The following is a 144,179-nucleotide window of genomic DNA, read 5'->3' on the forward strand; positions in this document are numbered from 1 at the left end:
ACTTAAGAGAAACATTACAAAATACCATTTTTGTTTAGAATGAGCCAAAAGTTCTAAAATAATCTGGATCTGGACGGGCCGAAAAAACTTAAAATTCATTAAAAAAGTCATTTTTTAATTATTAATTAACTATAGTCAGAATAAAATTAGATAAGGCAGCTCTTGTTTTTTTTAAATGTTAACATACTTAATTACATGTCCAACAATTTTCCAATCCAATAAACAGATCGGTCCCGATCGACCGAAAATATGTTATTTTTAAATAAAATTGTGGTTTATTCGCACTTAATATAGTAGTTAATATAATAATATATGTTAGGAATATAGTTAATAAGTAGGTAATATATGTATGTATATAATATTAGGAATAAATTTTTAAATTGATAGTGTTTTTTGTTTATCCAGATTACTTCCGTGATGATTTCAGACTGAAAAAAGCTGACCATATTCAATTCAGTGTCTTCTCATTTGATGGTTGCTATGGATTATTTTTCCAAATGGCCTGAAGTAGATGCACTACCCAACCAAGAAGCAGTCACAGTTGGTGAAGCCCTGCTTGAGAATGTCGTCTCCAGACATGGTGTTCCACTTCTGCTTCATTCTGACCAGGGGCGCAACTTCGAATCGGCAGTTTGGAAGACCATGATGGCTTTGTTAGGAATTAAGAAGACCAGAACAACACCGCTCCATCCTCAATCCGACGGCATGGTAGAAAGACATAACCGGACCATCAACAACTACCTGTCCCTGTTTGTAGACGAAAACCAGAGAGACTGGGACAAACTGGTACCTCTGTTTCTGCTAGAATACCGAAGTTCCCAACATGATGCAACTGGTTACACTCCAGCAATGCTGTTAACTGGTCGAGAGATGAGGCTTCCCGTCGATCTCCTACATAGTAATCTACCAGACGGAGAGGCGGTTCAAGAGACACTCCCCGAGTATGTCAGCGGCCTAAAGGATCGACTGGTTAAGGTCCACGATTTCGCCAGGAACAAGCTGCAACTCACCAGTGACCGGATGAAGGTTAGGTTCGATCAGAAATCCACACCTGTTAGTTTCAAGGAAGGTGATGCAGTTTGGCTCTACCAACCAACGAGAAGGAAAGGTCCAAGTCCCAAGTTGCAGCGGCCCTGGGAGGGACCGTACCTGATTATTAAGAAGATAAACGACCTTGTGTATAGGGTGCAACTGACGTCACGAAGTAAGCCGAAGGTCGTTCACCTAGAGAGACTGTGTCCTTATGCAGGGCAGAATCCACCGACCTGGTCCATTTAGGTACTGTTCGGGGCGAACAGCCTGAAAGAAGGGGGTGGTGTTATGAATCACCTCAGCATATTTAAGTAAGTTAGTAAGTAAGACTGCTAAAGGATCTGACAGTTAAGTATATTTGTCAATTAAAAGTTTTGTCATTATTTTTGTCACGTTGGTTTTTGGAGATTCAATTTTGTACCTTAGATTATTAAGAGTTTTAAATAAACTTGTTAAAAGACCCTAATAATTCACTTAATCCCTGAACCCAGCTAGAATTACAACAATATATTTTCAATGCCGTCCTCAAACTAGGGTACTACCCAAAGATCTGCAAAGTAGCACAAATAATAATGATCCCCAAACCAGGCAAAAAATTAGAAAAGTTACTTCTTATCGACCTATTAGCTTGCCACCAGCTATCTCCAAAATTTTCGAGAAAATATACGTCAAAAAGCTGAAGTCGATAACAGAAATGATGCACTTAATTCCAGACTACCGATTTGGATTCCGAAACAAACATGGCACCATCGAACAAGTACATAGAATAGTTAACAAGATTAACGATGACTTCCAACAAAAACGTTATTGTTCTGCTGCATTTATTGATATGTCACAAGCATTTGATAAAGTTTGGCATATTGGACTCTTCTACAAAATTAAGAAGCTACTTCCATATCCCCACTTCCTGTTACTAAAATCATACCTAACCAATAGACACTTCCTTGTCAGACAAAACCAAGAATACTCTTCTCTGAACGCCATAAAATCAGGGGTACCACAGGGCAGTGTACTCGGACCTATCCTGTATTTGTTGTACACAAGTGATCTTCCTACTACACCGATGGTTACAATAGCCACATTTGCGGACGATACAGCTACTCACAGCGATACATCTCTCTTCACACGAAGACCCAAAGATGGCATCAAGACAACTTCAAATCTGCCTTAACAATATACAAAAATTGCTGTCAAAATATCGCATGAAAGCAAATGAACTAAAATCTACACATGTAACATTTACATTCCGTAAAGAAACTTGCCCACCAGTACAACTTAACAACAACAATTTACCTCAAGCCGAATATGTAAAATACTTGGGAATCCACCTAGACAGAAGACTAACATGGCGAAAACATATTTTCACTAAACGCAAACAGTTAGGACTAAAGCTAAGCCGTCTATACTGGATTATCGGCAGAAACTCTAAGTTGTCTCTAGAAAACAAACTACTGGTCTACAAAGCCATTATAAAGCCCATTTGGACCTACGGTATCCAGCTCTGGGGAGCAGCTTCTAATAGCAACATAAATATAATACAGAGGTTCCAAAACAAGACGATAAGGCTGATTCTTGATGCTCCGTACTATGTACCCAACTACGTGATCCAACGAGACTTAGCAATTCCAACTGTACAAGAAGTGATAAGTGAATATAGTGCAACATATCGCGAAAGAGTATCTGTACATCTTAACGAGTTAGCCAAGCGGTTGTTTGAAGACTTACATGAACATGAAGAAAGAAGATTAAAAAAATTCAAACCAAGAGACTTAATTAATAGGTTTAAGTAATTTGTAATAGACATATTTTTGTAAATAGTCAAATATTGTAAATAGTAGAGGTAATGCCACAAAGTTAGCAATAGCTACATTATAAAACAGGATGCTTAATGGAGCATCCTGTACATGTCAATCATTTATCAACAAAGACGCTTATTGTCATTACTGATAAGATTGCAGAATAAAGGAGTTAAAAAAAAGGTTCAGGTTATATCAACCAAAAATTACCTGAAATATATCGTCCAAGACCCTCAGGTCCAAAACTACAAATTCCGATATGGATGTCAAGCACAAGAAACCATCCAACATCTTACAGGGGGTTGCCAGGCATTTGCTGCAACTGAATACAAGGAACGGCATGACTCAGTAGGGAAGATCCTCTATCAAGCTGGGACTTCTCCAAACGGACCATCTCCCATATTATCAATACGTTCCTGAGAGTATGCTTGAGAATGATAATTACAAGCTATACTGGGACTGCACTGTGCTCACAGATCAAACAGTGGCGCATAATAGACCAGATCTCGTATTAGTCAATAAATTAACGAGAAAAACAACACTCATCGATGTGGCGATTCCTAACAACAATAATATACGTACTAAATTTACTGAGAAGATCGCCTAGTACAGTGATCTGGAAATTCAAATACGAAGACAATAGAGAATGCAAAGTACCCAGACAATAGTGATGTTGAAAAAGTAACTATTCGTTACAAAGTACTCGTTACTTACGAATACCGAAAGTAACGATTACTATACAGATAGGCAAATCGTTACTTTGATTACTGTGATTACTTCGTCACTTCGTACCAATCGTATCAGAGCTAGTAACGACTATTGTATCTACTTTGATTACTCTGATTACTTCGTTACTTCATACCAATCGTATTAGAGCGACTAACGACTATTACATATATCTACTTTGATTACTCTGATTACCCTGATTACTTCGTGAAGGTCGTTATTATATCGGAGTACCTATACAAAATACCTACCTACTGAGAAATACGATTCTCGATATGATTACCGGTATTCAAATACAGAAGTAATAAAAGTAATAATAGTAATCAAAGTAACGAATACTGTAAATGATTACTTTATACAAAATACCTACCTACTGAGAAATACGATTCTTGATATGATTACTGGTACTCAAATACAAAAGTAATCAAAGTAACGAATACTGTAAATGATTATACAAAAGTAACGATTTGTAACGAATACTCGAAAGTAACTATAATCAACATCACTACCAGACAATACCTATTATAATATGGAGGTGTAACCAGAGAAGGTTCCCATTGTTTTTAATCTGGTAGGATGTAGAGTAACATTATGTTGTTTTATATATGCTATTAGATTGAAAACTTAGTCTTTTTCTAGGGCATCCTAGTCTTGCCGCTAGGGCATCCCTGCCATTTCGTTCGTTGCAATCCGTAACTGCACGCCGGGGTTTGTCCTGGTTGGGTCAGAAAGAGCAGCATATGTGCCTCCTGATGAGAGACTAATAAGTTTCGAAACCGGTAGAGGTGCATATGATGCGGCTGTAGTTTCGTGTTGCAACGAAATTGAAAATGGTTGTTCATTTTTGAATACCTCTTATAATCTCTACTACTGGAGTCATACCGAAGAACCTTCTTCTTTAGCCCATTTCTATCCAACTTTGGACATAGGCCTTCCCCAAATCTTTCCATATCTGTCTGTCCTTGGCTGCGCTTTTCCAGTGAGTTCCTCCAGCCTTTACAATATCGTCTTTCCATCGCATCTGAGATCTTCCTCTGTCTTTTCTTCCTGTCCACTGCCTCCAGTTTTGTATTTCAGCATTCCATCTTTTGTCTTCCTGTCTCGCATTGTGGCCCGCAAATCTCCACTTTAACCCTGTTATATGTTCAGTTACATTTTTTACTTTTGCGAAGAACCTAGAAAACAAAAAAAGCTGGGTCTGAATGAACATCTTTATAAGATCATGCAGAAAGTTGTACTACTCTCGACGGCCAGATGTGTACGAAAATTTTTGGGATATACGCCTGCATACCAAGTCACCTAGGGGTCGATAACATGGAAAGAGCCCCACCAGAGCTCAATCCTTTTGAAACCGTAGGTATCTGGGATAAGTCAATTTTCCCCTTAGAGGGAGTGTGAGCCGTATGGCTAAATCTGGATAGCCATTATAATTGAAACTCACTTAAATGTAGTTAAAAATGACGTTTGTTTATTTGTATGATTAAAAAAAATGTTTCGGTAAAAAAGCTTACATATGTAGTAAATGAGATATTGTACTAAAGAAAAGTCAAAATCCAGTTTCTTCTTAACTAATACGGTATAACATCCTCCTCTGCATACAATGCTGCAACTGACCGCGTCTGATCAAAGCATAAATAACTTTATCTACTGCTCTTTCTGGATATTGTTGTTGTACAAAATCTTGAATAATATTCTGTTGAGATACTCGCGTTCCAATAGCAAACCGGCGCTTCAGCTGTTTCTCAATACGAACCAACATGTCGTGTTCCTCCTCAGTTGTAAAACCCTCGACACCTAGAAATAATAAAATAATTTTAAAATATACATCTTCTTCTAGATAATGTATAAAAATTGCTACGTGGAATATCAGAAGCTTATTTTCAGCAGGCAAAATACAAAATCGAATTCAGGAAATCAACAGAATTAACATCGATATTCTCGGCATAGGCTAATAGGGAACTTGCATATATTTTTAAATATAAAAAATATAAGGTAACATGATCATAAAACGCATGCATGCAAAAAAAACAAATATTGTTAACCCATAGGCGCGTAAACGGGTCTGACGTCACGACCCACGTCTACCTGCTAGATTTCCATGAGTCGACAACAAAGCCGCTAGGATATTTCGAAATTATTTACAAATTCATTCACATTTACTTAAAACTCTCATGTAGAAGTTGATTGTAAATAAAAGTTCAAAAAAAGGTTGTTTTGGAGATTGTATTAATTCCATTTTAATCATATTATTTAATTGGAAATTCCAAGGTATTTGTGTTCTTGTATAGTTCCATAATGAGTATAGATATTTAGTTTCAAACTGAAATTGATCATTTTGAGTGCTACTTTATAAAGTAGTGTTTTTAAATGTATAATATGACTGACTAGGGTTTTTCAAAAAGTTAATCTGACAATCTACAGTAGTTGATGTCTTCATGGTGGCAAATTTCATAAAAAGCAGTGAAAGATATTCTACTGGAGAAATGCGAGGAGGCAAATAAGTAGGTACCTATTATAAGTATTATTAATAAACACGTTTAAATTGGTTATAACAATAGTTTTTAGTTACTCTGACTTTTATTACTAAAAGTTTTGTTTATTTTTAAGTTATTTTTATTTTCTTTCTTCTTTGTTATGAATTTAAAATATTTATAAATTATAGGTTTTAGTTTTGTTTATTACAAAATATTACGACCAGAAGTACATATATTTGGAACATTTAATAACCAATAGACAACCAAATAACCAATGTTACAATGTACAATGCAAAAGTACAGTTGAAAATAATGTTTCTATTTGAAAAAAAGTGTTGATTTTGCGTACCAGATACACACTTTTAAAATAATTCAAAATTTACTTATATTTGGATAGAATAGGATGCAGATCTTATCGACAGTTTGATTAGTATAGCACAAGACTTTTGGAGTGTAAATATTTTCCCGCATCTATTTGGATCTGATAAGTATTAAAAATAAATGGAATAAAAATTTGATAAAATAAAGTCTCGTCCATAAAATATTTTTTATTTCTTTATGTGAGAATGAAATTCATTTTTTAAACTAAATATATATTTATATATTATAATAAAACATTCTTTCTTTTTCTTTTTATAAGTAATTTTTTAGTAGTATCTATGTACTTACATTTTTTAAGAAATATGATTAATATAGGTATTATATTATTATATATTATATTTATATATTATATTAATGTAGGTATTTAATTTTGTTCAAACTTTATAATATAATTTGGCATTTGAGATACCTATGTTGTAAAATAAAAATGTATTTCCCTAAACTAAAAATAATATTATGGGGTCTAGGACGTTTCATCGCCGCCGTTTCGATGCCGCCAGTTCATCGCCGGCCGTTTCGATGCCGCCGGTTCATCGCCAGTCAGTTAATCGCTAACTGGCATATTTCCTAATTTTCGACCAACTTTCGACGGTTACATTATTTATTTTTAGTATTAATTAGGAATTCTAGGAAATGCGAGATATGACCATTCCCTTTGCCATACTTAATCTTTTAATAGACTTTTAAACTTTTATAATATAAAATATAATTTAACGCTACAAATTTAATACTGTTTAGTATCAAATGTAGGGGAAGAAGAAATAGAACAGTAAATTAATATATTAATATTTTTTATCTATTTATTTGTCATAAGTTTTGAACTGAATTTAATGTCGTGTCGTGTCATCTCACATAATACAAGATCAACTGACTAACTGGCGATGAAACGGCCGGCGATGAACCGGCGGCATCGAAACGGCGGCGATGAAACGTCCCATTCCGAATATTATGAATGCATGAAAATCTTTACAAGAAATCTGCAGAGTGCACGTCTGGCACTAGGCAGTAGCCAAACGAGAACAGTGGTAAATATCATGGTTGGTGACGTCAGACCCAAGCGCGCGCTTTTAAAGTTGTTTGAAACGGTAATTTCGAGCGCGGAATTATAATCAGTTGTTGTACGTACACTATTAATTGTTAAGACGTAATATTTTGAATTTATCATTTTTAAACAAATTAACAATTTTATGCAAAAATATTTTTATGTGCAAGTTCCCTATTGTGATGGGAAGGCAGAGGAACAATTCAGTACTAGTGGCAAAACCCTTAAAAGATCTAGTCATAAAGAATACTTATACGTGACAGTTAATAGAATGTACAGGAATGCTATTACTAAAGTTTCTGCATTACCTGGAGCAGATAAGGATTCAAACACAATACCTTAGTTGCAAGTATTAAAATGATATTCGTTACAGACAAAAAGAAAAAACCAGAAGGCATCATTATTAAACATTAGAAATCACTTGATGTGAACAACACTTTTCTTCTCCAAAATAAAACAACTACCTAGAACGAGTGGATGACAGAAGAAATATTAGAGATGATGGAAGAACACCGCAGTATAAGATTGGGCATGGCCAAGTAGGGTATCGAAATATACGAGGCTTGTCCCATTGAAACGCATCTTTGATATAGAAAAAAAAATATCGGCAAACTTATCTATAAATAATTGCCACTGTATTAAAGGCACATATTCCATTGTTTCACCAACCAATGCATACCCTGTTTAAAGGATTCTTGTGGATATAGCTGGAAGAATTATTTTACGCCTTATTTTATTTCTTCGTCCATCTGAAAACGATTACCTTTAACGCTCTTTACAGTTTCCCAAAGGTGTGAAAATGACAGAGCGATAAATCGGAGCTATAGGGTGGATGCTCTAATATCCTCCATTTCTTTTGTAGTACATTTCCTTCCACTACTTTGGCGACATAAGGCCGAACATTGCCGTACAGAAGAATGAGACCACGTTAAAGTTTTTCTGGACGTTTTCATCATATTGCTTGATGAACCTTGTTCAAAGTTCTACACAAATTTTCGTTGATATGCACTTTAGCTTCCATGAGCAAGAGTCCTTCATGGCTGAAGAAAAAAATTTAACAATATTATTGCCCGCAGAAAGTTTAACTTTTAATTATCGAATGATGGTTATATTTGGACAGATTGTTAACTAAAAACGCCATTTTTAAGTCGCAATACATAAAATCGCTGTCAAATACAAATGATAGGAACTAATCAGTCTGATGTTTACAAACATACCTAACGTTTCAGAACGTCAGTTGAGTGATTACAATTATTTCCAAGGCTAACATGACCAAAGATGTGTTTCAATTGAACAAGCGTATACATAGCCAAAATCGTAAAGAAATTATAGCGACTAAGGAGATGGATGACTACACTTTGCACCGAAGCTGAAAACCTATATAAACTCGGAGACAGCTTCAATCTTCACAAGAAAACTAGACAAATTGCTGGGGACAGCTTGGATATTAATGCACCCTAATATGTCTGTGTTGATTTTGGCATTGGATCCGAGCATGATATGTAACACCGTTGCCGTATCCTCATTTTTTCATACTATCACATTACAATTTTTTGTGATATTATATTTGTGTGTGAAATGTATCGTTTGTAAATTTTAGGTATGTTCTAATATGTTATGTATACATAGGTTTTTACTTGATTATTTTAAATCATTGTGAAGTTTAACTTGCTAGAAACCTTGTAATATGGTGTAATGTGCAAAAATAAGTAGTTTTGAAACCCAAATTAAGTAAAGTTTATTATGTTGTTGTTTTCACCAATTTTGAAAAAATGTGAAAACGTTGAATTATCCACATCCGTCCGTCCGTCTTGTTTGTAAACTCAACTCCTCCGTCATTATACCAGGTAGAATGACAAATGAGGTGTCAAATGAAAGCTTATAATCCAAGGATGGTACTAAAGGTGAGAAGTTTGACATAGGCTGTCTGTCTGCCTGTCCGTCCGACCGCGAATATAACTCCTCTGTCACTATAGCAGGTAGAATGACAAATGAGGTGTCAAATGAAAGCTTATAATCCAAGGATGGTACTAAAGGTGAGAAATTTGACCTCAGCTGTCCGTCTTACCGCGAATATAATTCCTTCGTCATTATACCAGGTAGAATGACAAATGAGGTGTCAAATGAAAGCTTATAATCCAAGGATGGTACTAAAGGTGAGAAATTTGACCACAGCTGTCCGTCTGACCGCGAATATAATTCCTTCGTCATTATACCAGGTAGAATAACAAATGAGATGTCAAATGAAAGCTTATAAACCAAGGTTGGTACTAAAGGTGAGAAATTTGACCTAGGCTGTCTGTCCGTCTGTTCGTCCGACCGCGAATATAACTCCTCCGTCACTATACAAGGTAGAATGCCAAAAGATGAGAAATTTGACATCGGATTTCCGGTTTTAGATTTGCAACCGTAAGTACTGTTTTAAAGTCACCGAAATAGTATAAGCTATATATCATTCGACGTGCCTTACCAAGATGAGAACAACTGTAGAATTTTGGTTTTTATATCATTTCCGGTTAAAAGGTTCTAACCGGAAGTGCCATATTGTAGTCGCAGAAATACATGTAACACATAAATTGAAGCGTATTGAAAAGTCGAGTTTGAATCTTTAATTAGTGATTCCAATGAACTGTCAGTGGTGGCCGGTGGATGGCTAAACTGACATGGCCATAGACATAGTTAAGGGGGGTGGTCATGACGTATCTAATGTTTACATTGAATATTGACAAATTTGTAAAGAATATCCTGTTTGGTTTTGTTTTTTTGTTAATTGTGTAGCGAAATTGTGATAGCAAATTAAATATGAAGTGGTTTAAACATTGGATACGCCTATGGATGACAGTTTCGCCATCCAGCAGCCATATTATATCACGTGATTTGGAATGCCTAATTTAGATTTTGAAGTCACTTCTGTTTAAACAATTATGACACACAGTTTAGTAAAGATGACTCAAAATTAGTAAAATCGTATATCAATCGACGCAAAGCTACAGGAAGGGTTCAAATATCGACTTCCAGTTCTACTTTCGATTACTTTGGGTGAAAACCTTGGACTTAGTTATCCAATTACGACTTCGTCTAATAGGACGAAGTCCAATTACTTATTTTTTACAAACAGCTCAAAAGAGGGATGTTAATTATAAAAAAGTAGATAAATAGTTATAATAAATTAAAACATTGTTTTGAAACACCAACAAAGTAAAGTTTTTTTAATACAAAAAGCTCAGAAGAGGCATTTTAAATCAAAGTTATCTTAAAATTGTTATAAAAAAGAAGATCAACTGATAAATAAAAGAGGTCAATGAAGATAAACTGTAAAAATGTTTTTAAATCGAAGTTAATTTAAATCGTTATAAAAAAGTAGATAAATACCTAGATAAATCAAACAGATGAATGATTATAATAATAATAATATACGTTTATTCAAATCAATAGTAATTACAATAATTTACAATTTCGGTTTACTTACACTAAAATAAACGTAAAAAAAAAGTCTTAAAAACATAAACATGCTTGTTGACTTAATCTGTCTAATATTGACAAGTTTATGTTTATTGTTTTTTTTTTTTTTACAAATCATTATTTTATTTTACAGTTTCTAATCTAATTTCTATGTTTTTTTTATCTAGTATAATTTAAATTTATTAAATTGTTACACAACTCCCTGTTTTCTTTTACCCAAGCAGTAACTAATTTTTTATACAAACAAAAATTTTTTATATTTTTAAAATTTATGGGCAATTGATTGTAAATTCTTGGAGCAAAATATTTAATTGACCGTTGCGTGATTGTTTTTAAAGTGTGAAGACATTCGACATTCAATTTTCTTCTTGTTTCATAATTTGACACTTTTACTTTAAGAGGAATTTTATCTTTATGAATATTTTTAAGTAACTCTAAGCAGTACAATTGCCGAACATCAAGAACCTGAGTTTCATGAAAAAGTTGGTCTGAGGGATATGTTTTTCGTTTTCCATATATTAGTTTAAGAAACCATTTCTGAGTATTTTGAAGGGTCACCAGATGGCAATCAGCTACTCCACCCCATCCTAAAATCCCATATACAAGATGAGATTGTACCAGAGACAGGTAAAGCATTTTAAGCTGTTCAACATCCAAAAACTCTTTTAAATAACGGAATTTTGGTAGCAGTCCTCGAATTTTTCTTATAATATTTTTTATTTGTAAGTCCCATTTAAGGTGCCTGTCAATTAAAACTCCTAAATATTTTATGTGCTCTGCTTTAGATATTTGTTGTTTTTTATTTATTTTTAATGAATTAAAAGTTGGCAGATAATTTTTATATATTGCAAAAGGTATATATTTAGTTTTTTCATAGTTTAATGTGAGTTTGTTTATTTGCAACCATGTTTTTATAATTTTAAAGTCTTGTTCTGCTATAATTTTAAGATCTTCCCAATTATCTGCCTTATAAAAAATTGCAGTGTCATCAGCAAAACTAATTATGTTTCCAACAGTTTTTAGTTTGAGCATGTCATTAACATATAGTGTAAAAAGTAGAGGGCCTAAAACGGTCCCTTGCGGTACGCCATAATTAATTACTTCAGGATCACTTTTGACACCATAAATTTCTACAAATTGTTTTCTGTCAGTTAAGTAACTTTTTAGTAATGTCAAAACCCTTCCTCTCAGACCATACTTCTCAAGTTTTTTCAACAAGATCCCGTGAGATATCGTGTCAAACGCCTTAGAGAGATCGACGAATATGCATAAACTACGTTTATTAGACTCAAAGGCTTCTGATATTTGTGATGTTAGTTTACAAATCGCATCTTGTGTCGATTTTCTTTCTCTAAAACCGTATTGGCAATCCGATATTATACTAAACCTATCAAAAAAACTTACTAATCTATTTTTTAAAATTTTTTCAAATATTTTGGAAAAAACAGACAACAAAGAGACTGGTCTGTAGTTAATCACGTCTTCTTTATTTCCTTTTTTAAACAGAGGTTTGATTGTGCCTATTTTAAGACATTCTGGAAAGCAACCATCCTGAAAACATGCATTAATGAGAAAAGTTAAAGGAGTAATAATTTCTTCCTTAATTTGTTTGATGGTTTCTGTCTTGATCTCATCCCAGCCAGGAGATTTTTTGTTTTTTAAAGATTGTATTGCATTTACCACTTCTTTTTGGTCAACGAGATACAAGTACATGCTGCTTTCTATCCTATCTATCTCCTCAGTCTGGTCATTACAAACGGGTATTTTTTGTGCATATTTTTGTCCTAATGTGCTGTAATGTGTGTTAAATTCATTTGCAATTTCTTTTCTGTCTGTTATTATTTCTCCTGTTTTGGTTTTAACCGATTCAATTTTTGTATTTCCTTTTATTTTTCCGCACAATGAATTTATTACATTCCAAAGTGATGAAGAAGAGGTCTTATTTTTTTCAATTCGTTGTTTTGTATAATTTCTTTTTGCAGTTTTAACTAAAAGTCTTAATTTATTTTTGTAGTCTGTATATCGTTGTTTTTTTAAGTTATCTGAGGGATCTTGGATCAGCTGATCATACAATCTATGTTTTTCATGTACAGACTTTAAAGTCCCTCTGTCATCCAATCTTTTTTAAAAGTGGTTTTTAGATCGTTTCTTTTTAAAATAATTGTATTTTTGTTTATTAAATTTAAAATTTTGTCGATGAAAAGTTTAACCGCTTCATTTTTATTTGTTTTATTGTAAATATCCAACCACCTTTCCTGCTTCAAATTGTTTTTTAGATTTTTGTAGTTGATGTACTTCTTTATTATTATTTTGTTTTCTTTGGTTTTGGTTAGACTAGGGATGGAAACTGCGATTGGATAATGATCTGAAGTGGTATTATTTTCAAATACAAATGAAGTTATGTTAGTGTAATCAGCAGGTCTTTTTATAAAGAAATGGTCTATACAAGTTTGACTTCTAGGTCTAGTTGTTTTATTTATATAAGACAAGAAATTTTGTGAAGCTAGAATATTTTGGTATTCTTCAGTGTGATCTAGATCCTCAAACAAATTAATATTAATATCACCAACTAATATATGAAAGCACATTCGTTTTTTACTTATGAGGTATTGATGCAAATCCTGATTAAAACTATTTATGTTTACTGTCGGTGATTTATAGATAGCGCTCAAACAGATTTTTGTTTTATTATAATTTAAAATGACTTCAAGTAACTTGATGTTCCCCAATGGTACAACAGAATATTCATATTTTATAGAGGATTTAATGTAAATAATAACTCCATCATTTTTGTTTAAATCACCATAATTGTATAATAAATCGTAATTTTTTAACAAAAATGGGGTTTTATCAATATCATCTTGAATGTATGTCTCCGTAAGAACTAGTATATCAAAGCTAACATTTAAAGTTGACAAAAACAAACAAAAATTATCAAAATTCTTACCTATACTGCTAACATTACAATGAATTATTTTTAAGTCATTTTTTATCGTCACTGCGTAATCCTTATTAAAACTATCACTACTTACACATTTGGTGTCCACTTTTTCTTCTTCGTAGTCTCTAACATAATTATCCATTTTTCTTTTTTTAACTAGCACACACTAATTATTTCCGCACATTTAATGGTGCTCGTTTGACCTGGTGTTCATTTTTTTCTTTTCTTCAAACGAAGGATTTGATGTAGTGGATGACTTTTGAGGCTTGGTTGATTTTCCAGTAACAGTAGACACCGATGGATGTTTTTTTGGCGTTGGCTCTTTTTCATTAGCCTTGGGTATTATTCGGTTTATCATGTTTTCTATTTTTTCTTCGGTCTTCTGTCCAATTGAGGCGACAGATATATCCTCTTCCTCCGGCAAAGTTGGGTTTTCTTCAAGTTCTTTGGGCGTATAACTTTGATGGTCTATAAACAGTTTGTTGCCCCGTATATAGCTGTTTTTTCCTGGTTGTTCTTCTCTTACAATTTTTAAGTGTTTTTTTAAGATCTTCAGATCTTCCTGCTGACTTTTTGTTAAATCAGGTGATATAAATATACCTGTGCCCTTTAAATTTTTTCCATTTTTTAGAATTTCTGTTTTTTTTATATGTCGAGTTAACTCAATTTTAATTGGGCATTTATCCGTACTACCCATGCAGTATACGTCACTTATATCTTTCTCTGAAATGTCTACTTTTAGCGCGTTGTTTAAATCACTACAGAGCTTTGGGATTTCCGGAATTGCAGATTTTTCTAATCCAAATACTACTAGATTATTTTTCTTGCAAGTTATTTGCAAACTTTCCAGAGCTTTTCGCAGAGATAAATTTTCATTCTCCAGCCGTTTAATTTTATCGTTTAGGCTTTCTAAGATTTTATTCTGACTTTCTTCTATGGTGCTTTTTAATTCTTTTTTGATAATATCTAATTCTTTTAGTATTTTGTTTGTATCGGTTTCAGATATTCTCGTGTATGGCACCCTTTATATATTTCGTAAATACAGTTTTCGAGCGCAGTGACACCATCTGTTTGTGTTTTGACCTTAGGCGGGCTGATATGCTTCTAGGAAAAACCAAATGTTTTTATCACTGTCACTGAGAGTTTATGTTTTTATTTCACTATTTTACAAGACCCTCGGACCGACACGTGCGCTCTGTTCGGAAGCCAAACTAAGACTTTAAGTAATAAATAATAATAAATTGAAACATCAATAAAGTAAAGTTTTTTTTCATTTGACACCTCATTTGTCATTCTACCTGGTATAATGGCGGAGAAGTAAATGTTCTTATGAAATTATTCTATTGTTCTTGTAGGTACATTTAACATTGATTGAAATTATGAAACAAATAAAGAAAACAGTATGGCAACACTGTGTCGAACAAGCATAAGATTCAGCTGTGGGTTACTTAGCGTGCACTAATATCCAAGCTGTCCAATTGCTGGTATCCTAAAAAAAACAAGTCACTGGTAAACATAATGACCAAGATGAAATAATAATGGACCTCTCACTTAATACTTGCCAAAATGTACACAGCTAATTTATTTAACGATCACAGGACACAAAAGCCACCACAACTGGGAGACCATTTGAATAGCCCAAGTATTTTGAAAGTTGAGGTTGTATCAAACTATTCCACTATATCAGTGGTTCCCAACCTTTTATGTCTGGCGACCCACCTTCTAATGTTTTTTCATATTCGCGACCCACCCCTCACCCACGAACTGGCGTCATTGTCAGATTGTGCACGGTTGTACGCTATTTAGCACTGTAAGAACCACGCCGCGACCCACTGGTTGGGAAACGCTGCACTATATGCTTGTATCAAATTCTACAACAAGCTTCTATCAGCGTTAAAACAAGAAAATCAATGAAGAATGTTTAAAACAGAGCTATTTAAACAACTTGTTAATGTAGAACCATATACCTTGGTGGAATACCTAGAGTACTAGTCGTTTTGTTACAGATAGTGTCTAATTTTACACTACAAACTACAAAAAAATCAATGTATCATTAGTTTGGATTAAAGTACATTGTGGAATAAAAGAAAATGAAGAAGTGGACGACGATGCTAATAAAGGAAGTAGAACAGGAGAGCTTTTAGGCTATAAGTGTCCCCACAGTGACATTGCCTGCCACGTAAAACCCATAATACTAGCAGAATGGAGAGAAATGTACAGTCCAAAAGGAAAATTTTATAAAAACACAGTTACCAAGCCTCCTGGGCAGTCTTGGGTCCCAAGACTGTCGGGAAGCAAGCGGGTTTTCTCTGTTTTGTGCAGGTTAAGGTTCAACCATGTTTTAACTCCTCAGTACAAATATAAAATAAAATTGAGTGATTCTCCTAATTGTTCATGCGGAGAAGATGGTACAGCGAAGCACATGATCTTAGGCTGTTCTAAAATAATAAACGAGGTGAAAGTATTAAATGAAGAAATGGCCAAAATACCCAAAATCGCCAGACCATATAACCTGACTCAACTATTAAGAGCAGAAGATTACAATATTTATCAAATTTTGTACAAACATATTTTATGTATTAGATTAAGTTTATAACCTATGTTTTTCCCTTCGTGTTAAGCCCTATGTCTATCCGAGGTCCACCCCGTCTAAATGGTCTGATCGACCCCTGAGCGTCAAATTGTGTCCTAGTCTAATATCCCAATTTATATTGGAAAAAAAAAACAAAATAAAGAAACAAAACTAAAAAAAATTAAGAATAAAAAAAATTCCAAATAGAAATAAAAATCGTTGATAAATTAGATATAGGTATATAAAACAGTTCTTTGTAAAATTGGAGCAGGATTGTGATTTGATACCTACCTAAACAAACCAGTAGAAAGCAGGAAGCACTCCTTTAGAGCTTCCGCATAAATAATACAAAATAATTCGAAAAAGGTGTAAGATGGAGAATGGACATTGACTCCGAAGCCAATAATACTCAAACACACACAGTGTCTAATTTTAATTGTTCGATGTTACTTCAGTTTTATACAAATTCTTTTTTAATGTATGTTACTGTTTCTAGAGTTTTACAAACATGACGTTATTTGCTCGATTATATATAAAAAATTTATGCACATAAAAATTATTCTATTCTATTCTAACACATTTTGTAGAGTTACTAATTTTACCAAAGGCCATATAACATCTAGAGTAAACTATTCTTACCAGCTAAACTTCCACTCATTGCAGCATCCAACGTAGAGACTTGAAACAGTCTAAGAGCTTCATCTACATGCGTCTCGGTAACAAACGGTTGCAATTGCATTTTGGCCAAACTTTCAGATATTCGAATTACAGCCTCCAATTGTCTCACTGTAATCGGAATTGAACTTTTTTTATCCGCTTCCTTCTCGTGTTGACTGGCTCCAGATCTCATCATGACGTAGCGCCTTTTAAGCTTTTCGGCTGCATCTGGATTCAGTCTCGGACCGCAACGCCTGAAATACACAAAAATAATTACAATTTCAACAAACTTAAATCATCATTCTCTTTGCCTTATCCCTATGCGGGGTCGGCTTCCCTAATTTCATTTCTCCACACAATTCTATCTTGGGTCATATCAATGTTAATCCCCTTTACCAACATGTCCTGCCTTATCGTCTCCCCCCAGGACCTCGATTTTTGACATTCTTCGTTATATAACGAATTCGCATTTTAGCTATTACTTGATAACGAGTACTATACAAAATTTATATTTTTGACGGAATTCGTTACGCCTTTATCGAATTCGCTAAAAATAGCGATTGTATGATTTGGCAACATTGATAAACTCAAAAAAATGTGTTGTATGTCAATATAACGTCTGTCTAACCGTATTTTTATTTAAGATTTATAAAAATACACTATAAATCTTGATTTTTGTAAATCAGTTCAAATAAGTTTACCTTCTGTACGATCCAGAAAATGGACCAGAAAAAAAGGCTGCCAAAAGCTACCGAAAAGCAAAAGAAAGTTTTAGTGGAATACATTAAAACAAAACCTCAGTTGAGTAGTGGAAGGTTTACTCAAGATTTTTCTCAGAAAGATTCTGAACAATTATGGGAAGACCTTACCAATACCCTAAATAGTATGGGTGGGGCAATTAAACCCTGGCAGAGCTGGAGAAAGGTAACCATAATCATGTAATTTTTATTGACAAACTTTTAATCTACCTTTTTTAGTGTTGGCAAGACATTCGTTCAAGAACGAAAGTCAAAATGGGGAAGATTAAAAAACACCAGAATAAAACAGGTGGAGGCCCTCCAATACCCCCCGAGGATAATTTAACATCGACAGAAGAAGATGTATATAGCATTATTAAAGAAGTTTCGGTGGAAGGACATACAGTTGAGGAATCAATGGTTTCCTTCGATTTTAATTCATATACAACAAATATGTTGTCGGAGACTCTGAATTCCCAGATTGACGTACAAGATGGTAGTAATGAAAACAACCAAAGCCTGGACACTGAGCCAAATCTGGAGATTACAAACGAAGATCATCAAGACATAAAATTAGAAACACCACAAAAAAATGAAAATAGAAATCATCGATCAACAATGAGGTCCAAAAAGAAAAGAATTCCCAAAAAAAGAGAAAATTTTATGAATGCATCTGCTGCTGCAACGACGTATAAGGATTATTTAAATAAAAAGAATAATATAAAAAAGCTTACTACCGAGAAAAAATTAATATAATGAAAACGAACCTTAGTATAAAAAGAAGGAAAAATATAATCCTTCAAAATATACTGGAGAAATTGTCAACATTAGCTGAAGAGTTGATCTGATTTGTATTATGGCAATATGTTTATGATGTTAATTTGGAATATTTACTTATGTATTTCTGTATTTTTTTAATTTTAGTTTATTCAGTAAAAGCTTTGTAGTATTAATTGTTTATATCTTTTAGTCATCATTCTCTTTGCCTTACACCTATGCGGGGTTGGCTTTCCTAATTGCATTTCTCCACACAATTCTATCTTGGGTTATCTCAATATTAATCCCCTTTACCAACATGTCCTGCCTAATCGTCTCCGTCCGGGTTTTCTTTGGTTTTCCTCTCCCACTCCTTCCAGGAATCTGCACTTCAGCAATTCTTCGTATTGGGTGATTAACGTCTCGACGTTGAACATGGCCAAACCATCTTAACCTCTGCTCTCATTTTGGCATCAATTGGTGCCACACCTAGACTTCCCCTAATATACTCAATTTTAATTTTATCATTTGTCATTACACTCATCCATCTAAGCATTCTCATTTCGGCCACATGCATTTGTTGTTCCCCTTTCTTTTTCGCTGCTCAAAATACAGTTCCGTATATCATAGTCGCTCTTATGGCAGTTTTATAAAATTTTCCCCTTAGCTTCATTGGAATTTTTCTGTCACACAACACACAACTCGTTTCCTTCCACTTCATCCATCCAACCCTAATTCTACTGCATGCATCTTCATCTATTTATCCATTACTCTGTAATACCGATCCTAGATACTCAAAACTATTGCTTTTCGCAATCATTTCACTATCCAAAGATACCATTTTATTTGTAGTAACTCCATCTTTAAATGAACATTCCAAATACTCTCTTTTTGTCCTACTAAGTTTTAAACCTTTTTCCTCCAGAGCTTGTCTCCACTGTTCCAGGTTTTCTTCTAAGTATCTTTCACTATTTCCTACTAACACTACATGATCATACATTAAGCACCGATCCTTGGTGCAATCCTACTTTCACATGAGATTTATCAGTCTCTCCCACACCTGTCCTCAACATATTCGTTACTCCCTCATACATATCTCTCACAATCTTAACATATACACCAGGGACTCCTTTCTTATTGAGTGCCCACCACATAATCTCTCTAGGAACTCGTATCATATGCTTTCTTAAGATCAATTGTTTATATCTTTTAGTATTCCAACAATTAGTTATCATGTTCATAATCAAAAATGTTATTTCGTAGTACTCAGGATACTTCTATAAGGAGTCTAGCCACTGGTACACTAATAAAAATCCATAAAAAATTATAATTATATACATTATATATTTCCAATAAAACTCGTTCTTACTTAAATAAAGTTTATTATATTACTGGTATGAACCAAACCGAAATCCGAACAAATAGGTATAAAAATGAATTTTACCAAAACAAAAACAATGACAAACACACAAGAAAATAGAAACATAATACTAAACGAAACCATAATAGAAGCGGTTAATTATTATATATATTTGGGACAGATAATAAAAATAAAGAAGGAAAACCAAACAGCGGAGGTAAAAAGAAGGATAAGATTAGCCTGGGCAGGATTTGGGAAACTAAAATGGGTCTAAAGAATACAAGATACAATACTTAAAAACAAGAGTGTTTGACCAGTGCATACTCCCAATTCTCACATACGTATGCCAAACATGGACCTTGACCAAAGCAAATATGGATAAAATAATGAAAACACAAAGAGCCATGGAGAGCGCAATGTTAGGAGTAAAATTAAAAAATAAAAAGCAAAACAACTGGACAAGAAATAAAACAAAAGTCAAAGACGCCGGCCAAGGTTTGTGCGGGGTCCTTTAGCATCCGATAATAAAAACGGGTCTTGAGGTTGTCGTTGAGCATTTATGTGCTGCTGATTTTCCACTGCCTCCAAATTTTCAATAAAAAATATATTAATTATTTCATCCACTACCGCTAATAAATATCAAACACAATGCTTTTAACGTCACTTTATCGATAACGTCAACTGATTGTGTGCTCGCTATAATTCGAATCGTATACGTCGTTATTTAGCGCATTCGCATTTAAGCGAATAGTCAAAAATTGGGATTTCAATACTTTCGATACGTAGCGAATGATCTATAACGAAGCGAAGGGTCAAAAATCGAGGTCCAGGTCTTCTTTGTTCTTCCTCTACTACTCCTTCCAGGAATCTGCACTTCAGCTATTCTTCGTATTGGGTGATTAACGTCTCGACGTTGAACATGACCAAACAATCTTAACCTATGCTCTCTCATTTTGGCATCAATTGGTGCCATACCTAGACTTCCCCTAATATACTCACTTCTAATTTTATCCTTCTTTATCACTTCACTCATCCATCTAAGCATTCTCATTTCCGCCACATGCATTCGTTGTTCCTCTTTCAAAATTGGAAAGAAATCCTTTGTAAAAGGTATAAAATTTTTTTATTAAAAATCCCTTAAAAGGGCTACATCACAACAAAACGTTTTCGATTTTTATAAAAAATCATCATCAGTGTTCGATAAACTGGATGCTAGCTGAGCCACAAAAGAACAATATCTGGGTAAAAACCCTTTACATAAAATATAGATGCCTTAAAAGTGCATACTTCAATAAAAAGGCCTGTGATGGTCACATGGCAAACAGGATAATGGTATACAGCCAACTACAGGAAAACTTTTTCTTTTCCTTGTGGATTTTGTTCCTCTTTCCTTTTCACTGCCCAACATTCAGTTCCGTATATCATAGCCGGTCTTATGACTTTTATAGAATTTTCCCTTCAGCTTCATAGGAATTTTTCTGTCACACAACACACCACTCGCTTCTTTCCACTTCATCCATCCAGCCCTAATTCTACTGCATGCATCTCCATCTCTTTCTCCATTACTCTGTAATACCGATCCTAGGTACTTAAAACTATTGATTTTCACAATAATTTCACCATCCAAAGATACCATTTTATTTGTAGTAACTATATCTTTAAATGAACATTCCAAATACTCTGTTTTTGTCCTAAGTTTTAAACCTTTTTCCTCCAGAGCTTGTCTCCACTGTTCCAGTTTTTGTTCTAAGTCTCTTTCAATATTTCCTATTGACACTACATCATCAGCATACATTAGGCACCATGGAATGCTACCCTATAGTTTCATGTACTATTATATTATTCATGTACTTGGGTGGTCCGATAAGTACTTAGCCTCTCCGCCCGATGGCGCCACTGTTCCAAGAGAAATCTACTATCGTGTAAGAATGCTTATGTCAAAATCGCAATCCGTTGTTTTGACCGCTTGTGGAAATGGGCGTGTCTGGGGATTTTAGACAAATAAAAAAAGAGCAATAATAATAGTCGGTGATTCGTTTCTTGTTTTTAACAGAGAAATCCCGCAGCAAAGTCAAAGAGCGCTTGAATGTTGTGTACGCTGACTCTTCTCCTTCGAAGACGACTGTCAAAGAAGCTAGGACAAATGATCCCGGACAATAAATCCCCACAAATTATCCCTGGACAAAAAATCCCCGGACAAAAAATCCCCGGACAAAAACTCCCCGAACAAATAATCCCCGGACAAATAATCCCCACAATTTTTTTTTAAACAAAATATCCCCACAAAAAATCCCGGACAAAAAATCTCCAAGAAATATTTGCTGTCGAATAGTCCTCTAAAAGCTTTCCTGAAATTTTAACAAATTTCGAATTCCAATTCCATGCTGAAAACTTTAAACTATACATGACAAAAAGTGTGAGTTTTTTTCAAAAATCGTGGAAAATATGGGGAATGAGCTAAGGCCCCGTTTTCATGACAGGTGCTTAACGCGCGATTACAACTACATACATTTTACTTGAAACCGTTCACATGCCAACGCGCGTCTTAATGACCTAAAACGCGCGTCTTAATGACCTAAAACGCGCGTTAGCATGTGAACGGTCTTCAGTAAAATGTATGTAGTTGTATAATCAAAACTCGCGTTAAGCGCCTGTCATGAAAATGGGGCCTTAGCTCATTCCCCATATCTTCCACGATTTTTGAAATAACTCACACTCATTTGTCATGTAAAATTTGAAGTTTTCAGCATGGAATTGGAATTCGAAATTTGTTAAAATTTCGGGAAAAATTTTTAGAGAACAGAACAGAACTGCATGAAATGTTGGGCCTGAGAAAGATGCGCAATGGGCGCCGCGTTTGCTTACTCAGGACAACAAGCACAACCACTAGACTTGACTAGGCCACTTCAAAGCAGTGTCTTAGGTTATTTAAGCGTAGCCCTAAGGAGTTTCTACGTTGTTTCATAGCCGTCGACAAAACATGGATGCAGTGGTATACAGCAGGGAGCAAAACACAGTCGATACAGTGGACATCACCCTGCGAACGTCTCCCGAAGAAGACGAAGACTGTCCTATCAACCGGCAAGGTGATGGCCCGTTTTGAAATTCACAAGATGTGATCTATATTAACTTCCTGGAAAAGGGCATAACTGTTACAGGGCTTTACTATGCCGCATTATTGGGCTAATTCAACGCCGAATTCCATAAAAAAGAGCACCGATTGGGGAAACGCGGCTCTTTCACCATGACAACGCACCGGCTCACACATCCGCCTTCTGATTCAGTTCATTTGTACTCTACGAGCCCCCTAGTGGGAAAGTTTTGGGGTAGTTCTGATTTCTTTCATTATATATGGATTTTGGGCTGCTGAATCCGAATCTGAAGTTTGCGGACAAAATTTCGTGACGAAACATTGAAAAAATCACGAAAAAAGCGAAAAATTCCTGCTTTTTCCCGCTTTTTTGCTTAAATCTCGAAAACTATTAACTTTTAGTAAATAATGTGTTAACAAAAATTAAAGTAAATAAAATTCTCTACAAATATCAGTTTTTACTTTTTTTTTCAGATGAACCGTCCGGTCTAAAGTGCAAGTTGAAAATTGCTAATTTTCAACGGTCTCTGTAAAACCTACATTTTACATTCCAAAACTTTATTTTTTATTAGAATGCTGTCATTTGATACATTTCTGCTAGTTTTCTGCAAAAGTAATTAAAAAGAAAAAAAGTCGAAATTGTACAAATTCAGTATCACAACAGGCCAGACAGGGGGCCACGCTCTGCCAACAGTTGAAGCTTGGATTTAAATTCTTCTGGCACATATTTTAAAATATTTTTTACATCATTAGAAAGAATCACTATTCTGTCTAAGTTGAACAAAATCTACTCTAATTGATCCACCATTGTTGATGATAGGGCCATTGACTTAATCACTATTTTGGCCAGAGTTCTGTGAGCCAACATATAAGCTCGTACTGCCCTTGTGTAAGCGTGACCAGGCATAATTTTTTCGGTTGATTTTGCCGCATATATGGTATTGAAAAGTTCAGCCAATCCACCACCTTGCATAATGTAACCAATTGCCCCCATGAAGGATATCAATAGTGAAATCCACCGAGCCTTATAACAACATTTGACAGATCAGGATCATCGGGACGACTAGCAAGGATGTATCTTGCCTTCAGTTAGAGGGGTTGGTCAAATGTCACCAGACATGTAACTTGCTTCAAGGATTTAGTTTTCTCTACTCCTTTCAACAACTCTGTAAATATTGTATCATAATCACTTGGAGGAGCGTTGATATGTGGCTGGTAAACAATAAATGTTAGTTCACATGGCATGTTTCTTGTGACAGCTTTCATGAATCCATTCCATACTAAGAGGCCGGGAATATCTCTACTTTTCCCATAGAGCCACAGAAGATCAGGCACAGATGGAGTCACAGTTTCAGTTGGTGTGAACATTCCCTTCGGATCTATTATCTTGATTTCTGATAAACCTTGAGGTTTTTTCCTTTAAAAATGAGTTAGTTGAACAGCTCCCTGACTTGCATAAATCTCAGGCGTGGGTTTCGTTTTTAACCGAGGAATGGATTGGTTAGGTGCTACTGCATGTTTTGGTGCAATACAAGAAATGCCACCCATGACGTGAAAAGTGACCTGCTGTGTAAAGCACGGCTGGTCCATTTTCTGCGGATCGCCTGCGATTGCTGATTTTTTCAGACAAATAGCTTCTTTATAGGATGAACAAAACCCCAAAGAGGAAACTACATCAACCAATTTTCTTGAACCGTACTTTTTTTAGAGCAACACGGCCAACCCTACAAGGACTGGTGAGACGAATGATCTGGGCCTTACCGCCGCTACAAGACTATGAGCAAGCGCGTTGCTTTTCTTCTTCCAGTTATCATCCTCCCCACGTTTTTTATGAAGTACAACTTTTTCCATAAATGCACGTAGTGTGAGTGTTTCAGGAATTAGTTCTTCATTTCCTTCTAAAAACTTATCCGGTGGGTGGTATTCCTGTGTCTCGTAAACCTGGCTCCGGACATCCTCAACAATAATGGCAGCAGCCGTTTGAACAATCCGTAGTCTTTCATTTTTTATCGCTTGGTACCAAGCGTCGTTCAAGATTTTGTAACCTGTGTCTTTGAAACAAACGACCGACTTCTTGTTTCGGGACATGGTAATAATTATATCGCTTCTGTATTTTTTGAGTAGATGAGCTTTGACTGCCTTTTTGTCAGGACGATATTTACCCTTGATTTGGTCGATCAACTCATCGAGCCAAAATTGGCACCCTCCATCCCTATTCTCTAAATAATTGTAAACATCTTGCATTGCTCTTTCAACATCATCGGCAAATGGACCCGATTTTTTAATCTTTTTTTGAGTGATTGGGCGATTGTACAGTTTTCTCATGTATAAACTATGATACCGGCAATCAGAGGCTACTAAGTCTGAGACAGGCAAAAGGCGTTTGATTATGGCTTTGCCATACTGATCATCACGTTCTTTTGCTCGTTTTATAACAGTTTCTTTAAATTTTAAAACTCGAACCTGATACACCATATTGCGGTTGGTTGTCATTTTACTTTGCTGTGCTATAAACTCAAGTGTTATGACGAGACCACACATAAAACATTTAGTTTTGAAATTAAAAGGTGGTGCAGTAGAACGTCTTTGAACTTGCTCCCTATCCTCCTCAACTTTCTTCAAGTAAGCGTTAATCATTTTTACATCATTGTAATTTTTACGACCTCACGCTCTTAACAGCTTAATTAATCTTACTGTCATTAAAAAAAAGAAGAATTATTGGAAATAATTCTTATTTATTTATAAGTAGGAGAAATGTATTATGTATTTATAAGAAACTAGGAGATTTTATCAAATGACAGCATTCTAATAAAAAATAAAGTGGGTTTTGCAGAGACCATCAAAATTCGAAATTTTCAACTTGCACTTTAGACCGAACGGTTCGTCTGAAAAAAAAGTAAATAGTGATATTTGTAGAGAATTTTAAGTACTTTAATTTTTGTTAACCCATTATTTACTAAAAGTTAATAGTTTTAGAGATTTAAGCAAAAAAGCGGAAAAAAGCAGGAATTTCTCGCTTTTTTCGTGATTTTTTCAATGTTACGTCACGAAATTTTGTCCGCAAACCTCAGATTCGGATTCAGCAGCCCAAAATCCATATATAATGAAAGAAATCAGAACTACCCCAAAACTTTCCTAGACAAAACACAATTTTATTGAATCATTCGCCACGGCCAAATTGGTCGAATTGGGCTACGAACTGCCGTCCCATCCACCGTATTCTCCAGATTTGACCCTGTACGACTTCTATTTGTTTTCAAACTTGAAAAAGTCACTCGCTGGTCAGACATTTAAGTAAAATGATGAGCTCATCGTCGCCCCGAAAGCCGACATTACTGACCTCGAGAAAACGTATTTTTCAGACGGGTTACATAAGTTGGAGCATCGTTGGATCAAGTGTATCGAGCTAAAATGAGACCATGTTCAGAAATAACAACTCCTAAATTTTGGTTTTTCTTTTGTAGGATAAGTAGTTATCGAACCACCCTAGTAATTCTACTCATAATTTGATTTTTATCATTTCTCTCTTTGGAGGTCTGTTTTATACCGGCCTTATTGCAGCCACTTGGCTTATTGCAGATCTTCCATTAACTATTATACAGTGCATTCGTAAAGTGTGGAAACGGTCTATTATCTCATGACTTAATTATTTTCAGAGTTAAAGCTCTGATAAGTTGATTTTTATTTTTAAATTTTGATTTTTTGACGTATATCCCATAATAATAGTGACGTCATCGATTTGGGCGTGATGACGTCATCGATGATTTTTTTAAATGAGAATAGGAATCGTGCCCAAATCGATGACGTCACTATTATGGGATATACGTCAAAAAATCATAATTTAAAAATAAAAATCGACCTGTCGGAGCTTTAACTCTGAAAATAATTAAGTCATGAGATAATAGACCGTTTCCATACTTTACAAAAAATGTACTGTATAAGTCCTCTCGATTTCCGACAGACCTGCTTTTGGTAGGGGAGCAAAGTATGCTAAATGTGAAGTCACTCGAGAGCTTTGGGGACCTATTAAGTTGTGAAGAGTAGGTCCTAAAACCAAAAAAAAATTAAGTTAAGTTTTCCATTTTAGTGGGAACTTGTCCATTTTTAATTTAATTTTCCATTTCCAACAATCGTTTTTTTTAGATTATAGCGCCATCTATCCACAATTCGAAAAAATGTCTCGAATTAAAGTTACTTATTTTTACGTAAGGAATCCAAATCTGTAATAAAAATGGGGGCTCCCATTTAAGATTTTAAAGTAACCCCCCACCCACCTCCGTGGAGGGTCGTGTTTGGTGGCATTCGATAGATTTTTTAAAAATATCGAATAAGTGTATTTTTCAGTTTTTCGATCTGATGTTCATTTCGCGAAATATTGCGGGATTAGTATTTAAAATATTAAATTTACCCCCCACCCCTCTCCGTGAGAAGTCGAGTTTGGTATCCTTCGATAGATTTTAAAAAAATATTGAGTACGTATTTTTGAGTTTTTCGATCTGTCATTCATTTCGCGAAATATTCGCTTTTTTCTTGTGAAACTTTGGGACTCACCCATTTCCTTACGCCCTGCTCAAATCGTCAGATTTTTTAAATATACACTGTTTTACTTAACTTACCTTATCTTAGGTCGTTTTTCAGTGACTGGTTAAAATTTTGGTTAGCTAACCTAGTTTCAATTTTAACCAATATTTTAACCCTCCTAGCGTTTTTCAGTGCTTTAAACTAGATTAAAAAATCTCGGTTAGCTAACCAATTTTTTTCTTATGTTGACTGCAGTAATTGTCCTTGCGCATGTGCAATTCGAGAAATTATGATAAATTTGACAGAATAGTAAAAACAATTTCATAACCAAATTAAAAAATTATTTAAATCTTCATTTGATTCATAATATCTACCTCGGATTTATAACAGAAGAGACTATTTACAATTACTGGGACGATTTAGACTTTTTTTTGTCGATTTCGCTTGTCAAAGACCACGGTGGTATCGCTATTAGGAACATATTGACCAGGAAATATGAAGTTCAACTGTTTGGTAAATGATTATTTTGATGTAGATACAATTGTATAATTATCTTTTTAAAATATTACTAAATATGAATCATTCATTAAATCCTGTTACAGTAGGTATGTGTAAACATACCTGTTACAGTTATGATATCTTTAAATAATATATTTCCTTATAATTCCTTTCTATATAATAACGATACAATAACAATATGTAATAATTTCCTTATAATAACGGGGTAAAAAATAGAATATCTCCCGCGATAAAACCAAAATAACATAACCTAACTAATCTCTTCTGTCAGGCAATTCTCAAAATAAACAAATTCGACTCTGATGCATTCACTGCACCTATGCGCAAGCGTAACCAAAAAATTCGGAGTTAAACCATCTAACGGCTATCGGTTAAAATCTTGGTCAACGTAAACGGGTTTAAACGCTAACCTAGTACTGAAAAACTGATTACCCATAAATATTTCGATGACCGGAAAATTAATAAGTTAACCCATCACTGAAAAACCGGCCCTTAATCTGACGATTTCGAGTTTTTCTAAGGATAGATTTTTTTTCAGCCCCCCCTTAATGAACTCCACTGCATTAAGATCCAATATATGGTAGAGGTACATTTTCAGGGTACAAGGTTTCTCCCCATGTAATAATCTGACGCGCTCGAGTAACTGCAAAAATCCCCGCTTGGGCTTCCCTACCATCTAGTTCTTCATCAATATCCGAGATATCTATTACTTGGCCTTGGTATATCCAGAGAAAGCAATCACAGAAAACAAAATCCTATACAACGGCATAACATCTGACCCAATAGTTGTGCTAAGCGGAGTAAAACAAAGCTTTGTTTTATCCCCCTATTGTACATTGTACTGGACCCCATACTACCAAAGGTAAACTCTAATAGAGAAATAGACTGGGAATTAACAACCACACTGGAAGATCTAGATTATGCCCTCTTAAGTATTTTCACTTTTAAAATGAAATACAAAATAAAAATAGCATCAATCCTATGCGAATATACACTAAGCATCAAAATTAACGCACCACCTTAAAATGGGACATTTTTGATGTCTCGTATTTCCTAAACCTGTTGTCCGATTTGAGTGATTTTTTTAGTATATTATAGCTTTATTCTTCAAGAATATCGATGTAATAATATTATTGCTAAACAGATAAGTGTCATCGTATACCGGGTGTAACAATGATAGTGTGTTTTTTCCTCAAAGTTTTGAACACCCTGTGGAATATTCTAGCTTATATAAAACATTGAAATTAAAACTCAACTGTAGCCTTAGGCTTTCTTAACATTATGCTTTTTGATTCATTCGCTTATGTTGGATAATAAAAAAGTTAGGTACTTTAACAACTAGGACACGTTCTTCATCAATGCACGGTGTTTCTAAATAAGTGCGACAAACTTTAAGGGGTAATTCTGCATGAAAAAATAATGACAGTTAGCTTTATAAACGTATGTCCGCAAATGTTTCGTTTCCGAGATACGGGATGTTGAATTTTTTCTTACACACTGACGATTTATTTTATTGCTTTAAAACCGGTTGAGATATGCCACTGAAATTTGATGGGTTTTAAGACTTAGTTTTTGCACAGTTCTTGACATACAATTAAGAATTTAATATTCACCATTAGCGCGCATACGTGTAATATGACCGATCATATTACCTGCATGCACGCTAAGGTGAATATAAAATTCTTAGTTTTGTGTCAAAAAATCCGCTACAAAAATAAACATATGTCCGCAAATGCTTCGTTTCCGAGATACGGGATGTTGAATTTTTTCTTACAAACTGACGATTTATTTATTGCTCTAAATCCGGTTGAGATATGCAAATGCAATTTATCTACTCTATCTCATATTATGTATACGTTTTTAGTTTGTGACAACTGTCATTATAGGTAGCAGTGAGTGAAGTATTTAAAGTGTGCGTGAAGTAACAATGTATTTTAAATGGGGTTTACTTTTTCGCACACTTTCATACCGAGCGATCCACAATTATTGGGATCAAAGCTAGCCGTGCAAAAAATTACTTACCTATGTCTTGTTTTAATCTGAATTTATATCATTGGTCTATCAATTAATTTTGATTAACATTATAAAACATAAAAATTCAGTCAAAACCTTTACAGAACTTTAATCAAAAATAAAAAGAATTAACAAAACAACAATAATAAATAAAATAAAACAATACGCTATATATTTATGTCCACCACCAACATCTCTACATAACCTAACTTTTCTTGTTAAGTTGACGTACACTGCAAATGTGAGGTAAACTGGAAAGTATATCTGAATTAAGAATAGACATGCACTGTATAGCTTTCTCTGTCGTTATAATCAAATATCCTTAACTCGCGATGTCATGGTGATGACATTTGAGCAATAAATTACAACAAAGGTTTTGACAGCTTTGTGGTTTAAAAGAGGTTAGAATTTTTAAATGTCAAAGTTCTATAAATTGTAGAATAGAAATGAATTCCAATGACGAAGAGTTGTAGTTTTTTTATTTGTTTATCGTAGATAAAATATTGTATGAAACTGTGCGTGAAGTACTTTTTGCGAACTTACGCGATGTATAGCACTCGCGCCGCTGTCGCTCGTGCTCTAAATATCGCGTGCGTTCGCAAAAAGCATACTTCACGAACTGTTCCATAAATAACTATTATTAGGTTTTAAGAGGTAGTTATTGCGCATTTTTTTTGGCATACAACTAAGAATTTTACATTCACCATTGGCGTGCATACGGGTAATATGACCTGTATGCACGCCAATGGTGAATATAAAATTCTTAATTGTATGTCAAAAAATGCGCAATAACTACCTCTTAAAACCTACTAAATTTTATTGGCGTATCTCAACCGGTTTTAGAGCAATAAATAAATCGTCAGTTTGTAAGAAAAAATTCAACATCCCGTATCTCGGAAACGAAGCATTTGCGGACATGTTTATAAAGCAAATGGTCATTATTTTTTCATGCAGAATTACCCCTTAAAGTTTGTCGCACTTATTTAGAAACACCCTGTAATGATGAATAACATGGGTAGTTGTTAAAGTACCTAACTTTTTTATTATCCCACATGAGCGAATGAATCGAAAAGCAAAATGTTAAGAAAGCCTATGTGTTTCAAACTTTGAGGAAAAAACACACTATCATTGTTACACCCGGTATACAATGACACTTATCTGTTTAGCAATAATATTATTACATCGATATTCTTGAAGAATAAAGCTACAATATACTAAAAAAATCTCTCAAATCGGACAACAGGTTTAGGAAACACGAGACATCAAAAATGTCCCATTTTTAAGGTGGTGCGTTAATTTTGATGCTTAGTGTATAATCTGGACGAGTCTGATATACAGATGGTCCCTAGCAAATTTCTTAACAAACGCTGAAAGGGGACAAAGATATAGAAATAATGATATTTTTTTTACACAGAAATATATTCTGCTACGCCCCTCTTATTGTTTGATTAAACTGTAATAATTAATTATTTCGTGTTTTGTATTTTGAGCCTAAAAAATAAGAGGGGCTATTTTGCTCCACTCTTATCGCAGTATATACAGGGTGTCCAGAAACTCTACCGACAAACGAAGACAGAAGATTCCTCAGATAATTTTAAGACAATTTAACCCAATTCACCTAGTCCGAAAATGCTTATTAAGGGAGCTAGAGCTCTTTGAAGATGGCGTCATGAAATTAGTTTTTCTTAAATACCTCCAGAACGCTTCTATTTAGAAAAACGAAAATTGGTATGCATATTTACTTTTCAGAGATGAATCGATTCCATCCATTGCAAATTTCTAGTACCGGTCATAGGCGTCGGTTTTGGGTAGAGCAACGGGTGTTTTATCGCATAACTTTTTTGTCCTTAACTTTTATGCATTTTGACACCGGATTATTAAATTGTGAGGTATTCTAGTACTAAAAGGCACTCTTGCTTTAAGTCGGTAGGACACCCCGTTTTCTACAAAAATCAATTTGAAAGTTTTTCGTTTTTGGAATTAAAAAAATTGAAAGAACTTTTCAACAAAAAACTAAGTATTTTACCAACATAAAGTAAGAGTAACTTTTAGTACTCGAATACCTCATAATTTAATAATCTAGTGTCAAAAACGCTCAAAAATTCAAGACAAAAAAGTTATGCTATAAAATAACTGTTGATATACCCAAAACGGACGCCTATGACCAGTACTAAATTCGCAATTAATGAAATCGATTTATCTCTGGAGTATAAATAAATGTACCAGTTTTCGTCTTTCTAAACAGTTTTTTTTTTTGAATTTTTTTTTTAATTCAAAAAGCGAAAAATTTTCAAATCGATTTTTCTAGAAAACGGTGTGTCCTACCGATTTAAAACAAGAGTACCTTTTAGCACTAGAATACTTTACAATTTAATAATCCAGTGTCAGAAATGCATAAAAGTTAAAGAGAAAAAAGTTATGCGATAAAATAACCGTTGCCCTACCCAAAACGGACGCCTATGATCGGTACTAGAAATTTGTAATGGATGGATTAGATTTATATCTTGAAAATAAATATGCGTACCAATTTTTGTTTTTCTAAATAGAAGCGTTCTGGAGGTATTTAAGAAAAACTAATTACAAGACGCCATCTTCAAAGAGCTCTAGCTCTCTTAGGAGGCATTTTCGGACTAAGTGAATTGGGTTAAATTATCTTAAAATTATCTGAAGAATCTCCTGTCTTCGTTTGTCGGTAGAGTTTCTGGACACCCTGTATAAGTTGTATTTAGTTGATTTAAAGTGGCTAACAAGTTCTATACTTTGTTTCACGTTCACATTTGAGATCAGTGTTGCCAAACCTCTCGCGCACGGGTGAATACTCAACTGCCGATATACGATTTATTCTAGTCAGTACAGCGTGGCATCGGCGCGCTTCTACCGTTCATAAGAAATACATGGGGCTATCTCCGCATTGTTCTATTCTTGACGTGATACGTTCTATAGACTTAGAGCATATAGTAATAGTAATACAGTAACTTACGTTCTACAGTAGTTTATATATTTCCTGATGAACTCCAATGACATTTCTCCATCTTTTGAAGATTTTGTAATTTCTCCTGCACTCATATGTACGCCCATGATATGCTTTGCAAGAGTCTGTAAAAAGAAATAGATAAATGTAATATTAAATCAGTAAACTTACAATGGCAGTTATGTACGCCGTTGCTCCCGCTTGGCGGCGCTAGGGCAGTTGGGGGGTCAACGTTTTGACAATTCGTGAAGTTTGTTTATGGTGTTTTCGTTTACGATTTAATGAACAATAAATTGAGGCCATGAGAGCCAGAGTTACCTAACTGATTTTAACATTACTTTACATAATCAAAGAAAATGATCAGAAGCTATCAATGTCCGATTATTTTAATAATTGTATGTTGACCAGTAATGATTCTTGGTCAACATAAAACAACTAAAACAATCGGACATTGTTAGCTTCTGATCATTTTTTTTTTGATTATGTAAAGTAATGTTAAAATCAGTTAGGCCACTCTGGCTCTCATGGCCTTAATTATGACAGAAAAATACAAATCTTGGAATCTTTGTGCGTTGAAAAACGAATTTAGAACGGCAGCAACCCCAAAAATGACGTTATACCGACCACGAAAATCAGCTTTCAGATGAACGACCAATTTTGTGGTCATTCTTTATGTTTTCGTGGTCGCTGAATACGAATATGAAGTTTATTTTCATCTAGAATTGGTGGAGCATGTTCAAAAATCAAATGTTATGCAAATATGCGAAAAATCAATTTAGATGGGTTTTCAAATTTAACTCGCTGTATCTTTGGTAGCTGTAAATATTTCCTTTTGAAAAATTTACCGTATCATCTTTGAGTTAAATTAAAAGAGAAGTTGTTAATTTGTAAACGTTTTGTCATCAGATTTCGTTAGTTTCATGTTTACTTAAAAAAGTTGAATGCCAAATTTTTTAGTTTATAATTTTATCCAACATAGCATTAAAATTCAAGTCATGGGTAAAACACTGGTACGTTTATTTATATTCCAGAGATGAATCGATTTCATTAATTGCGAACATTTTTGTCTTGAATTATTAAGGATTTTTGGTTCTAGATTATTAAGTTATGAAGTATTTTAGTACTAAAAGTTACTCCTGCTTTAAGTTATTAAAATACACGGTATTTTTTTAAACGTTTTCCATTTTTTTTTAAATTCAGTAATCGAAAATTTTTCAAATCAATTTTTCTAGAAAACGGTGTGTCCTACCGACTTAAATCAAGATTACCTTTTGGTACTAGAATACCTCACAATTTAATAATCCAGTGTTAAAAATGCTTCAAATTAAAGACATAAAAGTTATGCGATAAAATAACCGTTGCCATATCCAAAACGGACGCCTATGACCGGTACTATAAATTCACATTAGATGGAATCGATTTATCTCTGGAAGGTAAATATGCGTACCAATTTTCGTTTTTCTAAATGGAAGCGTTCTCGAGGTATTTAAGAAAAACTAATTACACGAAGCATTTTCGGACTAGATGAATTGGGTCTTCACCGATATGTCTTAAAATTATCTGAGGAATCTCCTGTCTTTGTTTGTCGGTAGAATTTTTGGACACCCTGTATAGAGCATTGAATTTCGATTTGCCGCGTCTCCGAGTGCCTTGCACACTATGCGTGCATCGAGCGCTCGGCCGATGCCGATCTCTAAAGTGACATAACTTTTTTCCAATTACATATTTTGACTTGAAATTTTCCAGAAAACTTCTTCATGACTTATATTTTAATGTTGTACTGGTTAAAATTACGAACTAAAAAGTTTCTCACTCAACTTTTTTAATTAAACATGAAATTATCGAAATCTGGCGACAAAATGTTTAAAAATTAACACTTGTTGAGTGTTGAGTTTAAGTTTCTCACTCAACTTTTTTAAGTAAACACGAAATCAACGAAATCTGGCGACAAAATGTTTAAAAATTAACAACTCCTCTTTTAATTTGTCTAAACAGTTATATAAGTACTTCAAAGATGATGCAGCAGAATTTTCAAAAGGAAATATTTACAGCGACCTAAGAGACAGCGGGTTAATAAAGTTGAAAAAATAACAAGTCGATTCTTCGCATTTTTGCATAAAATTTGATTTTTGAATATGTTCGGAAAATAAACTTCATATTCGGATTCAGCGACCTCGAAAACATAAAGAATGACAAAAATTTGCCATTCACCTATCATGGTCACATTTCAATTTCTCAAGTCTCAAATTAATGGTGTGCCGCTCGCCTACCATGTTAGTTATTTAGTTTTGGTCGTGATTAGTATTACTTAATTACTAAACATGGAGATGCATGGGCTGTTAATGCCTAGATAAAATGAATTTCGAGCAGAGGAGTGCAGTTTCAATTTAAGTCAGTTCAGATTAGTAATGCTATACTTACCATGTCACGTTGTTTATCGTGTTCATCCTTAACAATGAAAATCATATCAAAACGTGAAAGAATGGTTGGCAAAAAGTCGATATTTTCTTCACCCTAGAATAAAATTGAATCATTACCAAATTATGACTAAAGGTAGACTGAAGAGACATACAGAGCGATTCTTTGGTAGTTCCAATTAAGGGGATAAGTACGTATTTTCGGCTGCAATGCTATTCAAATGGGGATTCATTTTTTTCGAATCCTGAAAAAACTAATAAGTACTTTTGACAAATTTAAACGCAGAATGAAAGATTACGTTATTAGCGAGGGCCAGAAGTCCCTGAGAACTTCTATAATGTTTATTTTAATAAGTTACAGGGGTGAAAAACTAAAAGAAAATTTAGTGTGATTTTTAATTTCAAATATCTCATTCAAAATAAACTTTCTATTTATTCTAAGGGACTTTCGGCCCTCGGTAATAATTTAGTCTTTCATTCTGCGTTTAAATTTTTCAAAAATATTTATTGGTTTTTTCAGGATTCGAAAAAAATGAACACAATGTCCGTGGTAATATTTTCCAAATCTATCTTTGTCTTACAACGCACTCAGTCGAATAGAATATTGTCAGCATATTATCAGTCAGACAGTGACAATCAGTGACAATTTTAAATAATTGACATGGCATCGGGAATATTTTGAGTTGTTGATTAAATAATATTGATAAACATATAGTGTATTTGATAAATAATTGATTTAAGACGTGAACTTAATAAAAAGTTATTTATTGTGTATTATTTGTGGAAGATCCAAGCAGAGAATACATCAGGATAATAATATATTCTGTGATCCAAGTATTTTGTTGTTAAAGATGTTCAAAATTGTAAGCGTTCCATAGTAACAATATATTATTAAAAAATCACTTTAAAAATTTTCCTCTTTTCCCGATTGGGTATTAGTTTTTGTTATACATATAAATTATTACAATCACTGAATACATAGTTAGTGAAAAAATTATCAGTAGTAATTGCACAAGAGCTCTAAAATTATCGAATTTTTCCCGAGTGACACTTTCACAGTTTTAATTTCACGACCCGAAGGGGAGTGAAATTATGTCAAAGTGTCACGAGGGCAAAAATTCGATAATAATTTTAGAGATCGAGTGCAATTTGTTGCGATTATTTCATGAATAAAACTGTTCAAAACCAAAATTTTATTGTAATTTATTTCTGTAAGTACAAATTAGTACAATTAAACACAAAGTTGTTATAAATATTTGACAGTTGAAAGTCATCACTTTTATAATTTTTAAAACATTAATTGTCATTAATGTCACTGAATGTATTTTTTCGTAGCAACGAAGGGCATCTGACGTAATATACTTGACGACGGGATATTATCAAAAATTATCAGTTTAATTTTTATTTCTGTAGCTTTCTATTGGCCAGAATCTCCTATGAATGAAATAATCACATTTATTAACTGAATTAATAATTTGCAATGATACAAATAACAGTTATCCAAGAACATTCAAAAGCCATCTCCTTAAAGTGAATTGTCAAATAGAATGACATTCTAGTAATGTTTACATATCCATACCAGTGTGAATTTTACTACACGTAATTTGTCGTGTAAAGACAGAAAAAGTAGGGATAGCCGTAAAATATTTGCGAATTATGTACCGATGGCCGTAAGACTTTTTAGAGAAACTTGACATAATTAATATCTGAAAATTTAGAATGAGGGGTTTTTAGATATGCCCAGTTAATCTAAAATATAAAAAGGCTACTACAACTTCCGGTTATACAGGAAGTTGACTAAAACTTTCCTAGTTTAAATACATAACGAATTATTACATACATTCCCCCAAAATCCAAATCACATCTAATACATCATTAGTAGTAAATTGCAATATTGCTAATTTAGGGTGTACCATAATATTACAGCCATAAACAAAAATAGAAAACTGTCAATAATCATGGCCACCTCAAAATTTGTTAAAAGTTGAATACCTTCTTATTTATACTTCATGTTATGCTAATGGTCATTAGTTGTCAAGGCAATAAACTAAATAAAAAAATACTTCATGCATATAAACATGATTTACTATTTTATTTGGGAACAAAGCCAAAATTTAAGTTTGAAATCAAATTTATTTAACGTTTCTACTTCCACTTCGGAAATCGTTATCAAAATATAAAACATTAACAACTATAATTTACTATTTTATTTGACATGATAATTATTATGGATGACATTTTTAATCAAGGATATATTTTGTTTTTCTGAACTGTACCATAAAATGCATTGGTTATTGAGATAAAAATAAACTGATTTTTAACAAATACAAAAACACATAATATACAGGGTGTTTCATTAAGAATGTCTAATCTCTCAGTTGTAGATTCTAGACCTCAAAATATTAAGATTTAACCCAAATCACTTCAATAAAATGTGACTCTTTCCTTACTTACACCCTGAGTTTTATTTAAAAATTTAAAAACTATTTTTACTTAGTATTTTAAAACTATCCGACTTATCCTTTTTATACTTGGCAGAAAGTGTAGGTACTATACACCCCATGAAATTATGTTAAATAAACGTTTCTGGTGGTGCCTTTTCATTTTTAACTTCAAATATCTTAAAAACCAATGACGTTATCGTTACGAATGAAGAATATATTATTTGCATTGAAAGTACTGGATAATCTAAAAATTATGCTAAAATAGCAGTTACGATAGTGGTGTAGAATTTGGAGAGGGTCAACTATTCAGTTTCCCCTGTCGTACGTCTCTGGTATTAACCAGAAACGATTATTTAACATAATTTAGTAGGGTGTACACTACCTACACTTTCTGCCAAGTATCATAAGAATACGTCAAATAGTTTTAAAATACCGGGCACAAATAATTCTTTTAAGTTTTAAAATAAAGAATAAATTATTAAAAAAAAAAAAGAATAAATTATAAACAATTTTACATATCCGTGTCATACTTTGCAGAAATTGTAGGTACTGTACACCCTACTAAATTATGTTAAATAATCGTTTCTGGCTACTACCAGAGGCGTACGACAGGGAAAATTGAATGGTTGACCCTTCCCAAATTCTACGCCAAGGGCGGAACTACCATTTTATCGCAATTTTTAGATTCTCCAATACTCCAATTTTTACTCTCTATGTAAATAATATACTCTTCACTCATAACGATAAAGTCGTTATGTTTTCGAGATATTTGAAGTTAAACATGCAACGGCACAGTTATTTTGATTATTGAAATGTGCGGCTTAAGTTTTAATTTCAAATATCTCGAAAAATAATTATTTTATTGTTAAGAATAAATAATATACTCTTCATTCTTAACGTTAAAATCATTAGTTTTTAAAGTTTAAGATTAAGCAGCACAATACATTATTTAAAATATCTGTGCCGTTACATGTGCAACTTCAAATATCTCGAAAACTAATGACTTTATCGTTACGAGTGAAGAGTATATTATTTACAAAGAGTATTGGAGAATCGAAATTGCGGTAAAATTCCGCCAGTGGAATAGAATTTGGGAAGGGCAAACCATTCACTTTTCGCTGTACGCCCCTGGTAGTAGCCAGAAACATTTATTTAACATAATTTAATAGGGTGTAAAGTACCTACACTTTCTGCGAAGTATGAAAAGGATATGTCGAATAATTTTAAAATATTGAACAAAAATAGTTTTTAAATTTATAAATAAAACACCCTGTAATTCAGTAAGGAGCCATATTTTATTTAAGTGATTTGGGTTAAGTCTAATATTTTGAGGTCTAGAATCTACAACGAGATTGGACAATTTTAATGAAACGCCATATGTACATAAATATATCATATTTATTAATAATGCTCTTAAAAATGTATTACCTTCGTATCATCCCACCGACCAAAAATACTGTTTGCAGCAGCAAGTACAGAGCATCTTGAATTTAAAGTAGTCGTGATGCCTGCTTTGGCAATAGAAATTGTTTGTTGTTCCATAGCTTCATGAATAGCTACTCTATCATCTTCTCTCATTTTGTCAAACTCATCAATACAGACGACACCACCATCAGCAAGAACCATTGCTCCTCCTTCCATAACAAAGTTACGCTGAAAACAAAGAAAGCTGATTATTGACTACTTATGTAATAAATGAGATGTTTCAATGAAGCATTTCTTAATCGTAGTTATAATACTGTACTTCTCAAATGGAAATAGATACAGTTTATAACTAGAGACCAGACAAAAACAAATTTTTTTGCATACCTGTCATATTTTGCATAAATTTCATATTTTTACAAGAATTTGCTTATATCTGCATATGCAGTATGTCCCTGTAAGTTGGAACCATATAAAAAACTTCTTTATTATAAATTTTACGAAAAAAATTATCCTTCATAAAAAGCTCTGCATGGTTTAAAACCTATGATTCAATCATCAGATATCAAATTTTATGAATATTTTATGAATAAAAGTATGAATTTCGCTCAAGAGTAAAGTAGCTTTATTTTTCACAATTTCTATTATGAAGAGTTGTTTGGAATTAAGAACTATATTCTAATATGCAATTACACCGTTCTAATTGAATTTTTTTTTTGAAAAATTATGGATAACCAACAATATTTTCAGTTATTTCAATTCTGATAACTCTTATTATTAATTTTACGAAAAAAGTGATTCTTAATAAAAAGTTCTGCATGGTCTCAAACCTAAAATACAACCATCTTATATCAGATTTTATCAATTTTATACGAGGTATGTCAAAAAAGATGAATTTCGATTAAAAGTAAAGTACCTTTATGGTTCAGAATATTTCAATTAGAAGGATGTAATTACATATTGCAACATGGTTTTTAATTTCAAACAACTTTTCATATGGTGTATTCCACGAATATACGACTGTTTTGGATTATCGTGACGACGAATATTTTAGCGTGCAACATAAGAAGTACGAAAGTATTTTGCTCTAATAATTACACCAATATAATTTGCAATTTACTTTCGTCCTTCATATTTTGCACAGTAAAATATTCGTTGTCGCGATAATCCAAGAGAGTCGTATATTCGTGGAATGGGGTATAATAAGAATTTTCGATATTGTGAAAAATAAAGGTATTTTACTCTTGAGCGAAAGTCATATTTTTTGACATACCTAGTATACAACTCATAAAATTTGATATAAGATGGTTATATTTTAGGTTTTAGACAATGCAGAACACTTTACAAAAAATAACTTTTTTCGTAAAATTAGTAATAAAAGAATAATTATTTTAATTGAAATAAGTGAATATTGGATATCCATAATAATTTAAGAACAATTTTCAATTTTTTTTTTAATTAGAAGAATGTAATTGCATATTATAATGTAGTTCTTAATTCCAAACAATTTTCATAACAATTTTCAATATTGTGAAAAATAAAGCTTGATCGAAATTCATATTTTTTGACATACCTGGTCTTGTATGATATTCATAAAATTTGATATCTGATGGTTGAATCTTAGGTTTTGGACCATGCAGAGCTTTTTTATAAAGAATAACTTTTTTTCGTAAAATTATTAATAAAAAAGTTTTCCATATGATTCCAACTTACAGGGGCATACTGTATATATTTTTTTACACAGTGACCGGCACGAAAAACGGGCACACACAAAATGGGTCATTTTTGCTGTCTCGAATTTCCTAATCCTGTTGTCCCATTTAAGTGATTTTTGTAATATGTTATTGCCTTATTGTTTAGCAATATCGCCATAATAATATTGTTGCTAGACAGGTAAATTGTCATTGTATACCGGGGGTACTAATCAAACTGTGTTTGTTTCTCAAAGTTCACCACACCCTGTGGAATATTCTAGCATTTATAAAATACTGAATTTAAAACCCAACGATAGCCTAGGTTTTCTTAACATTCTGTCTTTTGATTCATTCGCTTATGTTCGATAATAAAAAAAGTTAGGTACTTGACAACTAGCCATGTTCTTCATCAATACAGGGTATTTCTAAATAAGTGCGACAATCTTTAAGGGGTTTGCACGAAAAAATAATGACTGTTTGCTTTATAAACATATGCCCGCAAATGCTTCGTTTCCGAGATACGGGATGTTGAATTTTTTCTTACAAAACTCTTAAATGACCCAATTCAAAAGGGCAGTGGACAATTGCGCAGTGCTTATTATTATTATTTTATCAAGAAATATATTATAAAAGAATATTAAAATATCAATCAAAATTGTGTTTCAATCTTACTGCAGTTTTAATCTATCACATTGTGACGTCACGGAGGACAATCTTATGTGTATGCTTTGTGTGATTTACAAAAACAAGAGATTATTTAAAATTATACTGTTAATTTTGTGTTAATGTACCAATACAGTATTAGAAATTTGCTATAAATATTTTACATGGTAGAAAATATCTGATATAATACATACATATAGTTTAAAAAAGAAGCTAGGACCTTGAATGCCGTATCAATAAAAAAACTAGAATCATTCGAGCTGTGGGTGTACAGAAGAATTCTGAAAATATCGTGGTCAAAACACGTCACCAACAAAGAGAGAAAATTAGAATATCCCGGACATATTACACGTGGAGAGAGATACAACTTGCTCCAATTGATTATGCAGGGAAAGATTCAAGGAAAAGAAGCATAGGGAGACGCAGAATATCGTGGCTGCGCAACCTGAGAGAATGGTGCGGATGTACATCAAATGAACTTTTCAGAGCAGAGGTCTCTAAAATCCGAATAGCTTTGATGATTGCCGACCTCCGTCGCGGAGATGGCACTTAAAGAAGAAGATAATAAAAATGGTAATGTGCTTTGCCACAGATTGTAAACACTATAGTGAAAGAGAGATATGTAGATCTGGTTGAAAAGACGAGTTGGATTTCATTACTAAAGCCGGCCTCAAACGACTCGTGTACTTCGCAAGTACAGAATTATTCGCCTACTTGGAAAGTATGCGAGTTTGCGATTGCAATGACAAACAGAGCACTCACACGACGCGTACAATGTACAAGTACGCGAGCGTAAACATTTGGCTTAACGACCTTGACAAATGAATCAGTGGTGTGATTACTAATAAATAGACCAGGACATTTAGGAAAAAATAAATCGATATTTAATTACAGCACGTAGAAAGTTACAACTTTTTTCATTGTGTTCAGGATGACACCAGTAAAAAAATCAACAATAGAAAAATGGCTGGAAATGCATAATAGTTGCATTTTAAAGTGCATGATATGCATCCAAAAGTGCATAAACATGTCAAAGTTTAGGGCCAGATTTTGTTACTCAGGGGTTTTTGGGTTGCTGAGGATGAATACGCCAACAGAACTGACCATCGGTGCACCTGGTGTCCAGGTTCACTGCTAAGACACGTCATCTAGAGTTTAGAGGGTTTTCGGCACTAAATTTATGCAAACAGATTACTCGGGAGTTTTTGGGGTAGCTGAGTAAAAATACGACATCAAAACCGACCCCCCGTTGATGCCCAAAAACCCTCCAAACTCCTGAAAATAACGTGCCTTAGCATTGTGTACCAGGTGGTCGGGGGGTCGGTTCTGATGGCGTATTCGTATTCAGCGACCCCAAAATCCGCCTACTTAATCTATTTGGATGCATTCAGTGCCAAAAACTTTCAAAACCCCAGAAGATGACGTGCCTTAGAAGTGACCACGGGCACAAGGTGCTCCGGGGGTCGGTTCTGATCGAGTATTCGTGTTCAGCAACACCCAAAGCCCGTATAATCCGTTTGCATTAATTTAGTACCAAAATCCCTCGAAACTCCAGAAAGCACTCTGATGTCATATTCGTATTCAGCGACTCCACAAACCTCCAAGTAAACTGATTGCATCAATTTAGGGCCGTTAGCCCTCGAACCTCCAGATGACATGCCCTATCAGTGATCCTGGGCACCAGGTGCTCCGGGGGTAGGTTCTGATAGCGTAATCATGTTCAGCGACCTCAAAAATCTCGCGAGTAACAAAACTTGGCCTTTAATATGCTTATTTTGACATGTTTATGCACTTTTTAATGCATGTTAAGAACTTTAAAAAGCAATTATTAATCAGGCATTTCCACCCATTTTTCTATTGTAGACTTTTTTCCTGACATCATCCTGAACACAATGCAAAACTAGCAAGTCTCTAGGTGGTGTATTTAACAATCGATTTATTCCGGTGTTTTAGTGCTAAGTGCACTGGTCTAAATACCATCTAATCCTAAATAATTAGAGGACCTAAATACCATCTGCTTCGCCTTATAATACAAGGAAAAGTGGAGGGAAAGAGATGGATTGGTCGAAAGAAACTTTCATGGCTGCGTAATATTAGACAATGGTGTGGCTGCACAGTAGAATTATTTCGAGCAGCAGCCGATAGAGAGGTTTCAGGAAATTGTAAACATGATGACGGCCAACGTCTGAATACAGACACGGCACCTAAAGAAGAAGAAGAAGCACTGGTCTAAATGAATAGTCGCAGTAAATGCCGATTATTTATACATTTCGTTTGACAGCCTCTGCAGCAAGTATAGAAAAGTATGTACTTCGCAAGTGTGCGAATAATCGTGATCCCTTTGACTCGGGTCATTTTTACCGACAGAAGACGAACGAGTGGCAACGAGTAACAAATAATTGTACGAGTAACCCACTCAGACGACATGGCAAGTATACGCAAGTGACGATTATTCGCCAAGTACACGAGCCGTTTGAGTCCGGCTTAAGGTATGAAAATATAGTGAAGAAAAAAACTGAATATATCGCTCGTGGCGTATGGCTTACAAATTATGCCACCATGAGAGCACTGTCGACATAATATATCCCCTCCAGGTCAACCCTCCCAGCGGATATACAAATAAGACTTTTTAAATACTAACAGGGCGGTGTTAGGTGATTATTATATGAATTGGGTTTTAAAAGCGGTTATGAATAAGACCATATTTAAAGTCTGCATATTTGCATATATTATTCGTATTCTTTATAAAACAAATGCACATTTGCGCCAATTTTGTGCATATATGCGCATATTTGCTGTTTTCTGTTGCACATAATCCAGCCTACTTATAAGATAGGAACTAATAACAATTACATAGTAGGGCAGTCAATGAGGGTATTTGGCTCCGAATTCCATCCTACATCGATTTACTTGATATTTTCACAGTAAGTAGGGAATAGCTTAAGAAACAAAGTTTGCCCTATGCCGATGTACGCTTTTATCTTGGGGGAGGTTCCCACTCCTCGGGGGTGAAAAATGTTTTGGTTAAAATAGCCACGGAAGAGGCTAGAGAACCTAATTTTAAGCAAAAACTGTTCTATAACTATTTTTCGAAAACTCGATACTTCTTGAGTTATTCGTGGTTGAAAATTGGCCATTTTCATTGAAAAATTACAGCTTTTCGGACAGATTTTTGCGAATACCTTAAAAACTATCCATCTAACAAAAATAAACTATAAAAAATATTTCTGTAGGTTATAAAAAAACAAAGAGATTCGTTACTTCATAAATCTTCTAGTTAAAATACAAAGAGGGATACGGTAGGTAAGAAGAGTTTGTTTTTTTGCTGCATGCTCAAATCGATGTATGTATTTAAGTTGAAATAACAGAGAAACTGTCGATTTTAGGGGTATAATGAATAATTATACTAATAACTTGTGTAGTGCTTGAAAAGACCTTTAAAATGAGCAATACTAAATGTCGATTACATTCAAACTAAGCGAGATATTCTACAAAAAAGTTGATGACTAATGTATTTTAAGAAGAAATGAGAAGTATATTTAACCCCTCATCCATCAGAATTTAAATACATCATTTTCCTTTTACAATACTTTCTGTTATAGTGTTATTCCTATGTTCAAAAAGTTGGACTGGATTAAATTAAATGGTTTTTGAAAAAAATAAGATCAAATTTTCTTAAAAATCTTTCTTTTCCTCCAAGTAACTCGAAAAAGACAAGAGATACGAAAAAAAGATACCAAACAAAAATGTAGGGCTTTTTCAGATAAAAATTTCCTTTTTATTTTTCATTACTGTATCTCTTATCAATTTCAAGTTACATGGAGAAAAAAAGAAGATTTTTAAGAAATTTTAAAAATGCGCTCTATAATTTGATTCATTTTAAACCCGTCCAACTTTTTGAAAATAGAAATAACACTATAATAAAAGGTATTGTAGAAGAAAAACGATGCATTTACATTTTGGTGGATGGGGGTTAAAATTACTTCTCATTTTTTCTTAAAATACATTAGTTATCAATTTTGTTTGCAGCATATCCCGCTTAGTTTTAATGTAATGGACCTTTAATGCAGCTCATTTTAAAGGTCTCTTTAACCACTACAAAAAGTATTAATACCTAAAATCGACCTTTTCTCTGTTATTTTAAGTTGAATACACCAATTTGAGAATGTACCAAAAAACAAACTATTTTCACCTACCATATCTCTTTTTCTGTTATAACTAGAAGATTTATGAGGGCAAGTGTCTCTTTTAGGTAGATGCATAGTTTTTAAGGTATTCGCAAAAAACCGTTCGAAAAGGTATTATGTTTCAATGAAAATGGTTAATTTTCAACCACGAAATTTAAAAAATATATATATAGAACAATGTTTGCTTAGAATTAGATTCTCTAGCGAATTCCGTGGTCATTTTAACCATAAAATTTTTCACCCCTAATAAGGGGTGGGAACCACCCCCAAGATAAAAGCACACATCGGCATAGGGTAAACTTTGAATTAGGAGATAAATAGAGGCTAGGCCCAAAATTTCATTAAAATCCATGCAGTAGGATAGAATTCGGAGGTAATATTCTATTCTTGCTCCCATTGACTGGCGTATAGGAAATACTTACTGTAGCAGGATCTCTCATAACTGATGCAGTTAAACCAGCTGCCGAACTGCCCTTTCCTGAAGTGTATACAGCAATAGGAGCAACTTTTTCAACAAACTTTAGTAGCTGAGATTTTGCAGTACCTGGATCACCCAACAACAATATATTTATATCTCCTCTTCTTGTCAAACCATCCGGCAGTCTCTTCCTAGAACCACCAAAAAGAAGGCAAGCGATTGCTTTTTTGATATCAGCGGATCCATAAATAGAGGGAGCAATACTTGTCGCTAGTCTCTCGTAGATGTTTGGAAGGGCGGCTAAACGACGGAAAGTGCTTTCTTCTTCTGAGGATATTACGGAGCAACCTAATGATCCCAATCCTTCACTATCCAGTTGAATACCTACAACTCGCATGTACGATGTTCTTACTCCAGTAGTGGCTTTCTCCCTACCTTCCCGCTAAAAATAATGTTGAATTAATATATTATACAATTACAATTAATATATTATACAATTAATATATTACATATAGAGTACCCTTAAAAATATTGTTTTCAATTTTGAACAAGGCATGCCTAAGTGTCGTTAAAATGGAACAAAATTTCAGACGCATTTCCTATCACAAAAGGCAAAAGGATGTTCTTTGTCCCCAACTGTATTCAAAATCTATATATTCAGGAATCATTAAACAGGACGAGAAAATGCACGGAATTGGAATAGAACTTGAGAACACGTACATATATAATAAATCTCTTCTACGTAGTCAAGTGATTATGCTAAATGATGGGGAAGACATGGATTATATGATTGAAAAGTTAACCAATGAATACGAAAAATGGGGACTCATAGTCAACATAAACAAAACGGAATATCTTACAATAAAAGAAGCTCATAAGACTAGAGATATAAATAATGCGAAGAATTTAGGACAGTGATAGTGAAGGAAGGAATGTGACATAAAAGATATCGAATTTTTACTATCAAGTCGATACAAATTTTATTTAAAAAAATAGAGGCATGGCACTTTCGGCGTGCCGACAGAAGTGAATACTTCTTATATATTGTCGATTATATTCGGTTCAATTCAATTCGATTCCATCCGATTAGATTTAATTTTATTTAGTATAATATATTATGCCTATAATTTAATATGTTTATAATATACACTAGGGATTTTACCCATTAATTTAACGATTAACAAACTTTCAAAAGAATTTTCATTTAAAATTTTTAAAATAATAAATGTCTTACATATACAGTGATGAGCGCGCTAATAACCGGCAAAATAGCTCAAAAGATGGAAAATGTATTAAGTTGTGAGATAAAAAGAAATGCAACTACTGGAGGTGGGATTTTATCGGTATTAACTTATAACTTACATTACCATTATGGATAGTTTCCACCTTTATACCTTTAAACGTCAGCTATTGTTTGTTTTTTAACCAAGAGGAGTGATTCAAATTTACCCCGCCGTAATGCTTGTTTCTAATTGGCCCAACCGCAGGCAAGTTTACTCCACTGTTATTAAATTTGGACACTAATGACATTTATGAAATTTTGGCACTTCTGTCATTTTAAAGGTTAATTAAGTAATCGGCGATTTTAAGTGTTTTCTGCCTTATTCCTTAAATTTTTAGATTTTTAGTCTAATTTTATATAAAAAGAGTTGTTTTTAGAACTCTTTAGCGATGTGTTAGTATAATATAATATGTATGGATTATCAACGGAAAAAGAAGATGAATTTGGTGACTTTTCTAGTAACTTTCTTGGGTGTGAATCTGTCTTTTTAGTTTACTCCTCTTGGTTAAAAAATCAACTATAGTTAACTTCGGTCATAATTCTACGTATGACATTCTTTCAAACCTAGTTTTAATAAGTTATGTATGTCTTCTTCTTCTTTTGTTTATTGGCCTCTACGTGCATGACTATTTGGCTAGTCCATCGTCTTGGAATAAAGGAAAAATCTCTTATTCACCTAAAATTTAGAGTTGATATCGGACAAATACAACAAATAAGGTAAAAACTTAAGGTACAGTGATAACTGCCGACCATTACACAATCTGCTTCTACTTCTTCTTCTCGTTCTTTAGTTAATTGGCAATTTTGAATTGTCATGGGACAAATACAACAAAGGCAAAAACATTTCTAGCTCAGGGACAACTGAGGATCATTACAAGAATGCGTAATGTGGCCTCGGTTAGTTGAAGTGAAGAACCCAGATGATTACAGAATGTTTATACAAAAGATTGTATTGTTATTTTACCTAGATTTGAATTATCTAGTCGTATGTTATTTTTGACATATTGTTCAATTATTATTTTATCCATTCATTTCCAATATTTTGCTTTCCTCATAACTATGTATGACGTTAACATGCCATTAACATTTTGATTTCGCATAAAGTAAAAGTCAATTGAAGACAATAAAGCAAATGTAAATAAAAACAGTTTAATTAGTAGACATTTTTTATTCTAAAATTAACTTAATTTCTACCATAATTTTAGACGTCTCGCATTCACTCCTGTCACTACAGAATTATTGTCGAAGGTTGTTTTAAATCCCACATTTGTGACTTTTTTGCAATAACTAAATATTAAAATTTTAAATTATTGAGTTATAAACTCTAAATTTTAGATGATGGGATTTTTCCTTTATTCTGATAGCTGGCCAAAATACCCATGCAGGTAGAGGCCAATAAACCAAAGAAGAAGAAGACATACATAACCTGAAAAACTGAAAAATTGATAAAACTGAGTTTGAAAGAACGTCATGCGTAGAATTAGAAATATGACCGAAGTTAACTAGCTGACGTTTAAAGGTATAAAGGTGGAAACTATCCATAATGGTAATGTAAATTATACGTTAATACCGATAAAATTCCACCTCCAGTAGTTTCATTTCTTTTTATCTCACAATTTAATACATTTTCCATCTTTTGAGCTATTTTGCCGGTTATTAGCGCGCTCATCACTGTATATAAACCAATATAATAGTATAAATAAAGTTACCTAAAGCTTTGAACTATTTTCTTAAGGCTATGGGTACATAATTCGCAAATATTTTACGTGTATCCCTACTTTTTCTGTCTTTACACGGCAAATTACGTGTAGTAAAATTCACACTGGTGTGGATATGTAAACATTACTAGAATGTCATTCTACTTGAAAATGTCATAATTAATTTAAAGAGATGGCTTTTGAATGTTCTTGGATAACTGTTATTTTTATAATTGCAAATTATTAATTCAGTTAATAAATGTGATAATTTTTTCACTAACTATGTTTTCAGTGATTGTAATAATTTATTTGTACAACAAAAACTAATAATCAATCGAGAAAAGAGGAAAAGTGTTAAAGTGATTTTTTAATAATATGTTGTTATTTTGGAACGCTTACAATTTTGAACATCTCTAACAATAAAATACTTGGATCACAGGATATATCTGATGTATTCTCTGCTTGGATCTTCCACAAATAATACACAATAAATAACTTTTTATTAAGTTCACGTCTTAAATCAATTATTTATCAAATACACTATATATCAATAATATTTAATCAATTTCTCAAAATATTCCCGATGCAATGTCAAATATTTAAAATTGTCACTGATTGTCAGTGTCTGACTGACAATATATGCTGACAATATTATATTCGGTTGAGTGCGTTGTAAGACAAAGACAGATTTGGAAAATATTACCACGGCATTGTGTTCATTTTTTTCAAATCCTGAAAAAACCAATACATATTTTTGAAAAATTTAAACGCAGAATGAAAGACTAAATTATTACCGAGGGCCGAAAGTCCCTTAGAATAAATAAAAAGTTTATTTTGAATGAGATATTTGAAATTAAAAATCACACTAAATTTTCTCTTAGTTTTTTCACCCCTGTAACTTATTAAAATAAACATTATAGAAGTTCTCATGGACTTTCGGCCCTCGCTAGTAACGTAATCTTTCATTCTGCGTTTAAATTTTTCAAAAATACTTATTAGTTTTCTCAGGATTTGAAAAAAATGAATCCCCATTTGAATAGCATTGCAGCCGAAAATACGTACCGATCCTCTTAATAAAGTAACCAATATTTTTTTTATTTGAAAAAGTCCATTTATTATTAGGTACTCCCATTAAAGGGGAGGCCGTTAAAACAAAAGTGAACAAACTTTTTTAAAGTTGTTAATAAATTATTCCTTCCAGAATATGTCATTTATATTTTATTAATAGCTTATTTAAAGTTTATTTTGACATTGACTTATGCTTTGCTGATATAAATAAAAATATATTAGTAAATATAAAGTAGGAAAGTCTCAGATACAGAATATATTATTAAAAATAATATACACGAATTTAAATCTAAAACCTTCCTTATCTGAACAATTCTTTGTTAGCATCCTGAATCTCTGCCTTCTACCATTTACAAGGCATAGAAACGACGAAAAATATATAAAATGAAAAGGGATTCCACAATATGCAATCACATTACGTTTTCCTCCATCTAGGAAAAGGTACAAGAAATGGTTCCCAGTACTCACTGCTCCCATCTGAGTAAAGATAGAAGTGAATTAAATACAATTGATGTTTTATTTCGATTCAGAAGCAAGGCATAATCTGCAGATAGCTGCTGTTTCTGGTATAACCTTTATCAGTACAGATGCTCTCCGCATCTGAATCAACACAAAACCAAATTGCCTATTTAAGAGAAATTCCAAAGATGAAATCCCCACTGAGGGCGCAAACAGCGACACCTATTAAAGAAAATAGAAAGTAGCAAGGTCTCAGATACAGAATACATTATTAAAAATAATATACATTAATTTAAATCTAAAACCTTCCTTATCGGAACAATTCCTTGTTAGCATCCTGAATCTATGCCTTCTACCATTTACACTGGGAACCATTTCTTGTACCTTTTAATAGATGGAAGAAAACGTAGTGTGATTGCATACTGTGGAATCTTTTCACTTTTCTGTATTTTTCGTCGTTTCTATGCCTTGTAAATGGTAGAAGGCAGAGATTCAGGATGCTAACAAAGACTGGTTCCGTTAAGGAAGGTTTTAGATTTAAATTAGTGTATATTATTTTTAATATTGTATTCTGTATCTGAGACCTTCATACTTTCTATTTTCTTTAATAGATGTCACTGTTTGCATCCTCAGTGGGGATTTCAATTTATCTTTGAAATTTCCCTTAAATAGGCAATTTGGTTTTGTGTTGATTCAGAGGCGGGGAGCATCTGTACTGATGAAGGTTATACCAGAAACAGCGGCTGTCTGCAGATTATGCCTTGCCTCTGAATCGAAATAAAACATAAATTGTCTTTAATCCACTAAAATATAATAATTATTATTTGAATATAACATAATCTGTGTAAACAATATAATTCATTTACTCAATTTTAAACATATTATTGTTATAACGTACCTATATAATTTGTTTAAGTACCTATACAGGGTGTTTGGTAAAGAATGGGCCATAGGTTAACCGTAAATTCCTGAAGTTAAAATAGGTGGATTTAAGCTAATTTACCTTAGTATCAAAGTTTATAATAACCGAAATACAGGGTGTCAAAGTTAAATTTTTATTTTGTTTATTTTTGTATATTTCCTGACAGGCATGGTATAAAAAACGAAATTTTTTAAGTTGTGCTGGTACTGTACACCCTACTAAATTATGTTAAACAGACGTTTCTGGCTACTACCAGAGGCGTGCGACGAGGAAACGTGAATGGTTGACCCTTCCCAAATTCTACGCCGCTGGCGGAATTGCTATTTTAGTGCAATTTTTGTATTCTCCAATACAATTCTATGAAAATAATGTATTCTTCATTCGTAACGATAAACCATCAGTTTTCGAGATATTTAAAGCTAAAAACAAAGGAGCATAATAAATTAACTAAAATAACAGTTATTTTGATTAATTTATTATGCTTATTACTGTGCTTTTTCATTTTTAACTTCAAATATCTAGAAAATTAATGACTTTATCGTTACGAAATAAGAGTATATTCTAAAATAGCAGTTCCGTCAGTGGTGTAGAATTTGGGAAGGGTCACCCATTCGCTTTCCCCTGTCGTACGCCTCTGGTAGTAGCCAGAAACGATTATTTAACATAATTTAGTAGGGTGTACAGTACCTACAATTTCTGCAAAGTATGTCACGGATATGTAAAATTGTTATAAAGTATTCTTTTTTTTTAAATAATTTATTCTTTATTTTAAAACTTAAAAGAATTATTTGTGCCCGGTATTTTAAAACTATTTGACGTATTCTTATGATACTTGGCAGAAAGTGTAGGTACTGTAAACGCTATTTAATTATGTTAAGTAATCGTTTCTGGTTAATACCAGTGGCGTACGACAGGGGAAACTGTTGACCCTCTACAAATTCTACACCACTATCGTAACTGCTATTTTAACATAATTTTTAGATTCGTAACGATAAAGTCATCGGTTTTTAAGATATTTGAAGTTAAGAATGAAAAGGAACAATTATTTTGATTAATGTATTATGCTCCTTTCGTTTTTAGCTTCAAATATCTCAAAAACTAATGGTTTTATCGTTATGAATGAAGAGTATGTTATTTACATAAAGAGTATTAGAGAATCCAAAAATTGCACTAAAATAGAAATTCCGCCAGTGGCGTAGAATTTGGGAAGGGTCAACCATTCACGTTCCCCCGTCGTACGCCTCTGGTAGTAGCCAGAAACGTTTGTCTAACATAATTTAGTAGGGTGTACAGTACCAGCACCACTTACCAAATTTCGTGTTGTTATCCATGTCTGTCAGGAAATATTAAAAAATAAATAAAATAAAAGTTTAACTTTGACATCCTGTATTTCAGTTATTATTAACTTTCGTATTAACCCCTTAATGTACGCGCTCGACTCTGACACGTGCGAGCCTTACTGGCAATTTTGTACACGCTCGACTCTGACACGAGCACCCATTAAATTTTAATCTTTCAATTTTTCAAGCAGTTGCGAAGCTGGTATTTGTATAAGAGCGTATAAATATCTAAATAGCGATAAAATCTTTTCTACATTTCTTCTTCTTCTTTTACATCTAGACCTTTTTTTATTGCCAAGCCAGTGTCACAAGCACTGAATTTTGTTGAATATGCAGTATTTTGTTTTTATACAAAGTGTTAGTGCATTTGAAGCACCGAAAATATTCTTTTTCAATTTAATTACATATAAACACCACATTTTCACTTTAAAAAATTCGATAATTTTTTGACCGAAACTTCAAAATTAATGTGTACATTAAGGGTTAAGGTAAGTTAGTTTAAATCGACCTATTTTAACCTCAGGCATCTAAGGTTAAGCTATGGCCCATTCTTTACCAAACACCCTGTATAAGTTTAAGTAACGTACCTATACCGCGAAGGGTAACCTCAAGCTAACCTCTGGCGTCACGATTTTTGAATGACACCCAATACGATTTTACACCCGCCAAAATTCCATAGTGAACGATAAGAAGTATTCATTTCAAAAACTGATTTCACGCGCGTTACTGATATTTAAAATCGCTGGTCGCTTCAAGAATTGTTTCTATGAGGATGGTTCATTCTACACAAAAGGTTCTATCAACATTTTTGTTCAAAATTATCTTAGCTGCATTTCTTGTTCAAAATATTTTTCCTACAGCGTACAGATTCTTGGTAAATCAATGTCTTCCATTTCCCCCAATCGTCACAACGAGGGCGGAGGGTTTGGAGGAAGATAGAAGTGACAAATTTTTCTCATTAAAATTCAGCGAATGTCCTAAGAAACTGAAGTATATTAGCTTACCCTCGAAACTTTGCTGATTTTTTTAATACAAAATATTCCTAAAATCTGCACTCTATTTCCAGGAACGACTCTCTCACACAAGTACCTATCAGCATACAAAGTAATATGTCTAGGAATTTCTCCTTGTGGAATGCCATGTGGTAGTTCTTGTAATTTTAAAACTTGGAAATCCACACACTGGCATTTATCTGGCATAATGAAAAATGGATCCAACGGACATTTTGGTCTTCCAGCTTGTTCTCTAAAAAATTAATTAGTTCAAATTATTAAAGGACCAACATACTTAACATATAAAATGTCTAAATTTATACATTTATTAAATATTTCTTTGTTTGTGTATATGTTATAGTTTAAGTTGATTATCCAGTTGGAGTTGACGTTTCCTAGTTCGAGTCGACTCAAATGGCTGGTTTTAGTAAAAGTTGATTATAAATATAAAATGAAGATTTTTATTCAACATTTTTACTAGTAAAAGTAGACTCCAACTAGTTAAAGTATACTCTTCCCAATGCCATTTAGTAAAAGTTGATTCACACAAACAACCGATTCTAGAAATTAAATGTTACTGTATATTATGTTCAAATCGTGATATTTATAGTCCAGGCTGTATCGTCGCCACAGTTAGGTACATTATTCCAGTTCGATTCTTTTGCACAAACTTACTCAAAAAGAAGTCCTTATAACGAATCCACAGGGTGTCAGGTGGTACCGTAATCGAAAAATTGTTTAAACAATTTTTTTAAACAAATTCACAAAAAAAAAATCACTTCGGACATTTTTTACATCATTTGGGTCATTCGGAGCAAAAGAGGTTTTTTGTGATTTTTCTGTAAAATTTATTGTTCTCGAGTTATACGCGATTTAAAATTTGAAAAATGCGAAAATGACCAGTTTCAAGGCTTAATAACTTAGTTAAAAATTATTATTATGAAAGTCAGAAAGTCACCAAATCAAATTTTAACGACCCCCCCCCCTACAAGGTACTGAAGAAATATTAGTCATTATTGTATTACTAAGCTGTTATTTTTAATTATTAACAATGAGCGCTAGGAGCATATTGAGGCGGCTGTCAATGTGAGTGCGACTGAGATGCACCATTGGACGGTCAGAATGGAGGATCTTACTCGCACTCACATTGACGGCCGCCTCAATACGCTTTTAGCGCTCATTGTTGATAATTAAAAATAACAGCTTAGTAATAAAATAATGACAACAATTTCTTCAGGATCTTGTAGGGGGGAGGGCTTTAATTTGATTAGGCGACTTTCTGACTTTCATAATAATAGTTTTTAATCGAGTTATTAAGCCTTAAAAATGGTCATTTCGCATTTTTCAAATTTTAAATCGCGTAAACTCGAAAACGATCAATTTTAGAGAAAAATCACAAGAGATCTTTTTTGCTCCGAATGACCAAAATAATTTAAAAAAATTTATCCGGAGTGAAATACTTATATTTATAAAACAGTTCGTGAAGTATGCTTTTTGCGCACGCACGCGATGTTTAGAGCACGAGCGGGCAGAGTGCTATACATCGCCTATGTGCGCAAAAAGTACTTCACGCACAGTTTCATACAATATTTTATCTACCAAAAAACAAATAAAAAAACTGCAACTCCTCGTCACTGGATTACATTCCTATTTTACAATTTTTTAGAACTTTGACATTTAAAAATTCAAACTTCTGTCAAACCACAAAACTGTCAAAACTTTTTTTGTAATTTATTGCTCACATGTCATTACCATGACAAGGCGAAAGTTAAGGATATTTGATTATATGAAAGTGTGCTAAAAAACAGTGCGAAAAAGTAAATCCCATTTAAAATACATTATTACTTCAGGCACACTTTAAACCCTTCATGTACTGCTATCTATATTTACAATTTTCACATAATAAAAACTTATACATAATATGAGGTAGAGTAGATAAGAATTATTTTTGTGAATTTGGTTAACAAAAATTGGTTAAACAATTTTTCGACCGCGGTACCGCCTGACACTGTGTATTTGTTATAAAGATGTATTTGTTTGAGTAAGTTTGTGCAAAAAAATCGAATCAGAATAATTTACCTAACGGGGGCGACGTTACAGCCTGGACTAATAAGTAGTTGAAACAGTCAAAACAAAGAGACACACACTCATCAAAAATGTACGTGAGATTATACTCCTATAAATTGTATAATCTACTTTTACTAACAAGGGTTAGGAAGAGTCAACTTCAACTAGTAAAAGTTGATTTAAATTTTTCAAATAATGTACTTACGTTTTGACTCACCCTGTATTTGATATAAAGAAAATAAGATTTTAATTGTTCGCGATAGAAATGCTTGTTTTAAAGCGGTTTTTCATAAATATTACTTGCCATCAAACTCTTTCCTATATTTGACAAGTAATAGCTCAAATACGGTATGCAGCAAAATAAACAGTACTGAAATTCGTATGCCTCAAATTTGTATGTGTCATGTGCCGAAACGTATTGAGTGGTTTCTGAATGTTGTTATAACGTTTGTCAATATCATGTTAATGTTAGATACTTCAGGAAGGTTTTCAGTTTTGCAGAAAAAATTTTTAAATATTTTTTTTTGTGCCAGAGGCAGTGGCGGATCTAAAAATTTGTCTTGGGAGGGGAAATTTGCTTTAGGGGGGAACTTCGAATGAAAAACCAACCAAAAGACATAAAAAAGATAAACTCAGATTACATAAAAGACATAAATAATAACTTGTAGGTATTAAGTTCCCTTAATTTTCCTAACTAGGCCTTTCCTAACTTTGCAAGGCTATATCATGTATTATATATAAAAATAATCATAAACATTTCAATATTCATTTCAGTACTATTTATTTTGCCGCATACTGTACTATGTTTTTACAACAAAGTTATTATTGCTAAAATTGAAGCTAATAGAAAATTAAATAAACTTCTTACTAAAAAATTAAATATTGTATTAATCAAAGTAAGTTACATATATATTTTTTTGTGAGTACTAAATCTATCTAAGCTTAAATAATGGGTAAACAATGTATTTTATAAAATATACTTACTAAACTTTATCGGTTCTGAATTAACCTCAACCCCCTCTTGAAATGTAGAGAAAAAATTTAAATGAGAGTAACTTTTCCACACACATACAAACATAACGTGTGATCCAAAATTATTGTCACCATAGGTGGCTCTGAACGACAGAGATAGCTATACAGTGCATGTCCATTCTTAATTCAGATATATTTACCAGTTTACGTCAACTTTGCAGTGTACGTCAACTTCAAGAAAAGTTAGGTTATGTAGAGATGTTGGTTGTTTGATTTTATTTATTATTGTTACTTATAATTTTGTTAATTCTTTTTATTTTTGATTAAAGTTCTGTGTTAAAGGTTTTGACTGATTTTTTATGTTTTATAATGTTAATCAAAATTGATTGATAAACCAATGATATAAATTCAGATTCAAAGAGGACATACGTAATTTTTTGCACGGCTAGCTTTGATCCCAATAATTTTGGATCGCTCGTTAGGTACATATTATACATACCCACAAAAATGTTCCCCTTTTCCATTAGAAATTGAGTCAAATTTCTGAGCTCTGTAACTTTTGAATGGTATAACCGTTCAAAATTAGACATGCGTTGGAAAGATAATGATCTAATACTATCACAAGCCGCCAATGTGGACTTAAATTTTCGAAATTTTTGGGAGTTTTGGGCATGAATACGAAAAACAGACCCCAAATAGTGAGGGGAGGGCCGTAAAACTAACGCCCTTGGACCAAATGAGAACTACCGTTCTGTGGGATAAATCTTTAGTTATCTGAGCAGTGTTGTAGATGAAACGCCAGGAAGAAATAACTCTAGACTACAACTTAGAAACATCGAAAACAGTATACCATTACAAAATGACAACTGATTTTAACAGAGGATCAACTGCTAAATGTTTAAGTTTTGATTACTCTATTTTGATATTTTTATGAATTATTCTTATAAACTAATCGTTATCTTGCGTTTAATTATATATATAATCACCTTAGATTTTAGTAATATTGTAACAAACAACATATTATTTTTTAAGTGGCATTTAGACGGGCTAGTTTTTAAAGCAATATGTTGCCGGCAATATATATTCGGTATGTTGCTGGCAACATTGCAGCATCTAATGAAAATATCGCCGTAGGGCCGAGCCATGTGGCCGAAATATTGCTGGTATTTGAACACTATTGCAGTTAGTGGCTGATGCGTTGCCGATAAGTTCCGACTGCTGTGGAAAATCTTGCATGTTGCTCGGCTATTCTGTAGAAATTTTATTTGGATTTGTCAAAACATACAAAGAAAAAATGAATACGTGGCCAAATGAAGACACAAAAAGTTTTATTAATGCAGTACATTTACGTCCAGAGTTGTGGGATGTAGAAAATACATCATACAAAGACAGAAATGCAAAGATAGTTGGACGGCCATTGCACAAGAATTCAATATAACACCGGACAAAGCTTATAAAAAATTCAGAAGTTTAAGGACATATGCGAAAAATGAACACAAAAAAGTAATTCAAAAGAAAAGTGGAAGGTCAACGTGGAAAAATTGTACATTGGTTTGCATATGAAGTAATTCAATTTATTTTATCTCGGGATATACCAGAAACGGGTATTGATAGTGTAAACATTCGTCTCGTCAATACTTCAAGGGTATTTTTCGTCTAAAACGGATATATAATGCAACAAGAATGGCTGGAACTATTGCAGTAAATATTTTTTATTATTGTTGACAGGCCATACGTAAATATTTCTGTTTTTACAAATATCGCTGAGCAATATTTCCACTAAATATTGCCGAAAATATGCAATGTTAGTGGCCCGTCTAAATGACCCTTTATTACATTTCCCATTCCAGTTTATTATCACATTAGGTTGATTATTATTAATGTGTTCTCAAATTAATTTTTGGATAAATACGAGAAAACAAAAAATTACTTACGTATTGCATTTTCTTGGCAAAATATATCCTTCAAGTCCTGGCTTAACAGATAAATTAGGAATAACATCACTACATGTACGACATTGGATTGATATTTTTGTAGCTTTTGCTTTTATGCCGGATGCACTAATGACAATTCCGGGAATTTTTACCAATTTGGAAACTACGTCAGACTGAAATAAAACAGAAAAAAATATATTAATTATGAATTTTTCTTTCAATAGAAAAATAGATTTAGGGCCGGTTTCACCAACAACAAATAAATCACTAAATAGTTATTCGGCGAATAAAATTTATTAGTCAATCATATTTTTATTGTTGACCTGTTTAATGGATAAAAATTATTTGAAATGTAATTTAGTATGTTAAAAATTATAAAAAACACGGGGTGTCCGATATAATTTTGTCCTGGCTATAATTAATTAATAATTAAAAAATTACTTTTTTTCTTAATTAAAAAAAAAACATATTTTAGATTTTTTGGATCATTCGACACAAAAAAGGCCATGTGTAATTTTTCTCTAAGGTGATCGTTTTTGAGTCGACAATAAAAAAAACGAAAAAAGACGATTTTCAAGGCTCAAAAACACAAGTAAAAATATTATGTTCGTTCATTTTTAATGACGAAGGTACTTGAGGAAGTCCAAAATACTTATCAATAACTGATAGAATAAGGTTTGAAATTGAATTTAGGTACTTCGTAATTTCAAAAATAATATATATTTATACTGCCTTTAAAATCGCCATCTTTCATTCTTTTTTTTTTAAATATAAATTGTTTATAACTCGAAAACGATCAACTTAAGTGAAAAATTACAGAAGACCTTTTTTGTTTCGAATGATTCAAAAAATCTAAAATAACATCTGCCGGGGCCGAATTTCTTTTTAATTTATTAAAAAAGTTATTTTTTAATTATTAAAATTATTTATAGTCAAACATCAAATATTTTTTATCCATTAAACAGATCGGTGCAGGTCGACCTTATCCTAGACTGTAAACACTTTTGGAAATAGGAAATATTTCTGAAATAAACGATTCAATTACATATAAAACCATCAATACTTTTGAACAGCCGCCATAAATAGTGCTTAGTGTTAGGTTTGTTTCAACACGACGAAAAATCGTCATGTAAAGATCACCGTACTGCGCAGTAAACAAAATAACCCATGGAACGTATTATTTCATTGCCATGGAACGTTAATTATATAGTAACGTGATCGTTACATGACGATTTTTCGTTGTGTTGGAATAAACCTGTTATAAGGCGATTAGTCTGATTATAAATCATAAGAATTATCATAACAGTAAAATATCATAACAGTAAAATAGTCTAAAACTTTTCAGTAAACATATTACAGTAGTTTGCTTATTTCTAGTAGAGTATAGTAAACTAAAAACTAATAGAATATGTTTTTAAAAAGTTAAAAACGAGCTGTAGTTAAAAAAGTATATTTTGTGATAATTACCTTTAAAGATCTAAGATCTGAAGGGTGTGCATCAGAGGACAACATAATTTGAATATCCTCTACTTCTTCTTCACCTTCTGGCCTGGGAGCTGTAAGTTCGTCTGCTACTTCTTTGGCTGCTTCCTCAAAAAGTGCCAAATGTTCAGAAGGCTGCTTGTATAACTTGTCAGCAAGATATTCATCAAAACTTCCAACATCTTCAACATTCACTTCCAAGTAGTACTGGCGGAGATTATAATTTCTTTTTAATGTATCCCTGTAATAAAAACACAACTTTTCAGATATGTTCTAAGGTGAAATAAGTAATTAAAGAACATTTGAGACTTTGAGCGCAATAGTGGACTAACTCCAATTTGTACTAATGACAGAAAATATGCTACAAATTGTCACATTTATTTTCAATTTTTGTTGGGACTAAGTCACAATGGGTACGTTCGGATGACCTCAACGGCTGGATAGCTGAGCAAGCGGTAGCGATTAGACGACACCGCTTTACTAAGGCCGATGTCACATTATGCGTTTTGACCGGATGCGGTGGAACCGCATCCGTATCCAACGCAACCGGACTGACCTGTCACACTATGCGTTTAGTCTCTTGCAGTTTGTAAGCGCTTAACGATGTCTCGAAACATTTTGAAAAATAAATTGTTAGCAATTTCTATATTGGAAGCGAAGGAAATCTTACGGAGGGAATTAGGGAGTTGGTGGAAATCTTACCTCACATATCGAAAGAAAATAAATATGTACTAAATTTAGAAACTCCATAAGTACAGAGGAAAGATTGACAGTAACACTCAGGTACGTAGAAATCAGTCAATATACATCGTGTTTACTTAAGTGACAGCAGTAGAATATATTTTGAAATAAATAAATTACATACATTCTTCTTTTTGTGTCAATTAATTTAATTAAAATATATTTTTTGACACATTGTATAAATAATTATGTTAATGTTTATATTACTGAATAGAGAATTAAATAACCTTTCAAATGAGCTAGCACACTACCACTATTCCCTATTTAAAAATAAGGGGTGGCGGAAGTGGAGGGGAGGGAATTGACAAATGACAGATGTATGTATCGTAAAGATGTGTCCCCCTTAGATCAAAAATCGACCTGTTTCGTCATTTCCTTAAAATTTAATAAATACTGTCAAATATCGAGGTGGACTGTTTTCTTTGGACCACACTGTGTAATAAAGAGGGCCTTTCACACTTTTCCAGATTTTTAGTCCAACTAGTGGACCAACCTCCGCAGTTGGATCTGAAATTGGACCGTAAGTGGGCTCGCGGGATTGGTTGAACATCCAGTGGTACCAGTCGGAACATTTAGAGAGACAACTCGAAGGTCCATCTTCTGACTGGTGACCAAGCTGGAGTATGAATGGTGGAGTGGAAGTTGGATCAAAAATTTGCATACGTAATGTTACCAATCCTGTGGAGTTTTGCAAGTTTTAGATATACAGTGGAACCTCGATAACTCGGATTAATAGGGACCGACCGATTCGGGTTATCGAAAATCTGGGTTAGCCGGAGAATATGGTAAAAATTAATAAAACACGGTATACTTACAGATAAACTCCGTTATAATTGAAATAACATGAAATATATATATGCACAGTACCTACACATCTTAATTACTAAGAACACGCAAACACAAACCTAAGCAACCACGAACCTTAACAATACAAGACTGTACTACACACAATACAGTCAAAATTGGAACGATGCTATGTTATTTAAGAACAGTGAAAACTAAGGCCATTGTTTAAAAAAGAATTTTTTAAATAGTCTTTTAGTCTTTTTTAAATAATGCTAAGACAGTTTGAAATAAATAAAGGAATACTACAACAGGTGCCTATTGTTTCCGATAAACCGAGTCAATGAACGTCGCTCTGCTCTGCCGTCGTGTGCCATAAGTCATTTTTACTATCGTATAATTCAAATTACACAAATACACATTATCTCTCAAATATTATATTACATACATTTCTATTGTTGAAACGTTTGTCTGATGAAAATCAAACGAAAGAAATGCAAACATGTTTTTATATCAAATATTTTAATATAATGTGATGACATATTATATGAACTACTTTATTTAGTGGCGATAAAACAGAATTTTAATTAAAAGTACTATATGTTTGACAACACAGTTCTTAAAATACAAATTAAACAAATGATTTAGTTTTGTTACGTAACTAACAATGTTCAGATTGAAGAACTTGATAAATAACCCTCCGCAGGTTTCTGGTAACTTTTCCCAGTAGTTGTTGAGATATTTTACAGCTAAACTTCAGATCATCAAACGATCTTCCAGTGGCCAGAAACTGTAAAGTTGCTACAAGGCATTATTCAGTACTAACACATTCACACATGATGGTATCTTTTGTGGAAATGAGTGGACCAACTTTTTCGAGCAACAGCAAAAAAGTGGATTTGTCCATTCTGAGGTTTTGGATCCTAAACGGTTACCGCGAAAATCACATCGATAGGAGCATCCATAAACTTCAATCTCCCGCTCAATCACAACCCAAAGAGCCAGATCCTGATCATACGAAAGCTTTTCTTCCCTATATCAAAGGTGTTACTGACAAAATCGACAGAATTCTTAAACCACGAGGAATAAAAACAGTATTTACCCCCCAACAAAAACTTTCATCTCTTGTCCGATCCGTCAAAGACAACATTCCAAATGAACAACACGGAGTTTATGAAATTCCTTGTGCAGACTGCCCCCGATCTTACATAGGACAAACCAATCGTAGAATCCAAAATAGGATTTATGAACATTCCATATCTGTTCGGAATTCCGATTCAGTTTCAGCCCTAGGCCAACACCATCTTCATACAGGTCACAAAATTGACTTTGAAAACTCCAGAACCATAGCCCCCATCCGCTTCTATAAACAAAGGATTATCCGAGAAGCCATAGAAATCGAAAAACGGCCAAGTTGTCTCAATAAAAGAGATGACGGCATCCGTTTACCTTCGACTTGGAGACCCCTCCTAAAGAAAACATCGTCCGCTCCATCTACAAATACAATTCCAGCCGTCAAAAATCTTCGCGCCACTTCAAATAGTCTTCGCGCTAATTCCCACTCCGCCACGTCATCGACAGCCACGTCAGTCACATCAGTCCACGGTATAAATGACCGCCCCAGCGTCAGCAACAACAGTAATACAGTGAGTAGTGAAGTAGTGAGTAGTGAGTGTAGTGTCTGGAGCCTCAGGAGACTGAGACCCCGGAAGCCCTGAAGATGACGTCAGAGAGGACGTCGAAAGCTCGGCCTAGAAACCAACGACGCGGTTCAACCCGGAAGCCTGGTGAGTTTAATTTTAATATTAATTCTTTTGTTGATATTGATTTTAGCTTTAAGTTTCATTGTATTAACCGCGGAAACCTTTCCGAAGAATCTATATATATATATATATATATATATATATATATATATATATATATATATATATATATATATATATATATATATATAGATAGTTGAGAAAGTGAATATATTGAGTGATTTGAATCGGCCTCTACAGGATTCTCCCGCATTTAATCCTAAGATCACCCGGACTGCTTTTTTTTGGACTATGGAGACAGTTGAGCTATCCACTGAAGCATCCCAGAAGATTATTCCATATCGCATAATAGAATGAAAGTTTGCATAATATACCGATAGTAAGATTCCCTGGTCTAGATAGCTTTTCAAAACTCTTAATGAGTAGAAGGCTCTAGTTTTCTTGTCGCATTTTCTATTTGTTCCCCCAATTCAAGTTCTGGTCAATATGAAGACCAAGAAACTTAACCGATCTAGAAGGTTCTGTGTTTTGCAACAGAAGATTGACTGTATCTGGGAACTTTTCTCGTGATTGGCTGGTTCTAAAGTAAACAAATACTGTCTGATCAGTATTAAGCACCCGCCTATTTCCACTGAACCGCAGTTCAGCCTTGTCCAGAGTTTGCTCTGCCACTGTGAGGAGTGTTTCTAATGTTTCTTCCCAAAACAGCACATTTGAGTAATCAGCAAAATTTACGAGGTTCGAGGAATCACTAACCACCGCATTTGGTAGGTCATTTATGTAGACCAAAAAGAGAAAAGGCCACAAAACGCTCCCTTGTGGTATACCTAATTTTAAGTTGACCGATTCAGAGTAAACCTTACATCCCTGTTTCTCCAAGTATACTTTTTGTGATCCATCTGTAAGAAATGATTTTATCCATTTCAATGCTGGTCCCTGTATTCCATAACGATATAATTTCTAATCAAGTATATTCAAATGGGAAATAAGCCACAATTTTACCTAAAAATGATTTTATTAACGTTTCGACGCCCAAGTCGGGTGTCGTTGTCAAAATACAAAATAATTATTATTATTAATATTATTTTGTATTTTGACAACGACACCCGACTTGGGCGTCGAAGCGTTAATAAAATCATTTTTAGGTAAAATTGTGGCTTATTTCCCATTTGAATATACTTGATTATAAAAATTCCACAAGAAAATAGCTTCAGAACGATATAATTTCTGCAATAGGAGAGCATGATCTAGGCTATCAAAAGCCTTAGATAGGTCTAAAAAGGCACCTAGTGTTTTCATTTTTGACTCTAGTTTTTCTAAAATTTTTGATATAAAATCATAGGTAGCTATCTCAACTGACCTCCCTGCAAGGAAACCGTGCTGCGAATTACTAAATAAGTTGTTTATAATAGTAAAAAAAGTTTTGTAATCTGGAATATATTGCTTTTTCGAATATTTTTGAGAATGATGGAAGAATGCTTATTGGTCTATAGTTCTCCATCTTAGTAACATTACCTTTTTTATGTAGTGGCTTGACAATTGCCAGTTTTAAACTTTGAGGAAATTTACCTTGCCTGAAAAAAGTCTTAACTATAAAAGATAGAGGAAGACAAATCTCTGATGAAACAAATTTAATTAAGCTGGTTGATATTTCGTCATAACCAGAGCTATGCTTGTTTTTTAAGTTATTTATTATATGGCTTATTTCTTTTTCTGAAACAAGAGTTAAAAACATGCAATGATTATTTTTATCGATATTAATTTGAAAATTTTTACAGGCTTTATTTTCTTTACAGCTTCAGACGCAGCATTTGCCATAAATTGATTTATTTTGATTAGAAACAGAAATTACCTTGATTTTTGGAATTTCCCTTAATCTCTTTTACCAACTGCCAAGCCATTTTAGTTTTATTTTCACTATTTTCAATTCAGTCTTTATAACAATTTTTTCGAAATTGAGTGAGTAAATAATTATACTTACGTTTTTCTGCCCTGTAAATATTTATATTCAACTTTATTACTAGATAGTGTAAAAAAACATCAAGCCTAGGTTTACAATTTTTTATATCATTTTGAAAGCACTGTTGAGATTTTTTTTATTTTCTGTATTTATCTCTTTAAGTGGAACACATTTTATAAAAATTTTCTGAACTACATTCATGAAAGCATCCCACTGATCATCTACTTCTGTCTCAAAAACAGATACCCAGTCAACATTACTCAAATAAGTTTAATAAAAATCTTTATTCTCCTTGCTAAATATTGGTTCTTTTGTTATATTTGAGCCAAAGGGCCTAGCTGGGTAAGATGATGAAAACAGCCCCCAACTCACTGCCCCAACTAGTGAAACTCACTTTCTGAAATTTTTAGCCCCCTAGGTGGTCATGTGACCCACCTAGAGCCTAATTAGGGTTTTTATGTTTTTATTTTTTATCTCAGCCGCAACGAGAACTAGCGAAAAACTTTAAATAAAAAAGTTGTAAGCTTTAAAAAGTTCTGTTTCCGAAAATTTTTTTTTTTAAATTTTTGGAGGAAAATTTAAATTTTAGACCGATTTTCAAATTTTAAATGAATATAAAAATATAACTAAGACATTCGTTTTCACGAAAAAAATATATAACGTGGATTTTTGCATAAGGTTTCACCCTGAATTTTTTCAAATTTTTAAAATTGGTGAACCCACCTTTAAAAATAAAAAACCGCATTTTTTTGGTTTTTTTTTTCGTTTTTTGATACAATTTTATACATATTTTTCAAAAAAGGTAACACCGTCACTAGAATAGGTACAAAACTGAAAAATAATTGGGGTTTGCTTAATACAAACATTGTATAAACAGTGTAACATTGTAATAAAATTTGGCAAGTTATAAGAGGTAGTTGTGCATTTTTTGACATACAATTAAGAATTTTATATTGATCATTGGCGCGCATAAGGGTTATTGGTCTGAACTTTTTAATTAAAGAAAAAAGATAGTACGCCACTGACATACTTCAAATTAACTATCGTTTTTGAATTCCTCGTTCAATTTGTGACAAAAAATCTATCTTCATATTTTTCATACGACGCGCCATTTTTATTCAAAACATCTCCTTACAAAGTATTCGAACTTCTAGTAGTTTTTACATCTTCATACATAAACTCGTATATCCATTATAAAAACTAATTCGAATACTTTGGAAGCGTTAAGATATTTTATTTTTTGCAGCAAAACGGCGCGTCGTATGAATAAAATGAGAAGATAGTTTTTTTATCGCAAATTTAACGAGGAATTCAAAAATGATTGTCAATTTGAAATATGTCAGTGGTGTACATCTTTTTTTCTTTGAAAAGTTCAGTCCATTACCCCTATGCGCGCCAATGATGAATATCAAATCCTTAATTGTATGTCAAAACAAGCACAATAACTACCTCTTAAAACCCGCCAAGTTTTATTACAATGTTGCCAGTAGTTTCGGCAAAATCGTAAAAAATGTGTAAAATTTTGTTTTCTTCAACGCTTGTTGTATCACGCTTGTTGCATCTTGAAAATGGATGGCGTTACAAAAAATTTTTATTAAGCAAATCAAAATTATTGTTCAGTTTTTTACCTGTTCTAGTGACGGTGTTACCTTTTTTGAAAAACATGCATAAAATTGTATCAAAAAACGAAAAAAAAAAACCGAAAAAATGCGGTTTTTATTTTTAAAGGTGCGTTTCACCAATTTTAAAAATTTGAAAAAATTCAGGGTGAAACATTATGCAAGAATACACGTTATATATGTTTTTCGTGAAAACGAATGTCTTAGTTATTTTTAAATACTCATTTTAAATTTTAAAATCGTTCTAAAATTTAAATTTCCCGCCAAAAATTAAAAAAAAATTTCGGACAGAACTTTTTAAAGCTTATAACTTTTTTATTTTAAGTTTTTCGCTAGTTCTCGTTTCGGCTGAGATAAAAAAAAATGAAAACATAAAAACCCTAATTAGGCTCTAGGTGGGTCACATGATCACCTAGTGCGCTAAAAATTTCAGAAAGTGAGTTTCACTATACAGGTCCAGCGATCTTTAAATGGATCATAGCCAATACATGTATTTCGGCTCTAGGCGGTTGGCCAACAAAATATTTTCAAATAATTATTATATTATTTCCCACTAAATAGTTAATTATATTATACAAGTCCAATACTTCAGTCGACTGCTGGATTCTGAACTAAGCTACGCAAATGCAAAAGCCCGCGTACATTTACCATTTCAGTCTGTTTTAAATCAGCCGAACGAGTCTAGAGGTGGGCTAAATTACGATACAGTGATATTTTATTCATTGTGATTTTTATCTGTAACTGAATCAGTCATTGTGAAAACAATACATGTTACAATGTGTAAACTTTTCAGGAAACGTAAAAATATTTTCATTAATAGTTGGATATTCCGAGATAATACTATATTTTATATAAGTATTATGGGTTATAAATGAATATTTCTGAAAGGCAAAAAAAGTTTAAATGTTTATATATTTAAATGTAAATTTAATGGCGTTGAAAAGCGTCGTCATTTTACCCAAAATATGGTCTTAGATTGTTTTCTCAACGACCGATTCAATTGTGATTTAACAGAGCAACGAAATATTCGTATGTTAAACTCCTAATAAAAAGTGTTACCACTATGGACCAACGTAAAATTTTGTGTTATTATTTTGTTTAGGTCACTATTATAAAATTGGGTTTGCTATTAGAACGCATACCATGCCATTAGTGCCAAACAAAAATAGAAAAATTTAGTAGTTTATGGAACGTTTTTATAGAAGTGGATGATAATTATGCATCATGCAATATTTGTAAGATAAAGCTGTCTTATAAAACTTAAAGAACGTAGAAAACAAAATTTTAATACATTATTGTTTCCTATAATGCACAAAATGTTAAAGGTGGTACACACAGAGCTCCATTTTCCCTGCCCCTTTTGATTTCCCGGGAATCGGGAGTAGGTAATTTGGATTTCCCGGGTATTCCCGGGAATCGGGAAATTTAAAAATAGAAAGAAGAAAACGTTTTTGTTTTAATTTTTTTAATGAAATGATTATGAAAACATATAAATTTGATTACAAATTAAAAATGTTACAAATGTTACAAGTTAAAAATTACAAATGAAAAATTCAAAATAGGAAAATTTTAAAAATGGAAAATTATAAATTTGTGTTAAATCTGAATTTTCGTTGTTTTTATTATTGAAATATATTTTAAAAAACATAAACTGTTAAGTGTTTGATCTTTCAGGCTGGCTCTTCTTATTTTGTATAGAAATTTTCTGAGATTCAAAAAACACTTTCTGTTGATGTAGATCTGATGCTTTTTAGTGCATTGAGTAATTTTTTTAAAGGTCCGGTTAGCTGATTTGCACCAATATAATAACGTATTAGATTTTCTATGTACTAACTCTGCACAAACACAATTCTAATTCAAAATAAATATTTATGTTATAATTCTGGATCCTGCATGCTTCCAAATGAATCAGATCGTTGCATAAAGAAAATAATGTTTATGCTGACATTCTGATTTAACACCAAAATTGGTGTTAATTTAACCAAAATAAAAAATACCATTAGCCACTTTAAAAAGAGTTCTACAAGCAACTGCTAAACTTTTAGATTTTCAAAAATCCAAGAAATGGGAATCCTCTCAAATTACTGCAAGATGTTTCCACACGTTGTAATTCGACATTTTATATGTTGGAAAGATTTATTCAGCTAGAAGAAATTGTTAAGGCTATTATAAGCATAACAAATATGTACGTAAACACTAGTTCAACAATGTACGAGTGGAATTTTATTAAACTGTCGATTTCAACTTTTCTTGGCAAAATAAGGTTTCGACTAATTCCTTTTAAGGATCCAACAAATGCGGAAATAGCACAGAAAATAGAATCGCTCTTATTGCAGAAAAACTTGGAATGGAACAAAAAGATAAAGGATTTACGACTCATCCTATCGTAAATCCTATCCTAAATATCAATTTTATTAGAACATGAGAAAACATCTGCAGATCCTGATGATATTATGGGATCGCAGGATAAGCCACGAGGCACTACGACAAGCAGGGCAATAATAGAAATGCAAAGATTTAGGGAATGCGATCGGTTGCCGCGAAATGAAGATTCGTTAAAATGGTGGAGAGAAAATAAATATATTTTTCCGTATCATGCACAAGTAGCTCAAGAACGCCTTAGTGTCATTGGAACATCAGTTCCTTGCGAACAGTTATTTCCAAATCTAGTCTAATTATTTCTGATTGAAGAATTCGAGTTAATTATAAAAAGGTTAAGAGGTTGATATTCTGAAATTTTAATTTAAAAGTAACAAATAGTAACTAATAAGTATTTGTAGCAAATACTGATATTTAAAGTTTACTTTGTATTTGTTTTTAAGATGGTAGGCGCAAAATTTCGGGCCAATGCTTTTTAAATGCATTTATTTCTTTCGAATCCTAAGAAAACTAGTAGATAAGTATTTTTGAAAAATTTAAACGCAGAATAAAGGATTACATAATTACCGAGTGCTGAAAGTCCCTGAAAACTTCTATAATGCGTATTTTAATAAGTTACAGCGGTGAAAAGAAGAGAAAATTGAGTGTGATTTTTAATTTCAAATATCTCATTTAAATGAGACTTTTTTATTCTAATGGACTTTCGGCCCTCGATAATAATGTAATCTTTCATTCCGCGTTTATATTTTTCAAAAATACATTTTATTATTTTCTTAAAATTCGAAAAAAAAATGAATGCATTGAGAAAGCATTGGCCCGAAATTTGGCGCCTATGCTCTTGTTAGATTTTCTAATAACAATTAAGACAATGAAAAAACATCAAATTATTTATTAATGAAATATTATTTTCATTACAAAAACTACTTTTTGCATAAAATTGTTTTTATGCATTCTAACAGACCTAATTTTATAATCATGACCTAGATAAAATAATAACACCTGTTGAATTTTGAACATTTTTAATTAGGAGTTTAAAATACGACTATTATGTTGCCCTGTTAAATCACAATCACAGATAAAAATTACGATCGGTTACATGATTGCAAATACTTCTAGCCCACCTCTAGGTCAGAATCAGGTATAAGGATTATTATAGGACCGGTTCCTATTTATTTTAAGGGTCCGCATCGCGATCGCGCCAAGGAATAGAACCGAACCGACCTGACTACATGCAGAAGGCGATTGCAGAATTTGCAGATCTTTCTAGCTTTTTATGTATAGGCGGTACGAATAGATTATTATTTTTATAAGTTTATGGATATGTACCTATTTAAAACATATTTTTTCACCTAAAATATTGTCTGAAGCTAGTTCTTTGTGGCGTTTATGTAATTTATTATTCTAAATGCGAAATAAGCCACAATTTAACTTAAAAAATTATTTTATTAACTTTTATTTCGAACGTCGTTGTCAAAATACAAAATATTAATAAATTAAACAAAAATGTTGTTGATTAGTAAAAAAAATCCTCTAATAATTGCCGATATGAACGAGTTAGAATAAATTATATTATTAGAAAAAATTTTTTTACTAAGCAACATTTTTTTAAAATTTATTAATACTTTGTATTTTGACAATGACGTCCGAAGTGGAGATCGAAACATTAACAAAATCATTTTTTAAGAAAAAGTGTGGCTTATTTCCCATTTAGAATAATAAATTAAACAAACGCCACAAAGAAATAGCTTTAGAACAATATACACGGAATGGGACGTTTCGATGCCGCCGGTTCATCGCCGGCCGTTTCGATGCCGCCGGTTCATCGCCAGTCCATTTCATCGCCGTCATATCTCGCATTTCCTAGAATTCCTAATTAATACTAAAAATAAATAATAATTGTAACTGTCGAAAATTCGGAAATATATCAGATAGCGATTAACTGACTGGCGATGAATCGGCCGGCATCGGCATCGAACTGGCGGCATCGAAACGGCGGCGATGAAACGTCCTAGACCCCAATATACATAATATTATGTATAATGCCAATCATCATTATCCATAAATAGGTACACATGAAATATTAAGCACTATACATATTAAAATAAATATTTTAGGTTAAATTATATGTTTTAAATACAGATCCATAAACTTATAAAAATTATAACCCATTTGTACCGCGTATGCATAGAAAGCTAATAGAAGGATCTGCAATAGCCTTGTCTGTGCATGTAGGTAGTGGGTTCGATTCGGTTCTATTCCTTGGCACGGTGCGGACCCTTAAGTCCGATTATCTACTTTTGGCTCATTTGGCTGGGCTCGCTATTTTAGTAAACTCCTGAGAGATAGAAGTAGGAGGTTCTAGTTAAGATATTTTCTACATGCCAATGTTAATGTTGCTATGATTTCTGGTTTTAATGTCTGGAACTTTTATATTGGTCCACTATCTCAAATTCAGTTCAAACACTGTATCTTAAAAACCTATGTCCCCTTTTTATTTGATTTATACTGTATATGCTAAACAGTGATCTATATGGAATTCGAATCGAGTTGGGGGACAGTTTTCATCATCTTACCCGGCTAGGCTTTTAGAGAGAGAGAGACATACTTTATTGATACAATGTACCAAAAGGCCATCGATCGAAGTCTTTCAGCCAATTTACACAATTAATATACATTATTACAATATATGTTTTTTGTTAATATTAATACAATACAATAATTAAAAAAAAATATTTGTATGTGAGGCCCTTTATTTAATTCAAATTTTACAGAATCAAATATGTAATTTCATATTTTATGACTTAATATTTTGGTCCAAACACAAAAAGATATTGTTTACTAAATTTATTAAATGGTCTTCCTAACAAATAACCATAGAAGTAGGAAGGGGCCAGAATGGCCCTGCGTAAGTTATTATCGTTCTCTCATAAATTGAATGAATCTGTCTTTTGATTTTTTTTTTAGCTAATGCCTTGACAACTATTGGCAATGGCAATTGTGTCATGTCTCTTTGCAACAAGGGCGGATCCAGGACGGATTTTCGGGAGGGGCCATGAACTGTTTTTTGAGAGAGGTACCAGAGGGTCTGGGGAAAATTTTTAAAAATGAGGGTTATAATAGTGAGTTTTAAGGCACTTTTAACAGACTTTTGAGTGCCATAAATACATTCCAAACTTATAGTTATTAAAGTTTTATTAAAATCAGGACACATTTCTTCGGATCTAAGTGCCGTTCTTTCAACAAGTTTAATACTATTTTTCCAGTGCTTCACCTGTCAGGCCTTGGTCTTCCCCTCTTTCTGATTTTCACTAATTATTTTTATGTTCTCATAAGCGTCAATGAACTTGAAAAAGTCTTCACGAATGTTGTTATTGTGTATGTATCTCACATTTAGAGAAAGCTGTTCCACGTGGGATCCGTCAGTCATTTCGTCAAACATGACAGAGTAATAATTTGCACTTTGAACCTGATTCATTGCTCAATTATTTCTTCACCACAACATGTTATATGTTATCATTGATTTTGACTGGTGCTACTTATGTATGTTGCTTGGGAAGATGCGGTGGATAGGTGTTGTTTGAGTCTTATCTCCTGATGCGATTTTAAACTTTAACAATTCCCCTCATTGTTAGGTCCAGCATCTTCGACCAGAAGCAGAAGGCTATCATCACGATAGCCTCTTAGAGGAGTATTTTGTCGACTTAAGAACACTATAGACTCTACTATTAGTTGTAGTCTTTCCCTATTTTCTTGTACCTATTTAGACCTCTGAGAGTATATCTGGTTAATAACTGACTTTTGCAGGTTGCGATAACATTATAGAAAATCCAGCCCAACCTAAACGCACTCCTTGTGGTATGTTTTTTCATGGGTTTGTATAGCTCCGTCTTTGACGATGAGTTTGGCTAAACATGTTAAAGGTTTCGGGACAAGACTTTGAGCTGTCATCCCTTTATTGTGACCATGTTTTTCGTTAGAAAAATAAAACGCAATCTTGATAAACAATCTTTTGACTGTGCGAAAGTACCAATAAACTCCTTTGTTATAAGTGCTGGTGACCCAAGTAATGCTTCATTTCTTTTCTATGCGTATACAGAATATGGAAATTGATACGATTTTGATGGCTGCCAAGGTCGTTCTAAAAATTGGCACTTTGTAAAATTATCAACATTTTGATTTGCAAAACATCCTATGTCATTCTTGAAGCTTTCGTTACTGCTTTTGTTCAATTCTAGTCCAGACAACATATTTATCTCCTATTTTGTACATATCCATGTGTTTGAAACTAAAAGCATTTGAACTGCAAACATTTAAATTTATATTTTTTTAAATTCTCGGAGGGGGCCATGGCCCCCTCCCTGGATCCGCCCTTGCTTTACAAAGATATGCTAGTAGGGAACTTGCACATAAAAATATTTTTGCATAAAATTGTTAATTTATGTTCAAAAATATTATATTCAAAATATTACGCCTTAACAATTAATAGTTTACGTACAATAACTGATAATAATTGCGCGCCCAAATTTACCATTTCAAACAACTTCAAAAGCATGCGCTGGGGTCTAACGTCACCAACCATGATGTTTACCACTGTTCTCGTTTGGCTAGCGCCAGACGTGCACTGTAAAGACAATATTTTGAAATTTTAAAGGTTTTCATGCATTTATAATATTGTTTTTAGTCAACGGAAATACATTTTTATTTTACAACCTATCTCAAATGCCAAATTATATTATAAAGTTATGTAAGTATGTACATTGAAGATACATATTGTACATAGATACTACAAAAAAAATACTTATAAAAAGAAAGGATGTTTTATTAAAATATATAAATACATATTTAGTTTAAAATTTGAATTTCATTCTCACATAAAGAAATAAAAAATATTTTATATATAAAACTTTATTTTATCAAAGTTTTACTCCATTTATTTTTAATAATTAGCAGAGCCAAATAGATGGGGGAAAATATTTACACTCCAAAAGTCTTGTGCTATACTAATCAAACTGTCAATAAGACCTGCGTCATATTCTATCCAAATATAAGTAAATTTTGAATTACATATTTAAGTCTGTATCTGCTACGCAAAAAACACTTATTTTTTAAATAGAACATTTGCAACTGTACATGTGCATGTGCATTGTACCTACATTGTAACATTGGTTATTTCGTTGAGAGAAGAATTTTGCTCTCGGTCTTGGTTTTCTAACAACATAAATCCAAAACGTTCGTCCCTTATAATAATACATGTTCCGAATATATTTCTGGTCATAATATTTTGTGATAAACAAAACTAAAACCTATCATTTATAAATATTTTAGATTCATAACAAAGAAGAAAAAAATAAACAAAACTTTTAGTAATAAAAGTAAGAGAATTAAACCCATTGTTATAAACAATTTAAACATGCTTATTAATAATACTTATTTGTTTTAACACTTGATCAATTTCAGTTTGAAACTAAATAAACTGATTATGAACTATACAAGAACACAAATAATACCTTGGAATTTCCAATTAAATACGATTTAAATGGAATTAATACAATCACCAAAACAACGTTTTTTTCTTTTGAACTTTTATTTATACAATCGACTTCTACATAAAAGTTTTAAGTGAATGTGAACGAATTTGTAAATAATATTTTCAAAATATCCTAGCAGTTTTGTTGTCGATGGCAGGTAGACCCTGGGTCGTGACGTCAGACCTGTTTACTCATCTCTGAAGAAATTTGAATTTTATAGCATTTTCAAAGCCGCGTAATAAGCGTATGAGTTAAAAATATTTGTTTTTTTTGCATGCATTCGTTTTAAGATCATGTTGCCTTATATTTTTTAATATTATTTTAATATTTAAAAATATGTGCAAGTTTCCTATTGAATCCGAATGTCTGTGGTCCCTCCAGTGAAAGGAGACACAGGTATCCCACTAGGACAGAAACTATTTTCATTTATCAATTTATAATAAACGAAAAATTGTCTCCCCCATGAGATTCGAACTCACCACCATTCGGACCTTTCGATCCAAAGGTAGGCGCTCTTACCCCTGAGCCTTTCTTTCTCAGGAGGAAGTCTTTTAAATTCCTGTTGGATGGGTAAAATTGTATTTATGTATGTTTCTTGTTTGTTTATTGTAAATGGTTACCCTTATACTGGTACTGAGCATCTACGCAATAAAGATACAATTGTTGGTGAACACGTTGTTTTGCTGACAATGGAAAATCAACTGGGAAAGGACAAAAATGTTCAAACAACAGATCACTAAGTACTTCACTTCGTTGAAATTGGCCAAAGCATTGCAAAAGAAATTAACAAGTCTTGTGGGTACTTTGAATCACAACAGAAAGGAAGATTTTCTAAGCGTAAACTGTGAAAATAAAGAATTGTATGTTAGCCTTATATTCCAGAGCGACCAAAAAGTAACACTTACTGAATACCTAAGAAAAAGTGACAAATATGTGATTTTGTTGAGCTCTCTTGACACAGGAGCAATAAATGCATGGATTATTTATAAAAAAGTTGCTGGAAGTAGACTCAGTCTTCATAAGTTTATTCGTCGGCTGTGTGAAGAATTATGGGCTCCATACCTTGCCTTCCAAAATCTGGTACTACAAACAACCAGCACTGTTACTATCGAAAAACGAAAAAAAAGTCAGTTGAAAAGATTTTGTAAAGGAAATCATACTTCCAATCAGTGCCATGGCTGTAACAAGGCAATGTGTGGCAAATATCAAAAACTGCAACTGTGTGCTGTTCCAAATGTTTTTGATAGGTAGCGAATGTGTTGAACAATTAAACTAAAAAATAAAATCAGATTCTATCGTCTTGTTGATATCGTCTCTTTAAACTGAGTTTTTATTGATTTAAGAACTTATGTTGCCAAAATGATCCCTTCGGTCTTTCTAGGTAGGTATGCTAAGCCAAACTTAATTACCAATTTGGAAAAAAAAATGAACATGCTATATTATTATGCTATGCTTACATGCTATATCATATTATGAACTTGTCTTAAGACGAATTACTATAATAGACCACTCTGACCACTGCCACTATTTTGCTACTCTTAACAAACTTACCGATATTTGTAGTTGAAGTTGTCTGTGTGATATTGCCGAATAAAATCTTTAAACTTCTTTTTAACAGCCTGTAAATTAATCTGATCATTTGGAGTATCTCCTTCGGCAAAATTGGAACTATAATAGGTTCCTACATCGTCGAAACCTTCCATTTTATTATATTGAAAATAAAAATTTAGTAAAATAAGCGAAAGCACAGAAATAAATTGGCGGGAAAATGCTGCTGCCGATATGTCAAAGTCAACCTTAACATCAATGTCAATTGTCCCAATGTGTCAAACGATAATATGAATAGCCGTGAAATGAGAAAATTGGCAACGATGGAGGTAGTCCGATATAATAAGTGCCGTACTTATTGTGTTTCTTAACCAGTCTTATTAAATAGGAATTAAATAGAAATTCCAAATTTTGGAAATATGGTGGAAAATATACTATGAGCATTGGATACAATCGCGGGTACCCAACACATTACCATCTAATTATAAAAACGAAAATAAACACCACCTGTGAATTTTTGACAGATTTTTGTCAAAGAATACATATCTACCACAAGAACCGACACGGACGGATTATCTATGAACTAAATTTTTATGCGCATGTGCGAGAACGGCCATTTCTCAATTTGCCTCAATAGCAAATAATTTTGGCGACTTTTGTCTTGTACAGGATCGGCGTTTTTTATTTGTTTGGCTTGGCTTGGCGTTAGTATTTTGTTTTTGTATCAGTTTGTAGCTCGTAATATTTTGTATAGATTTATTTTCTAGGTTTTGAGTCTAGTTTTTATTTTATTTGTGTATAGTGTATTAAAGGCCGCGTCTCACCATCAAATAATTTGATCAAACAGTTTGAGCAAACTCCGGAAGTACGTCAAAGTGACGTCACAATTGCAGTTTTTTGAAATTCTAAAAATCTGTGCTCTCACTATCAGTCTAGTTTGATCAAATTTTTTGTATTGAGTTGTCTAACTTGTTTGTACTTTATTTAAAATTAAAATTTTTCATTATTATCCACAATGAACACTCAGGATGTGACGTCACTAACTGTCACTTTCAGTTTGCTCAAACCAGTTTGATCAAATTATTTGATGGTGGGACGCGGCCTTTAGTCTAGTTTGATCAAATTTTTTGTATTGAGTTGTCATATGTCCACTTTAAGGCCCCGTCTCACCATCAAATAATTGACAGTTATTTGATCAAACTTGACAGTTAGTGACACAAAGTGACAGTTAGTATGTATAGTTTGTGTCACTAACTGTCAAGTTTGATCAAATAATTGACAGTTATTTGATCAAACTTGACAGTTAAGGCCCCGTCTCACCATCAAATAATTGACAGTTATTTGATCAAACTTGACAGTTAGTGACACAAAGTGACAGTTAGTATGTATAGTTTGTGTCACTAGTCAAGTTTGACTGTCAAGTTTGATCAAATAACTGTCAATTATTTGATGGTGAGACGGGGCCTTCAGTGACACAAAGTGACAGTTAGTATGTATAGTTTGTGTCACTAGTCAAGTTTGACTGTCAAGTTTGATCAAATAACTGTCAATTATTTGATGGTGAGACGGGGCCTTTACATCAACAATAAATTGACAAAGTTATTCAAGGCCAAATTTGAGCTGTACAAAATGTATGGTTTGTAAAAGAAAATGAAGGAATTTGATGAAATAGAACAATTGGATATGTTTTATTTTGTCAAATTTCTTTATTTTCTTTTTATTCACGGCAAAATTGGATGTAGAATTATGTTTTGTATAAGCCAAATTTGACCTTGAATAACTTGTTGTCAATTTCTTGTTCAATTATTGTTGATGTAAAGTGGACTTAACTTGTTTGTACTTTATTTAAAATTAAAATTTTTCATTATTATCCACAATGAACACTCAGGATGTGACGTCACTGACTGTCACTTTCAGTTTGCTCAAACCAGTTTGATCAAATTATTTGATGGTGGGACGCGGCCTTTAGTGTAGTATTTATAATTTATTCGTGTGTACATAATTAAGTAGTTTATTTACTGTTGAAATGGATGCGAAAAAGGTTTTCATGTATATTTCATGATGGTTTAAGTCTATTTTCAATCCCAAAAAATCAGGAAAGGTATGTAGCAATTTTGTTATACCTTATTAGTAGAGGAAATGAAGCTGAAAAAATGGCAAAACCTCGCAATTTTTTCGTCCAGCATCGATTTGTACAAAAATTTGGGATTAGGCTCATTACACCCTCTAGTTCATTTTCTCTATTGAGCCGTTGTACGCTTTTTATTTTTTAAGGGTGAAAACTACCCCTAATTGTAAAAAATTATAAAATAACATTTTAAGCTTTAATATTGTCAACATTTGATTCTTATTAGTTACATAATGATTGTTTTATGCTTTAAGATCTAATATCATAATATTTTAACCCTTAAAACCACCCTTGTTGGAGCTATATATAAAAAATTTACTTATCCTAAAAGAATAATTTCGGCTTGCATCAATCTATATAAAAATTTGGGATTAGGATCATCTCACCCTGTACTTCATATTTTATATCATGCTTAAGGGCGTTGATTATTTTTAGGGGTGTAAACTACCCTTTACTGTCAAAACTTATATAAAAACATTGTAAACTTTAATATGGGTAAAATTTAGTTTTGATTGGTTACCTAAATAATGATTGTTTTATACTTTAGGATATAATATCATAATATTTCAACCCTTAAAAACCACCCTTAATAACATTACAGTTTTTATAAGTAGATATTTTAATAGATCTATACAGAAAAAAATAGAATTAAAGAATTACAAAAACATTTATTTACACAAAAATACGAATTTACAAATATGTACAAATACAAATACACATAGTTTTTTAGTCATCTTCCAGTATACGAACCGGTTGTGTTATTATACATACATTGAAAATTATCCGAATTTTTCGAAAAAAAATTGGTTTTATAAACATAGCTCCTTCATTTTTGGCGATAAAAAGTTCTTTTTCTACAACCGTGTTAAAAATGCAATTTTTAGCACTCCATACGAGCGTTAAAAATGCTACTTTAAGGCACTATTGTGCTTTAATAGTTATTTATGATATAAGTGTTAAAAGTACACGTTTAAGGCACGCATGTGAAAGTTTGCAGAATGAGCGATAGCGAGTTCTGCAATTCACATGAGTGTCTTAAAAATGTACTTTTTAACACGCATATCATACAATATTTTTTCTACAAACGTAATTACAGTACAATATCTACAAAAACTGTTACTTGAACGTGACTGACATTCCATTTTGATATTTTTTGACATTACATCAAAATTGTCTATACGGTCAATACGAACTGCAGTGCCTTAAAAATATTTTAAAGCACTAGTGCCTTAAAGTAGCATTTTTAACGATCGTATGGAGTGCTAAAAATTGTATTTTTAACATGGTTGTAGAAAAAATATTTTTAAGGCACTGCAGTTTGTATTGACCGTATAAGCAATTTTGATGTTATGTCAAAAAAATATAAAAATGGAATGTCAGTCAAGTTCAAGTAAAAGTTTTTGTAAACATTGTCCTGTAATTACGTTTGTAGAAAAAATATTGTATGATATGCGTGTTAAAAAGTACATTTTTAAGAGTGCTCCTTCTGCAAACTTTCACATGCGTGCCTTAAACGTGTACTTTTAACACTTATATCATAAATAACTATTAAAAAATGCCTTTGTAGGATTTCTGAAGAGTTATAAAACTGTGTAAACTAAATTCCCTAAGGTCCCTTAGTTTTTAATTAGGGTGGGTTTAAAATGCTCGAATAAGGGGGTGTTTGCTCGTAAATAGAGGATTTAAACAGTTCTATCTCACTAACTGTTACCTCTAATGGAAATATATGCACAAAAGAATTTTAGTTATTAAAAAAGCTACAATTTAGTAATCCATAATTTTTTTCGTGTTTCCAGTATTTTCGGAGATATTTTGAAGTAAAAGGTGAAAAATGCGAAATTCCAAAAAAAAATATTTTTCTTTAAATTCCAATTTTTCTAAAATTAGGCTTTTTAAATTTAGTCCAACTTCTTGGGTGTATTGATAATACAAATATGAAAGGAGTTACAGAAAGGTGAAGACCAATTTTTAATTAGGAGGGATGTTAGGGGGTTGTTTTCACTGATTTTTTCATAGAGAAAAGCAGGTAGCGACCTTTTTAGAAACTTTTCATTATTATTTTTTGAAAGGCCTAACGTATGCATGAAAAAATATTCTTTAAGTTTTCCTTAAAAAATGCAAAGTTTTTCCGTTAGTTTACTTTGAATATTTCAAATTATGCATTTGACGAAATAAGCTAACTTTTAACATGCCGTATTTCGGTTTGTATTGGTCTTAAAGATATTACAGAAAAAGAATTTGGTTTGTGTTACTAAAAGATACAATTCTGATATTTACAGTTTTTTGATTAAATGCATATTTTTCGAGGTAATCTCAAAAAACCCTCTAAAAAAGTCGATTTTTTCATCGAAAAACTGTTACGTTCAAGCGCGAATAACTCGAAAAATATTAGTTTTACAAAGAAAATGTAAAAAACATTTTTTCTTAGAATTACTTTTAACATCGGTTTACATGGTTAAAATGTAATAAAAACTTGCCGCCCCCGAGATGGGGTGGCAACCACCCCCAAGGCTTTAGCGTACAGCGGCATGATATAGAAAATGATCCTTGGACTATTCCCTACCTTCTGTGAAAATTTCAAGTAAATCCATGCTGGACGAAAAAATTGCGAGCCAAAATGCTTCATTTCCTCGACTTCTATTTATCTATAGAGAAGTTTGTTATGTATACATAATGGTAATAATACTGCAGTATAGCGACATGAGTTTTGTTGGAATCACATGAGAGTGAGTACAAAGACACACACAGAATATAATTCCACTTTAAATTTACCGTACCTTTCATCAAAACTATTACCCAAGAAAGTTATCATTATTATCACAAGAGTAAATTAAAAATAATGCAAGGCATAGGTATCTCTATACTGCAGAATTACCAACTAGGTACCTAGGTGGTACTTAAATGTTCAGTATTTTAAACTCCAAATTTGATCTTACTGTATCCTTCTTTGTATTTCAGGGCTGATCTCTGGTTAAGAGCTGCCAATAGGATGGACTCAATGGAAAAGAGTATTGAATTCGTCGATTGATATACGATTTTACTAATTTTGAGTCATCTTTATTTACATTCATATCATATTTTGAGTGACTTTAAAACAGTACTTACGGTTGTAACTCTGAAACCGAAGTCCGGTGTCAAATTTCTCATCTTTAATACCATCCATGGGTTGTAAGCTTTCATTCTACACCTTATTTGTCATTCTATCTATATTAGTAACTGAGGAGTTGTATTCGCGGTAGGATGGACAGACAGTCATGAAACCAGAAGTATATATTTGTTCTCGTCTTGCGAATGCGCGTCGAATAATATATCACTTGTGCTATTGCGGTGACTTTAAAAGAGTACTTCCGGTCGCATTTCTAAACCGGAAGTCCTAGGTCAAATTTCTCACTTTTACTACCATCCTTGGATTATGAGCTGTCATTCGACACCTCATTTGTGATTCTACCTGGTATAGTGACGGAGGAGTTACATCCTATCTTGCGATAGGACGGACAGACAGCCTAGGTCAAATTTCTCACCTTGAGTACCATCCATGGATTATAAGCTTTCATTTGACACCTCATTTGTCATTCTACCTGGTATAATGATGGAAGGAGTTATATTCGCGGTCGGACGGACAGACAGCCTATTAGGTCACACCAAGTCGTTCAAATTCTCACCAACTTGTTCACATTTTTTCAAAATTGGTGAAAACAACAAATTATATTTTGTATCGTTGTATCAATATAAGCAAAAAAGAATAATTAGTGAATGTCACGCCACTATAATATATTTTATTATTGGTCTTTCAATACTAAAATCAGGATAAAAAAGGTATTTTATCCATGGTTTTAATCAATATAATTCTCACCATTACTTTGTGTTGTATTTGCAACCTTTTGTAAATAAAAAATAATTCCACCATATTAAGAATGTCAACAAAAGCCGGCCCTGCATGCAACCTTTTTCTCAGTGCAACTAAAATTTTATTGATGCACGCCAGAAATGTGTGAGACTTTTCTCAGTGTACTCGTGTGTCCTCTTGGCAACTCGATACTAAAATTAAGTACATGCTAAACAATCAACAAAAAAATCGCTGTCCGTGTCGGTTCTGGGTAGATAGGTATTCTTTGTTTTTGTTTTGTTTGGAAACCTTTCCAGAGTAGCCAACATTGATTTGACGTCACGACTATCGCGGTCCATTCCAGTAGTGTCAACATTTCATAAATGTCATTAGTGTAAAAATTTTATAACAGATAAGTAAACATAAATATAACCGTGATACTATAAATAACAAGATAATGTATTGCGCATCTCGAAGAGAAGGGAGTCGTGACGTAAGTGTAGACCCAAGTTCGTAATGTCCGAATAGTTTGAATTGCTCGCAATTGTATAGTCCAGGCTGTATGGTCGCCCCCGTTGATTAAATTATTTCAATTCGATTTTTTTTGCACAAACTTACTAAAAAATAGTTCCTTATAAAAAAACCAAAGGGTGACGGAGGTGTCGGGGTCAGAAGATTGTTTAAACAATTTTTTTAATCAAATTCAAAAAATTAATTTTTTCAATTCGTTCAATGAAAGAAAGTGACCAAATCAAAGTTTAAAGTCCACCCTACAAGATCCTGAAGAAATTTTTGTCATTATTTTATTAGTAAGCTGTTATTTTTAATTATTAACAAAGAGCTCTAAAGGCTGTATGACACTATGCATTTTCTTGTATCATTTCTAATATCGTTTCTGATATCGTTTCTTGTATCATTTCTTGTATGTACATTTGTGCCCTGTATGACACTATGCAAGTTCTTGTATCGAAAACTATATGAAATTCGGCACGTGATTGGTCGAAATTTTGTTTGTCACCCTGTCACCTTACATTGGTTTGGTAGTACTGCGCTGCGTCTACAGCTGATTTTAACGATTTTATAAAATTTATAAATTTTTAAAAACAAATATTTTAATGTTATAATAACTAGAATTTTTACGTTGACTGTTGATTATTTGTGTTTTTTTATTTTGTTTTGATATTTGTGCTAAAATATTTGCATTATAATTATCTTCAGTTTGATCCAAATTGGAACTATTGTATTTTCCTCTATTAAACAATTATGCAATATGAAACCCAAAGTTATTCTAAATATATGGTTATTAGTAGAACAGTAGTCCATACCAAACGGTATATTAAGTATCAATAAAATATTTATAAATAATACCTACAAAACACAAATAAATTTATCAAGACATAAATCATATGATCTCATTTTCAGCCGCCATTATGACATTTAGAAGTTTTACCAGCAGGTTTTACGTTTTTGCTCTTTGCGCAGAAATTGGCGCAGTTATTGTACAAGAATCTGTGCCTGACACAAATTCTTGTATCGTTTCTGATATCGTTTCTTGTATCTGTGTATGACACTATACATTTTTTTGACATATCAGAAACGATATTAGAAATGATACAAGAAAATGCATAGTGTCATACAGCCTTAACTGCATATAGGCGGCCGTCAATAGCGAGTGCGAACGAGATGCACCATTCCGGCCATCTAAAGGCCGCGTCTCACCATCAAATAATTTGATCAAACAGTTTGAGCAAACTCCGGAAGTACGTCAAAGTGACGTCACAATTGCAGTTTTTTTGAAATTCCAAAAAATCTTCACTATCAGTCTAGTTTGATCAAATTTTTTGTATTGAGTTGTCAAAAGTCGACTTTACATTATATGATTTATCATGTGATTTGTCATATGATTTGGTCATGGAGTGAAATTTACATGTTTACACTGTGTGATTTGTCATATGATTTTATCATAAGCATTGTTATATGGCTCGTTTTGTCATAAGCATTGTCATGCGGCTCGTCATGGGAAAAATCATATGACAAATCACATGATAAATCATGTAGTGTAAAATCGACTTAACTTGTTTGTACTTTATTTAAAATTAAAATTTTTCATTATTATCCACACTGAACACTCAGGATGTGACGTCACTAACTCTCACTTTCAAGGCCGCGTCCCACCATCAAATAATTTGATCAAACTGGTTTGAGCAAACTGAAGGCCCCGTCTCACCATCAAATAATTGACAGTTATTTGATCAAACTTGACAGTCAAACTTGACTAGTGACACAAACTATACATACTAACTGTCACTTTGTGTCACTAACTGTCAAGTTTGATCAAATTAACTGTCAATTATTTGATGGTGAGACGGGGCCTTGAAAGTGACAGTTAGTGACGTCACATCCTGAGTGTTCATTGTGGATAATAATGAAAAATTTTAATTTTAAATAAAGTACAAACAAGTTAAGGCCGCGTCTCACCATCAAATAATTTGATCAAACAGTTTGAGAAAAATCCGGAAGTACGTCAAAGTGACGTCACAATTGCAGTTTTTTTGAAATTCTAAAGGCCGCGTCTCACCATCAAATAATTTGATCAAACAGTTTGAGCAAACTTGACGTACTTGAGGAAGTACGTCAAAGTGACGTCACAATTGCAGTTTTTTTGAAATTCTAAAAATCTGTGCTCTCACTATCAGTCTAGTTTGATCAAATTTTTTGTATCGAGTTGTCTAACTTGTTTGTACTTTATTTAAAATTAAAATTTTTCATTAATATCCACAATTAACACTCAGGATGTGACGTCACTAATTGTCACTTTCAGTTTGCTCAAACCAGTTTGATCAAATTATTTGATGGTGGGACGCGGCCTTTAGACAACTCAATACAAAAAATTTGATCAAACTAGACTGATAGTGAGAGCACAGATTTTTAGAATTTCAAAAAACTGCAATTGTGACGTCACTTTGACGTACTTCCGGAGTTTTCTCAAACTGTTTGATCAAATTATTTGATGGTGAGACGCGGCCTTTATAGTGAGAGCACAGATTTTTAGAATTTCAAAAAACTGCAATTGTGACGTCACTTTGACGTACTTCCGGAGTTTGCTCAAACTGTTTGATCAAATTATTTGATGGTGAGACGCGGCCTTGAGTTTGCTCAAACCAGTTTGATCAAATTATTTGATGGTGGGACGCGGCCTTTAGGAACTCTTTTTAAGTGAGTTTGTGCAACAAAATCCGATCGGAATATGTTACCTAACGGGGGCGAGGATACAGTCTAAACTCTGGAAACTCTGGAGGCTCTGGAAGCCATGCTATAAGCTAACAACAAGAATTCAAATTCCGGTCTCCATTTACGTCATGCAATGCGCGAGCTCGGACGTATTTGCGCTACGGGAATATCCTATCTTGATCTTGTTATTTATAAGAATCATGCCTGTACCTAGACAGCGTATGTAATCACTTATCGAAAAATATATAGTAATAATGTGCCAATTATATGTTTGCATTTACCTGAATTTCCAGCTTTACATGTACTATTACAAACGTATCATCAATCATTTCAATAGGGCTTTTCATCGATTGTCATTTGTTTCGAGCTTCTGTCAAATGTCGTATAATCCGTATATAATATTAATATACACGGATTATACAACATATGACAGAAGCTCGAAACAAATGACTGTGAATGAAAAGCCCTATACGGCGCCGTAAATTTGAATTACTCCTCCTGATTTAAAAACAGACCATAGTTCTTGTCTAAAGGTGACAGGTGACGGTGACCGGTGACAGTATTTTGTAACATGCCCCGCGCACTCTAATAAAAAACATGTAATCGTATTTATTTTCCTTCCATTTTGCCAGAGGCGCTGATGTCGGCATTGTGATTGGTGGAACATGACTTTTGACAAATCCTGCGCTATCTGTGAATCTGTGTTCACTGTTCGTGTTCGTTCGTTCGTTGTCGTTCAGTTATTTTATTTGGTCGGTTATGTGATGTGTTTGTGTCACCATAAAAAGCTGATATTCAGTCGTGTTTTTGATATTTTGTAGTCGAGTACCTTTTTAAAGGTAAGCTTTTCTGATTGTAAGGTAGAGATTTTCTGATTGTAGGTACTGTTTATCAAACAGTTTTAAAATACACACTTTATTTCGCGTTTTGTTGTTAGGTGTAATGGCTCCGTTCAGCTGTTGTGTGCAGACGGTGGAAAAGTTCAACAAGTAAACATTTATTTAATCCAAATTAAATACTCATATTTCTATGTAAAATGTCACATTATTTTATAAATAAATAAGTAAGAAACAAAAGTTGTTTGTGTTTTACCTTTATTTTCCACTTGAATAAAATATTAAATATTGGAAGTACCGTATGGAGCAGTGTTGCCAATCGCATTTCTCTAGATTATCCGATGATTGCTCGAAAAATATCCGATTTGTCACGAAAAGGTACGCTAGGTCAAAAATTATTCTGTTATTAAAATCAATGTTGCCAGTGTTATTCTTTTAGTCCCCTTAACAACCATCAAATAACAAAATCCGTTGTTCGTACGCCAATCAGTTGATTGTAATCAATTATCATTATGATAATTAACATAATTGATTGATTAATTAATTATCAATTAACGTAACAATTATTATCTTAATTGATTAATTAATCAATTAATGTCATAATTGTAATAAATTATGTTTTCAGCAACCCAATGAAAGTTGACATTGACAGTAATTAAATATTTGATAATGATCAGTTGATTCCATTTCTGATTAGCGTTCGAACAACCGGCCCTTTGATCTACTGGATTCTCTACTTCACAGTTTAAAAATTTTCGTTTATAGATGAAAATCTCGTATCCTACATAGCTGATTATTGCCTAATTCATGTATGTAAATACTATTTTTCTACAACCACTATTTAAAGTGCACTGTTCTGCACGGTTTTATGTTAGCAAACTTGATATTTTCTCACAGTATAAGATATTTGACATTAGTGTGCAGAAAAGTGAAGGCCCCGTCTCACCATCAAATAATTGACAGTTATTTGATCAAACTTGACAGTCAAACTTGACTAGTGACACAAACTATACATACTAACTGTCACTTTGTGTCACTAACTGTCAAGTTTGATCAAATTAACTGTCAATTATTTGATGGTGAGACGGGGCCTTGACGTTTCTGTGCCGCAAAGTGACGTTTCTGTGCCGCAAAGTTCTTTTCTGCACAGTTGACTACCTCATTCTGAGTAACGTTATATTCTGTTTACATCCGTGGACTACCTCATTCTGAGTAACGTTAACGTTATATTCTGTTTACATCCGTGGTTAAACTTTAGACAAATACATAACCTATAAGACAATTATTATATTTAACTATAGCATAGAAACTAAATTATGGATGTTACAACTGTTTTATTTTACAATTTTATTCTTATTAAACATTTTATAATTATCAAATAACCAATAAGGATTTAGCAACCTGTGCAAGAGACGTCGAATGAAGTAGGTTTTGTGTAAATCCGTGACTGCATAAATATAATGTCAATAATGTGTAATAATTGTTTAAATTTAAACAAATTAAGGCAGTGCATTAATTTTTTAACTGATTTCTGTGCAATTTATTTAGGTATAAGGAATTTAAATTGATTAGTAGGTATTAATTAAATACAGTTTAAAATTTATCACATAGGTACCTATTATAATTAATCGTCGTTTGGAAATTGTGATTTTTATTTTTAGGAAAAACTGTGCTTGTAGAAAAAGTATAGTGTGAAACACGTGCAGAAAGGTAATTTCTCACTCGTTTGAATTGCGGCACTCGCTTGCGCTCGTACCGCAACTTTTCAAACTCGTGAGAAATTAGTACCTTTCTGCACTTGTTGCACAATATACTATTACTTACTATTATTGTATTATTCGTATTTTGTATTATCGTAAGTGTTAAATTTTAAATAAATATCAATACAAAAATCAATACAAAATAAACTACAGCTACATTAATAGCATAGGCGCAAAATTTCTGGTCAATGCTTTTAAAATGCATTATTTTTTTCGAGTCCTGAGAAAGCTAATAAGTATTATTTAAAAATTTAAACGCAGAATAAAAGATTACATTATTACCGAGGGCCAAAAGTCCCTGAAGATTTCTATAATTTTTATTTTAATATGTTGCAGGGGTAAAAGGAAAAGACAATAGTGTGATGTTTAATTTCAAATATCTCATTCAAAAGAAACATTTTGTTTATTCTAAGGGACTTTCAGCCCTCGGTAATAATGTAATCTTTTATTCTGCGTTCAAATTTTTCAAAAATATTTATTAGTTTTCTCAGGATTCGAAAAAAATAAATACGTTTAAAGATTATTGGTCCGAAATTTTGCGCCTACGCTCTTTTAACTACTAAAGATTTATTACAACTAAAAAAATAGAGATGTATTTGACAGTCTTGTAGTTATTAAGGTATCAAAGTTATTATCCATAATGCCCGACTAAATAATTTTTATAGGCAAAAAATTTGAAGGATTTTTGAGTTAAGTTGTAGATATCTAGTTCAAATAAGTAGATTTTTCTACAACCACTATTCCAAATGCATTTTTCTGCACAATTTTATGTTAACAAACTTAATATTCTCTCACAGCATAACTGACAGTAGTGTGCAGAAAAGTGACGTTTCTGTGCCGGAAAGTTCTTTTCTGCATAGTACCATTTCCTCAAAAAAATCATAAATATAATTAGGTAAGTATAACATGTTTTGATGAAATGGTTTTGTTTAAGATATTAGATTTGATAGAACTTTACAAAAAAGAACTAGATTTAACTACATCTCATTTCCGAGAAATCTGGAAACGTTTACTTAAGCACTGCACTACATAAAATGAAAATAAAACTAAATCGTGCGTGAATTAGCTTTCATAAGTTTAAAGACTAAAAACTAAAAACCCATAAATAACATCGGAGGGCAGACGGTTTTTGAAATTTGAATTGGATTAGTATGCTTTAAGTGGATGCACTTGTGCATTTAAATTCTAAACAAAAGAATCGGCACATGTCCCTTTTGTCAAAAAATGAAAAGTATCGGATGTCACTAACATTCATCTAGTAGGCTATTTATAAAAATTTGGGTGGAACCAAACAAAATTAATGTGCTGTTGGTGTTGGGAATATATAGATGAGAAAGTTTTAGTCGATGGTAGATACACTGAAAAATATCCGTAAATATCCGATTTATTTAGGCCCGGTTGTACAATCGAAGTTCAACTCCGGCTCAGCGCCATTACCGAGTTCAGGGCAAGAAGTGCGTTGTACATACAAAGTTTAATTCTTGAACTCGGTTTAAGCCCGGGTTCAGCTGAGCGGCCGATGTTCGACGGTTCAACGCTGGTTCAAGGATTTTTAACCTCAGATTTTTGTCATTGTCAACGGAAATCATAATATTTACACCTTAAAAATGAACTTCATTGAAAATTTAACTAATAATGAAGGATTTCTGGAAATGATAAATATTGTAGAAGGAAGGAGAACACAGAAACAGTGTAAGGCTAGAGAAAATCATTTTGAAAAATGGAATGATAATGAATTTTTGCAAAGATTTTGGAATGCTGGAAATGCTTGGCAAAGAAAGTGCTGTTCAGTTCACTATTTGCATGAAACTAATGCTCATAGAATAAAAAATCGAACAGATAGGTAAGAACGAAAACAAGTGGCAAATTTGTTATTGACATTTCAAGAACCATAGGCTGTATCTTCTAAGAACATGGTTTTTATTGCCTTAAATTAAGGTTTTGTGCAGTGAAGTGGACCCATATCACTGGTTTTAAGCAACAGGCTTCTTTTTGCAACTTATGGATGATTTTGAAGCAAATGTAGAAAATGATTTTGTTAATTTATTAAATTAAATGTACCTACCTACATAATTTATTAATAAATCTAAAATTAATTATATTTGTACCATGCTTATTTAGGTACATATCACTTTATTTAATAATGATTACAAACTAATTTACATTCTAAAATTATTTAAATACCCTACCTACTTCCCTAGAATAAGGCAAATATTAACATTTTTGAGTGAATTTGAAATCATAGCTGTAAACAGTTAAAAATATTTATGAGAAGGGAATGTGAAGATTGAATTAGTATCTTCGTTGGTGATAGTGGTTACGGAGTCAAGAAAAACCTAATAACACCCTTACGCAATCCTTCATCACAAGCTGAAATTTTATTTAATGAGGCAAAATGAGAATGCATAGACACAATTGAATGGGTCTACCGAATAACAATTGTTAAGTGCCATGTGATTCGTTTTTACGAAATCGAACAAAAACTAGTATAATGATAAATTTATACATTTAAGGGTTAGTTATTAATACAGTTTGTAACTAACTGTACTGTAAACTGTATTACTAATCCTTTTTTTAATGGCATTGACTGTATGTCAATCAGCCAGTCAAAACATGACTAATTAAGAAGAATATACATTCAAAGACCGTAAAGTTTATAAAATATCAATAACGAAGAAAAGTTAGTTCAGTTGAGATGTAATTTAAGTACTGAAATTAAACAGATGGTACTAAGCTGAAGTAATTAATTACTAATCCTTAAAATGTATAAATTTACCATTATTATAATTTTAACAGTTCTTGTTAGATTTCTTAAAAACGAATCACATGGCACTTGTTATTCGGCAGACACATTGAATTATAATTGGAACATCAATGTTACACAATATTACAATGCATTTTAATAACCTTTTGCCCATACTACATGAAGAAGAGGAAGTAGCAATGGCTTTAGCCAAAAATTTAGAAAATCTAACTGTCTAGAGAATCATGAGAAGTACAATTTATCAAACATAGGAAGAGGTTGAAAATCTTGTGCATGAATACTTTGTTAATTTAAAATTTAGATATTTAAACTAATACTTATAACAACTATTAGATAGGTATTTATAAAAATATCTTACTATCTGCTACAATCAATGGCTTTGATAAACTTCTCTAAAATTTTGGGGGCTGGACATGTATTTCATTTTATTTTGTACAATTTTGCTGTATTGTTTGGCCACAGATACCAATATTTCTTCTTGAGAGGTGAAATTGGAAGGTATTTTTGCGTCCATTGTAGAAAAAAATACTAACAAACAATTTTTTACAAAAAGAAAATAAACACATTGCAATAATATCCTAATACTTATAATACCTATTCAAATGATCTGTTCACAAATTTAACGTAGGAAATTGATTAAACTAATAAACTAAACGATAAAAAATACCAATTAAACTAATAATACAGTAATAAAATAATTATATTGACAAAAACCAAATAGGTAATAATACATAAATGGCGGGAAAATTTATGTCGAAAATTGATGGGAATTGCTTTGAATACGCATGCCTTACATTGCCAACCTTACCAAAATTTGTATAAACCTCGGCTTAACTGAACTCGGCATTGAACAACCCGAATGAAGTTAAACCGACGCTCAAAATTGAACCCGGTTCAACTAAGCGATGGCTTAAGCCACCAATGTACAATCGGGCCTTAAAGATACGAAGAATATACGACAACTCTCAAAAAGGTACGCAAATCGGATAATTATCCGCCGATTGGCAACACTGGTATGGAGGCTATGTACCTAGCATGGAGGCTAGATTATGGCACCCTTCCTATCCAATATCCAATCAACAACAAGAACGTTTAAAATTTCACACCTATCATGTCGAAGCTACAGACCACTTATGTGGAGGCCAGATTTGTAGTATCCTTCCATTTAACCAGGTGCTGAGATGGCGCTGAAATACGTGACATGTTTTTTAAAGAGATCGCATTCTACCAAATCACACAACACACAACACTTTTTACTTTTTTCTATGTTTTGTAACATCCTTTATCCTTTTTGTTTGTATGTTTGATTTTTGATGTTTGTATTTGTTGTATGTTTCCAGTATTTTTGTTCCAGTGATAAGTAGTATGATTTATTAACTATGGAAATGGAATTTAAAATTGAGTAACAGTTTGTTGAATATGACCAAAGATATAGAAAGTGAGTTGTCCAAATCAACAGATCTTGGAAACTTTAAGCAGGAACCAGAAGATGAGTCAAGTAAGAAAAATATAAAATAAAAATTAGTAGACTATGATGTAATTGATATTTTTTTGTTAGCTATGGAAGTAAAAGATGAAATTAAGGAAGAGTCTGAAGAGGACCAAGGATATATGGAAAGTCAACTATCCAGGACCCTTGATCTGGGAGACTTGAAGAATGAACCAGATAAAGATAATTTAGGTGAGATTAAATGATAAAACACTGTAGGGCAGGGTGAGCAAACGTTCCGTAAAAACAAGATTGTCCCATTTTTTAAAGATCATACCCGGGGTACTGAAAAAGTTCCTGGGACCCTAAAATGTGCCCTATTTACATTGGGATGATGATACACATTTGTCACACCCCCTACTCGGGACGTCTTTCCTTCGCCTTGACAGTTGAACTCGCCCATTCTGTAGGCGGCTATCCAACTGGAGTCAGGCAAGGCAGTGTGTCTGTGGGTGTTATGTGAGTCTGTTTTTGCTTGTTTGTAATTGGTCCAACCTCGGGCAAGTTTACTGCACTATTATCAAATTTTGCCACTATTGGCATTTTATAGGTTAAATTAACACATTCACAGACACAACTGCATATGAAGTCACTCCATAAGAAAACGTGTCTACATCTGAAGTGTGTCCGCGAATGTGTTAAGTTATATCAGAGATTTTTTCAATTTTCTGCGTTATTTCTTTAATTTTTAAATTGTTAGTCTGTTTTTATATAAAAAACAGTTGTTTTTAGAACTCTTAGCGACATATTAGTATAATATAATATTTATGGATTGCTGTCAAAGGTTGCTATGATCAACCAAAAAAGAAGGTGTATGTGGTGATATTTCTAGCGACTTCCTTGGGTGTGAATCTGTCTTTTTAGTTTACTTCTCTTGGTTTAAAAACATAGCTTATGCCCAAGTGTCAGTACAAGTTTAAGGAGTGCTCTAAAGAATAGAACTATGTTAAAAAGGGACTATATAACAATGAAGCAGAGTGCACAGTTTGTAGTACTGTTTTTAGTATTGCTACAGCACAACCAGTTTCACTTTGTATTTGAGATTTGGATGAGAACTGGTGTTCAAATCTCAAATACAAAGTGAATCTGGTCGTGATGTAATGGTGGACATTTAGATGTAAAACAACACAATGCATCAGTGAAACATACAAACATATTGAGTTCCCCAAGTAGTAGTAAGTCTATTGAAAATTATTTTATAAAACACAATTTAAATGAAGAAAAGAAAGTTAGAGCTACTTAATTAACTCACGATTTTCATATCGATACATTTTTGGCAAAGTAACGTAAGTAACATTTTATATTTTTCCATTAAACTAAAGCTATTATTGTTTAGAAGCTACTTCCAAAGTGTAGTAAGCCTAGAATTAATTCAAACATAATATGTCTAGGCTTACAACACTCCGGCAGTACCTTCTAAACAATAAGAGCGTTTGTTTAATGGAAAAACATGATTCACCAAAAATGTCACTTACGATACTTTGCCAAAAATGTATCGATATGATCAGCATCACCACAGCTTCAGGTCAAATGACTGTATGAGTTAGTTAAACAGAGGTAAGTTTAGTGACTGTGCAATTGAAGTGTTTATTCGAAACACAACACTTATTTAAAAATTAAAATTTTGGCAAATCAAGAAAAACTTCACAGACATCTGTTGTTTTTCTAACACTATCCAAATGTTCTATGTAGTTTACTCCGAACATCTGAGCTTTTTACACAACTCAATGTGTCAAATGGATAAAGAAACTACTATTCTATCAGAAGAATACATACAGTCAAATTTTCGGAAAATTGACATGTGTTGTTTTTCAAATAAACGCTTCAATTGCATCGAGTTTAGCTCTGTCAGAACAAAGCATTCAGCTCTGATAATTGGTGTTTTAGTTCCATTTAGCTTGAAAATTAGTATTGAAGAGATTAATAAATGGCCTTTTTATGGAATTTCAACTGATGCTAGTAATCACAAGGCTGCAAAAATCTTTCCTTTTATGGACCCCCTTTAGCTGGAGGGTATCGCCTCAAAACTGTTCTTGGATGTATCCCGCTTTTTCAGGTTCATGATTTGACTGGACTGTAGGGTGAACTTCATAACATATAACTATGAACATACAACAATTTTGACAAAGTCTATACAGTAGTTGCTTTGTGGACCTATGGTGATGTGTCTAATCCAATTGTAACCTTTTACTAAGCAGCAAAATTAACGCACCACCTGAAAAAAGGGACATTTTTGATGTCTCAAATTTCCTAAATATGTTGTTCCGATTTGAGTGATTTTTTTAGTAGTTATAGCCTTCATCTTTAAGAATATCGATGTAAGAATATTGTTGCTAGACTGATAAATGTCATTATATACCGGGTGTAACAATCATACTGGGTTTATTCCTAAAAGTTTGGAACACCCTGTGGAATATTGTAGCACATACAAAATATTGAAATTAAAACTCAATTGTAGTTTTAGGTTTTTTTAACATTTTGTTTTTTGATTCACTCACTTATGTTGGATAATAAAAAAGTTAGGTACGTTAAGCACTATTTTTCATCAATAAATCCCCATTTACTACTTAGTCTAATAAACAAGTCTGAAGTAGGCTATGAGAAATTAACAATTTGATTGATGTCACATTGTTAACAGTCAAAAAGTATGTAAGTCCTTCATAGGTATGTAGTATGTACTTCGTAGCTAAGTTGTTCATTGTATAAAGTCACTGCTTGAACCCACTCGTCAAGGGTTAAATTCCTTGTAGTACTTTCCATTTCTTCAAACAAGAAAAAAAAATGACGGACTCAATTGAAACTTTCAATAATAAATCTACTAATTTTCACAACAAACCAGATATTTCTGGCTGACATCTAATAAACTGTTAATTTCTCATAGCCTACTTAAGGCTTGTTAATTAAATTAAGCAGAAAATAAGGATTTATTGATAAAAAACATGGCTAGTTTTTAACGTATCAACTTATCTTTTTTATTATCCAACATAAGCGAATGAATCAAGAAACAAAATGTTAAGAAATCCCAAGGATACAATTGAGTTTTAATTTCAATATTTTATGTATGCTAGAATATTCCACAGGGTGTATGATTGTTACACCCGGTATGCAATGACATTTACCTGGCTAGCAACAATATTATTACATTGAGATGCTTAAATAGTCCATGTGGTGAGACCGCTCCGATCGATCATGTCTGAAAAAAATTTCTGATTCGGTTTCTTTGTGGATTCCTATTCAAAAAGGTCCCGTTTAAACAAATCTGAAGGGTACCGGGCGGAATTTTTGGGCAGAAATTGTTTAAACAAATACAAAAGATACATTTTTTTGCACTGGAACATATATTTTTAGTTTTTTTGGGTCATTCTAAACAAGAAAGGTATCTTGTAATTTTTCTTAAAAATTGATAGTTTTCGAGTTATAGGCGATTTAAAATCTGAAAAATGCGAAAATACGCATTTTCGAGGCTTAAAAACTCATATTTAAATTAGTATTTTTGAGGTTGCTCGATACTTAAATTGAAGATTAAACATTCCGCTTCATGATTCTGAAGAGTGATCGCGTCTAACCTTAATTTATACCGTTGTTTTTTAATTGATAAATATGCGTGTTTATCCGATTTTTTTACCGGTGCGGAGCGCTCTTTTTCAAAAATCTCCTATTCCCCCGAAAAATATTTTTTCTAGATTCTTTGGGATATTCTAAATAAAATAAGTTTCTTGGCATTTTTCTCAAAAGTTAATAGTTTTAAAGTTATAAGCGATTTAAAATCCGAAAAATGCCAAAAAACGCATTTTCGGATTTTAAATCGCTTATAACTTTAAAAACTGTTAACTTTTGAGAAAAATGTCAAGAAACTTATTTTATTTAGAATATCCCAAAGAATCTAGAAAAAATATCTTTCGGAGGAAAATTAGAGATTTTTGAAATAGAGCGCGCCACACCGGCAAAAAAATCGGATGGATATGCATATTTAACAATTAAAAAACAACGCTTTAAATTTAGGTTAGACACAATCACTCTTCAGAATCTTGAAGCTGAATGTTTAAACTTCAATATAAGCATCTGGCAACCTCAAAAATACTAATTTAAATATGAGTTTTTAGGCCTCGAAAATGCGTATTTTCAGATTTTAAATCGCCTATAACTCGAAAACTATCAATTTTTGAGAAAATTTACAAGATACCTTTCTTGTTTAGAATGACTCACAAAACTTAAAAAAATATGTTCCGGAGCAAAAAACGTGATCTTTTGTATTTGTTTAAACAATTTCTGCCCAAAAATTCCGCCCGGCAGCCTTCATATTTGTTTAAAGGGGACATTTTTGAATAGGAATCCACAAATAAACCGAATCAGAAATTTTTCCAGACGGGAGCGGTCTCACCACATTGACTAAAATTAAATTCTCAGAAGTTAAGAATTTATAAAGCCAGTGTAAGCCCAATAATGACATACATCAGAAACAAGACCTGATACAGCCACAACACAAAGGCTACTGAAAATGGCACAGATGAGAGTACTGAGAAGAATTACAGGAAATATGATGAGAAATAGAAAAGGTAGTGAAGATATTAGAAGACAATTATAACGTACAGTGTATAAACGAATGGATACTATAGTTTCTTTTTAAACCAAGACAGAGGAGTGATTCAAATTTACCGCGCTGTAATGCTGGTTTGTAATTGGTCCAACCGCAGGCAAGTTTACTCCACTGTTATAAAATTTTGACATTATTGGCATTTCATAGGTTAATTAAGTTATATTTTTGATTTTTTTGTGTTTTCTGTGTTATTCCTTTAATTTTTAGATTTTTCATTGCTTTTACACAAAAAGCAGTTGTTTTTATAACTCTTTAGCGACGTATTATTATAATTTATTATTTATGTATTACCGTTGAGGGCCGACATGATCAACCAAAAAAGAAGATGTATTTGGTGACTTTTCTAATGACTTTCTTGGGTGTGAATCTGTCTTTTTAGTTTACTCCTCTTGGTTAAAAAATAAACAATAAATAGAAAAAAAAAGAATGGCATAACCACATAACCATAATGGGGGAGACACATGTGGTCAAAATAGCAAGAGATAAATCACCAATCGGCAGAATAAGTATCTGATGTTCGTGCAAAAGATGGAGTGATAACCTTCCATAGAGGTATCATTTCGCCAATGAACAAGCAGAATTGCTTATAAAGAAGAACAAGAAGAAAATATTCTTGAAGAATAAGGCTAAAATATACTAAAAAAATCACTCAAATCGGACAACAGGTTTAGGAAATTGGAGACATCAAAAATTTCCCCATTTTTAACGTAGTGAACAATCGTTTAAGCACTATGCCTCTTCAAGGTAAGGGATTGTTTTTTGAAGTCAGATGACCAGTGTGCATTTCATATCCCTCCCAGACAAAATTTTTTCCTTTGTTCTGTTGTTTTCTGTACCAAGCCTGTCACGAAAGCATAAGTCTGTTAATAACAATTCCTTTCAGATTTTTGGCTTTATTGTTTTTTGTAGAACATGTAGAGGTTAGCTGTGGCTAGATCCTCACCTAAGAACAGGTATCAGTGTGCAATGAGATTTTTTTAAACGAAAATAAGGGTCGTGTGCTAGATCATCTGAAAGGTTATTCAATTCTCTATTCAGTAATATAAATATTAACATAATTATTTATACAAAGAGTCCAAAAAAGTTTTTGAATTCTAATTGAGACAAAACAGGAGAATGTATGAAATTTATTTAATTCAAAGTACATTTTACTGTTGTCAGAAAACGGGAAAAAATGTTTATATGACAAATAAATATTGTTTTTCGCTTAAATTCAATCCTAAACCTGGCTCTTGGCAGTTTGAGTATTTAATTTTAGCGAAAAGCAATTTTTATTTGAGAAATAAACATCTTTGCTTTCTGACAGCTGTAAAATGTATTTTGAAACAAGTAAATTACATACGTTCTTCCTTTTGTCTCAATTAATTTAAATCAAAAAAAATTCTTTGGACACCCTGTATAAATAATTATGTTAATGTTTATATTTACTATATAGAGAATTAAATAACCTTTCAAATAATCTAGCATATTACTCCTATTTTTATTTAAATAATCATCTATTACGTCATCATGCCCAGATCGATGACGTCTCGAGTATGATTATTTTCCAAAAATAATAATTAATTTCAAAATAAAAATTGACCTGTTTCAGGATTTATTTCCAAAATCGCCCATTCACGAAAAAATAAATTTATTCCAACCTTTACATGCTCACTGTATATTGCTGATTCTTGTCATTAAAGTTGGATTTATAGTTTGACGTAGCCTAGACGTAGACGCAACGGAGACGGAAGAAACAGACTGGAAACGTAAGAAAATAATATGCCAATTTATAATTCGACGTAGCGGAATTTTTGCGCATGAGTCGAAAGAATGACTTAATTCAACAACATAGCCTATGCTATAAATTATACGAACCGTAAACAAACTTTGTGTTTATTTATTTATACTATTATTTATTATAATATATAGGTATCCGTTTTGGTGTTACATGGATTAGGAAATACACGAAGGTATGCTCCTTACTGCCGTGGTATTTCCAACTATTTTGTTTCATTTCCTAGTCTTTAAAATGTTTAATGTTTATTAGATTTACCTATCGTATATGTCTGGATAACCCAGAATTAGACTAATAAACAACTCATATTTATCTGAAATATTGAAACTACACCATCATATATTTTTATTAAATTAATAACTTAATTGTAACAAATAATTAACAAAATTCGAAGTTAATAAACACCTTAACCTTACAAAATTGATGAGGGCGTGCCCCACTTTGGGCTTTGGGTGACAGAACAAAATTCGTGATTTTGATTGGCCAGACATAAGAAACGCACTGTAAAAGATGAAAGTTGGTGAACTTTTCCGTTACGTTACGTTTCTCTTACGTTCCGTCAGGCGCTTGCGTTCATTTATAAACAAGAGTACACAAAACTCGGTGTTGAACTTTTCCAGTGCGTCTACGTTACGTCTACGTCTACGCTACGTCAAACTATAAATCCAACTTTAGGCTCATCCTCGATAATTTTAACTTTAAATTTTTTAAAAGACTAAGTTTTCACTCTAATGGCACATAACATATCCCACCAGAATGAAAACAATGGGAACCTTCTCTGGTTACACCTCCGAGGCTTCTACAATTTGCAAGCCATACGGATGCTGAGACTAAGGAAGATGAGGGAATTCTACAATTTACAATTCACGTCACATCTGCTCAGCGCGGTAAAGTTCCAACGAGACTGGTTCCCTTCATACTCCACACAGAGTAAATGTAAATCAAAAATGAATAACCATTTTCAATTTCGTTGCAAAACGAAAATACAGCCGAACCATATTCCAGTCCAATCAGAGAGTGCTGCAAGCACCTCTACCGGTTTCGAAACTTATTAGTCTCTCATCAGGAGGCACATATGCTGCTCTCCCTGATCCAACCAAAACAAACCCCAGCGTGCAGTCCCGAATTGCAACGAACGAAATGGCATAGATGCCCTAGCGGCAACTGCTAGCAAAAGACTAAGTTTTCACTCTAATGGCACATAACATATCCCACCAGAATGAAAACAATGGGAACCTTCTCTGGTTACACCTCCGAGGCTTCTACAATTTGCAAGCCATACGGATGCTGAGACTAAGGAAGATGAGGGAATTCTACAATTTACAATTCACGTCACATCTGCTCAGCGCGGTAAAGTTCCAACGAGACTGGTTCCCTTCATACTCCACACAGAGTAAATGTAAATCAAAAATGAATAACCATTTTCAATTTCGTTGCAAAACGAAAATACAGCCGAACCATATTCCAGTCCAATCAGAGAGTGCTGCAAGCACCTCTACCGGTTTCGAAACTTATTAGTCTCTCATCAGGAGGCACATATGCTGCTCTCCCTGATCCAACCAAAACAAACCCCAGCGTGCAGTCCCGAATTGCAACGAACGAAATGGCATAGATGCCCTAGCGGCAACTGCTAGCAAAAGACTAAGTTTTCACTCTAATGGCACATAACATATCCCACCAGAATGAAAACAATGGGAACCTTCTCTGGTTACACCTCCGAGGCTTCTACAATTTGCAAGCCATACGGATGCTGAGACTAAGGAAGATGAGGGAATTCTACAATTTACAATTCACGTCACATCTGCTCAGCGCGGTAAAGTTCCAACGAGACTGGTTCCCTTCATACTCCACACAGAGTAAATGTAAATCAAAAATGAATAACCATTTTCAATTTCGTTGCAAAACGAAAATACAGCCGAACCATATTCCAGTCCAATCAGAGAGTGCTGCAAGCACCTCTACCGGTTTCGAAACTTATTAGTCTCTCATCAGGAGGCACATATGCTGCTCTCCCTGATCCAACCAAAACAAACCCCAGCGTGCAGTCCCGAATTGCAACGAACGAAATGGCATAGATGCCCTAGCGGCAACTGCTAGCAAAAGACTAAGTTTTCACTCTAATGGCACATAACATATCCCACCAGAATGAAAACAATGGGAACCTTCTCTGGTTACACCTCCGAGGCTTCTACAATTTGCAAGCCATACGGATGCTGAGACTAAGGAAGATGAGGGAATTCTACAATTTACAATTCACGTCACATCTGCTCAGCGCGGTAAAGTTCCAACGAGACTGGTTCCCTTCATACTCCACACAGAGTAAATGTAAATCAAAAATGAATAACCATTTTCAATTTCGTTGCAAAACGAAAATACAGCCGAACCATATTCCAGTCCAATCAGAGAGTGCTGCAAGCACCTCTACCGGTTTCGAAACTTATTAGTCTCTCATCAGGAGGCACATATGCTGCTCTCCCTGATCCAACCAAAACAAACCCCAGCGTGCAGTCCCGAATTGCAACGAACGAAATGGCATAGATGCCCTAGCGGCAACTGCTAGCAAAAGACTAAGTTTTCACTCTAATGGCACATAACATATCCCACCAGAATGAAAACAATGGGAACCTTCTCTGGTTACACCTCCGAGGCTTCTACAATTTGCAAGCCATACGGATGCTGAGACTAAGGAAGATGAGGGAATTCTACAATTTACAATTCACGTCACATCTGCTCAGCGCGGTAAAGTTCCAACGAGACTGGTTCCCTTCATACTCCACACAGAGTAAATGTAAATCAAAAATGAATAACCATTTTCAATTTCGTTGCAAAACGAAAATACAGCCGAACCATATTCCAGTCCAATCAGATATGTTATGTGCCATTAGAGTGAAAACTTAGTCTTTTGCTAGCAGTTGCCGCTAGGGCATCTATGCCATTTCGTTCGTTGCAATTCGGGACTGCACGCTGGGGTTTGTTTTGGTTGGATCAGGGAGAGCAGCATATGTGCCTCCTGATGAGAGACTAATAAGTTTCGAAACCGGTAGAGGTGCTTGCAGCACTCTCTGATTGGACTGGAATATGGTTCGGCTGTATTTTCGTTTTGCAACGAAATTGAAAATGGTTATTCATTTTTGATTTACATTTACTCTGTGTGGAGTATGAAGGGAACCAGTCTCGTTGGAACTTTACCGCGCTGAGCAGATGTGACGTGAATTGTAAATTGTAGAATTCCCTCATCTTCCTTAGTCTCAGCATCCGTATGGCTTGCAAATTGTAGAAGCCTCGGAGGTGTAACCAGAGAAGGTTCCCATTGTTTTCATTCTGGTGGGATATGTTATGTGCCATTAGAGTGAAAACTTAGTCTTTTGCTAGCAGTTGCCGCTAGGGCATCTATGCCATTTCGTTCGTTGCAATTCGGGACTGCACGCTGGGGTTTGTTTTGGTTGGATCAGGGAGAGCAGCATATGTGCCTCCTGATGAGAGACTAATAAGTTTCGAAACCGGTAGAGGTGCTTGCAGCACTCTCTGATTGGACTGGAATATGGTTCGGCTGTATTTTCGTTTTGCAACGAAATTGAAAATGGTTATTCATTTTTGATTTACATTTACTCTGTGTGGAGTATGAAGGGAACCAGTCTCGTTGGAACTTTACCGCGCTGAGCAGATGTGACGTGAATTGTAAATTGTAGAATTCCCTCATCTTCCTTAGTCTCAGCATCCGTATGGCTTGCAAATTGTAGAAGCCTCGGAGGTGTAACCAGAGAAGGTTCCCATTGTTTTCATTCTGGTGGGATATGTTATGTGCCATTAGAGTGAAAACTTAGTCTTTTGCTAGCAGTTGCCGCTAGGGCATCTATGCCATTTCGTTCGTTGCAATTCGGGACTGCACGCTGGGGTTTGTTTTGGTTGGATCAGGGAGAGCAGCATATGTGCCTCCTGATGAGAGACTAATAAGTTTCGAAACCGGTAGAGGTGCTTGCAGCACTCTCTGATTGGACTGGAATATGGTTCGGCTGTATTTTCGTTTTGCAACGAAATTGAAAATGGTTATTCATTTTTAAATTTTTTCTATTTCAAAAATTTCTTTCTGTACAAAACAAAATATATTCATGAAATAACACTCTTTACGCCATTCTGATGTTTCCTCAACCCCAGTTCAAAAATTCGGTTATACAATACACCCCCTAGAGTGAAAGGTTCGGGCCTACACAATGAAAGGATTAACGTGATTAAGATTGTAAACTTTAATATAAAAGAAATTTAACAAAATAATGTATAGAATATATTTTGAGATTATTCATCATATTTTAGTATTTGCATATACATACAGTGCTAGTCAAAAGTCTGTACCCCTCCTCGTATCTTTTGAACGGTTATACCACAGCACACCCCCACATAGCAATGCAAGTTCCGTGTTAACGAGTGAAACGACGATTGTCGCATAAGCCAGTGGTAGGGCGCGTAACTATACGCCATATGGCGGTAAATTCAAAAGGGCTGTAAAATTAACTTGGATTGAGAACTCATTTTAATGTAAAGGAAAATCAATATAACCTTGAAATAACAAAATCCTTATCCTATACGATAATACTTATTATATCGTTGATTGATAAAAGTATATCTGTATGTATTTATCAATCAACGTTTATAATAATTCGTATACTATTTGGATTTTTTTGTGTTATTTTGAGGTTATATTTATTTTCCATTACATTAAAATGCCAAAGTGGTTAAAAAATTGAAGAATAAAACATAAAATACAATCTTTATTTATAAAAATGTTTATATGTATGTTTATAAAATATGTTTGTTATCAATTATCAATGTAAAAACTTAAACACAACTACCTTATTACACATATATTTACACAATATTATTATTTATTCATCAGTTTAAACCACACCAAAATTGTATACATTTGGAATAAAACACAACTGCTGTAATTCACTTTACACTTTTTGTTGCTGGATGCACTATTTTGCAATATTTAAACGCTATTTATGAAAAAATAAAACAAATAAATATGGCGTCGTATTTTTCTCAAGGAAATGAAAACTGACAATGACAAAGAAAGTGACAGAATACAGAACGAACTGAACGAACGACGTGCAGAAACCTGCAGAAATGAGACTAGTGGTGCCATCCCGTGCAAGGGCGCAAACTAGCAAACGTGCGTTGACCTTGAATATCCCTGTTGCATTGCTATGTGGGGGTCTGCTGTGGGTTATACCTATAATAGTGAAATTTGGAGGGAGGAAATAAACGGACGTAAGCTTCTTAACTAGTCATGACAGGTGACGTAATAGTGACAGATGACGTTACAGAGCCACTGTGACCGATAATTTTAAATGGGTCCTTATGGCAAGTGATACCCAGAGATATGTCAAGAATAGATCTGGCTAGGGATATGCTAAACAATGCATTGGGGTGTAACGTCGATATCAAGTACGGTGGTCTAGCTATCTTTGTCTGTCGTGCGAGTGTGAGCGTATTTACCAAGAGGTGGGAGTAATGGAACGACAGTTACACAGAGGCGGCAGCCATCATATGCTAGAGAGAGAAAGCTAAGCGCCAGTAGAGAGAGATAGATAGACCACCGACCCGAACTGCTCCGCGCTACGCTATTTTTCGGAGTTGGCCAAATCTATGTGTATAAGATCTTTGGTGATACCTCGTTTGAGAGGTATTCAAAATACCTATTCAGTCGTACTAATTTTTTTGGGTTTAAATTGATTTTGATTTTCGTGAATAAAATAATAAATATAATATTGTAGTTTCGCATTTAATTAATAAAAATTCACATGTGCGCCTATGGTTTTTTGTCAAAAAATTTGACCTTTTTCAATTCTCTAGTAGTTTTTACGTCAACGTAAACCTTTTTGACAAGTAATCATAGGTGGAATTTTGAATTTATATTAATTAAATGCGAAACTACAATTTTATATTTATTTCATTTATTCATCAAAATTAGCTTAAACTCAAACAAAATTAGTATGACCGAATAGGTAATTTCAATACCTATCAAACGAGGTATCACTTGACATTTAAAATTATCTGTCACAGTGGCGCTGTAAAGTCATCTGTCACTATTACGTCACTTGTCATGACTAGTTAGGAAGCTTACATCCGTTTATTTCCTCCCTCCAAATTTCACTATTATAGGTATAAACCGTTCAAAAGATACGAGGGGGGTACGGACTTTTGACTAGCACTGTATACATATAAAATAAATAAGATTATTTCAATAGTGTTAGGGAAATACTTTGTATGCTGTATGGATAAGTGATATACTTGTATGTCATATAGTTTTTGCAATCCATTTTATCACTCTTTTTGTGTATGGGAATGATAAGACTCTCTTTCCAGGAGGTTGTCAAAAATGCTCTTTTTCAGATTTCACAAATTAATCAGCTCTTGAAAGGATATCTCCTCCATTTTCAAACATTCTGAATATAGTGTCGATTCTTGGCTTTGTGATTTTTAAGTTTATGGATAGCTCTAGAGATTTCTTCGACTGTAGGTTTGGTTCTTCCACTATGGGTTCTGCCGTAGAATACACACATTCCTTTCAGCTGACAAGCACCCAAAATTATGTCTATGATTATAATTAATAAAATTAGTTTGAAATATCTGCCTACCTGACTACAGGGTGAATTGAGTAGTTTAGCAGTTATGTTGCCAGTCCCAAACCCGGATAAAGAAAGGAGAGGGAAGTAATTACCTTGAAGAAAAAACAAAGTTCAGCTGACGGTTGATAGCATATTGTAAGAGCCCCTGTCTACGGTTACAGATGAAGGATATGTCAAAGGTCTAAAAAACAGATGAATACAATTAGGTCACAATGGTTAGAGGAGCAGATGAACATATTCAAAAATAAGGGTAGATTGAAGTCTTCATGGATGACAATAATTAGTCTAGGGGAAGAAAACCGTGAGGATAAATTACCTGGTCTTTCAGGTTGGTGGTTGAGGAGGACAGGTGATCCACCACTCATAAAAATTAATACTACTTACTAATAAGCCTAAACCAAGCCTCGGAACAAGTTACGGAATAAATAGAATAAATCGGCAGTGAAAACGGATAATGAATTTAGGAACATCGAATATACAGAATTGTAACATTAGCAGAAGAACGAAAAGGTTTTAGGTTGGGAAGATCATGAACCGATGCTATATTAATAATGAGGAAAGTTCAAGAGAAATCATTAAAATACAACAAACCGGCATATTTATGTTTCGTTTAATAAGGCATTTAACAGGGTAAAATTAAAGGACTTTATCAATTTTTTATGCTCAATAGAGTCATCATCAGAAAACATCTACCAGAACAACACAATAAAAGTAAAAGTAGAAGATGAACTAACTGGCCCAACTGAAGCTGGCAATCGGATAAGACAGGCGGATTCACTGAGTATTTTATTGTAACACCTGATCATGGATGAAATAATAAAAAAAGTAAGAACTAAAAAAGGATGCCAAATGGGAGAAAAACAACTTAAAATAACCTGATATGCAGACGATGCGATACTAATTTGTCAAATTGAAGATTTGATGCTGCACCATGCATGATGCTGATTGAAGGTATGCTGCATCAATTTAATAGGCATAACCGCCAGAAAATTTAACATGTTAACTTCTAAAAAAAAAAGACAAAATGCATGGTTATTACAGCAAATCCAGATTAGACCAGGGCGGATCTGTTTTAAGGTGGATGTGAGAGGTGGCATTTTTGCAGATAAAGTTAGGTGACACCTTCAGTAGTAATAACTGACTTATGCTCCTTCTCAAATATGTCCGGAAGATTAATAAAAAAATTAAAATATTTAAAAATTTCGAAAAACATCGATTTTTTCTACTTTCTTTGCTTATAAGTTTAAAACGATTCGTTTTGGAACAAAGTCGTACAGAAATAAAGATAATTGAATTTTGTATGATATACGACTGGTTAAAAATGTCTTAAACTATTACAATTTCTGCAATATAGCAATAAATACAAAATAAGGGGGCAAAATAAGCCTGTTGTTATTCAATGTTTTTAACCACTTTGCTGGCACTTAGAACCTTAGTTACCATAGTGACCATAGCCATTATGATATCCAACCTCCGATAGGAGATGGAACTTTAAGAAGTACCTTAGTAATTTGCTTAGAAAATTCTTATAACATACTTAAACCGTCTACCAAATTTCATTAAAATCGACCTAATAGATTTTGCATAATAATTTTGCAATCTAATTTTTTTTAAAAAAGTTCAAATTTTTTAAAAACTTTCTGAACAAAAACTAGACCATTTAAAAGTTTGCTATTTTTTACATATAAACAGACGCTCTACCTATCTAATACACCTTACAGAATTAAAATCGGATTATTTAAGCAGCCTCAGCAATGTTTTAAAGTTACAAACAATTTTTTGGCTTATAAACAAATTAGTGCTGTCGTCAGGAGGGGGTGCAACGGCCCCCTTTATTTAGATGGACTTATCCAAGTTTTTTTTATGTATTTTTATCCGTAAAACACGAATTTTTTGAATAACAGTTAATCCGGATGTCGATAAGTTTGTTATAAACAAAGAACTTGAGGAATTACATAACATCGATTTTTCGCAAAATAAAACATTTTTTTTTGTATTTCTTGGGTAATTCTAAGCAAGAAATGTTCTTACAAGTTTTTTCGTAAGATGCATGGTTTTCGAGATAAACGAGGCTGAACTTTAAGAAAATCGAAAAATTGCAATTTTTGAACCCGAATAAATTTTTAACAAAAAATAAAATAGCAACTCTGCTGACAGCATTTGAAAGTTTAAGTCTAAGTATAGCGGTTTTAATTATTTGCATTGCTAAAAATTAATTTTTTTATTTTTAAACATATATATTTGTTTATAAGCCAAAAAATTGTTTATAATTTTAAAACATTACTGAGGCCCCTTAAATAATCCGATTTTAATTCTGTAAAGTGTATTAGATAGGTACAGTGCCTCTTTATATGTAAAAAAATTAGCCAGCTTCTAAGTGGTCTACTTTTTGTTCAGAAAGTTATTAAAAAAAAAATTTGAACTTTAAAAAAAAATTAGATTGCAAATTTATTATGCAAAATCTATTGGGTCGATTTTAATGAAACTTGGTAGACGGTTTAAGTATGTTATAAGAATTTTCTAAGCGAATTACTAAGGTTCTAAGTGCCACCAAAGTGGTTAAAAAACATTGAATAACAACAGACTTATTTTGCCCCCTTATTTTGTATTTATTGCTATATTGAGAAAGGGTAATACTTTAAGACATTTTTAACCAGTCGTATACCATCCAAAATTCAATTATCTTTATTTTATTTCTGTACGAATTTATTCCAAAACGAATCGTTTTAAAGTTATAAGCAAAGAAAGTAAAAAAAATCGATGTTTTTCGAAATTTTTAAATATTTTAATTTTTTTATTATTGTTCCGGGCATATTTGAAAAGGAGCATAAGTAAATTATTATTACTGAAAGTGTCACCAAACTTTATCTGCAAAAATCCGAATGCCACCTCTCACATCCAAAAATAGACGTTTTTTCACAGATCTGCCCTGGTCTAGATGTAAATTAGAGCTGAAGGGTCAGATAGTAAAACAAGTGGGAGATATCGTTAAAAGAGCAAACAGAACCACAAGTTGCATGAATGACACAATGTGGAGAAATAAAAATATCAAAAGAAATGAAAGTCAGAATTTACAAAACAGTCATCAGACCAATAATGACATATGTGGCAGAAGCTTGACCTTCATACGACGCGACGGTGGTTCACCTTGAATATTACATTATAATTTGGAAAAGTAATAAATTAAAATTAAAAATCGACCTATTTCGGTAATTTCTAATAATGTTGTTTATTTAGCTAATAATGAATTCATGCGTTGCCTAATTGACCCACTCATTTTTGCCACCCTGTACCAATTTGAAGCAACGTATTATACATTTTTGAAATCAACTCAGCAAGCGAAATCTATAAATTGAAAAAAAAATGGGGGTTCCGTTTTAAAAAAATGGTGATGACATCATCATACGAAGATGGTTCACCCTGTATCTATATTATATTATAATTTGAAAAAATAGAAAATTAAAATAAAAAATCGAACATATTTCGGTAATTTCTAATAACGTTGTTTATTTAGGTAATAATGAATTCATGCGTTAGTTAATGGACCCACCCATTTTTGCCACCCTGTACCAATTTGAAGCAACGTATTATACATTTTTGGAATCAACTCAGCAAGCGAAATCTATAAATTGAACAAAATGAGGGTACCGTTTAAGAAATGGTGATGACGTCATCATACGAAGATGGTTCACTCTGTATATTAAATTATAATTTAAAAAAATAGAAAATTAAAATCAAAAATCGACCTGTTTCGGTAATTTCTAATATATATTTAGCTAATTGGATTCATGTTTACTTTATGGACGCACTGTACCTATATGGAAAATTATAAAAAACTATTATAATTATACAGGGTGTAACAAAAATACAGGTCATTAATTAAATCACATATTCTGGGATCAAAAATAGTTCGAATGAACCTAACTTACCTTAGTACAAGTATGCACATAAAAAAGTTACAACCCTTTGAAGTTACAAAATGAAAATTGATTTTTCGAATATATCGAAAACTATTAGAGATTTTTTATTGAAAATGGATATGTGGCATTCTTATGGCAGGAACATCTAAAGAAAAATTATAGTGACATTTGTGCACCCCATAAAAATTTTATGGGGGTTTTGTTCCCTTCAATTCCCCCAAACTTTTGTGTACGTTCCAATTAAATTATTATTGTGGTACCATTAGTTAAATTCAATATTTTTAAAACTTTTTTTACCTCTTAGTATTTTTTCGATAAGGCAGTTTTTATCGAGTTGCGACTTCTTTTTTAATATGTTTACATAAAAATTTTATGGTTGTTTTGTTCCTTTAAACCCCCCAAATGTTTGTGTACGTTCCAATTAAACTATTACTGCGGTACCATTAGTTAAACACAGTGTTTTTAAAACTTTTTTGCCTATTTGTATTTTTTCGATAAGGCACCTTTTATCGAGATGTGGCTTCTTTTTTAATATGGATCAAAATATACCTAAAAATGTAAATCATAAATAAATTTTCATGTCACGTCTCCATAATCGTACTTAACCATATACAAAAATGTCGTGGATTTAACAAATATTCAAAATATCTCGATAAAAACTGACTTTTCGAAAAGTACTAAGAGGCAAGAAACTTTTTAAAACGTGGTGTTTAACTGATGGTACTACAATAATAATTAAATTGGAACGTACACAAAAGTTTGGTTTAAAGGAATAAAAACCCCATAAAATTTTTATGCGGTGTCCAAATTTCACTATAATTTTTTCTTAAGATACTACTGCCATAAGAATGCCACATGTCCATTTTCAATAAAAAATCTAATAGTTTTCGATATATTGAAAAAAATCGATTTTCATTTTGTAAATTCAAAGGCCTGTAACTTTTTTTATGTGCACATTTCTACTAAGGTAAGTTAGGTTCAATCGAACTATTTTTGGTCCCAGAATATGTGATTAAAATGACCTGTATTTTTGTTACACCCTGTATATTATAAGAATTTGAGTAGCATCATGAATGATCAGTATGATCGATAAAATGAAATTACATGACATATAATTATGTGTAATGTTTCTATAGAAGGTGTTTTCAAATAAAAATTATAATAAAAATCTCGCAATTATATCAAAAGACTAAATACACACACCCAAACTTATATGGAATCACCTGCTATTTCTTATTATTTCGTGCGAATTTAAAAAAACGAACACACGAAGTCAAACAATATTTGAGTCGTGTCATATCAAAATTAACAATCTCCAATTTTTATTAAAATTGAGATTTTCGTTCTCCTTGCACTCTAGCTATTTCCTTTATAGGATAAGTCGGAGTATTTTTGTCAAAGTAGACAAAATCCCTGACAAATTTATATAATAAAACTGGCATTTGCTGCAAAGTTAACAATCTCCTTGGGGTATTCACAGCATAGTTGACAATATCCAATTCAACCAATGAACATCAAGATATCCATCACGTGACTTAACCACACTTCATGTTGATAATGTCATTTTAGTATGCTTGTAAACATACAAATGGTGGTTGTTTCGTGAAAAACACAATTAGAAAATTTGGTTTATTACAAAAAGTATTCAGTTTTGAGGAGTGGTATAACGTATTTTTAATTATGGAACAATATCCTACTGAAACAAATCAAGAAAATTCCAGACAAAGACCTTCAAATTCGAAGAATTGGAAAAGAAATTTGAAGAAAGAATCAAGGTATGTAGCCTACAATTTTGTTGTATATCTACACTATACAATATGTGGTTTAAGTTTAATTCCTAAATAATTTGTTTACTTTAAATAACAATAAATTATAATTTAAGTTGAATATTAATCATTAATCCCCATCTTCACTCATAAACGAATATTTTAAATTATCTGGTGCATAGTTAACAATCTCCATATGCTATCACAACAAAATAAACAATCTCCAACGGTTCATATCAAAGTCAGCAATATCCATTATATTAATGCGATTTTCTTTTATATTAATGAGACTACAAGTTATTTACTCTTTTTATTATAGTTATGAATGTAACAACTTTGTACCTGTAGAAATAAATGTTTTAAAATTTCAGATTTTTATGTCTAAATCGTTTTTATCAATTTGCTCAGATTGGTCTAGGTGGGAGATTGTCACTTTTGATATGATACGCCACATTTATTTTAAAGCAATTTAATAACAAATACATAACAATTAAATAAAACAATAACGTATTTAACAAACAAATTGAAAGTAGTTGTTCTAAAGTCAATAGCATACAAAATTTCAATGTCAAACGAATAACGTTTAACTTGTTTTAATTTATTTTTTTGTATTTTGTGGTAGTCAGTGTTATCACCTCTAGTCCTTATGCAAGCTTCAGTTTGCGTGGGCACGCTCCTAATCAAATATCAACATTTTGTTGTGGTAGGTTGCTCCATCCTTTAAAAGCAGCTTGTACTAGCCGTGCGGTGTTTTGTGGATTATCCCGGCGAGCTCTAATTTTTCTTTTAAGCGTATCCCACAAATACTCTATAGGATTAAGCTCGGGTGAGCAAGCAGGCCACTCCAAACAAGGGATACCTTCTGCTTCAATGATGTCTGTAGTCACTCTAATGGTATGTAGAGGTCCATTATCATGCAATAAAATTAAATTTTCTCCTGCCTCTCCAGAGCCTGACTAGAGGTTATCAACATACCTGTGAGCCTTTAAAATTGATTGTATGAAAATTAAAGAAAATTAATTCCTCTCCAGAACATTACACTTCCCCTTGTATATTTGTGAACAGATCTGACAGTTTTCGTTCTTGCTTGTCTTCCTATATCTCTAAGTACACGATTTCGTGGGTCATCTGATTTTCCATCTGATTACATTAAATTCTGACTGTTTTTGAAAATAGCACATTTTGTCAATTCCCAATGTTCCAGTTTTGGTGGTGAAGACGCCAATTTAGGCGATCAATCTTGTGCTGCCTGGATAACTCGAGAACCTATAACTGTCACCTGCTGTATACTTCTTGGTACGAACTCTTCTTCTTATCCTTTCAACTGAAACAGATACACATGTAGCTTCCAAAAGCTGCCTTTGGAGCTGCAGGTGAGAAATGGTTGGGTGTCTTCCAGCTGATTGGACAATTAAACGATCATGGAGAGCCGTTATTACTTTTGGCGACATTTCCTTGCTTTATTTTTGAGCTTTCCTAGTTCCTGTTACCTAGCATATGTTTTGGACAGAACGCCCTGTATTACGCCTAGCTCTGCAGCTATGTCCATCTGAGAACATTACTTTCTCCACAAGACCAATAATCTTTCCTCGTTGTAAGTTCTATAACCCCACATGAGGCATATTTTCGTTTTTTGACGCAAAAATTAGTTTATTTATTTTCGTTCAACTTGAAACTCAAGCAAATAATCTATACCGTACCGGGCTGTACTATCCGATTGTCTTGTATATTTGTTTATTTTCAATAAAAACCTTTAATCTTCGCAACAATATCAAGTTTTTTCAAAAGAAATAAATATTACTTTGAAATACATGGTGATTCCATATAAGTTTGGGTGTGTGTAAGCTTTGTCTATTTATAAGATACTCCCTACCGAGATGGTTTCTATACCACTGTTGGCTTTCTGCCGGCTCCATATCGACAACAAGGACAGCCTGTGACTACCGAGAGAGATAAATTTTAGCAGAACTCTGAGATTCTTTAAAAAGTTTAAACAAAATATGTAGGTGCTTTGTGTTACAATTTATGTTAAAAACAAAAACAGATTTGGAAAGTGGGAAAAATTCTCTAGTGACGTATTTGCATTTAAATTTTTTTTTCTTCAAACGTCAAATAATGATGACAATACTTATCTAACTTGATCCTGTCAAAGTTTGATATCTCCGCCGGCAGCAGTTTTTTTTCCCATTTCTTTACGGCGGAGGGAAAAATGTTGTCATGGCAACAATATGAAACATGTCACAAAGCAACAATACAAATGTCATTAACAACAATTAAACATCATTTTTATTTATAGTAATATTAAAAGTACAATTAGTTAATGAGGCATTTTCAAAATTGAAACCGTGCAAAAATGTTCCCGACTCTTGATACGCATTGGTAATTGTTGATGATACTGATGGTCGAGCACAACTTTCAGCAATCATTCCCGATGTTGGCGAATCATGAGGGTTTAAAATTTTTTGAGCATTATCGTTCTTATTTCTTATTGAATCCTCTATATATCCTTCGGCAACCGTGCTTGATTTACAGCCCCCATGTCGTTTGAGGCATTCTAGATTTCCGCCTCCATCAATTATAAGTGTTGCTGAAGTTCGTCGTAAAGAGTGACCCGTGTATGCGCTTGCATCGTTTAAATTTAAATAACTAGCTACTTTTTGGGCTACTGCGCTGATCGAATGTATTCCCATGACGCTTCGGTAACACTTTCCATTTTGGTACTTGATAAAAAATCGGTTTTCTGTGAAATTTTCAGGCCGCAGTGATGCATACTTTTTATACAGTTTAATGTAGTTTTGACCAATTATCGTAAAATATCTAATTTGTCGTGTTTTACTGTGTGGGATTTTGATAATTATTACATTTTCTTTATCCTCAATGTCCACAGTCTTCATTTTTACCATTTCGTCGCATCGACAGGCGCCGGTAACCCCAATTAACAAAACAATCTGAAATATTTTTATAATTTAGTAGAGTATACTACATGCTTTGCAATATAATTTTTTTACCTTTAATCCTAAATACAACTTATCTGGCGCTTCAAACAAAAATTTATCAAACTCGTCTTTAGTGAAAACTTTAAAATTCTTTGCAGTATATCCTTCGCTTGTCTTTTTCAGAAAGGCACGTAACTTTAAAAATTTGCTTATATCCACATTTTTTCTAATAACTAACCCGGATTTTATCATAGAGTATCGTGACTACATTGTAGAAGATTTCCATTTATTTTCATTTTCCATTATATTAAAATATGCCAGTAAAACGTCTTCGGTAACTTGCCGTACTCCTCTTGTATCGCACCACTCTTGGAAGTGCTTGTACGCTAACCGATACTTTATTCCGGACTTGGAGGGCCCCAAACGTGCTATTGCATCATTAGCCGCGGACTCAATTTCGTTTAGGTTTTCCATTTTCGCACTAAATTTGCGCTTGCGGTTGCAACAATAATAAGCTGTCTTTAATAATTGCAAACAACTGTCAAACAACTGTAACCAGGGAGACGCAAATCCCACCGACGACTTAATTATTTTAATTTCTAACATCTAGACGACTTCGATAGTTGTCACAGTTAATTTCGAGTAAAAATAGCGTATGAATTGTACTATTTATGGTTGAAAATTGCTACGTTTGAAGAAAAAATAGTATACTTTATTCGGCAAAGAAGCGACTTTTCTTGCCTTTCTTGCCAAAGTCATGCTTCTCCGCCTCATAAAGTAATATACTATTACGTTAATTTTAAACAAAAAGAAATTAAAAAACATATTGTTTAAACAATTTACTAATTTTTAAACAAATAGTGCGCTAGAACTTTTTAATACATTTCATATAAAAAAAATAATTATCTCAATATATGCCATAGTCTTTGCGTTATTTTGTTTAAACTTTTACATAGGAATTTAGCTATGCCAAGAATCACGAGGAATGGCCTTAAACATTTTCTTAACCTGGGATCGGTCGCGCCGTTAGAAAAAATCTATCATTTTCCGTGATAACTTGATGAAAAGTTTTGCAACATAACTTTCCACTCGTAAGTGCATCGAGGAGGGGTGTAGTAATGCGTAGATACATATTTTTTTTTAATTTTCTTATCATTTTTAAAATCTTTTTTTGTGAATATATGGCATTGGTGAGAAACAATTTGCTTTAATAATTGTGTGTAATCTTCGGGCTCAGCTGAAACACCAAATGCAAGTAGATAATTTATTTGTGTAAACTGACACTAGGTTTCCCCGGGAGACGCTGCTTTACAGATACGCTTCGTATGAAGTTTAAACTGAGACTACTATGATGGTCCAAGAGCTGTGAGACATTTTTGAGTAGGTATTTTAGGCAACCTGAAAATTTTTCAGGTGACTCTTCCATGATAGCCTAATACAAAAATGCCGGTCTGGCTGGAGGGTAGCGGTTATTTTCCCCAAAAATCCCCCCCAAAGTTAAAAAAAGGGGTAAAAATTGTTATTACAAAAAATATCATTGACGTGACTTTAAAGTAAATTTAAATATTCAAATATAAAGAAAATAAACAGGCCAGGCGATTTGAGGGCGATTTTAACTCTGCAAGATACTTGCATGGGCGCCCCAGGATTATTTTCAGGGGATGCATCTGAACTTCAGAAGATTTCATCTGAATCTGTACATACTATTAACGAGTATAAAATATGCAACTTTACATGCAAATATATATGTACATTCCTTCCGGGCAGGGAAGTACAATTATTATTTTGACAGGGTATTTTTTAATATTAAAAATAAATATTCTAAAAAAGACAGGTTTTTTTTTGGTGAAATTTTCCAACTGCCATGTGATCGAACAAATTACGCGTACATATAAATGAAAAGCGCTATAGGTAAGCAGCAGTGTGAGAAAGAGCTTATACCGATAGCTGTTTGCGTCCTCTGTTGTACCTGAGCGAGTCCGTTCGCTCGAGAAAAATCACGTGACCTGGCGATCCCATGTTGTTGTGCCTCGAAACTTTAGAGTAATTATTATATATTATAGTTTTTTAAGTAACTTTTTCTTAATCAAAGGAAAATAATACGTACTATACAATAGATTTTGCAAATATGATAGAAAAAGACAAATTAATTATTATAAATATATAGGTAGAAAAGTATAAAAGTATAAACTAAATTAATTCTCTGTCCGAATCTTGTACTTTTTCTTTAAACTCCTTATCTGAGCTTAAATATTCACTGTCTTCTTCTTCGTCAGACTCCCCTCGAGACTCAGATTCCTCTTCTACATGATCTGTAAATAGTTGTAATATGTATTTAGAATTAATTAAAAATTAATTAACGACAATTTAATTAAATTACTACGTATTCTCTGTCCTTTTATACGTAGTCGAAGCCTGGACAATCACGGGCGCATCTGAAGAAAGACTTGCCATTGTTAAGATGTGCTGTTATTGAATAATGTAAAAAATATCATGAACACAACACGTAACAAACACGGAAACATTAAGAAAGATGAAAAAGGCAAAAGAAATACTCAACACTATAAAGGAAAGAAAAATGAGCCAAAATAAATATTCATTCTCTTCTTCTTCGTTCGTCTCCCCTCGAGACTCAGATTCCTCTTCTACCTGATCTGTAAATAGTTGTAAATATGTATTTAGAATTAATTAAAAATTAATTAGTGATTAATTAATTGAGTTGCTACGTATTCTTACTTATATAACTAATACTTAATACTTTTCCTTATATTATAAAGTAGCTCATTTTTCTTTCTTTCATAGTGTTGAGTGTTTGTTTTGCCTTTGTTTATCTTTCTTAATGTTTCCGTGTTTGTTACGTGTTGCGTCCATGATATTTTTTTACATTATTCGATAACACCACATCTCAACAATGGCAAGTCTATCTTCAGATGCGCCCGTGATTGTCCAGGCTTCGACTTCGTATAAAAGGACAGAGAATACGTAGCAACTCAATTAATTAATCAGTAATTAATTTTTAATTAATTATAAATACATATTACAACTATTTACAGATCATGTAGAAGAGGAATCTGAGTTTCGAGGGGAGTTTGACGAAGAAGAAGACAGTGAATATTTAAGCTCAGATGAGGAGTTTGAAGAAGAAGTACAAGATTCGCACACAGAATTAATTTAGTTTATACTTTTATACTTTTCTACCTATATCTTTATAATAATATATCTGTCTTTTTCTATCATATTTGCAAAATCTATTGTATAGTACCTATTATTTTCCTTTAATTAAGAAAAAGTTACTTAAAAAACTATAATATATAATAGTTACTCTGACGTTTCGAGGCACAACAACATGGGATCGCCAGGTCACGTGATTTTTCTCGAGTGAACGGACTCGCTCAGGTACAACAGAGGACGCAAACAGCTATCGGTATACGCTCTTTCTCACACTCTGCTTACCTATAGCGCTTTTCATTTATATGCACGCGTAATTTGTTCGATCACATGGCAGTTGGAAAATTTCACCAAAAAAAACCTGTCTTTTTAGAATAATTATTTTTAATATTAAAAAATACCCTGTCAAAATAATAATTGTACTTCCCTGTCCGGAAGGAATGTACATAGCTTTTCATGTATAGTTGTATATTTTATACTCGTTAATAGTATGTACAGATTCAGATGAAATCTTCTGAAGTTCAGATGCTTCCCCTGAAAATAATCCTGGGGCGCCCATGCAAGTATCTTGCAGAGTTAAAAATCGCCCTCAAATCGCCTGGCCTGTTTATTTTCTTTATATTTGAATATTTAAATTTACTTTAAAGTCACGTCAATGATATTTTTTGTAATAACAATTTTTACCCTATTTTTAACTTTGGGGGGGATTTTTGGGGAAAATAACCGCTACCCTCCAGCCAGACCGGCATTTTTGTATTAGGCTATCATGGAAGAGTCACCTAAAAAATTTTCAGGTTGCCTAAAATACCTACTCAAAAATGTCTCACAGCTCTTATACTATGATGATGCTACATGTTGAATGTATGAGGTGACTCGAAGGAATATATTTAAAGGCACATCTTGCCTTTGAGTTGACTCTAGTGAATGATTCTAATGTATACTCTTTCTTAGCGGCACCCGTATTGAGGTCTGCCCACGCGTTGAGTATATTTACAAAATATTGAGAACAAAGAAATATATTCGATCATCAAATTAAATATGCAATTGTCCAAATATATTGTTTATGATTTGCAACAATTAAACAAATTAGCAGGTCGCACCTGTGTAAATATAATAACAAATTGGTTCATGTGATATACAGGGTGATAAATATATACTGTTTAACCCTTTGACTGCGGGAACCGCATATTTGCGTAATTTCAGTAGTGCACGAGATGTGCGGGAAACGCATATATGCAACAGGGCTAACCGCTTCGCTGCGGTTAGCGATTATTTGCGTATAGACAAAATATAACGTAAACAAAATATAAAATATAATGTCATCAGATGTTTTCTGAATAAATGAGCGTGAACCGCCCACCTAAAATGCCTCGAGCGGGATGAGTAGGGGGGTAACTGAGAAGGTGTTTAGTATTGCGAATGCGTTGGTACCGTAAAGTGAATATTGTCGCTAATTATTACGTTTTGTTTGAAATCAAAAATACTGGTAATAAGTATTACATCATGTCACCGCCACCAAAAAGGGGTAAACATTATTCGATGGCGGAATTGGAAGAACCCTAAGAACAAACCTTATTTATTATATATATAAATTTATATTATAATAGTTCTAGAATTGGCAAAAAATAGTTGAAATAAAATAATAAAGTAAAACAAATGATCGAATTCTGACAATTACGTCAACTGTAACCTAAAAGCCAAAAATATTTGCTTCACTGCGGGAGACGTCTATTAGCGACGGGATGCAAATCCTCTCAGCCGCTCCTCAGCGAAAAGGTTAATATCGGATATGAATGATAAATATTTGAGATTAAACATACTGCCCGGCGCAAATAAATCCGAAGAAAGCGTCAGTAAAGCAACGACACTAACATGATAAGATATTTATAACATAATAGTTTAATGTAATGTGTGATGTGAAGACACTAGTCTTTAAACAACTCATCAATCCTCAAACTGCAACACCTTATGTACATAATAATATTTGAATCATAATTTAAATCAACAAACAGTTCAGTTAGGTAAAGTTAAAGGAAAAGGTATTGAGTGGGAAAGATGTTTCAATGTGTTAATCATTGTATTATTAATGTATTCTGTTATTATTATTATCGTATTGTATTATTCTGTATTTTATTATTAATATTATCGAATTGTATTATTAGTTATAGTGATGTATCGATCGTGCGACGGGCTCTCGGTCTAACATTATTAACCGATACGTAGAATGGAATTTGCTATTCATTCAGAATCTCGAAGTGTTTTTGTAAACTCTTTGGTATTACATCATATTATATTATGTAGACTAATACTAAAAGTAGTGTTTACTAAACGCTGATGCATTTAAGGGGATGGTTACGTAGTTTCGGCTGCAATGCTATTCAAATGGGGATTCATTTTTTTCGAATCCTGAGAAAACTAATAAGTATTTTTGAAAAATTTAAATGCAGAATGAAAAGTTCCTGAAAACTTCTATAATGTTTATTTTAATAAGTTACAGGGGTGAAAAACTAAGAGAAAATGTAGTGTGATTTTTAATTTCAAATATCTCATTCAAAAGAAACTTTTTATTTATTATAAGGGCCCTCGATAATAATTAAGTCTTTCATTCTGCGTTTAAATTTTTTAAAAATATTAACTAGTTGTTTCAGGATTCGAAAAAAATTAACCCAATGTCCGTGGTAATATTTTCCAAATCTATCTTTGTCATACAACGCACTCAGTCGAATAGAATATTGTCAGCATACTGCCAGTCAGACAGTGACAATTTTAGATATTTGACTCGGCTTCGGGAATATTTTGAGTTGTTTATTAAATAATATCGATACTGTATTAGATAAATAATTGATTTTTAATAAAAAGTTATCTATTGTTTATTATTTATGGAAGATCCCAAGCAGAGAATACACCAGGATATATTCAGTGATCCAAGTATTTTGTTGTTAAAGATGTTCAAAATTGTAAGCGTTCCATAGTAACAATATATTATTAAAAAATCACTTTAGCACTTTTCCTCTTTTCTCGATTGAGTATTAGTTTTTGTTGTACATATAAATTATTACAATCGCTGAATACATAGTGAAAAAATTATCATATTTATTAACTGAATTAATAATTTGCAATTATACAAACAACAGTTATCCAAGAACATTCAAAAGCCATCTCTTTAAAGTTAATGATGACATTGTCAAGTAGAATGGCATTCTAATAATGTTTACATATCCATATCAGTGTTCTCCGAAGCAAAACAACACGCACAGGAGAGAGAAGATTGGATAGAAATAGTCAAACGACTTACATGACGCCACTACATCCTTACGAAGGATAACAGATAGAGGAGGAGGAGGATCAGTGTGAATTTTACTATACGTAATTTGCCGTGTAAGGACAGAAAAAGTAGGGATAGCCGTAAAATATTTGCGAATTATATACCGATGGCCTTAATTATATATTAATTCAACCCAGCCTTGAAATACATGAAGTTATTAATGATTTTTATTATAGTAGTTGGGCCATCGAATAGATAGAATTGCAACTCGTAGCCAGCGCATGGTGTTCACGTGATAATTATTCTATCTGTTCGGAGGCCCAATTATAGAGGGTTGTATTATTATGTATTTATTATTTTGCGATCACCTTCGTATTGTCCTTTTGGTTGACAATAATAATTAAAGTATTAGTTTATAAACTCTGTAGTATACAAGAGTTGAAGAGTTGTATTAGTTTTGTAGAAAAGCGTAATATAATCTAGTATAGTTAGTAGATTCCTTGGAGCGGGGCAAAAAAAATCCCTCCATTTGCAGCGTTATAGCTGCTTTCAAAAAATATCATAATTTCAAGTTCCGTATGCTTATTCCATCCATCATATATTATTTTTTGTTTTCTTGAAAATAAATGATCTACGTCTCTCCAGCAGTGGCCGCGTTAAATTTGTTGTTGTTTATGTCTATAGATACATACACTGTATTACGCTGTGTTTACTATCGGAAGGTATTTGCTGACTCGCATGTTACCCTTGAACTCCCCCACCGCGCTAATTGTTAGGTCAATGTCAACTAGTAATGATAATATTGCATAATATGTTATTTACCAAATTTTTCAAGATATGAATAAGTATGTTTTAACGCTCACCAATCGGTGCAAAATAATAATATAGTATAATGATAAGTTGTGATTGCAAATTAGATTGACACATTCGCGGTCATGACTGCATATGAAGTCATTTACTCCATAAGAATACGTGTATAAAATGACAGCGTGTCCGCGAATGTGTTAAATGATTAAAATATTTTAAAGGAAAATCCTTTTTCATTATTATCAATTAGGTATTTGATATGGAACTGTTTGTATTTTTAACTTGAATTCAAATAATTATATCGAGTGGAACTTTTATAATTCGATCATATTATTCAATTTGAAATACCTTAAGTGTTAATATACAGTTTGAGCAATGTAATCTATTCAAAAACATACGGTTTGTTTATATAGTTGTAGCTCAGACTGTTGCTATACGGACGCTCGTTGGCTTTCCTGGTCCTGGAGTGGCTCTGCAAGCGGTCCTGTAGTTTGGATGCTCTGTGGCTTGTCCTGGCTGCGTTTTCTGGTTGGCTCAGCGGCTCTCAGCTGGGTGCTCTGTGGATCGGGTCTCCCGGGCCCAGTGTCGTTTGGCTGTAAAGCCGGGTCCAGACACGTGTAATGTAATGCGTAACGTAACGTGTAATGAAACGCGAATTCTGCGTTTGGACGGCACTGCGAGCATTACATGTACCATTCGCGCTGGAGCTCGCCGGGATCCGGCGCCAGTCAGTTTTTTGCGTGAACACAAAGGCGCTCGCAGTACCCGTTTGGACGACATTCGTGAAAGTTGTACCGTGTGGACGTGTGGCGAACAATCGCTTGGCGAATCTACCTGCTTATACCAACAAAACCCCGGTATTTGGGATCCAAAAAATTTTTTCGAGAATAAATAACTATGAATTCTGCTGTATGTATTTTAATAGGAAAATATGTACCTACATAAAATGCTTCATATCTACATATCGCATGCGTTTCATGTTTATTAATGAATGCGTGCACAGAAAACGTAATTTGGTTTTTTATTAAAATAGGTTACACTGCTGTATCATTGACATAAAAAGACCGTATAAATATGTATGTATGTATGTATTGTACCCTCGGAGATCCGTGGAAAAAATTTACACCCAAAATAACCAAATTCAGTTTGGCTACACTGTGTGAATGTTGATAGTAACATATCCTTTTTAAGATAAACACAACTGTAATTTAGTCCAAACAAATTAATATATTTTTTTTGCCAACAAAAATGAGATTTTTCAACCAAATAATGTTTCAAATATGATGTGCAAAATAATTTTTAATTGGGTTCTGTTAATGGGCTTGCTCTTTTTGTCATTAAAGTTAAATAAAACTTCAAATTTCACTCATTAAATCATTATTGTCCGGTTATCGTATTAATTATTTTAATTGTACTAATATCCGTCGAGTAATTCTGAATGATTAATAGGTTGTTAAAACATTTTATCTGTAGCGGCTTCTGCAATATCTTAAAAATATCGAATTTCATTGATAAAATGCACATATCCCACCGATCTTCGCTTCGACCATACATATAGGTACAGAGAGGGTCTAAATTATGGAATAAATTCATTTTCTCTAAAATGGACGACTTTGGAGAAAAATCCCGAAAGAGGTCGATTTTTATTTTTAAATTACAATTTTTTTGCATATATTTCATATTAGTGACGTCATCCACCTGAGCGTGATGACGTAATCGATGATTTTTTTAAATGGGAATAGGGGTAGCGTGGCACCTCATTTGAAAGGGTATTCAATTCTCTATTCAGTAATATAAACAAAAATATCATTATACAGGGTCGTGGCCAAAAAAATAATTTTTGAATTAAATTAATTGACGAAAAAAGAAGAATGTATACAATTTATTTAACTCAAAATACTTTCTATCGCTGTCAGAAAATAGAAAAAAATGTTTATTTAAAAAATAAACATTACTTTTCGCTTAAATTAAATGTTCAAACTGCAAAGAGGTAGGTGGGAGGCTGTTTGTGATTCAAAAGCGAAAAGAAATGTTTATTTGTGAAATAAACATTTTTTTCTATTTACTGACAGCAGTACAATGTATTTTGAGTTTTGTTTATATTACTGAATAGAGAATTGAACGCCCTTTCAACTGATGTGCCACACGACCCCTATTCCCATTTAAAAAAATCATCAATTACGTCATCACGGTCAGATGGATGACGTCACTAGTATGAAATATATGCCAAAAAAGTGTAATTTAAAAACAAAAATCGACCTGTTTCGGGATTTTTCCTCAAAGTCGTCCATTTTAGAGAAAATTGATTTATTCCATAATTTAGATCCTCTCTGTATAGCATGTACGTCGTATGTACTATTATCATTATTACATATTATTATATTTAGTACATTTATTTCTTCTTCTTGCAGTACCATACCGACGATATGTTAATACATATTCAAAATCAGTAGGCGACGTCCGGGTAAAGTTTTTATATTGGCCACTCATTTGCTGAGATTTTAGTTTCTCAAGTAAACTAGATCTTTTCTGATACAAATAAGTTTTCCACCATCGACGCACCGAACGTTATTTCCGGTCTTCAGTTAGTAATAAAAGCAGTATAAAAAAACTACCTGCTGTCATATTCGTCTGTTCGTAGAACTGAGTGGAAACCAAGATTCGTTAGGTTATGTTATACCAACAAAACCCCGGTATATGTGATCCAAAAAAATTTTTCAAGAAAAAATAACTAATTCTGGTTTATTTATTTTAATAAGAAAATAATATGTACCTACATAAAATGCTTCATATCTACATATCGCATGATTTTCATGTTTATTAATATATTCATGCGCAGAAAACGTAATTATTTTTTTAAATAAAAAAATTTATTGACATAAAAAGACCTAAATCCATATAAATATATGTAGTCCTGTCGCCAGGGGGGGTACAACGGCCTCCTGTATTCAGATGGACTTACCCAAGTTTTTTTTATGTATTTTGACCTGTAGAACACGAATTTTTTGGGTAACAGTTGATCCGGATATCGATAAGATTGTTATAAACCAAGAAGTTGAGGAATCACATAACAGCGATTTCTCGCAAAACAAAACATTTTTTTGTATTTTTTGGTCCATTTTAACCAAAAAATGTTCCTACAAATTTTTTCGTAGGATGCATAGATTTCGAGATAAACGCGGTTGAACTTTCAAAAAATCGAAAAATTGGAATTTTTGAACCCGAAAAACTTTTGATTAAAAAATAAAATAGCAATTCTGCTTACCGCATTTGAAAGTTCAAGTCAAATTATATCGGTTTTAATTATTTGTATTGCCAAAAATGTATTATTTTATTGTTAAAACAAAGCTATAAACACCTAGTGCTTGAGTGATGTTTCAATGATTTCTCATTTAAAATCGAACGAGTACGTAGAGGAGGTAAAAGTGCAAGCGGGGCTATTTCTAAGTAGCATGCATTAAAACGCATGTATTAGGCACGGGAAACAGTATGTGTTTATAGCTTTTTTTAACAATCAAAAAATAAATTTTTAGCAATGCAAATATTCAAAACAGATATAATTTGACTTAAAATTTTAAAGGCGGTAAGCAGAATTGCTATTTTATTTTTTATTCAAACGTTATTCGGGTTCAAAAATTGCAATTTTTCCATTTTTTGAAAGTTCAACCGCGTTTATCTCGAAAACTATGCATCCTACGAAAAAACTTGTAGGAACATTTTTTGGTTAGAATGACCCAAAAAATACAAAAAAATGTTTTGTTTTGCAATAAATCGCTGTTATGTAATTCCTCAACTTCTTTGTTTATAACAATCTTATCGACATCCGGATCAACTGTTACCCAAAAAATTCGTGTTCTACGGGTCAAAATACATAAAAAAAACTTGGGTAAGTCCATCTGAATTAAGAAGGCCGTTGTACCCCCCCTGGCGACAGGACTAATGTGCATGTATGTATGTATGTATGTATGTTTGTATGTATGTATGTATGTATGTACATAGTACCTATGTACAATGTACATACATGTTCATATTGTTGTACGGAGCGGAGGCATGGACACTTACAGACACCACTATTAAAAAACTTGAAGGATTTAAGATGTGGATTTGTAGAGGAATGCTGAGAATATCATGGACAGCAAGGATCACGAACAAGGAAGTCCTAGGAAGAATGAAGAAGGAACCGAAGATTGTGTTTACCATCAAACTCATAAAATTGCAGTATCTGGGACACGTTATAAGAAATCAGCACCGTTACTCCCTGCTGCAGTCCATATTGCAAGGTAAAGTCAAATGTAAGCGAGGACCCGGTAGAAGGAGAATATCATAACTGCGGAATTTAAGAACATGATTAAAGGAAACCTCAATGGAACTGTTTCGAGCCGCAGCGAGCAAGGTTATGATTGCCAATATGATTTCCAATATTCGAAACGGATAGGAACCAGAAGAAGAATATGAATCTCTTGTTGTCAAAAATCTTAATGTTAGTGACAGTCTATCTTGCGGTGAAATTGCAGATTTCATGACAGTGTCTTGTCTTAATATTTTAGATGCCATCTATATGTTAATAAAAATATTCAAAATCAATAGACGACATACGGGTAAAGTTTTTATATTGGCCACTAATTTGCTGAGATTTTAGTTCCACGAGTAAACTAGATCTTTTCTGATACAAATCAGTTTTCCACCATCGACGCACCGAACGTTATTTCCGGTCTTCATTTAGTAAGTACATATAAATAAAAGCAGTACCTAGAAAAAAAAACTACCCTCCCTATTCGGCTGTTCGTAGCAACTGAGTGGAAACCCAGATTCGTTAAACGATCCGTGTGGACGTTCGTGTGACGTCCACACTGTTGATGCTAAATTACACGTAATCTTACATTACACGTTACACGTGTCTGGATCCGGCTTTAGTGGTGTTGTTAAGCGTGGCCTGTAGTTGTAGGTTGATCTGTGGTTTGTCTCTTCTTATTAGAGATGTTGCCATATTGATGTTTTCTTTTGCTCGAAAAGGACCATGTGTAATCTTCGGCCTCAGCTATAGATCTATCGCCTTTTAGTGAAACGCCAAATGCAAGTTGATAATTTATGTATGTAAACTGACACTAGGTTTCCCCGGGAGACGCTGCTTTACAGATACGCTTCGTATGAAGTTTAAACTGATAAATATACATTTATCGAGGCACATCTTGCCTCGTTGAGCTGACTCTAGTGAATGACTCTAATGTATACTCTTTCTTAGCGGCACACAGAGGTCATTTATCGAAAAATAGGCGATAATAAATATTGTCATAGAAATATATTTTTTTAATATGTTAGAAGGGTACATGCTATAGGAATCGTTTTACCTTTAGCTTCTTTTTTAATTTTCAGTTATTTATTTTTATACAGGGTGTTCATAAATTGAGTTATAAGTCATCCAAATGGAATCAAAATTTTTATTATAAAACACAAAAGGATATTTAAATAAAATTCTTTTTTATGAAGCAGTTAACGCTAGATAGTTTATTTATAGTAGTATTTATTAATCAGTAGATGTACTGTAAATAGAACTATATAATATTCTATATTATAATAAGAATAATTTAATTTTACTTATTAACAAAAAATAACTTAATCAGAATCACTAGAATCAAAGTCATCAATAACATCATTATGGGATAGATTTGGCTCCTGAAGTAATTGTAAGACCTCCTTATCTAAAGAGTGTTTGTTAGATCTTTTACCTATACACTTAGATAATGAGGATATTAGCGGATCGGAAGATAACAAAAGCCTATAAAAGACATTCATCGTATCTTCTCTTGAAAATTTTCTTGAATAAGCTTCACGAAATTTACGGAAATCCTTGTTTCGCGATTCAAGTGCTTCTTCGGAAAACATTCCTACAGGAAGAGGCACTACCTTGATGATTTCGGGTCCATGAATTAGTATCCTATGTAGACTAGCAGGCATATAGTACCATGGGTATAAATCTATATAAAGGGTCGCAGTTCTTTTGCAGTATTCGAACATTTCTGGGTTAATCTCATATCCAGAAGACATTGTACTTAAAATGGTAAGTAATCGCTTTAGAAATGTTTAGGAATGTCAACGAGTATACTCAACTCTTCTTTTAGTCTTTTAATTATGTTATTCTTCCTTTCTTTCATAATTTTTTTCTCATTGTCATCTCGTACTTGCCATTTCTTTAATTCCAATCTATATGAAATATGTAGACAGCATTCCAGACATCTTATCCATGCATGTAGAGTGGAAATCCCATAATCATACAAGTCTTCATTAACTGGCAATCTCTGTACTTTTTCTAAATCGTTCATAATTTTCGGACTTGCTTTACAAATACCACATGTTTGTGAGGAAGAATTGCTTATTACTGCAAACATTTTTCCATCAATCATCGTCATTTTAAATGTATGATTAATAGTTAACTGTGAATAATTATTGATAACTGAAGGTTTTATTTCTGATATTTGTTTTTCGATATTTTGGATTTCATTTCTACACAATTCGGGCGTTTCTTTTTTAAAAATAAGTTTTATTGGTCTGCAGAACCTGGTAGATGCCGGACGTGGATTCTGCCAGAGAATGGTGCCATTGCTTGATGTCATCTCTAGGGGGACTAGGCATATTAAAAACAAGTTTAGATCTGAGCTTAAATGACTAACTTCACTGCTAAATTTTTGCTTATAATGTGAGTGACTTGCACTGCCATCGCATCCCCATTTATAAGTAATATTAATTGTATTTTTTGAAATATTGGGAGGTAGGTTATTGTAAAGCTCTTGTTGAGATTCCACAGTTCTGCTCACAGTGTGATCCACAAGAGCCTGCAGTTTAACTTCAGCGGATATATCGGTTATAAAAACACTATCCTTGTTTGGGTAACACATTTTCTTTGCGTCCAAAAGAATGTTATAATTAGGATAAATGTTGGCATGATGTCCTTTTGCCCCCTGTTGCAACAAAATATACGATCTTTTTGTTAGTGAGCAGTCCAGAAAGAGAGCAAGTGCTTCATCCGTGGAGTATTTTTCAGGCAGAGATTCATTTTTATGAATTGTTTTTTTAACTTTTGTTGCTCTTTCTGGTGAATTTTCTGTAATTTCTTTAATTATGTTTGAAGCATTGCGCTGACCTGATGACTCTAGACTTTTCCTTGCAGCAAATGTAAGCTGTTCCGTAGAATAGTTGTCCAAAAGAGGCATTCGTTTTTGCCTTTTGCGTTGATCGCTTAAGTCTTTGAATAATTTGTCCGGTCTACCTACTCTGCTAGGGCCAGGTACATTTAAGTTTTCCAAAAAAACAATAAATTGATTTAACCAAACACTATGCCTTTGCTCAAAAACGGTCCGAGACCTTTTACAATTTTGCCACATTCTGGCAACAGTGCTGTTAAAATTTTTAACTTTTTTTACCACTTCTTCATATCTATCATCGTGTCCATCATTATTTAGGTTTAGCTTTCTACGAACTAATTCAAAAACCGAGGAATTTTTATCTGCTAGAAAAGTCTCATTTCAACTTGATCTCAGATAAGTACAATTTAGATAATATTTGGGTTTATATTGAAAAAATTGGGAATGAAACTGGTCTTTCTAGATTGCACCCTATGGCGATAGGTCACCTACTATTTAAGACCCTGAAACTTACACATATTAAAGAGATAAAAAGCATTGGCCGTAATCGTATAAAAGTTTTGCTGTCATCACGTTTAGAAGCTAATAATCTTGTCAAAAATAAATTATTAGACGCTCAAAACTTAAGAGCTTACATTCCAAATCACTTGTTGGAAGTTAAAGGGCTTATAAGGGATGTAGACACCCAATTTGACATTAATTATCTCATGGAAAACATTGAATCTACTTCCAAAGTTTTAAATATTTATAGAACAAAGCGTAGAATCCAAAAAGAGGAAACAATTGAATACGTAGATAAAAAAACTATAGTTGTCACCTTTGAGGGTAATATTCTACCCAACTATATAGGTTTTAATAGAGTTTATTTTCCGGTAGAACAATTTATTGGTAGGGTCGTTCAATGCTATCGATGTTTGAAATTTGGTCATGTGTCAAAGCAATGTAAAAGTTCCCAGGAATGTTGTATTCAATGTGGGCAAACTAAGACTACTGATCATACTTGCGATAAAGCTATGTATTGTATACATTGTAAAAGTAATGAGCATGTTACAATATCAAAAAAGTGTCCCTTTTATAATGATCGAACAAAAGACTACTTTTTTAGAGGCAAAACATTTGTGTGAACAATCATTTTCTGGTGTTATGAGTCAAAATTACTTTTCTTTGCTTGAAAATAATGAACAAGAATTTCCTTCGCTTCCAAAAATTAATAAAAATTCTGTCTCCACTCAGCTAGGCCCACAGACCAATAAAGCGCGCCCTCTAATATCTTCTCAATTGAACAATAATTCACATGCATCTGTAGGAAAGAAAAGGAAACCAAACTCTCCTATCATACAATCTCCTATTCATAAACCTATCTTTCCCTTTACATTTGGACCTGCCCAGCCTTTACCGGCTAATCCACATAAACCCAATTATAACAAAGTTGAAAATAAAAATCAGTTGACAAAAACTATAACAAATTTTATAATGAACCTCTTGGAACATATTCGTTCAATTGAAGATATAAAAACGTTAGACGATAAGACTATAATTAATGAATTAGAACAGGTTTTAAATACTGTAAACAATAATAGCTTCTAATGGCTGTACAAGATATTTTAAAAATTGGTCAATGGAATGCTAGATCTATTATGTCAAACAAAAACAGTTTAATGCAATACGTAAACAATAAACAAATTGATATTTTACTAATTAGCGAAAGATGGTTTAAAAAAGATTCTCATTACAGTTTTAATGGTTATAACCTAATAAGAAGAGATAGGAAGGAAGACCGGTTTGGTGGCGTAGCGATTCTTATCCGTAACACAGTAACCTTCAGTGAACTAAAACTAAATTATAACTATTCTGATATTGAAGTTTGTGGCATCAAAACAAAATTTAAAAATATTGAACTCAATATATTATCTATATACAAACCTCCTAAATGTAAAAGTACAGTATGTGATTGGGCAAATATATTTTCACAGGTCACTGGTTCAGTAGTTATAGGTGGAGATTTCAATGCGCATAATACGATTTGGGGATCTAATTATAATGATGCAACTGGAATACAACTTATTAAAACTGCAGATGACTTAAATTTTACAGTAATTAATAATGGAGAACCTACCATTTTAACTAAACCAGATCAAAATAAATCAGCTATTGATGTTACTTTCGTTGCAGCTGATCTAGTCAATAAAATTAATTGGTCTATACATACAGACACCTTGGGATCGAATCATTTTATGATCTATATGGAAATTACCGACATTCATTTACCTGAAGAAATTATTCCTAAAAGTAAATGGAATACAAGAAAGGCTAATTGGTCCATGTACGAAATTTCAGCACAGCAATTTTTCAATAACTATTACCAAATGGAAAATACGTCGGACAAATATAATTTTTTAATTGATTGTATAAATTATGCAGGTCAACTATCAATTCCACAATATAAAGCTTATAAAAACAAAATCAGAAATTCTCCGCCGTGGTGGAATACAAATTGTGATAACATTATCAAGGAAAGAAAAGAAGCACTTTCAAATTATAAGCAAAACCGTAACTTTGAAAATTACTTAAAATGCCAAGAGAACATGGCTAAAAGTAAAAAAAAATTAAAGGAAATAGCTAAAGAAAGTTGGAAAAACTTTGTCTCAAACTTAAACAAAAACACTCCTTCCTCAGCATTATGGAATCAAGCTAGAAAGATCAATAGAAAACCAATTACTAATCGAACATGTCTTAATGATACATTAGTCGACGAAATTTTTGATCAAGTTGCTCCTCCATCAGTCCAATTACTAAAAAGCTACAGCTATGCTTCAAATGAACAAAACCATTTTTTGCTAGAACCGTTCAACATTACAGAATTAGAATATGCTCTTAAAAATCGGAATAACACAAGTCCAGGTTTGGATAATATTAAATATCCCATGATACAACACCTTCCAAAAATAGCTAAACTCTTGCTGTTGGAAATATTCAATGAGATGGTCAAAAATGGGAGTTCAGTTCCTCAATTTCAAGATGTCATTATAATACCAATACTGAAACCAGGTAAAAATCTCAACGTGGCACAATCATATAGACCTATATCTCTTATGTCATGCCTTCTTAAAACAGTCGAACGAATGATAAAACACAGATTGGAATGGTGGTTAGAAAAAAAGAAATTACTTCCTAACCTTCAATTTGGGTACAGAAAAGGAAGAAGTACTTTAGACGCCCTTTCAACATTAGTGGTAGATATACAAAACACATTTACAGACAACATTTATTTACCTGCAATATGTATGGACATAGAGGGTGCATATGATAGAGTCTGTCTAGATATTTTAGTTGAAAAATTAGTCAAAAATTTCCAAATACCAGCCCAACTAGCAGGAACAATATATAATTTTTACTCATGTAGAAAGATATATCTCAGAGCACATAACAGTAGTCTGATAGGTCCACGATACAATAACTTGGGGCTGCCCCAAGGATCAGTATTGAGCCCTTTGTTGTTTAATTTGTACACTGCTGATCTACATAATAGCCAAATTGAAAACTGCACTTTGAAGATTATACAATATGCTGACGATTTTCTTGTATACTCGTTTTCAAAAAAATATGATAATTGTATACAAACATTAGATAAAATGCACAACTTGTCAAACAATTGGTTCCAACAAAATGGATTTGAAATTTCCACAAACAAATCTAGTGTTTGCATTTTCACACGACACAACTTACCAAATATTGATAAATTACAATTAAGCAATCATGAGTATAGTTTCCAAACTTCTATCAAATATTTGGGGATGATACTTGACCGAAAACTAACATGGAAATCACATATTGAGTTTATGCTAAACAAATGTAATCAAGGAATAAATTTTTTAAAAGCAATTTCAAAAACGTGGTGGGGAGCAGATGTTGAAACATCATTACTTTTCTACAAAGCTTATATACGATCAATCATAGATTATGGTTGTGTACTCTATGGCTCTGCATCTGATCGGGCCCTAAGCAGAATCAACGTAACACAAAATACAGTTCTGAGGATTTGTTTAGGTGCTATGAAATCAACTCCAATTAATGCGTTACATGTCGAAGCTTTAGAGATGCCACTGAAATATAGAAGAGAATATCTAAGTAAAAAATTTATTATGAAATTACAACATAAAGATCCTTCCCTTCATTTAAAAATAAGCAAATTGAATGAAGCTGATCTGACGAATAAATATTGGAAACACAAGAATTCACCTCCACTTTGTGAAGCTTTTCGCAGTATGTCAAACTTTGATGTTACTTCAAATCCAGACGAAATCTTAGACTTTGAAGATTTTCCTTCACTATTACATTTGGTAAAAGTAATTAAGCCAAGTTATCATGAAAATGCAGCTATCAGTCATAACATCTTAAGAAGTATCTTGGACGTTTTTTCGGAGTCTATAATTATCTATACAGATGCGTCGAAGTCAACGTTTGGCACTGGATGTGCCTTTTATGTCCCATCAAACAATACAGAAAAAATGTATAAAATAAATAATGCTTTCTCAATATTCAGCGCTGAAGCAATTGCAATTTATGAAGCTTTATTATATTTTATGAATACAGAAAATAAGTCTACAGTAATTGTTTCTGACTCACTTTCCGTACTGACAGCTATTCAGACAATAATATTTCCAAGTCATAATTTAAACAACTATATCTTCCAAATTAAAAAAATACTTTATGAAATCTATAAAAAACGAAGAGAAGTGCATTTCCTATGGGTTAAAGCACACATAGGTATCACCTGTAATGAACATGTTGATTTCTTAGCAAAAAAAGCCATCACACATGGATCGTTAACCGGACATAAACCTTCTAATCCAGATATATGTGCAATTGTTAAAAATGAAGTTAACCAACAATGGAGACGTACATGGAACGAATCTAGCAAACATAGTTCCTCTCAATACGCGATGATTCAACCTAAAGTGCCTACTGAGTACTGGTTTAAAAATTATTCCGTTCCCCGCAGATATATTACTTCCATTATTAGAATAAAATTTGGGCACGCCTGTTATCCTTTTCATTTGGCGAAAATTAACATTTTATCTTCAAATCTATGTTTAGACTGTCAAAAAGAGGGAGACTTAAATCATATATTTTTTGAGTGCTCAAAGTATACTCAACAAACTAATAAACTAATTGAAAATTTATTAAAATATAATATATTTCCACCTTATAATTTATGTTACCTACTTTCTCTAAATAGGAAAATAATATATGACTGTTTAATGGAATTTATTTGTAAAAGTAAAATCAACCTTTAAGCATTATCCACAAATGATTATTTACCTTTGTTTTATCCCATATGTATTTACCTCCTATCCGCGACCTAGTCTAGTTATGTCTAAACGAAATGTCTTGAAGGGTCCCTAGACGAGAAGAAGCAAGTGACCCTGTCTTATTCCTACCTTAACTCCTGAATATAATAATTGTAATATTAACAACCACCTTTACGGTAACTTTTCCTTATCTTTCTTATTTTTGTTTTGTTTTATATTTTTGAAATGTATGTAGATTTTGAAATATACTTGTTGTGACTGGCTGAGTGGCGACAGCCCATGCCAAAAAAAAAAAATGCCAAACTGTTAGTGAATATTTCCGAAGGTTTCAGCCGTTGCCATAGCGACAGGAATTGACAGGAATAAACACGCTGGTAACAATAATATTCTATGGGGTGTTCTCTTTAATACTAAAACATAAAAAAAGTTAATTTTAAATATTGCCTTTTTTATTTATTAATTCCCAAAAACACCAAAATGACCTCTGTGCGGCACCCGCGTTGAGTATATTTACAAAATATTGAGAACTAAGAAATATATCCGATCATCAAATTAAATATGCAATTGTCCAAATATATCGTTTATGATTTGCAACAATTAAACAAATTAGCAGGTCGCACCTGTGTAAATATAATAACAAATTGGTTCATGTGATATACGGGGTGATAAATATATACTGTTTAATATCGGATATGAATGATGTATATTTGAGATTAAACAAATTGTTAGACATATACAGGGTGTCCCGAAAAGATTGGTCATAAATTATACCAGAGATTCTGGGGTCAAAAATAGGTTGATTGAACTTCACTTACCTATATAGAATAGTGCACACAAAAAAAGTTACAGCCCTTTGAAGTTACAAAATGAAAATCGATTTTTTTTCATATATCGAAAACTCCCAGAGATTTTTTATTGAAAATGGACATGTGGCATTTTTATGGCAGCAACATCGTAAAAAAATTAAAGTGAAATTTGTGCAACCCATAAAAATTTTATGGGGGTTTTGTTCCCTTAAACCCCTCCAAACTTTTGTGTACCTTCAAATTAAATTATTATTGTGGCACCATTAGTTAAACACAATGTTTTTAAAACTTTTTTGCCTCCTAGTACTTTTTCGATAATCCAGTGTTTATCGAGATATTTTGAATATTTGTCGAATCCACCACATATTTGTATATGGTTAAGTACGATTGTAGAGACCTGTTAATAATCTGAAAATTTATTTATAATTTACATTTTTGGGTATATTTTGAAAAAGAATGTACATCTCGATAAAAGGTGACCTTTGAAAGGTGAAAAAAAGACTAATAGTTTAATTAGAACGTACACAAACATTGGTGGGGTTTAAAGGAACAAAACCCCCATACAATTTTTACGTAAATATATTGAAAAAGAAGCCGCATCTCGATAAAAACTGGCTTATCGAAAAAATACTAGGAGGCAAAAAAGTTTGAAAAACGTTGTGTTTAACTAATGGTACCACAATAATGAATTAATTGGAACGTACACAAAAGTTTGGGGGGGGGTTTAAGGGAACAAAATCCCCATAAATTTTTTATGGGGTGGACAAATTTCACTATAATTTTGTTTTAAAATGTTAGTGCCGTAAGAATGATACATTTCCATTTTCAATAAAAAATCTCTAACAGTTTTCGATATATTGAAAAAAATCGATTTTCATTTTGTAACTTCAAAGGGCTATAACTTTTTTTATGAGCACATTTGTACTAAGGTGAATTAGGTTCAATCGAACTATTTTTGACCCCAGAATGTGTGGTATAATTTATGACCAATCTTTTCGGGACACCCTGTATATTTTTAACATAAGTAAATAAAAATACTATAAAATAAAAATTTGTTGTGAATTCGTATTTAAATTCGTATTGTTATATTTAATCTAACGCGCGACCGATTACGTGACAGAAAAGAACGCCACTGTTTCCGGGTTAAAGACCTGTATTAGCGTTCGTGAATATGTTAGTAAGTTAGTATCTGGAATTTCATTATATTTTAGTGTTGTTTATTACTACATCCATTCCTACTAAATTTTCTTTTTATGATGTTGATTTTACATAAATAAATGTTTATGTTTTGGTTCTTATTTTAGATGTTTCCCAGAAGAAATTATCAGAAATCGAAGTTAACAACACATTAGCTGAACATGCATGTAATAAAAAACAAGAAATAAGTCTTAATCCTGATGACACAGCACTTACAAATTATATTTCTTCTGATGGCTTCCCTTACAAAAATAATTTCAAGGAACATACGAATGATCAGACTGAAGGAAAGCTTCACAAATGTGAAATTTGTTTTAAGCAAGTTACTACAGCAACTGGTTTGAAAAGACATTTAAGAGTGCACACTGGACAAACGCCTTATCAGTGTGAAATTTGTTTTAAATTGTTCAATCAAGCAAATAATTTGAAAACACATTTCAGATTACATACTGGAGAAAAACCTTATGAGTGTAAAATTTGTTTTAAGCAGTTTAGTGAAATGGACAATTTGAAAACACATTTAAGGATACACACTGGAGAGAAGCCGTACACGTGTGACATTTGTTTTAAGCAATTTAATCAAACGAGTCATTTGAAAACACATTTCAGAGTGCACACTGGAGAAAAGCCTTATAAGTGTGAAATTTGTTTTAAACGGTTTAGTCGAACAGAAGATTTGAAAATACATTTAAGAGCGCGCACTGGAGAAAAGCCGTAAAAGTGTGAAATTTGTTTAAAGAAGTTTACTACAAGAAGTCAATTGAAAACACATTTGAGAATACACACTGGAGAAAAAACTTACAAGTGTGAAATTTGTTTTAAGTAGTTTAGTGAAATGGGCAATTTGAAAACACATTTAAGAGTACACACTGGAGAAAAGTCTTAAAAGTGTGAAATTTGTTTTAAGCAGTTTACTCAAGCAGGTACTTTGAAATGCCATCTGAGATCACACAACTAAAAAGGATGTGAGATTTGTTATAGGTACTTTTCTCGAAATTTCTGGTCTCATGTTTGAGAAATTAATATCTAACTTGAGTTGAACGTCTGAGCAAAGTAAGAAATATGGATGTAAACAGATGGACAGTTCGTCGACGACTTTTAAAGGGTAATTTATTATCCAGACGGGTAGGACTATCTTCACTACCTTCCACAAAAATCGCAGAGCTCGCCTTGACTTTGCAATAGAACTGAAGTGATGCAGGTTGGAGCAATGTATTGATCTCAGATGAGTCCAGATTTTGTCTGAGGTCACCAGATGACCGAGATAGGATTTGGAAAAGAGAAGGAGAGCGATGTTTTAAATGCAATATTGCGAAAGAATAAGTAGGGGGCACTCCCTTATGATTTTTGCTGGTATAAGTTCAGAAGCCCATACTGATTTAGTTATTGCGGATAGATGTTCTATGTTCTGCAAGATACATAACAAGTAGTATTTTAGATCAGTATGTGGTACCTGTTTCTCCTTTCATTTAACCTTATTTCATTTTTATGGACGACAACGCGCGTCCTCACCATGCTGGAATCGTCAACCAATATATAGAGAAGGTGAGAATTGTCCATAGGAACTGGCAAGCTTGCTTGTTTTAAGCAGTTTAGTATAATAGGCGACTTTAAAAAACATTTAAGATTGTACACTTGAGAAAAGCCGTACAAATGTGAAATTTGTTTTAAGCAGTTTAGTGAAATAAGAGTGCACACTGGAGAAAAGCCATAAAAGTGTGAAATTTGTTTTAAGGCCATCGGTACATAATTCGCAAATATTTTACGGCTTTCCCTACTTTTTCTGTCTTTACACGGCAAATTACTTGTAGTAAAATTCACACTGGTATGGATATGTAAACATTACTAGAATGTCATTCTACTTGACAATGTCATCATTAGCTTTAAAGAGATGGCTTTTGAATGTTATTGAATAACTGTTATTTGTATAATTGAAAATTATTAATTCAGTTAATAAATGTGATAATTTTTTCACTAACTATGTATTCAGTGATTGTAATAATTTATATGTACAACAAAAACTAATACTCAATCGAGAAAAGAGGAAAAGTGTTAAAGTGATTTTTTAATAATCTGTTGTTACTATGGAACGCTTACAATTTTAAACATCTTTAACATCAAAATACTTAAATCGCATAATATATCCTGATGTATTCTCTGCTTGGATCTTCCATAACTAATAAACAATAAATAATTTTTTATTACGTTCACGTCTTAAATCAATTATTTATCAAATACACTATCAATATTATTTAATAAACAACTCAAAATATTCCCGATGCCATGTCAAATATTTAAAACTGTCACTGTCTTGTCATCATATTCTATTTGACTCAGTGCGTTGTATGACAGATAGCGAATGTTCGATTTGGAAAATATCACCACGGACATGGTGTCCGAATTTTCGAATCATGAAAAAACTAATAAATATTAAAAAAAAATTAAACGCAGAATGAAAGACTAAATTATTATCGAGGGCCGAAAGTCCCTTAGTAGCCCAATAAATGACCGTTTTGGAGTGTAATTTTCAGGGGCAACTCAGAATTGCATGGAAATTTGGATTTATTTTCTACTTACCCTCCACTTCAAAGTTGAAATTGTGCCGTTGGTTGCTTTTACTTGGGGGGTGACAGTCACCCCTTCTCGAGGGGTGAAAAACGCTCGTTTAAAATAAGCCCGGAAATGGATAAATTGGCAGATTATAAGCAATTTTCGTTCTATAAAATTTTTTACGGAAGTCAATACTTTTCGAGTTATTCGCGATTAAATATGTTGATTTTTCGACAAAAAAATTACGCTTTCAGACCGGTTTTCGCAAATAACTCAAAAAGTGGATATTTTATCGAAAAAAATATTCCTAGCAAAAGTGTAGATTATAAAAAATTGAAAAAAATGGTTTATCAGTAAAGTCTATAAATTGAGTAAAAGCAAAGTTGTAGCTTATGAAAAATTCGTTCTTATTCGTCTAATTCCAAATCGAATAATTCAACGCGAAATCACCGAAAAATTCAGCACTTTTCGGGAAAAACTTATTAAAATTTTTAAAGTATCTAAAAAAAGCTTTATATTTGTTTTTTACAAAAGTTTCTAGCATCAAAAATAAACGAGTTACACTGAAAAAAAAGTCGGCCCATTTTTTTGGTAAAAAAAAATCGTGAAAACCTGCCTCTATTTAGTACCCTAAATAAAATTAATCGTTGCCGCTTTACCATTTATTTTAACTCTATGTGGATTGTTTATATGACCTGTAAGCTTTATTGGTTTAAAGTGCTTATTTTTTTAAAAATTTGGTTTTATAGTAAAAAAAATTTTTCTAAAAATTTTTGAAAATTTTCCTTTTTTCAAAATAACAAAAATTATTAGTGATAAGAAAAATCTTAACCAGTAAAAAATGTACGTTTTGCTATTATAAATATGCTTGTTTCATTTTGTTTTTCCGTAAGACAAAAATTGGTTTAGATTTGGCTGTTCAAAATTTGCATACACTCGTGATTAGTGACCCGTTCAAGCTTTTTTAACTATAACCCTTTCAAAAATAAACATTTTAAACCGGTGAGACCGACAGATCATATAAAAAATAGATAAGTAAGTAAATTGTTTGTAAAGCGATAGCGATTAATTTCATTTGGGGAGCTAAACACGGGGAGATTTTCATAATTTTTTTACCAAAAAAAAAGAGGACCAACTTTGTTTTGAGCGTAACTTGCTTATTTGGAATGCTAGAAACTTGTATAAACAATTAAAATAAAGCTTTTTATAAAAACTTTAAAAAAGTTTGAATGGGTTTTTCCCGAAAAGTGCTTATTTTTCGGTGATTTCACCTTGAAATATTCGATTTGGAATTAGACGAATAAGAACGTGTTTTCCATGAGCTACAACTTTGTTTTTACTCAATCGATAGACTTTACTGATACACCATTTTTTTTTCGGTTTTTTATAAGCTACACTTTTACTAGGAATATTTTTTTTGATCAAATATTTACTTTTTGAGTTATTTGCGAAAAACCGTCTGAAAACGTAGTTTTTTTTGTCGACAAATAAACATTTTCAATCGCAAATAACTCGAAAATTATTGACTTACATAAAAAACTATACAGAACAAAAGTTGCTTAAAATCAGTCAATTTATCCATTTCCGGTCTTATCTTGAACTTATGTTTTTTCACCCCTGAGAAGGGGCGACTGTCACCCCCCAAGTAAAAGCAACCAACGGCACAATTTCAACTTCGAAATGGAGGGTAAGTAGAACCTAAATCCAAATTTTCATGCAATTCGTAGTTGCCCCTGAAAATTACACGGTATAGGTCCGGTTTTTCAGTGGGCCAGTATTTTAACCCTTATAGCGTTTTTCAGTGATTTAAATCAAGTTAAGAAAATCTCGGTTGGCTAACCACTTTTTTCTTCTGTTGGTAGCAGTAACTGTACGTGCGCAAGTGCAATTCGAGAAATAATGATCAATTTGACAGAAAAATAAATAAAAGACAATTTCATAACCAAATTAAAAAAATGATTAATGCAATGCAATATCAAGTTCGGAATCTTTGTTTAGTTCATAACGTCTACCTCGGTTTCATAACAGAAGAGAATTAGAATTACTGGGACGATTCAAACTTTTCTTCCGATTTTGTTTGTCAAAGACCACGGTCTTATCACTATTTGAACAGATTGACCAGGAAATAAGTCAGAATCTTTGGTAAATAATTAAGTATTTTGCTGTGTAGACAAATATAAAATAATATTTTTTAAATATTACTAGGAATCATGCATTAAATCCTGTTACAGTAAGTGTAAACATAGGTACCTGTTAAAGTTATATTTAAATATATTTCCTTATAATTCCTTCCTATATTATAATAACGATAATAATTTATAATTTCAATAATAATAATTTCCTTATAATAATAAGGAGGTATTAGAATACTTCCCGCGATGAAACAAAATAACATAACCCAACTAATCCCTTCTGTCAGGCAGGTACTCAAAAAAATAAACATGATGCATTCACTGCACCAATGCGCAAGCGTAACCGCAAAATTCGGAGTTAAACCATCTAACGAGGATCGTTTAAAATCGTGGTTAACTTAAACGAGTTTAAGCTCTAACCTAGTACTGAAAAACTGATTAAACATGAATATTTCGGTGACCAAAAAATAAATAGGTTAACCCAGCACTGAAAAACCGGCCCATAGCCGTATTTCCCGTACATTTACTGGGCTATAGAATATATAAAAAGTTTCTTTTGAATGAGATATTTGAAATTAAAAATCACACTACATTTTCTCTTAGTTTTTCACCCCTGTAACTTATTAAAATAAACATTATAGAAGTTTTCAGTGACTTTCGGCCATCGGTAAGAACGTAATCTTTCATTCTGCGTTTAAATTTTTCAAAAATACTTGGTAGTTTTCTCAGGATTCGAAAAAAATGAATCCCCATTTAAATACCATTGCAGCCAAAAATACGTACCCATCCCCTTAAAGCTGTTTTCTCAGACAGTTGGTTTGAAAAGATATGACATTACATACTGGAGAAAGAGATTACATGTGTGAAGTTTGTTTTAAGCAATTTACTCAAGAATATTCTTTGAAAATTCATTTGACAGCGCACACTAGAAAGAAGACTTAAATTGTATAAGATATATTGTAATAAATATGGATGTAATTATATACAATTGTGTTCTTATTCTTAACGTGCCGTCTTCTGTCGAAGTTTGGCGATTAGCATGATTATTTGAACTCTGTTCACTGTTGCCCTACAAAGCTAGTTAGATGAGCAATTAAGCCATTCTCTGAGATTACACACCTATCACATTCGTGTTCTTCCAACGTTACTTTTTCCTAAAATCTTTCCCTGCATGATAATCTGCAGAAACTGGTATTTTGCTCCTCTCATCACGTTAAAAGTACAGTAGTTTTCGTATCTTTATTTCATTAGTAAGTTCGGTATCTTTTGAAAGTCTGCAGGATTTCTTCATTCCTGACTCTATATTATAAAAATACGTTACATATTTGTATTCAATGGGTGTATCATCCCAATTATAGATTAGAGCTGGCTCCTTTTTATTTCGTTTCAACGAAGGATATAAATATAAAGTGGAATAACTTACATATACAGTGAGCACGTAAAGGTTGGAATAAATTCATTTTTTCGAGAATGTACGATTTTGGAAAGAAATCCCGAAATGGGTCAATTTTTATTTTTAGATTGGGACTTTTTGGCATATATACCATACTAGTGACGTCACCCATCTGGGCGTGATGACGTCATCGATGATATTTTTAAATAGGAATAGGGGTCGTGTGATAGCTCATTTGAAAGATAATTCAATTCTCTATTCAGTAATATAACCATTAATATAATTTTTTATACAGGGTGGCGAAAAAAATATTTTTTGGATTAAATTTACTGACAAAAAGAAAAATTCAAGTAACTTATTTAATTCAAAATACATTTTACTGCTCTCAGAAAACAGAAAAAAATGTTTAATTGAAAAATAATCATTGATTTTCGCTTAAATTAAATGTTCAAACTGTCAAGAGGAAGGTGGGTCGGTGGGTGGCTGCTTTAATACTGAATTTAAGCAAAAAACAATATTTTTATTTGTCAAATAAACATTATTTCCTGTTTTCTGATAGGAGTAAAATGTATTTTGAGTTAAATAAATTACACACATTCTTCTTTTTATGTCAATAAATTTAATTCAAAAAATTTTTTTGGACACCCTGTATAAATATTTATGTTAATGTTTATATTACTGAATAGATAATTGAATTACCTTTCAAATGAGGTATCACACGACCCCTATTCTCATTTAAAAAAATCGTAGATGACGTCATCACGCCCAGATGGGTGACGTCACTAGTATGATATATATGCCAAAAAATCGCAATTTAAAAATAAAAATTGACCTGTTTCGGGATTTTTTTCCAAAATCGTCCATTCTCGAGAAAATGAATTTATTACAACCTTTACGTGCTCACTGTATATGTAGGTACTTACACTATATCACAGATACTCAAAACGGACGCCTATGGTCAGTATTTGACCTCTGGAAGATAAATAGTCGTACCAGTTTTCGTTTTTCTAAATAAAACCGATCTGGAGATATTAAAAATAAACTAATTACAAGATGCCATCTTCAAAGAGCTCTAACTCCCTTAGGAATCATTGTCGGACTAGATGAATTGAGTTAAATTGTCTTAAAATTATCTGAGGAATCTCCGGTCTTTGTTTGTCAGGAGAGTTTCTGGACACCCTGTATAATAGATTAATTAAAAATTAAATTAATTAATAATTAAAAAGGCAGGTCATAAGTTAAATCACATATTCTAGAACCAAAAATAGTTTGACTTAACCTAACTTACCTTTGCACAAATGAGCACATAAAAAAGTTACAGCCCTTTGAAGTTTCAAAATGAAAATCGATGTTTTCCAATATATCGAAAACTATTAAATATTTTTTATTGAAAATAGACATATGACATTATTATGGCAGAAACATCTTAAAAAACACATATTTAACAATAATTGATGGATTCGACCGTTACTTGATGGAAGTTCATTTTATCTAACAATAAAACACTGAAAACGTTTGTTTTCTATACTTCCACAAAATTTATTATATCTAAGTGACTACAGCTGTTTCGGCGGAGTGCCTTTCTCAAGTAATATAGTTTACAATGTGTTTGCCTTTTTAATCTTCAACTGAAGAGGTTGAGGAGTGGGGAGCTGTTTGTCTCGAGTTGGTCATTCAGAATTACATCTGTATTTTTCAGTTTATTAATTTCCATAGATTCTAAAAAAGATAGCTTAAGGCCTTTATTTTGAATATGTAGAATTTGAAACTCTTCATTGAAAGAATGATTATGATCTAGAAGGTGAAGTGCGTATGTAGAAGTGTCTGTTTTTCTATTGTTGAATGCCCTTTTGTGTTCTGCTATCCGTTTGTCAAAAGTTCTGCCAGTTTGACCGATGTACGTTTTCGGACAGTCACCA

At 32.9% G+C, this 144,179-nt stretch overlaps 2 protein-coding genes across 5 annotated transcripts in view; one reads left to right on the forward strand and one right to left on the reverse strand.

Moving 5' to 3' along the window:
- Positions 1-5,000: 5,000 nt before the first annotated feature.
- LOC126885827 (DNA replication licensing factor Mcm5) lies at positions 5,001-77,080 on the reverse strand. Its single transcript, XM_050652575.1, has 10 exons — positions 76,836-77,080; positions 60,497-60,752; positions 59,030-59,202; positions 54,069-54,309; positions 46,301-46,738; positions 39,341-39,565; positions 35,473-35,565; positions 33,061-33,176; positions 17,066-17,337; positions 5,001-5,348 (listed from the first exon to the last, which is right to left on the reverse strand). Exons 1-10 carry the CDS (start codon positions 76,985-76,987, stop codon positions 5,119-5,121), a joined length of 2,196 nt encoding a protein of 731 aa, XP_050508532.1. The 5' UTR covers positions 76,988-77,080; the 3' UTR covers positions 5,001-5,118.
- Positions 77,081-90,003: 12,923 nt separating this feature from the next.
- Positions 90,004-144,179, forward strand: part of LOC126885828 (zinc finger protein 664-like) — a 59,572-nt gene continuing 5,396 nt past the window's right edge. The window contains exons 1-3 of one of the 4 annotated variants that reach the window (XR_007698459.1): positions 90,004-92,875; positions 92,936-93,058; positions 136,293-137,730. Coding sequence is in view for 3 of the 4 variants with exons in the window: in XM_050652579.1 (XP_050508536.1) it covers positions 92,797-92,875; positions 92,936-93,058; positions 136,293-136,903 (813 nt within the window). In the remaining variant the exon portion in view is untranslated. Of the gene's footprint in view, positions 92,876-92,935; positions 93,059-136,292; positions 138,394-144,179 lie in introns of those variants that run through there. The other 3 variants (XM_050652577.1, XM_050652579.1, XM_050652576.1) reach the window with 3 other exon arrangements.

The sequence above is a fragment of the Diabrotica virgifera genome, chromosome 6 (assembly GCF_917563875.1).
Source record: "Diabrotica virgifera virgifera chromosome 6, PGI_DIABVI_V3a".
NCBI classification, from domain to species: domain Eukaryota; kingdom Metazoa; phylum Arthropoda; class Insecta; order Coleoptera; family Chrysomelidae; genus Diabrotica; species Diabrotica virgifera.

Bases quoted from the DNA above. Each gene is read 5' to 3' on its own strand.
- LOC126885827 (XM_050652575.1), bottom strand. From the start codon at position 76,987: ATGGAAGGTTTCGACGATGTAGGAACCTATTATAGTTCCAATTTTGCC. The intron at 54,310-59,029 runs GTAAGTAATTTT...TTAATTTTTTAG, and splicing joins TTGCCAAGAAAATGCAATAC to AGAACAAGCTGGAAGACCAA. The intron at 5,349-17,065 runs GTAAGAATAGTT...TATTATTTCTAG, and splicing joins AATGAGTGGAAGTTTAGCTG to GTGTCGAGGGTTTTACAACT.